Source organism: Euphorbia lathyris, chromosome 1 (genome assembly GCF_963576675.1).
Source record: "Euphorbia lathyris chromosome 1, ddEupLath1.1, whole genome shotgun sequence".
NCBI classification, from domain to species: domain Eukaryota; kingdom Viridiplantae; phylum Streptophyta; class Magnoliopsida; order Malpighiales; family Euphorbiaceae; genus Euphorbia; species Euphorbia lathyris.
The window spans coordinates 82,097,774-82,241,952 of NC_088910.1; the positions used below are offsets into that span (position 1 = coordinate 82,097,774).

Here is a 144,179-nt window from a genome sequence, read left to right on the forward strand (position 1 = left end):
CACTTGATGAGGCAACTTGGGAGGTAGAAGAAAATATGAGGACACAATATCCTTACCTATTTGAAGCTTCTGGTAAGTGAATTTCGGGGACGAAATTCTTTAAGGGGGAAAGAACTGTAACATCCCCAAAACCCTAACATATGAGTCTTCCCACATTCATATATATTTTCATGATTGAATACATACATTTTAGATTCATCTCATTGTCAGTAGAAGTTTTGTATGCATAATGCGATTATCGTGCGATTAGTAGGCGATTAGTGTGTCGTTAAGATGTAACGATTGGTTAATTGAGTTAGGACTTAAATGAATGAATTAATGAATTCATATGTCCTAAATTGATTAACTTACATTTGTGGAGGGCTGGATTGGAGGTTTGTGAGCAAGCACGAGGTGTCACTCAAGTAAGACAAAGTATGCCTCTTTGTTTTAACAATGATTGATACAACTCATTTATCCTCATTTCCAGCCACAATTTCGACCAAAACTTCAGCAAACCTTCCTTTGATATACCCTAACATCCTCCAAACAAAACTCTTCCAATTTCTTCCATTTTCAAGCCAAACAAGTCAAGTTAGGAAGCATACTAGGTGATAGACACAAGTTGAAGGTTAGTATGCTGTTTTAGCTTGTTTTCTATGAGTTGGAGATTCTGAAAAAACCTAGGTATGATCATAGGATTTGTTGTGGATGAGTTGTGATTGAGCTTGTTGAGTTTTGGTGTTGTTTTCATTGGTTTTAGGCTGTCCAAATGAAAGATATGTATCAAGTGCCCTAAACAGAAATCTAGGGTACTGCTTTCAGTCATTTTGGAGCCTGTTTTTCATATTGATATTGTTCGAATTTGAAGATACATAAAGAATAACATATGTTTCTATATGTGTTATGAAACCCTCTGTAAAATATGGGACTTTAATTCCATATATAGAGGAAGAAAACCTAGATGGATCATGACTGCCTCGAAATTGAATGTCATGTGAGGCAGCCATGTTGATGTAGCATTTTGAGGATCTTAAAGTCCGAATTGGAGAAAGTTTCTTTATACAAAAGTGTTCCTAAATACTTGAAGTATATGTCTGTAAAAGTATTTGGCAATCAATTGTGTTTATTGTGAGCTAGGTTGAGTGAATTATGGTAGATGCAAATCTGAATAGTCTGTTTCTTGGCTGGAAACAGGACCGAATCATTTTGCATGCCATATATTGTGTAGAAGTGATATTAAAGTTAATTTTGGATATGTTATACCCATATATGTCTAGTTTCAGTAGGTTCAAGAATCAGGGCATTTGGATTAATATAGAGAAAGTTATGGCAGAATGTGTGCAAGTAGGTCATGTGATGATCTAAGATAAAAGGATTAGATTGCATGAACTTTGTGGCATTAGTGTCTTGTAAATCATATAGCATTCCTTAGTTTCTATTTTCATTAAGTTTATGTTAAGTCTAATTGTATCAATGTTATGTGACATTAGGAGGGCAAGGTGCAATTGAACGCACACCCGATCGTGTTGAATAGATCGAACCAAGTGCGACGGTAAGCATATTGCTTATATATGTGTATGAATGTATTGTGCCTTGTGACTTGTTGAGTGTGAGATGTGGTTGAATCTGATGTGAATGATGTGGATAATGTTTGAGTGTTTATGATACGTCATGATTGATAAGAAAGTGTTATGATTGAGTATGTTGCAGTGTTATGCGTAAATACGGCATGTTAAGCCTTGTGCACATACTGGAACTGAATAATGGTTGGATTATAAATGAATATGAGCTTGCTTAGATGGATATGTGAAATGGTCCAAGTTGAGAGTGCTATCCGAATATTGTGAGCCGGAAGCACATGTGTTGAGATATATGAGTACGTGAGTGAGTGTAACTCCTCCGTAGCACAGATGATTGTATTCCGAATTTAGTGAGCCGGAATACAGATTGGGCCCAAGGACCATTTTATATATATTGTCTAAGTATAGCAAGGCCTTTCTAAAATCAGTATTACTATTCTAAATGAATAAATTCTAACTTGGTACTGATGACCTATTTTGGTTTGTGCTCTTTACATTACTTGTATATACATATATGTGTAATATGTTTATTGAGTAGGCAGCTCACCCCTTGCCAACAGATTTTACAGGTTAGGTGGAGTTCTTCTTGCTTAAGGTCGCACCAGCAGTGTCAGTCCATTCTCATCTAGGCATTTTGGAGTCTTGTGAATGTACTTTTGTTTTGTAAATCCTCTGTGTAGGATAATGACTTAAACGTGTATTGTAAATTATAAATGCTTTCTCTTATGTATAATATGTAAAATTTATATGAGATTGAAGTTTATATGATTGAGAATTGAAAACATGTCTATGACTGATATTGTGTGAGATATCATGTGATCCAAATGAGGGGGTTACAGCGTCTTTTGTGCGAGTACCTCCTCAGACCATACCGAGGGGTCGTGACGGACGTTTTGCTTCTATAGCAGGGTCCTCTTCGGGTGAGAACTTTAAATTTAGTTATTATTATGTGATTTATTCATGATTAGTAGAAAATATACGGAGATTCTGAAATGAGTTTACTGTAATTTCAGGTAGCAGCAAGCGCTAGAGGAGTGCTGGAGAGGATGACTGGATCGTGAAGACCCGGTTCCTGGGGGTCCATCTGATGGTTTTGTGATCCCGAGCTTTCTGGGACATATTGCCCATGCTATCTGGAGCGGGCAGGATAGGGGCCTCCTCAGGTGTCAGACACGCTCAGTTTATTATGGGAAGCTGTGTGTATGGCACGGTGGTGCTTCTAAGGAGATCCAAACGCGTATAGCGTCATCTGGATTGTCCCATTTACCAGGTATCATGTATGCCCACATCGATGCACCCCTGATTGCGGTTTTTGTGGAGCGGTGGCAGCCAGACACGTCATCATTCCACATGCCGTTTGATGAGATGAGCATTATGTTGCATGATGTGTGGCAGATTTTGCGCATCCCCATCGATGGGGCTATGGTGACTGCTGAGGCGAGTATTGAGGAGCTTCAGTCTTGTGTGATGGAGTTGTTTGGTATGACTCGGACTGAGTTGCTGAAGGGTCACTACTTTAACGGTGGTATACGAGCGGCTTCCGTCTTGGAGTATTGTCAAGGAGATCAGATTCCTGATGCACAGGCTACAGCTTGGACGTTTCTTATGCTCGGTTGCACATTGTTCGTGGACAAGAGTGGTGACCGCATTCAACCTTCCTGTCTGTTGGAGGTACAGGACTCGGTAGCTGGAGCCATTGGACTCTCGTGGGGCTCAGCTGCACTAGCATATATATACCGTCATCTAGGTATTTCTAGCAGAGGAGACTGCGGGCAAATAACGGGTTGTCTGACACTGCTTCAGTCATGGATTTATGAGTACTTCCCGTGCTTCAGGCCTCAGCGGGAGGGAGTCACATTGGATCCGGAGCTTCCGAGGGCTTGCATGTGGCCATGTATATCGTTGGAGAAGAGTGATGATCGACTGAGATTATATCGCGTCCGGCTTGATAGATTGACTGTTGATGAGGTACAATTTCCATTTAATTAAATAAACCAAATTCATTACTTGTATTACTTGTATGTTAATGTTGTTGTATACGTTTGTAGGTGATGTGGATGCCGTATGGTCCTGATGCCATTACGGATACCCCTAGGACAACATACGTCGGGTGGATACGTTACAGGGATGTGATCGAGCCGTACATGCCGGGGAGATGTCTTCGCCAGCTAGGTTACGTGAAGACCATACCCAGACCGATCTTGAGGCCGTTGAAGTCCGTACGTCCTTGGTCCAGCTTGAAGTATCGGGTAGAAGTGCCCACCGACATGGCAGATGATATTTGGACCTCGTTTCCCGAGGCGGCCGTGCTTGTATTGTCTCGGTTCACTCTAGCACGGACTCCTTCGGACTGTGAGGAGAAGTACATACTGTGGTACTACCTACATTCACACCCTCAGCTACTGCAGGATATGCCTGAACCTAGACCGACTATTCATACTCGCTCGAACAACGAAGTGGTAAGTGATTTAAGTTTTAATCAACTTATTTACAATTATCAAATTATATTAATTGAAATGATATTTATTCATTTTGGGGTATTTGTTTTGCCAGTGGGTTAGCCGTTTCGCTAACTGGGGAGAAGGTGCATTGGAGGCGATGAACCTTCTTGATGAGGATGTTGCGGCTGAGTGGAGACAGTCGTACGACCAGATTTTGGATGCTTGGCATTCGGCCAAGTGATTTGTGGTTGTGTGTTAGTACTTTTTATTATAGTTGTACGGATAATATCTGTATTATGTACTTGGTATTTTAGTACTTTAATTGTATAAGTACGTTGTTTATTACCGTTATTTGCTTATTCAGAACTGTATAAAAACTGTAACTGTGACCACCATCCAGAACATTACAGAATTCAATCAGAATCAACCTGTAACATATATAGAGCTAACTGGAACCATCCAGAACATTACAGAATCAATACAGACTCAATTCAGACTCAACCTGTAACTCGACTCAACAGAACTGTATAAAAACTGTAACTGTAACCATTCAGAACATTACAGAATTCAATCAGAATCAACCTGTAACATATATAGAAATGTAACCATCCAGCACATATACACAATAACAGCTAATTTCATATAAGTTTAACCAATCTTGTCCATTGTGCTCTCCTAGCTGCATAAATGTGATCCCACCCTTCAACGCTACGATCATGGTGTTGATTCCACCATTCCAGTATAGGGGGGACTGGAAACTTAGGAGATAAATTTAAACGAATATAGTGGAGACAGTGATTACCCAAATGAGCTATGCAGATCTCTCGTTCTGGTCTTGTAGCAGTGGATGGAGCATACAATGGTAACACAGTACCATAAAAACTAGGTGTAATTCCACCCATGAAACCGAAAAACATTACAGCAGCATTGTACAATGTAGCAATCGGAAACAAGTCATCATAAACGAGCATCCAATGCTCCTGCGAACAACCTCCACCATCCCAACTTATCCTATTAATTGCTACATCAACACTGTTAATTAACACATTTTCATACCGAAAACGGTTAGCAATTATTTCATTCCTAAGGTTATGCCTAACTAATTGCCACGATTCTTCGGTGCCAAAAATTTAGGTAGAAACCACACGGAAGCCACAATTTCCATCACCGATTACGTCGTAATATGTTTCAACGTAGGGCTTAATGATCCCAATTATTTTGTCAGAATGTACGAAATCATTAACTTCATACGTATTTCCATCTGCATTGAGTGAAATAAGATATTGTAAACCGCACAGAACTTATGTTAAGTGTAAATGAATTAGATATTGCAAAGCTGTATTACCTGAGGATGCAAAATTATGGACAGATGATGAAGAGCTTCTCCTACCACTTCTACCACGGCTCATAGACGAACTACTAGAACGAGCACGTCCACGCTTAGTTTCATTGTACTTTCAGGCACTAGGCGTACGTTTTGTGGATTTACTCGCCTTGGGTCATCCTCGAACATTAATTTTTACATCAGGTTCGGTGTAATGTGCTTCATCAGGGTGTAGTTGATCATGTATAAGTATTGAAATGTTCCGCAGCAAGGCTGGGTCACCTTTAGAGACCTAGTCGACTAAGGATTTAAAATATCTCTGATCCTCCGTCTGATCATAACACCCTTCAGTTTCATGAGTCTGACCATAATTAATCAAAAGTGTTCTCCAGAACACATGAACCCTCTCAATACTGATCATCTCGTTAGACTCATAAGCTTGTTTGATCTCGCATGCACATGGTATCTGATGAGAGGTTCTCAATACACAACCACAGAGCGCATTCACTTCATGGCTCAAACTTCTCATGCGATCTAACTCAACATTAAGCAGTTGCATGCAGTAGTGGAAGACTTTGCATACCAGGTAGTTAAAGGGGAATCCAAAGTAAAAGATTCCTTTACGGAGCCTGGACTGCTCAAGCATGTACCTGATAAGAAGATAAACATACTATCAGTTGACTGAGATTACAAATACATGATAAGAATATAAACATCTTCCAGTAGAACGTATTGAAAATACCTGATATTAGTTGCCTGAGATTCTATCTGCTTGTGAACCTTCTGCCATACCGTATCCAGGGATCCTGTGGCTGTATTGAGCCATTGCTTTAGACTCGCATGTTCGCTCTCCACACGACAAGAAGTTGTGTTGCCAAAATGTAGGAAATTTTTCGTCCAAGCAACAACAAACTTCTCCTTATGCACCAACCACGTCTCCTCAACGTACGAGATAAGAGTTTGGTACCTGCTCATCGAATCCTTCATCTTGCTCAGATTTTGCTCGTACTTAGAACGTATTGAAAATACCTGATATTAGTTGCCTGAGATTCTATCTGCTTATGAACCTTCTGCCAAACCGTATCCAGGGATCATGTGGTTGTATTGAGCCATTGCTTTAGACTCGCATGTTCGCTCTCCACACGACAAGAAGTTGTGTTGCCAAAATGTAGGAAATTTTTCGTCCAAGCAACAACAAACTTCTCCTTATGCACCAACCACGTCTCCTCAACGTACGAGATAAGAGTTTGGTACCTGCTCATTGAATCCTTCATCTTGCTCAGATTTTGCTCGTACTCCGCAATGGATAAAGATTGAATTATTGTTCTCTATTTTCCATTCTTGAATTTACTGGCAGTTGATTTGTCTCCTGTAATTCTGTACATCTGATCTTCTACATCCTTGGCTATATGTTAGGTGCATAGCAAGTGTGCTGTATGTGGGAAAACCTCCAGAATCGGCTTCAACAACCCCAACTCCCTATCACTGACGATAACAGTCGGGTTGAGATCAAACCCAATCAAAACCCTTAGCCGTTGCAGGACCCAACGGTAGCTTCCTTCAGTCTCATCTTTACTGATGGCATATGCGATCTTGAAATTGTTATTACAAGGCGTCATCCCAATAATTTCAACAAATGACATTTTGTACTTGTTGGTTTTGTACGTTGAATCAATGTCGATGTACCAGTAATAGGTCCTGAATAAATCTACTGATTCTGGATGTGCCATAAACACATGTGTAATCACGCCAGAATGAGGATCAACTTGCGTATAATGAGCATACTTGTTCTCGAGAGCAATATGATAGAACTGACTAGCCAAGTCTCTACCTTCGAACCCATCCTTCCTCATCTTATCCCTATAGTTGTAGACGTGTTTAATTGTCGGGTTGTCTTCGGGATGCTTGAGCTGAACTCATATCATGAACAATTAATTTAGATGCGGTACTGAGTCCGCTCATCTGCCAACTTCCCTCTGGATACACACGTAACGAATGATTGTGCTGACCAGTTAATCCTGCCTTATCCTTTATCCCCCAACCAGTAAGGTCTGACCGTTGATAGGCTTTAATCTCAAATTTACACCTGCACGCTTTAGTTTTAGTTTTTTGTATTAACCCTGCCTCATCTGTTCTCCGTCTGTAGCGTTCACCCAGTGAACATCTCAATTGCTTTTGCTTTCCACCATGTTTATGCGAAGATATTATAATCTCAAACCCAATTCGAATAGCTACCTGTTTTGCCCAAGTAACAGCATCTTCACACGAAGGGAAAACGGTGTCCGTTATAAAACGGGAACTATAATCAATGTCGTCGGGTTGCCAATCTTCTAACGGTTCCTGAATATATAAAAAATGCATAATATGTATTAACAATATGCGCAAATTTTTTAAAAAATGGCATTCGGGTGCATAATAGGTATTAACAATACGCGTAAAAATTAAAAAATATAAATTTGGGGCTTATTCGGGCAGCCTGCATGTAAAAATTACAATTCCGAGCTTGTTCGGGCCTTGTATAGGCTAAACGGACAGGCTGCCCCGTTAAAAAGCAAAAAACGGACCAAATTAATTAGGCCTAAACGGGCAGCCTGCCCGTCGCACGGCGGAACGAGCGGCGCATGCGCTCGTCCGCAGGCCGAACGGGTAGTTCATCCGTTCGGCCTGCGCCGCCCGTTTAGGCTTAATCCTTAAAAAAAAATTCAAAATCTAAAAAACGAAATTTTAATTTAAATTTATATCGTAAGATTACCTCGTGTTCGAAATCATGGTCTTCGGGAATGCTCGGGTCCATTTCGTCAAATTCGGGTTTTTAGGCTTGGGAGAGAAAGAGAGAAAAAAATTGAGTTTTTGAAAAAAATAAATGAGGAGGGTATAAATGTCAAAAAGGGTGCGGTGGATGAAAAAAAAGTTGCGATATATAGCAATACCCTTGGTTAAAACACGATAGTGTCACATCAATTTATCTTTATGTATTAGCATTTTACTCTTTTTTTTTTTTGTAAATGAATAGCAGTGTCCTGCATTATCTCATTAATAAGCTGGATGTATTTTGCATCTCTTCTTGATATGCTTAATGGTATCAGAGCATTGGTTAGGATCCAAATAATTCATTATCATGTGTTAAACATCAAGCATGGCAAGAGGAAGTTAGACGTGTGCTCCTCAAACTCAGGAGTACGCCCTGCCAAAACGGCTCTGAAAGAAAGAAAAAAAGGGTGTGTGCCGCACTCACAAGGGAGTATTGAGGAATTGACAGATTTAGGAGGAGATAAAAACTTCATCTAGCGGTGGCAAGAATGGAAACAACAATAGTAAATCACATGAAGAAACGAGTCATAACTCAAATTCTCATGGAAATTGCAATCCACAACTCATGAATCATGATATCCTAGTTTGATATTGGTAAGCACTTTGCTCATTGGTAAGAACTATATTTCCTGGAAAAGATTGATGTTACTAGCATTGAGAGCCAAATGAAAAACTAGTTTCATTAAGAAGGATGAAATACTTCTCGATGAGTATGTGCGATGGAAAGTAAAAGATGATCTCGTATTTTCCTGGATAATAAACTCCCTATCCAAGGATTTAGCAAATGTGTTACTGTTTGCAACTTCTTTGTATCATTTGTGACGAAATCGAGCGAAGGTACATAGTTGATGTTCCATTTGCGTAGAGAGATCTGCAGAGTAAGTTTAGGGAAACATATCGCTGGTGGATTTTTTCAACAATAATAACAAATATGGATATAAGAGCAAAGTAGAGAATTTTATAGTTATTGTCGTAAGAGTGGACATGAGAAGGTTGTAAGTTTTAGAATAAAAGGCTATCCAGAATGGAGGTTCATCTACATCTGATCATAACGACATCAACTTTGTGATCCACAGATGTAGCTTATGGTGCAAAGAGAAGTAAAATGCTGAATGCATAATCATCTTCGGGTACCGATTTTACAGCTTTTGCAGGTAAACTCATCTCACTCATTACTAAGTCCAATCTATATGGATTTTGGACTTTAGTGCTACAACGCACATTGATGAAATAAACACCGCTACTTTCCAAAATAACAAACACCAATGGCTATTTCCTGAGGCTGTTTCATTTTTACATTTCCCTGTCATTTGCATTCCCCTGTCCTTTCCTCTTTTTTGTTTGTTTGTAAAACTACCCCTTTCTTGTTTTTCTTGTATTCATTAGGGTTTCTTTTAATTCCTTGTATATATATATTGCTGTTGCAGAATTAATTATTCATTGAATGAAAAGGAATATCTCCTTTCATACCAATCATCATGGTATCAGAGCGCTAACAGCGCCTTCTGTATTTTTTCTTCTCAAGCTTCTGCCTTTAACCCTTTTACTTTCTCTCATCAAATGAGAACCCCTCTTTGATTCTTGTTACTGCACCTCTTGCAGGACCAAATTATCACCAATGGGCCAGAACAATGAGAATGGCTCTCATGTCTAAAAACAAGTATGGTTTTGTGGATGGGTCAATGCCCAAACCAGCAGAAGGAGATGCGATGCATTCTGCGTGGGACAGATGCAACACAATGGTCCTCTCATGGATTATGAGGGCAGTGTCACCAATAATAGAACAAAGCCTCATCTAGGTTGATACTGCAAGCTCGGTATGGACAGATCTGAAAGAGAGTTTTTCCCAATGTGACAATATTCGTATTTCAGAACTTCAAAAGGAGATTCAATCATTCAGACAGGGAAATGTAAAAATGAAACAACCTCAGGAAATAGCCGTTGGTGTTTGTTATTTTGAGTGCTACGTGTCTGCTAATTTTGGGAAGTAGCAGTGTTTATTTCATCACACATGAAAAATTCTTATAACACTATGAAGAATTTGATCAAATTGTCTCAACCAAGGAAAGTTTTCCTGCCTCATGACCAGTGGCGGAGCCCGGAATTTAGATTTGGAGGACTAATTTTAACCGTGGAGTTAACGGTAAATTTTTAAAGTCCAGTCCGTTAGGGCTGGGTAAAAAAATTTTAGCCTCCAACGCGTTAAAATTGTAAAAATATTATCATTTTTTAGAAACTAGCATTGAACTAATAGAAAATTAAATATATTTACTATTTTTACGCTAGATTCTAATCTCATTTTACTTTAGAATTTTTTTATTTATTTTAACTTTTTTTTTATTAGAATGCTGGGACGAGGTTAAGGCCCGACGCTGACATCCCAACTAGGTCGGCACCCCAGCGAGGAACCTCGACCAAACCCGAAAGAACAAAAAAATGAAAAAATACAAAGAGGGGAATTAAAAGAAACGAACGTGAGCTATATTACAAATTGATTTCCAACGGCTGCCCACAGCGATGACGCTACCGTGCAGGTGGCAAACAGATAGTCCAAAGACTCCTCGCTCTCCTTACAAAGCTCACACCTGGAGGCCAAAGAGAAGCCACATCTCCGAAGAGCAGTTTGAACAGTGAGCCTGCGATTCAACAGCGACCAGCAAGTAGCGGATCTGCGGGGCGGAATGAACGGCTTCTAAATAACACGGCCCCAATCCTTAGTCCCAGATGGCGCAAGAGATTCATATAAGTTCTTGGCATTTAGACTGCCTGAATCCGAGACCGTCCAGATGCAGACATCACTAGCATCAAGCCCCTGTCTTATTTGCAGAATTCTATCCTGAATGGGTTGAGGCAAACCATCAATATTCGTCCAAGACCCTGCTGTGCGAAAATTGCTTACAGGCTCCACGAGTAACTGATGTTCCTTGACAGGAATCTCGAGTTGATCAGCGATGGTCGGATGAATCCACGCATCCGTCCAAAAGTTCAACCTTGAATCAACTCCAAACCACCATCTGGACTTTTCTCTAATACTGCAGAAAATTGACCGGCAAGATATCCAAACAAACGAGTTTGTAATATAATGCTTTGGCTGACCTGAAGCCGTGAAGAAACGGGTCCGTAGAATCTCGACAATGAAAGAGCATCCTTGCAGAAGTCCAAAGACGGTGCCAATGAAAGAGCATCCTTGCCGTTGAAAATAAATGATTGGCAGAAAGACGGTGCCACAGTCCACCAACTCAGATTTGCTGCCGTGTTTCCGAATCTCGCGAGGCTATCCGCCGCCTGGTTTCCTTCGCGGTATATGTGAGTGATTCTGAAGTTCATTAGCGCGCATCTTGTAAGCCCCTGAAGCCAATCCTGCCAAACCTGCCGAACCTGCCACGGGACCCTTACATCCCTGCTTTTAAACAGATTAACCACATAAGCTGAATCAGACTCAACCTACAGGTTATGCCACTCCCTCTCCCAGGCTGATTCAATTGCAAACATAACAGCTTTTAGCTCAGCGACGTGCGTAGGAGAGTTGTCGATTTGGAATGCAAAGCAGCCTTTGACATACCCTCTATTATTACGGAATACTCCCCCTGCACCAGCCTGACCCGTTGTGCCATTGGCTGATCCGTCAGTATTTACCTTCACCCAACCAGCCGGCGGTGGCACCCATCTCACTATCGTGTAGTCCGGTTCCGGTGGTGGCCTGTTCCAATTCATCGCAGCAGAGCCGCCGCTAACACCAGCTGATTCTGAGATGTAGGAAAACATGCATGGAACTAACCTTTGGATTGAAGGGAGCTCATCCTCAAAGACGGCTTTATTTCTAACATGCCAAATAAACCAAATGCACGTAATTAACATCACCAGCCATTCCCGACGTCTGATGCGCGGAACCCGAAGCTTCAATAAGTTAGCGAAGTCACTGACTGTCTGTAAATTTATCATGATACCAAATTGATTTCCAACGGCTGCCCACAGTGATGACGCTACCGTGCAGGTGGCAAACAGATAGTCCAAAGACTCCTCGCTCTCCTTACAAAGCTCACACCTGGAGGCCAAAGAGAAGCCACATCTCCGAAGAGCGGTTTGAATAGTGAGCCTGCGATTCAACAGCGACCGGCAAGTAGCGGATCTGCGGGGTGGAATGAACGGCTGCCAAATAACACGGCCCCAATCCTTAGTCCCACATGGCGCAAGAGATTCATATAAGTTCTTGGCATTTAGACTGCCTGAATCCGAGACCGTCCAGACGCAGACATCACTAGCATCAAGCCCCTGTCTTATTTGCAGAATTCTATCCTGAATGGGTTGAGGCAAACCATCAATATTCATCCAAGACCCTGCTGTGCGAAAATTGCTTACAGGCTCCACGAGTAACTGCTGTTCCTTGACAGGAATCTCGAGTTGATCAGCGATGGTCGGATGAATCCACGCATCCGTCCAAAAGTTCAACCTTGAATCAACTCCAAACCACCATCTGGACTTTTCTCTAATACTGCAGAAAATTGACCGGCAAGATATCCAAACAGACGAGTTTGTAATATAATGCTTTGGCTGACCTGAAGCCGTGAGGAAACGGGTCCGTAGAATCCCGACAATGAAAGAGCATCCTTGCAGAAGCTCCCAACCAAACTTTCCCAATAATGCATAATTGAAGCGGCTCAAATCCTTGATCCCAAGACCACCTCCATCTCTATGTTGGCAACAGATTGACCACTGTACTACCACAAGTTTGCGCAAATCCCGGTTGCCCGTCCAAAGGAAATTTCTAATCGCCCGATTGATTTTTTCCAATAAGTTCACAGGCCATCTGTAGATAAGCATAGAGTGAATAAGAGCACCAGTTAGCGCCGACCGAACCAAGGTTAGCCTCCCTGCAAATGACAAAGATTGTCCCTTCCATAGACTGAACTTAGACATGAATCTGTCCGCAATCGGCTGTAAGTATCTGCTTTTTGGAGCCCCAATAAATTTATTTATTTTAAATTTATTTTTTCAATAATTATAAAAACATGTTATCATTTTTTAGAAACTAGCATTTAACTACTAGAAAATTAAATATGTTTACTTTTTTCACGTTAGACACTTTTAATATTTTAACGAACACACCGTCAACGCGTTAAAACTATAAAAATGTTATAATTTTTTAGAAACTATCATTGAATTAATAGAAAATTAAATATGTTTACTCTTTTCACGTTGGACACTTTTAATGTTTTAGCGAACGCACCATCGTTTTGGTGTGTTCGCTAAAACATTAAAAATGTTTGACGGTGTGATTGGTAAAAGAATCTAGCGTAAAAATAGTAAATATATTTAATTTTCTATTAGTTCAATGCTAGTTTCTAAAAAATTATAACATGTTTTTATAATTATTGAAAAAATAAAGTTAAAATAAATAAAAAATTTCTAAAGTAAAATGAGATTAGGGGGAAGGACCTCTTGAATATGAGCATACATCCTTAACCATCACATCTGTTGGTCCCTTGTGATTGGTTCCAGGGGGGTTAGGAACTAATATAACTTTTTCGCTAATTAATCTTGCTGACTTGATAATTTTGGTGAGTTTATTAACTCAGCTTTGGTCAGCTTGGCCGATCTTAGTGTAAGACAGCTTTAGTCAGATGTTGACTAAGACTGTTTCACTTGTGAGTTGGGAATTGACACGTTAGTGGTCAGCTTCCAACTCATCACTTCAATTTACTCAGTGTCAGTTTTAAACAGGTTATATGCTGAGTAAATATAACAAGCAACACATGCACATATATATATATTTTAAGAGAGTTATAAATTACTCAGTATCACTTATCCTGGTTCGGCCTCTCCGCCTACGTCCAGTCCCCAGACTTCTCCGGGCTTTTAGAATCCAATACTGAGCTCTTTAAAGGTAGAGCACAAACCGATTACAAGGCAGTTGAATATGCAAGAGTACCTTCCTCTATTCGTCTACTCAACTCCTACTAAGTTCTACAACCCATCACCTAGATTTCTCTACCACTGAGTATTTATAACCAAACACTCAGCATAACACTCTCAATTCACGATTGATACAATTTGCTCTTTTTCAGATAAAGAACACTTTAGATGATTACAAAACAATCAATCTAGCATTTACACAGGAATAGAAAGTTGGTGTAAGATTTCTTTCTTATTTTTGAGTGTTTTGAACTTGTATTTTTCTCTCTTGTATATTCTGTAAAATCGGCAATGATCCAAGAGGATTGCTTGTCTTTTTATAGTTGAACTTTGAGGATCAAATGATTTGAATTTGATTTGTCCGTTGAATCCAAAACGGCTCTTTTGGGGGACAAGCTTCTGGTCAGCTTCAGATGTGCAGGCCAATCATGTTTTCTGATTTCTTCAGATGTCAGGCTTGTCTTCTTCCTACAGGCTTTGTCTTCTTACGGCAGTTTGTCTTATAGCAAAGAACAGTTGACCCATACACCTCGGAATTTGGCTTTTGCGTAATTCCAAGGCTTCTATTATTGGTGCAGACAGTTGTCAAATTTGTCTTTTAGCTAACGGATCATTCATGCTGTCCTGAAGATCACTCAGCTGTTGGAAATTAGGCTAAGGTATAGCAGCGGAAATATAAATTTTTTAACCTATTTCCATTTAACCACAAGATCCGTTAACCGTTATTTCATATAAAGAAGGATAAGAAGAAATATCTTTTAGAAGTTCTATCTACCGTTGCAAACGAAGTGCCCACAACTTCAAAAGAGATAGAAACTGTCTACCAATCTGCCCCTATCCGAAACAGACCTTCCAGACCTCCGAACTACAATCCCTTCCGTGGAAACGTGGAAGAATATGTCTAGAAGCTTCTATCCAAAAATCGCGATGATCCGACGGTTCAATCTCCGAGCATCCGCGAAATCGTGAACTGACCTGATGTAGGAGTAGTAAAACGAATTTCTCCCTTTTGTTTGTTTTTCTTCTTCGAGTTCCCAAACACGAAATAAAACACGGGAAGATTAATTTAGTATCAACCGTTGAATAGCAACCAAAGTAGATTGCCTCTAACTAATCAACACAAGATCAAGGATAAAAGAAATAGATGAAAATTAATTGATCAAACGAAGCCGTAGAGAAATCTCGTCCTCGAACTAGGGGTGTCGAATTTTCTCTCTCTTGGACTAGGTGAATTTCGAAAATCACAAGTAGGGTATGACTTGCTTGGATTTCGAAAATCTCAAGGGAACAGATATTTATAATCTCTAGTATCTAATCCCTAGTTAGATAGAATTAGGTTACTGAATAGGAATTCCATTCGGAATAGAATTCCTAATTATTATCTCACTATATATCTAATATATTAAGGATAATAATAATAACCTTATTGGATAATAATAGGAGTATATTAATCTAATTAAAACTCCTAACTTAATTATCTCTTAATTAATTTAATTCATATTCCTAATCTAATTAGGATTAACAAAATCAAATTAATTATTCATGTATATCACTACATGAATTTCGACCCCCTTATGTCCATGGGCCTTATTGGGCTCAATTGGGCTTCTATCAATTAATTAACATCTATCTCTCTTTTAGGTTCCAAGTCTTATGTGTGATCCATTAGGTTCTTATTGCTTCTAGCCGTATGCAACGTTATTAAATTAATTTTCAGAGAATTATATTTAATCTTTGCATAACGGAATGATGTACAAAGTATATGATTAGCAAGTCCGTAATCATTCCCCTAGAGCTATAAGAAGACAGGTTGATTCTATCGTTAACCTTTCCGTATTAGTTATAGTATAATTCGATCCTTTATCAACTACATCCTTGAATTGAATCTTATGACTATGGGTGATGTCAAGTCACATATAGCGAGACGTTCGTTTTACTTGTACAGGCCGAGTCAACTAAAAAAGATAGGTTAAGTGAAATCTGTATTTCTTACTCTTAAGCTATCACCTTGCAAGGATTTAGAGTCGAGTCTTCCACAAGCGATCCATGGATGTATCTCCCATTTATCGGGAGTGATAAATGCTCAATCTAATATATAACGACTCCGCAATTACTTCCTGTGATACCCAACGTCTACTGTTCACACCCCAGAGTCATCTCTGTTAAGGATCGTGTTACACCAGAGTCAAAGCATCACATTCCGTAATCCAGAATACCAATTAATATTCCTTTGAGTCTGAGGATTAGTTATACCTATTAATACCAATGAGATGAACAAGTGACAAGGATGAATCTACCCATCCTGTTATCTCAAATCGGATCCCCAATCCTAATGAACAACGTTTCATCGGACCTATGTAACTGTCCAAATATCTGTATATATGAAGCTTGTGAGATCAGCTTTCTGTCGGACAGAAGACATTGTTACATATAAGTCTCAACAGTGATATGTCAATCCCAAACATATCACTTGACTTGGGGTGGTTTTAAGTTTATCAATTTACTATAAAGTTTTGTCTCACTTCATGCTTGTATGAACACTTTATAATCACTTTAAATAAACTTACGGATTTCCTTTTATTAGACTTTATTTAGTGCTTAAAAGGGATTGCCTTTATATAGTTATAAAACATACATCTCATTAAACAAATGATATAAAGAACAATTCATTTACATTAAGTTTGTATCCTAGAACAATTGTCTATAGGACACTAAACCCCAACATACTCCCACTTGGACTAAAGTCAATTGTTTCTAAAACTTATCCCAGTAGAAATTAAATGACGATCATGTATTCTCTGGGTTAAAGGCTTTGTCAACGGATCTGCAACGTTGTCCTCTGTAGGTACTCTTTCTATTCTCACATCTCCTCTAGCCACAATCTCTCTAATGATGTGGTATCGCTTAAGGTAATGCTTGGATGCATTATGAGACCGTGGTTCCTTTGCTTGCGCAATGGCTCCATTGTTATCACAGTACAGTGTAATGGGATTGACAATGTCAGGCACCACACCTAGTTATGTAATGAACTTTCTAATCCAAACCGCTTCCTTTGTTGCTTCCGCAGCTGCGATATATTCTGACTCGGTAGTAGAGAAAGCTACGCTTCCCTGCTTGGAACTCTTCCAACTGACCGCGCCCCCATTCAAGATAAACAAGTATCTTGATTGGGATTTATAATCATTCTCATCTGTGAGATGACTTGCGTCTGAAAATCCTTCTATTTTCAGATCACCTTCTCCGTACACTAGGAACATATCTTTAGTTCTTTTCAAGTACTTAAGAATGTTCTTGATGGAAATCCAATGCTCGTCTCCTGGATTCCCTTGGTAATGACTCGTTACAGATAACGCGAACGCTACGTCAGGTCTAGTGCATAGCATAACATACATAATCGAACCGATTGCGCTGGCGTACGGGACTACAGCCATGCGTCGTTTATCATCATCGGTTTTAGGACATTGATGATTGTTTAACTTTACTCCATGTACCATGGGTAAGTTACCTCGTTTTGATTCAAGCATGCTAAACCGATTTCGCACCTTTTCAATGTATGTAGCATGTGAAAGACCAAGCAGTCTTCTCGATCTATCTCTATAGATCTTTATACCAAGTATATAAGCTGCTTCACCAAGGTCTTTCATTGAGAAGTTACCAGATAACCATACTTTCACTAACTGTAAGAGAGCAACGTCATTTCCCATTAATAATATATCGTCCACATATAGTACAAGAAATGCTATAGAGCTCCCACTTGCTTTCTTGTAAATGCAAGCTTCTTCGCAATTTTGTTCAAAACCAAATTGTTTTATAGTTTCGTCAAAACGCTTATTCCAGCTTCTAGATGCTTGCTTGAGTCCATAAATGGATCTCTGAAGTTTTCAAACTTTATTTGCATCCTTCGATATGAAACCTTCAGGCTGCATCATATATACATCCTCAAGCAGGTTTCCATTTAGGAAAGATGTTTTCACATCCATTTGCCAAATCTCATAATCGTAGTGAGCGGCAATTGCAAGCATGATTCTGATTGATTTGGACATAGCCACAGGAGAGAAAGTTTCGTCATAATCAATTCCTTGCTTCTGACGGTATCCTTTCGATACTAACCTAGCTTTGTAGGTGCTAACCTTTCCATCCATGTCTGTCTTCTTTTTGAAGATCCACCTGCACCCAATGGGTATTATCCCTTCGGGTGGATCAACCAAAGTCCACACTTGGTTAGTATACATGGAATCCATTTCAGAATCTATGGCCTCAAGCCATGCTTTAGAATCTGGACTAGTAAGAGCCTCTTCGTAGTTTTCGGGTTCTTCGTCTAACACGGGAACCTCATTATCATCTCCCACTAGAAAACCATATCTAACTGGGAGTTCACGAACTCTTTGTGATCTACGAATAGGTGGCACTGGAGTCTCATCTAATGGGACTCCTTTGGGTACCTCAACCGCCTCTGTTATTTCAGTCGGTGTTTCTTCTTCTTGAACTTCGTCAAGTTAAATCATGCTTCCCTTTTGTGTTTCTTCGAGAAACTCTTTCTCTAAGAAGGTTGCGTGCTTGGATACGATTACTTTCTGATCATCTGGATGATAGAAGTAATATCCCATAGTTTCCTTAGGGTATCCAATGAAGAAACATTTATCAGATTTCGAATCTAGTTTGTCGGACACAATGCGTTTGACAAAGGCTGAACAACCCCATACTCTCATAAATGAAAACACGGGTTTCCTACCAACAAACAATTCATATGGTGTGGAACTAGCGGATTTAGTTGGTACTCGATTTAGGGTGAAGAGGGCAGTTTCTAAGTCATAGCCCCAGAACGTCTTTGGAAGTAAGGCCATGCTCATCATGGATCGTACCATGTCTAATAGGGTACGGTTTCTCCTCTCGGACACACCATTGTGTTGTGGTGTATAGGGAGGTGTCCATTGTGAGCATATCCCACATTCAGTTAGATAATTCAGAAAATCATCTGAAAGATATTCGCCACCTCGATCAGATCGAAGCGTCTTTATTTTCTTTCCTAATTGATTTTCTACTTCATTCTTGAAGCATTTGAATTTCTCAAAAGCTTCTGACTTGTGCTTCATCAAGTAGATGTAACCATATCGGGTATGGTCATCTATGAAGCTTATGAAGAATCTGAATCCTCCTCTTGTTTGGACTGACATAGGACCACATACATCTGAATGAATGAGTCCTAGAGTGTCTGATACACGCTCACCTTTATTGCTAAAGGGTGTCTTTGTCATTTTACCTTTTAAACATGATTCGCATGTTTCCAATGATTCGGGATCGATTGGATCTATAAGCCCATCTGAATGTAGCTTTAGCATGCGTCTCTTGTTTATATGGCCTAAACGACAATGCCACAAGTAAGTTGAATGATCTAGCTTATGTCTTTTGGTATCAATTGCAAAAATAGGAATTTTGTCATCTAACACATAAATCCCATTTTGTGATATTCCTGAAAAATAAAAGATCGAATCTTTATAAAAATTGCAACTCTTGTCTTTTATTGAAATATGAAAACCGTCGTCAACAAGACGGCTAATAGAAATAATGTTGCGAGACATTTGAGGAACGTATAAACAATTCCTTAATTCTATTACAAGCCCAGAGGGCAAATTTAAAACATAATCTCCAATTGCGAGGGCGGCAACTCTTGCTCCATTTCCTACTCGCAAGTTTATGCTTTCTTTCTTTAGTTCCCTAGTCTGATTTAGCTCCTGCATATTTGTACAAATATGAGATCCACATCCGGTATCTAATACCCAAGATTCAGATAGTGAAACTGTATTTATTTCAATATAAAACATACCAGATGTTGAAGCACCGCCATTTCCCTTCTTGAGGGAGGCTAGGTACTCCTTGCAGTTCCTCTTCCAATGCCCGTCTTTACCACATAAGTGGCACTCTCCTTTGGGCTTCTTCACTTCCTTTCCCTTAGCTTTGTAGGGCACGGCTTTCTTACCTTTCTTGGGATAATTAGGATTGGGATAGCTCCCTTTCCTTTTCTTTGATCCCTCAATAACAAGAGTCGGTATGGCTTTGTCTTTCTTCATATTGGGCTCAACTGACTTGAGCATATTTGCAAGCTCTTCAAAAGAGGTTTGCAAGTCATTCATCTGATAGTTCATAATGAACTGTGAATAACTTTCTGGGAGGGATTGAAGAATTAAGTCTATACTTAATTCGTTATCCATCGCAAATCCAATACTAGAAAGTTTGGTAACGTAGCCAATCATCTTGACACAATGTGTCATGACAGATGTGCCCTCTTGCATCCTACTACGATATAGCAACTTGGATATCTCGTAGCGTTCGCACCTGGTTTGTTTCCCAAACAATTCCTTTAGGTGCATGATGATGGAATAGGCATCCATTTCCTCATGTTGCCTTTGTTGGAAATTAAGGCTAAGGTATAGCAGCGGAAATATAAATTTTTTAGCCTATTTCCTTTTAACCATAGAATCCGTTAATCGTTATTTCATATAAAGAGGGATAAGAAGGAATACCTTTCGATGAACAATCTACCGTTGTTAAAGAAGCGCCCACAATTCTTTTCCGAGTTCCCAAGCACGAAGTATAACACGGTGATGTTAAGTTAGAATCAACCCTTATGAGATGCAACCAAAATAGATTGCCTCTAATTAACCAACACAAGATCAAAGAGAAAAGGAGATGAATGAGATTAATCAATTGACGAAAGCCGTATGAATTCTTGTCCACGAACTAGGGGATGCGAATTCACTTTCTCTCTCTTAATGTAGGTTTCGAAAATCACAATAAGGGGAGGGGATAGGCTTAGTCGAAATTCTCATAAGGAGGGGGTATATATAGTCACTTGTATCTAAACCCTAGTTAGATAGGAATAGGTTACTTAATAGGAATTCCATTCGGAATAGGATTCCTAATTATTATCTTATAATATATCAAATACATTTAGGATAATAATAAATAACCTAATTGGATAATAATAGGAGTATATTAATCTAATTAAAACTCCTAACTTAATTATCTCTTAATTAATTTAATTCACAAACCTAATCAAATTAGGATTAATGGAATTAAAATAATTCCTTATTTACTATATATAAATTTCGGCCCCCCTCTATATAAATGGGCCTTACTGGGCTCATTTGGGCTTCCATCTATTAATGACATCCATCTCTCTTTTGGTTCCAAGTCTTATGTGTGATCCATTAGGTTCTTACTACTTCTGGCCGTATGCAACTATTAAATTAATTTCTTTAAGAATTATATTTAATCCTTGCATAACGGAATGATGTACTGAGTATGTTATTGGCAAGTCTGTAATCATTCCCCCAGAGTCCGTTAAGAAGACAGGTTGATTCTGTCGTTAACCCTTCCGTATTAGTTACAGTATAATTCGATCCTTTATCAACTACATCCTTGAACTGAATCTTATGACTATGGGTGATGTCAAGTCACATATAACGAGACGTTCATTTTACTTGTACAGGCCGAGTCAACTCAAATAGATAGGTTAAGTGAAATCTGTATTTCTACTCTTAAGCTATCACCTTGCAAGGATTTAGAGTCGAGTCTTCCACAAGCGATCCTTGGATGTATCTCCCATTAATCGGGAGTGATAAATGCTCAATCCAATGTATAACTACCCTGACATTACCTCCTGTGACACCCAACCTTTGCAGTTCACACCCCAGAGTCATCTCTGTTAAGGATCGTGGGACCACAGGATCAAAGTCTCACATTCAGTAATTCAGGATGACCAATTAACATTCCTTTGAGTCTGAGGATTAGTTATACCTATTAATACCAATGAGATGAACAAGTGACAAGGAAGAATCTACCCATCCTGTTATCTCAAATCGGATCCCCAATCCTAATGAACGACGTTTCATCGGATCTATGTAACTGTCCAGATATCTATATATATGAAGCTTGTGAGATCAGCTTTCTGCCGGACAGAAGACATTGTTACATACAAGTCTCAATAGTGATATATCAATCCTAAACATATCACTTGACTTGGGGTGGTTTTAAGTTTATTAGTTTATTATAAAGTTTTGTCTCACTTCATGCTTGTATGAACACTTTATAATCACTTTAAACAAACTTACGGATTTCCTTTTATTAGACTTTATTTAGTGCTTAAAAGGGATTGCCTTTATATAGTTATAAAACATATATCTCATTAAAACAAATGACATAAAGAAAAATTCATTTACATTAAGTTTGTATCCTGCAACAATTGTCTATAGGAACATGTCTTGGAACTTTTCCAACTGACCGCGCCCCCATTCAAGATAAACAGGTATCCTGATTGGGATTTAAAATCATTCTCATCTGTGAGATGACTAGCGTCTGAAAATCCTTCAATTTTCAGATCTCCTTCTCCGTACACTAGGAACATGTCTTTAGTCCTTCTCAAGTACTTAAGAATGTTCTTGACGGCAATCCAATGCTCGTCTCCCGGATTCCCTTGGTAACGACTCGTTACAGATAACGCGAACGCTACGTCAGGTCTAGTGCATAGCATAGCATACATAATCGAACCGATCGCACTGGCGTACGGGACTACAGCCATGCGTCGTTTGTCATCATCAGTTTTAGGACATTGATGATTGTTTAACTTTACTCCATGTACCATGGGTAAGTTACCTCGTTTCGATTCAAGCATGCTAAACCGATTTAGCACCTTTTCAATGTATGTAGCCTGTGAAAGACCAAGCAGTCTTCGCGATCTATCTCTATAGATCTCTATACCAAGTATATAAGCTGCTTCACCAAGGTCTTTCATTGAGAAGTTACCAGATAACCATACTTTCACCGATTGTAATAGAGCAATGTCATTTCCCATTAACAGTATATCGTCCACATATAGTATGAGAAATGCTATAGAGCTCCCACTTGCTTTCTTGTAAATGCAAGCTTCTTCGCAATTTTGTTCGAAACCAAATTGTTTTATGGTTTCGTCAAAACGCTTGTTCCAGCTTCTAGATGCTCGCTTGAGTCCATAAATGGATCTCTGAAGTTTGCAAACTTTATTTGCATCATTTGATATGAAACCTTCAGGCTGCATCATGTATACATCCTCAAGCAGGTTTCCATTTAGGAAAGCTGTTTTCACATCCATTTGCCAAATCTCATAATCGTAGTGAGCGGCAATAGCAAGCATGATTCTGATTGATTTGGACATAGCAACAGGAGAGAAGGTTTCGTCATAATCAACACCTTGTTTCTGACGATATCCTTTCGCTACCAACCTAGCCTTGTAGGTGCTAACCTTTCCATCCATGTCAGTCTTCTTTTTGAAGATCCACCTGCACCCAATGGGAATTATCCCTTCGGGTGGATCAACCAAAGTCCACACTTGGTTAGTATACATGGAATCCATTTCAGAATCCATGGCTTCAAGCCATGCTTTAGAATCTGGACTAGTAAGAGCCTCTTCGTAGTTTTCGGGTTCGTCGTCTAACACGGGAACCTCGTTATCATCTCCCACTAGAAAACCATATCTAACTGGGAGTTCACGAACTCTTCGTGATCTACGAATAGGTGCCACTGGAGTCTCATCTAATGGGACTTCTTCGGGTACCTCAACCACTTCTGTTGTTTCAGTCGGTGTTTCTTCCTCTTGAACTTCGTCGAGTTCGATCACGCTTCCCTTTTGTGTTTCTTCGAGAAACTCTTTCTCTAAGAAGGTTGCGTATCTGGATACTATTACTTTCTGATCATCTGGATGATAGAAGTAATACCCCATGGTTTCTTTGGGATATCCAATGAAGAAACATTTATCAGATTTAGACTCTAATTTGTCGGATGCAATGCGTTTGACAAAAGCTGAACAACCCCATACTCTCATAAATGAGAACACGGGTTTCCTACCAACGAACAATTCATATGGTGTGGAACTAGCGAATTTAGTTGGTACTCGGTTCAGGGTGAAGAGGGCAGTTTCTAAGGCATATCCCCAGAACGACTTTGGAAGTAAGGCCATGCTCATCATGGATCGTACCATATCTAATAGGGTACAATTTCTCCTCTCGGATACACCATTGTGTTGTGGTGTATAGGGAGGTGTCCATTGTGAGCATATCCCACATTCAGTTAGATAATTCAGAAAATCATCTGAAAGATATTCGCCACCTCGATCGGATCGAAGCGTCTTTATTTTCCTTTCTAATTGATTTCCCACTTCATTCTTGAAGCATTTGAACTTGTCAAAGGCTTCTGATTTGTGCCTCATCAAGTAGATGTAACCATATCGAATATGGTCATCTATGAAGCTTATGAAGAATCTGAATCCTCCTCTTGCTTGGACTGATATAAGACCGCATACATCTGAATGAATAAGTCCTAGAGTGTCTGATACACGCTCACCTTTATTGCTAAAGGGTGTCTTTGTCATTTTACCTTTTAAACATGATTCGCATGTTTCCAATGATTCAGGATCAATTGGATCTATAAGCCCATCTGAATGTAGCTTTAGCATGCGTCTCTTGTTTATATGACAATGCCACAAGTAAGTTGAATTATCTAGCTTATGTCTTTTGGTATCAATTGCGAAAACAGAAATCAACACATAAATCCCATTTTGTAATATTCCTGAGAAATAGAAAATCGAATCTCTATAAAATTGCAATGTTTGTTCTTTATAGAACATACCAGACGTTGGAGTACCGGTTTTTCCCTTCTGGAGGGTAGCTCGGTACAAAGAACAATTTCTCTTCCAATGCCCCACGTCACCACAATAGTGGCACTTTCTTTTAGGCTTCTTCACTTCCTTTCCCTTAACTTTAGTGGGCATGGCTTTCTTACCTTTCTTGGGATGTTTAGGATTGGGAGAATTCCCTTTCCACTTCTTTGATCGCTCTATGACAATAGCCGGTATTGCCTTGTCTTTCTTCATATTGGGCTCAACTGACTTGAGCATATTTGCAAGCTCTTCAAGAGAGGTTTGCAAGCCACTCATCTGATAGTTCATGATGAACTGTGAGTAGCTCTCAGGGAGGGACTGTAGAAGTAAGTTTTCACTTAGTTCATGGTCCATCGCATCTCCAATACTAGAAAACTTGGTTATGAGGCTGATCATCTTGGCACAATGTACCATCACAGATGTGCCCTCCTGCATCTTGCTTTTATATAACTCCTTGGTTATTTCGAAGCGCTCGCACTGAGTTTCTATCACAAATAGCTCTTTAAGGTGCTTGACCATGGAAGAGGCATCCATATCTGAATGTAGTTGCCTTTTAACCTCCGGTGTCAATGATGCAAGTATGATGTCCCCTACTTGATCGTCATCAGCTTTATGCTTCAAGTAAGCATAAACCTCTTGGTAGGGAGCATCATCCATTGGGTAAGGGGGTATCGGTGTATCAAGTACATACCCTTTCCTTTCGAACTTCAAAACAATTTTGAGGTTACGAAACCAGTCGGTGAAGTTTGAACCATTCAATTTGTTATCGGTAAGGATGTAACGCAGATTGGTGTTAGTCATGATTTTAAGAGCGTGTGTTTAAACAAAACCTGAGAGTGAGAAAGAGTAAACGTATGTCATTCATTTGCTTTAAAGTATAACAATCTAAAATTATAGGCCTTTTAATTTATTTCAGATTGCTCCCACTATTTTGCCAAATTAATAACCCTCCATATTAATTCGAAGAATTTCACAAATCCTTTAGTGAGCTAGGATCCTAACTCCTGAGATTTCGCCTTGACTTTAGCCAACAAGCTAGTCTCATTTGTTAGGTAGATTCATGCAATCAATCACATCTCGAATGTGATTCCTAGGTTATTGGGTTACTAACCACATTAGTAACTAATATGTCATTCATATTAATCCCAACTATTTTGCCCATTAGTTTATGACAACATGAGTTTGCCCATCCAATTATCATAATCTAATTTAAGTACTACCTCATATTCATGAAAGAACGATTTTCGATAATCCAGGTGTTACCATAAGACCCCGAGCTTGACTTTAGCCAACAACCCAAAGGCCCCCAGTACTGCCGGCTGAATTATAATATTAGGGAGGGGCAACCGATTTTAATAACTTGCTTATTTACTTAACTTTTTAATGAGGGATTTTTATTTAAGTCTCATAATCTAACTTAGTCTTGATTTGCTTTAGCATACATTAGACACACATACATACATACATTGGCGTTATGGACATATCATCTAAATTATTCCGTCGAGCCAGAGACGGAATAAAAGGCCAAACCTAAGGAAATACTAACTATTACATATTTCTCTTTAGGTCCTCCGTCTTCTCTATGGCGCCTTGAAATTACATATTAATTTCTATACTACTATAAGAAAACTTCAATTGAATTGAAGGGAATCAGATGAGAGGAGAAATTACAATAGATAGTAGAAAGGCAGGACGCGCAGGCCCTATTTCAAAAATACCAAAAGACTAAAAGATGGTCCAAATATGTCCATAACTCCAAACATGCAAAGACTCAATTAAATAAATTTAATTGGTTGATTACATAACCGTCTTATGTAATATTTAGGTTAATCACATTAACTCGTTAAATTAACTTTCATCCAATTTTACATCTTATCGTTTCGTATCTTTATATTAACCCTTAGATTAATATAACCATATAAAACGTCGATTATGCATGTCCCAATTATTTTGATTTCAATTCATTTAACGCTTTGATTTACAACTTGGTAAAAACAAACTTTTAAACGAATTTTTCATTCGATAATCAAAACAGAAAACTATTGATTTCCGAAACATATATATATATATATAAATTATTTACAAGCTGATTTTAACAATTAAAATCAAGTGGGATTCGGGCTAGGGCCCGAAACTGGGCTGCTGCCGTTTGGCAGCAGCCCCGCGGCTGGTCGCGCCGTGAGGCGCGACCCGAGCCGCTGTCGTATATTTTTTTTTTATAAAATATAAATATATATATCAGTTTTTAAAACGATTTTAAAAACGATTTTCAGAAATAGGAAAAACTACAATAGATTTCCGTTTTATCTTTTAGAATTAATAAAACTAATTTTATTAACCTAACTATAAAACAAATAGATTTTGTTATAATGATTATTAACCGAAATAATTAGGAACATACGCATAATCAATTTTAATTAACAATTAACTAAAATTTATTTATCTTTAGAATTAATTAATCAAACAATTTGTTAATTAATCCTAACCATAAATATTTATTCAATCCTATTGAAAAACTTCTAAATTTTCATATATGAAATAACTGATTTAACGATGGCTCTGATACCACTGTTGGAAATTAAGGCTAAGGTATAGCAGCGGAAATATAAAATTTTTAGCCTATTTCCTTTTAACCATAAAATCCGTTAATCGTTATTTCATATAAAGAGGGATAAGAAGGAATACCTTTCGATGAACAATCTACCATTGTTAAAGAAGCGCCCACAATTCTTTTTCGAGTTCCCAAGCACGAAGTATAACACGGTGAGGTTAAGTTAGAATCAACTCTTATGAGATGCAACCAAAATAGATTGCCTCTAATTAACCAACACAAGATCAAAGAGAAAAGGAGATGAATGAGATTAATCAATTGACGGAAGCCGTATGAATTCTTGTCCACGAACTAGGGGATGCGAATTCATTTTCTCTCTCTTAATGTAGGTTTCGAAAATCACAATAAGGGGAGGGGATAGGCTTAGTCGAAATTCTCATAAGGAGGGGGTATACATCGTCACTTGTATCTAAACCCTAGTTAGATAGGAATAGGTTACTTAATAGGAATTCCATTCGGAATAGGATTCCTAATTATTATCTTATAATATATCAAATACATTTAGGATAATAATAAATAACCTAATTGGATAATAATAGGAGTATATTAATCTAATTAAAACTCATAACTTAATTATCTCTTAATTAATTTAATTCACAAACCTAATCAAATTAGGATTAATGGAATTAAAATAATTCCTTATTTACTATATATAAATTTCGGCCCCCCTCTATATAAATGGGCCTTACTGGGCTCATTTGGGCTTCCATCTATTAATGACATCCATCTCTCTTTTGGTTCCAAGTCTTATGTGTGATCCATTAGGTTCTTACTACTTCTGGCCGTATGCAACTATTAAATTAATTTCTTCAAGAATTATATTTAATCCTTGCATAACGGAATGATGTACTGAGTATGTTATTGGCAAGTCTGTAATCATTCCCCCAGAGTCCGTTAAGAAGACAGGTTGATTCTGTCGTTAACCCTTCCGTATTAGTTACAGTATAATTCGATCCTTTATCAACTACATCCTTGAACTGAAACTTATGACTATGGGTGATGTCAAGTCACATATAACGAGACGTTCATTTTACTTGTACAGGCCGAGTCAACTCAAATAGATAGGTTAAGTGAAATCTGTATTTCTACTCTTAAGCTATCACCTTGCAAGGATTTAGAGTCGAGTCTTCCACAAGCGATCATTGGATGTATCTCCCATTAATCGGGAGTGATAAATGATCAATCCAATGTATAACTACCCTGACATTACCTCCTGTGACACCCAACCTTTGCAGTTCACACCCCAGAGTCATCTCTGTTAAGGATCATGGGACCACAGGATCAAAGTCTCACATTCAGTAATTCAGGATGACCAATTAACATTCCTTTGAGTCTGAGGATTAGTTATACCTATTAATACCAATGAGATGAATAGGTGACAAGGAAGAATCTACCCATCCTGTTATCTCAAATCGGATCCCCAATCCTAATGAACGACATTTCATCGGATCTATGTAACTGTCCAGATATCTATATATATGAAGCTTGTGAGATCAGCTTTCTGTCGGACAGAAGACATTGTTACATACAAGTCTCAACAGTGATATATCAATCCTAAACATATCACTTGACTTGGGGTGGTTTTAAGTTTATTATAAAGTTTTGTCTCACTTCATGATTTGTATGAACACTTTATAATCACTTTAAACAAACTTACGGATTTCCTTTTATTAGACTTTATTTAGTGCTTAAAAGGGATTGCCTTTATATAGTTATAAAACATATATCTCATTAAAACAAATGACATAAAGAACAATTCATTTACATTAAGTTTGTATCCTGCAACAATTGTCTATAGGACACTAAACCCCAACAGCCTTTGTAATTCCGGTGTCATCGATGCAAGTATGATGCATCTGGCATGATCATCATCAGCCTTATGCTTCTGGTAAGCATCAATTTCCTCAATGGGAGCATCATCAGCAGGGAGAGGGGGTATCGATGTATCAAGTACATACCCTATTTTATCGAACTTCAAAACAATTTTGAGGTTACGAAACCAGTCGGTGAAGTTTGAACCATTCAATTTGTTATCGGTAAGAATGTTTTGCAGATTGGTTTTAGTCATGATTATAAGAGTGGGTTTAATTAAACCTGAGAGTGAGAAAGAGTAAACGTATGTCATTCATTTGCTTAAAGTATATCAATCTAAAATTATAGGCCTTTTAGTTTATTTTAGATTGCTCCCACTATTTTGCCAAATTAATAGCCCTCCATATTAATTCGAAGAATTTCACAAATCCTTTAGTGAGCTAGGATCCTAACTCCTGAGATTTCGCCTTGAGTTTACTCAACAAGCTAGTCTCATTCATTAGGTAGATTCATGTAATCAATCACATCTTTAATGTGATTCCTAGGTTATTGGGTTACTAACCACATTAATAACTAATATGCTATTCATATTAATCCCAACCGTCTTGCCCATTAGTTTATGACAACATGAGTTTACTCATCCAATTATCATAATCTAATTTAAGTATTACCCCATATTCATGAAAAATGATTTTCGATAATTCAGGTGTTACCGAAAGGACCCCGAGCTTGAGTTTACTCAACAACCCAAAGGCCCTCAACACTGCCGGCTGAATTATAATATTAGGGAGGGGCAACCGATTTTAATAACTTGTTTATTTACTTAACTTTTTAATGAGGGATTTTATTTTAGGTCTCATAATCTAACTTAGTCTTGATTTGCTTTAGCATACATCAGACACATACATTCACATACATTGGCGTTATGGACATATCATCTAAATTATTCCGTCGAGCCAGAGACGGAATAAAAGGGAAAACCTAAGGACATATTAACTATTACATATTTTTCTTTAGGTCCTCCGTCTTCTCCATGGCGCCTTGAAATTACATATTAATTTCTATACTACTAAAGAAAACTTCAATTGAATTGAAGGGAATTAGATGAGAAAAGAAATTACAATAGATAGTAGAAAGGCAGGACTCGCAGGCCCAATTTCAAAAATACTAAAAGACTAAAAGATGGTCCAAATATGTCCATAACTCCAAACATGCACAGACTCAATTAAATAAATTTAATTGGTTGATTACATAACTATCTTATGTAATATTTATGTTAATCACATTAACTTCCATCCAATTTTACTTCTAATAGTTTCGTATCTTTTATATTAATTTTTAGATTAATATAACTATACAAAACTTTAATTATGCACGTCCCAATTATTTTGATTTTAATTCATTTAACATTTTGATTTACAAATTGGTAAAACAAACTTTTAAACAAATTTTCATTCGATAATCAAAACAGAAAACTATCAATTTCTGAAACATATATATTTAAATATAAAAACGATTTTAAATATATATACATATCAGTTCTAAAACGGTTTTAAAACGATTTTCAGAAAATAGGAAAAACTACTATAAATTTCCGTTTTATCTTTAAAATTAATAAAACTGATTTTATCAATCTAACTATAAAACTAATAGATTTTGTTATAATGATTATCAACCAAAATAATTAGGAACATACGCATAATCTGTTTTAATTAACAATTAATTAAAACTTATTTATCTTTAGAATTAATTAATCAAAACAATTTGTTAATTAATCCTAACTATAAATATTTATTCAATCCTATTGAAAACTTCTAAATTTTCATATATGAAATAACGGATTTAACGATTGCTCTGATACCACTGTTGGAAATTAGGCTAAGGTATAGCAGCGGAAATATAAAAATTTTAACCTATTTCCATTTAACCACAAGATCCGTTAACCGTTATTTCATATAAAGAATGATAAGAAGAAATACCTTTTAGAAGTTCTATCTACCGTTGCAAACGAAGTGCCCACAACTTCAAAAGAGATAGAAACTGTCCACCAATCTGCCCCTATCCGAAACAGACCTTCCAGACCTCCGAACGACAATCCCTTCGGTGGAAACGTGGAAGAATATGTCTAGAAGCTCCTGTCCAAAAATCACGACGATCCGATGGTTCAATCTCCGAAAATCCGCGAAATCGTGAACTGACCTGATGTAGGAGTAGTAAAACGAATTTCTCCCTTTTGTTTGTTTTTCTTCTTCGAGTTCCCAAACACGAAATAAAACACGGGAAGATTAATTTAGTATCAACCGTTGAATAGCAACCAAAGTAGATTGCCTCTAACTAATCAACACAAGATCAAGGATAAAAGAAATAGATGAAAATTAATTGATCAAACGAAGCCGTAGAGAAATCTCGTCCTCGAACTAGGGGTGTCGAATTTTCTCTCTCTTGTACTAGGTGAATTTCGAAAATCACAAGTAGGGTATGGCTTGCTTGGATTTCGAAAATCTCAAGGGAAGAGGTATTTATAATCTCTTGTATCTAATCCCTAGTTAGATAGAATTAGGTTACTGAATAGGAATTCCATTCGGAATAGAATTCCTAATTATTATCTCACTATATATCTAATATATTAAGGATAATAATAATAACCTTATTGGATAATAATAGGAGTATATTAATCTAATTAAAACTCCTAACTTAATTATCTCTTAATTAATTTAATTCATATTCCTAATCTAATTAGGATTAACAAAATCAAATTAATTATTCATGTATATCACTACATGAATTTCGACCCCCTTATGTCCATGGGCCTTATTGGGCTCAATTGGGCTTCTATCAATTAATTAACATCTATCTCTCTTTTAGGTTCCAAGTCTTATGTGTGATCCATTAGGTTCTTATTGCTTCTAGCCGTATGCAACGTTATTAAATTAATTTTCAGAGAATTATATTTAATCTTTGCATAACGGAATGATGTACAGAGTGTGATTAGCAAGTCCGTAATCATTCCCCCAGAGCTATAAGAAGACAGGTTGATTCTATCGTTAACCTTTCCGTATTAGTTACAGTATAATTCGATCCTTTATCAACTACATCCTTGAACTGAATCTTATGACTATGGGTGATGTCAAGTCACATATAGCGAGACGTTCGTTTTACTTGTACAGGCCGAGTCAACTAAAAAAGATAGGTTAAGTGAAATCTGTATTTCTTACTCTTAAGCTATCACCTTGCAAGGATTTAGAGTCGAGTCTTCCACAAACGATCCATGGATGTATCTCCCATTTATCGGGAGTGATAAATGCTCAATCCAATATATAACGACTCCGCAATTACTTCCTGTGATACCCAACGTCTACTGTTCACACCCTAGAGTCATCTCTGTTAAGGATCGTGTTACACCAGAGTCAAAGCATCACATTCCGTAATCCAGAATACCAATTAATATTCCTTTGAGTCTGAGGATTAGTTATACCTATTAATACCAATGAGATGAACAGGTGACAAGGATGAATCTACCCATCCTGTTATCTCAAATCGGATCCCCAATCCTAATGAACTACGTTTCATCGGATCTATGTAACTGTCTAGATATCTGTATATATGAAGCTTGTGAGATCAGCTTTCTGTCGGACAGAAGACATTGTTACATACAAGTCTCAACAATGATATGTCAATCCTAAACATATCACTTGACTTGGGGTGGTTTTAAGTTTATCAGTTTACTATAAAGTTTTGTCTCACTTCATGCTTGTATGAACACTTTATAATCACTTTAAATAAACTTACGGATTTCCTTTTATTAGACTTTATTTAGTGCTTAAAAGGGATTGCCTTTATATAGTTATAAAACATATATCTCATTAAACAAATGATATAAAGAACAATTCATTTACATTAAGTTTGTATCCTAGAACAATTGTCTATAGGACACTAAACCCTAACATCAGCTTCACTTCGATAGTCATTGTCTTTGATTGTCACCAATTCTCATACTGAGTTCTTTTTCACTCAGCTTCCATGGTCAGCTTCGTTCTGCAAGATCTAGTTCTGAAGCAAACTTCTTTTATGCTGAGTTCCGTTCCACTCAGCTTCTTTGATCAGCTTCTTTCTTGAGCTGTTGTTTTGAAGATGACTTATCTTCTCTTATGCTGAGTCGCTCTTCACTCAGCTTGTGTTGTGTTCTCATGCTGACTTTGACCTGTCTTAATTTCCTTTTGCATTTATACTCAATATTGAACAAACGGATTAGTACAATTAAATCAAAACACTTAAATTTAATTGTCTCTTAATCATGGATTAAACCTAAATGATTTTGTTAAATCAAAATCTTGTGGAAAGGTGTTTCAACAACATCCACCTTTAAACATTGTAATAATACTACATAGAATTAATCTATACTAATTTTAGAGGGAGCTACCGTAGACAAAACGATAAATACTCAAGGGCGGAGCCGGTGGCCGGGGGGCTCCGGCCCCCCCGAGTCCTGGGCTGGCTCCGCCCCTGCTCATGACACAATCAGATATTCCATACATGTAGGGAAATTGCATTTTAACTTTGGTTTTATAGAATGTATTTTTTATTCCCCGGTTCAATTATAACTTATTATCCATGGTTTAAAATATATTTTTATTCTTTTTACTTTTATCGAACCACAAATCTCGAATAATAAAAAATAATAATCAAATATAGGGATAAAGATTAAATTTGATCCCAACATTTACAGAAAAGTGTAGATTCGTAACTAATATACGAAATAATACATACTTATCTCTAATGATTCTAAGCAATATTAATTTTACTCTTACATTACTGAAAATTTGAACATCCTGATTTGACTGTTATTTAAATGTTACATCGAACCTTCTAAACTTTAGTTATGTCTATGATATATAGTGCGTTACAAACATAACTATAAAAAACTTGTTAAAGTTTTAATAACTAAGGGCCTGTTTGGTTCAGTTGTTAGCTGATAGTTGTTGCGGTTGCTGTTAGCTGTTTGCAGTTCCAGTAAGTTGTTAGCTGTTTGTTATTAGCTGTTTAATTACTAGTGTTTGGTAAAATTATATTGAAATGTTGCTGTTCGGATTTAAAATGTCTAAAATGGACATGTTTTAAATTAATCAACGATGAAATTATAAAAAGAAAAATGTGAAAAAATGCACATAACGTTTACAACTAGGAATAATTTTACTCTTAACGTCTAAAATAGTGTAATTCTACCCATAATACTGACAGCTAAAAGCAATTTTATCCCTAACATTGGTGATTTCAGATATTATTAGAAAACATAAATATTTTGTTTCTTATTCTACATCAGTTGCTCCTAGCTATAAATGTTAAGGGTATTTTTGCACCTTATCCTACTATAAAATAAAAAGTGTGTTACACAAATTAATAAAAAAATCTATATAAAAAATAAAAAAAATTATTGAACGCAACAAAACATTGTTCTTCCGGTAATCATGTTGTAGAGATATAAATAATGTTAAAGAATAAACATATTTTATAAAAATAAGAAGGATAATTTTGTCAATAACATATAACTACAAACATCTGTTTATGAAAAGCTCCAAATAGGAGCTTTTCGTGAAACGCTTCAGAACGCTGCAGTTTCCAGAAAAAACGCTAAACGCTGCGGTTATATAAACCTAACCAAACGCTATATTTCCTGCGGTTTGGAGTGGAACGCTAAACGCTGCTCCGAAAAGCTAAAACAAACACCCTCCAAGTTTGTTACATATAACCAAATTAAAGTTGACTTTGGCGGTTAAAGGCCTCAAGGAGAGAAAGAAACACATAAAAAAAGTTAAGAATTTGAAATAATAAAATATATAGTTTTTAGTTGCAGCGTAATAGAAAGAGTCTCCTAGTTTTTTTTAAAACTCTCTTTTTTAAAACTCTCTTTAATTAAACCAATATTATTTTTTTATCCATTTAAAATTATATAACATTTTTTAATGGAGTAAATGAATCGGAAGAATCGGTGGACTCGCCGGATTCACCAAGGATTCGGGTGTCATGTCCGATTTAGGTATGATTTTTTTTCGTTTTAGATTTTTTTTTATTATTATTTTGTCAATTCTTCGGTTTTACAATTTTCATTTTTTCAGTTTAAAAAATATCAAATTATAGTAACCACATTTTTTAAAATTTTTAAATGAGATAAATAAAAAATAAAGTGAGAATATAGAGAATTATACGAGTTGAGTGGGTTAGACGGGTTATGATAAACCATCAAGTATAAGATTTATAACCCATTCAACTCATCTAACCCATTGTAATTCACTTAACACCACCTTCCATGGGTTGGATGGGTTGAAATTTGGTGGGTTATAATAACCCAACCAATTGAACACCCCTAATACGAGTGATGCCAAAAATTTCCTTGGCATTAAGGTGTCTAGGTCAGAGCATCGATTGTTAATCTCCCAGACTAAATACATACATGATTTAGTTAGACATTTTGGAATTACAGAAGCTAAAGTAGCAACAACCCTTGTCAATCGAGTATTTTATTAACAACAAATTCTGATGCACATGAAAGACCAGATCAGTACATGAGGCTAGTTGTCGTTTACTATATTTGGGGTTTACTAGGCCTGATATAGGTTTCATAACACAACATATGAGTCAATACACTTGGAATCCTACGAAATTGCAAATGGAAGCAGCTTTATATGTGTTAAGATACTTAAAAGGTACAAATCATCTTGGATTGTTTTACAAAGCAGGAACATGGGATCTAAAGGAATTACAGATATTGACTGGTTACTATGATTCAGATTAGGGAAGGTGTAGAATCATTAGAAGACCAGTGACACGGTACTATGTATTCTTGGGTTCAACTTATGTATTCTTGGGTTCAACTTTGGTTTCTTAGAAATCAAAGAAATAAAGCACTGTCAGTAAGAGTTCATCAGAGGCTAAATATCGAGCCATGGCTACCATATATTGTGAGCTGAAATGGTTCTTATATCTATTAAAGGAGTTCAAGCTTAAATCATAGCTACCTATACCACTTTATTGTGATAATTAGACTGCCATTCATATTGCAGCTAACTTTGTATTCCACGAGAAGATAAAACACATGGACATAGAATGCCACATTGTTAGGAAGCATTAAATGGGGTTTATCAGCACACCTTATGTATCAACTACATCACAATTGGTTGATTTATTTACCAAACCATTAACAACTTCACAAATGTTTGCAACATTAGACAAGATGAACATTCATCATGTTTCAATCTTAAGGGGAGGCTATTAGAGAATGGTTATAGTAAAATGGGTTGTTTAAAATAAAATAATGTCACATCAGTTTATATTTGTGTATTAACATTTTACTTTTTCTTTTTCTTGTATATAAAAAGCAGTGTCCTACTTTATTTCATTAATAAGATGGATATATTTTTCATCTCTTCTTGATCTATTTATATATAAACTATCTAAAAGTGTTTAATCAAACTTGAACACATTAGTTGCATTCACTTGAAAACAATTATTTATCAATTAAGCCAACATTATTTCTAATTTTTGATGAAAATGTGTTGAAACATGATGTTACATTTTTATTTTTATTTTTGTGTTACTAACAAAAATGTACTTGGTTAGAAGAAAAATGAAGCTGACACAGCCTAGCCGAAGACAAATATCCAAAGGCCTTTATTTTCGTTGATGCTATATTGACTAGCATATCAACCTCAATAGTTACTCTAACATTGTTGATATGAGTCTGTTATAGTTCTATCCTTCTGATTAGAACCGTTGCTGATCTAGAAACCAAAACTTCTCTAGAGTTTGTTGCACACTAATACACTATGAGAAGCTTCCTTTTCTGGCCTTAATCCCTGTTGCCACCCTATTTAAGGGTGGTGCCTGTGGTTGGGGGAGCATTGACCCCCTAAGTTCTAGGCTCCCTCCTTCACTGGTTAATAAGTTCAACCGGTTGATTCAGATTGGTTAAACATATTACATCATAAATATATATATATATATATATATATATATATATATATATATATATATATATATATATATATATATATATAATTTTTTTTCTTTAATTAAACATAAAAATTCATACATCCAAAAATAGAAAATAAATTTAATACAATATTCAATATTAAAATTAAATTAATACACAATTAAACATTACACTAAACACAAATCACACATTTCTTTCATAGTTTAGACAATATTCATCATGAACATTATTAATTTTTCTTGAACTATCTTCATCATCAATTTTATTGTGAAGATTTGAGGGATTTTAGTTTTATAATACTAAATAATATTTAACTATTTAATTCGTAATATATATATATATATATATATATATATAAATAAATATATTATTGATGATAAATATAATTTGACAATTAGCTTGGTGGTAAGGTATTCATGCTTTCCCCTTAGAAACCAAGGTTCAGATATCACCTTTACATATTTACTATTTTTAAAAGCAAATATGGGTACCCTACCCCCCAAAAAGAAGAAGCAAATATGGGTATATTCAACCGTTAAATCTACATCGGTTCAAACGAGTTGTCCGGCCAGTCCAAGTGATTTTTGGGAAAAAAATTTGGCATAGAACTCTAAACTTGACAAAGAAACTAGATATGAGACAATAGATGGTGAGAAATGTTGGCCCATTCAAGAAAATACTATATAAAATATTGGCCCTAAATAAATGGCAAAGAGCTTTGGGGTTTTGATTGAAATTTGGTTGGACTTGGTTGAAATTTGAGATTTTGCAATTTTTTTTTCTTTCTCTTTCTTTATAGGTTTAATAGGCACCCAGCCCCCTAAACTTATAACTTTTTTTCACCTGGCCCCCTCAACTTAGAGGACAACCTCTGAACCCCCTCAACTCTCCAAAAACATCACATACAACTCCTTATACCCCTATGTTCGGTCAAAATATTGACCTGTGTAAAAAACGTGTTTAACTATTGACCACACCAATGTCACGTGTCACTTTTTTATTAAAATTTTCCATTATGGCATAAGAATTCTGATCGAAATCATCTCTGGTAGTTGCTCGCCGAGCACAAATGGGCTTGCTCGCCGAGCAGGGGTCTCAATGGAAAAATTTAATAAAAAATGACACGTGGCATTGGTGTTGTCAACAGTCAAACGCGTTTTCTACACGGGTCAATATTTTGACCGAACATAAGGGTGTAAAGGGCTGTATGTGATATTTTTAGAGAGTTGAGGGGGTTGAGAGGTTGTCCCCTAAGTTGAGGGGGCCAGATGAAAAAAAGTTACAAGTTTAGAGGGTTGGGTGCCTATTAAACCTTCTTTATATGTTAATGTGAATGAGAAAGTAGGAGGGAAGCTGTTTTCTTTTTAAAAGAGGATGGAAGGACATATATATCATTTCCGTACTTTTTTTCCTAAGTAATAAGCTTAAAACAATATCGTTTTGACTAGTCTGGTTGAGATTTCCATTAGATTAGGTCCATATTTCAATAAAAAAAAATATCGTTTTGACTGGAGGGCCTCTGACCATGGCAACACCTGGAGACAAGCATTTTTGGAGGTTTTCAGGAGGGTTAGAGGATCAAACAATCCTCCCCAATCCACTAACTCTTTAGCATCTTGAATGTGTTAAAGAGAAGGAAGAATATAAAAGGCTTAATGCTTCTCCAACCTCCTTAACTTGTCCAAATTGGTCATTTTACCCCTTCAACTCATCACATCTCCTATTTACCCCCTTAACTCCATAAAAATGGTATTTCTCACCCCCTTAACTTGTCCAAATTTATCATTTACCCCTTCTCAACTTATCAAATATCCTATTTACCCTCTTAACTTCATAAAAGTGGTATTTCTCACCACTTATGATCCTATTTACCCTCTTAACTCCATAAAAATGGTATTTCTTATCCATTTATAGTAGTCAAAAAAGTTGAAAAGAGAAAGAACGAATAAAAAATACAAATAACAAGAACATTAATATAAACAAGTTAAATACATTATATGTAGGGATAATGTACCAAAATAGGCCTATGATTTTTGGGGTAGTATCAATTTAGGTTCTACTTACAAAATAACATAAATATAGGTTTAACGTTTAAAAAAGTTATCAATTTAGGCTTCGATAACGGATTGTAAGGGGTGAAAAATACAACTTTTATGGAGTTAAGGGGGTAAATAGAACATTCTATGAGTTGGGGGGATAAATGGACAAGTTGAGGGGGTGAAAAATACCACTTTTATGGAGTTAGGGGGATAAATAGTATTATGGGTCCCGCCCATATTTAAAGTCCATTTATTATTAATTTTGGCTTCTTTGAGAAGCTATATTAATGTGTATTTAATGGTATGAGTTGTCATTTATTGTGATAAGTGAAGTAAGAAGAAAAGACACACACAAAAGAGATTTTCGGATTTGGCCTTTCTCTCTTTAGGTCAGTTCACGTTTTTGTCGACTCCTGGAGATTGAACCGTCGGATCGTCACGATTTTTGGACAGGAGCTTCTAGACATATTGTTCCTTGTTCTCACCGTTGGGATTGCCGTTCGGAGGTCGGGAAGGTCTGTTCGGAGTTGGGGCAGATTGTAGACTGATTTCTTCTCTTTCTTGGTATTTGTCTACTTCTTGAAATCTCTTATTGTTTCATGATTGTTGGTGGGTTATAAACCTTTTGTAAGACTTTGTTGGGTTTGTTTTACCCTCAATTTTATCATAATAAGAGAAGTAGGGTGGACTCCTCAAACGTCCCGTGGTTTTTTACTCTTCACACCGAAGAGGTTTTCCACGTATAAATCTTGTGTTGTTGATTGTGGTTTTGGATTTCCATTCTTGTGGTTATAGTTGCTATTTTGATTTGGACTTGGATTGTGTTTTGGTTGATTGTTTGTTAGATTGATCCTTGTGGTGTTGTTATTGGTATTCCGCGTATTTGATTGTTGTTATTGGTAACCCACATTTTGGGTCCTTCAATTGGTATCAGAGCAAGGTTAATTTTGAAGTTAGCTATGGAGTCTAATAGCAGTAATAGTTCCATGGTTAAATTGACATCAACCAATTATTCTATATGGAGACCTATGATGGAAGATTTGTTATTTTGCAAAGATTTGTATGACCCAATTGATGCAGAAACCAAAGAGGATGGTAGTTTGTCCAAACCAGTCAAACCAGAAACATTGGAAGATAGAGAATGAGAAAAATTGAAAAGAAAGACTTTAGGGACTATCAGACAATGGGTTGATATTAGCATTTTCAACCATGTTTCTCAAGAGTCCGACCCATATGATTTGTGGAAGAAATTAGAAGGTCTTTATGAAAGAAAGACTGCTCATAACAAGGCTTCTTTGATTAAGGGGCTTGTTAATTTGAAGTTGAAAAGTGGGAAGTCAGTTTCTGAACATCTTAGTGATTTTCAAGATATAATCAACAAACTTACCACTATGAAGATTATTCTTGATGATGAGTTGCAGGCTTTATTTCTGTTGAGTTCATTGTCAGATAGTTGGGAAACTCTTGTTGTGACTATTAGTAAGGACATATATATCATTTCCGTACTTTTTTTCCTAAGTAATAAGCTTAAAACAATATCGTTTTGACTAGTCTGGTTGAGATTTCCATTAGATTAGGTCCATATTTCAATAAAAAAAATATCGTTTTGACTGGAGGGCCTCTGACCATGGCAACACCTGGAGACAAGGATTTTTGGAGGTTTTCAGGAGGGTTAGAGGATCAAACAATCCTCCCCAATCCACTAACTCTTTAGCATCTTGAATGTGTTAAAGAGAAGGAAGAATATAAAAGGCTTAATGCTTCTCCAACCTCCTTAACTTGTTCAAATTGGTCATTTTACCCCTTCAACTCATCACATCTCCTATTTACCCCCTTAACTCCATAAAAATGGTATTTCTCACCCCCTTAACTTGTCCAAATTTATCATTTTACCCCTTCTCAACTTATCAAATATCCTATTTACCCTCTTAACTTCATAAAAGTGGTATTTCTCACCACTTATGATCCTATTTACCCTCTTAACTCCATAAAAATGGTATTTCTTATCCATTTATAGTAGTCAAAAAAGTTGAAAAGAGAAAGAACGAATAAAAAATACAAATAACAAGAACATTAATATAAACAAGTTAAATACATTATATGTAGGGATAATGTACCAAAATAGGCCTATAATTTTTGGGGAAGTATCAATTTAGGTTCTACTTACAAAATAACATAAATATAGGTTTAACGTTTAAAAAAAGTTATCAATTTAGGCTTCGATAACGGATTGTAAGGGGTGAAAAATACAACTTTTATGGAGTTAAGAGGGTAAATAGAACATTCTATGAGTTGGGGGGATAAATGGACAAGTTGAGGGGGTAAAAAATACCACTTTTATGGAGTTAGGGGGATAAATAGGACATTTGATGAGTTGATGGGATAAAATGATCAATTTAGACAAGTTAAGGGGGTTGGGGAAAAATTAGTCCAATATAAAACAAGAAGGATAGAGAGGTGGAAACTTACTAGAATTGCACTATTTTAATTGTATCATATCAACTTACAATAATATAAAAATAGTGTAATTGAGTTTTTGAATATAAATTAAAGATTAATCTAAAATTTTTGTAAAATATGTTTTACAAAGTATAGTGAATATAAAAATATGTACCATATAATCATTAATAAAATATTTTTTTATTCATTATTTATAAAAATATATTTTAAAATTCTATATACAATTTGTTTTTATTAGAAGGACTAGGACATGTATTTTTTATTTCGGATGGAACGCATAAATTATGGGGAAATCTTTCATAGAATAGAAGGCTTGTTATGTTGGTGTATTCATTGGCGAATTCTGATTTCTGCATTTAGAATTTATGTTGCCTCCAAAATATAAAGCATCCCATAAAAGTTTATTCCTTCTGGATCGATGCCTTACCTTGTTGCAAATTAAGCAAATTCAGTCCCGTCTCACTGTTTCTGGAACCATTAAGGACCCTTATGCTGCTTCCAAAATAGTTTCTTTTTGTGCAATATCAGATTCCGGCGATCTCTCTCATGCTTACAATCTCTTTCTTCGTCTTCAACGTCGATCCACCTTCATTTGGAATACTATGATCAGAGCTTTTGCAGACAAAAATGAACCAATGAGAGCTTTTACTCTGTACAAGCATATGCTTGACAGCAATTTCTTACCCAATAATTACACCTTCTCTTTCCTTTTCAAAGCTTGCTCTGACTTCAACGATTTACCCCTAGCTCTAGCTTGCCATGGACAAGCAATCAGATTTGGGTGGGTGTCACACCACTTTGTTCAAAATGGGCTGCTTCATTTGTTTGCAGCCTGTGGCTGTATGAACTCTGCCCGCAAATTGTTTGATGCGAGTTCTAATCGAGATGTGATAACATGGACTGCTTTGATACATGGGTATTTGGAGTCCGGGCAAGTGTTAATTGCACGTCAACTGTTCGATGAAATGCCTGAGAAGAATGCAGTTTCTTGGAGTGCGATGATTACTGGATATGTAAAGGTTGGATTGTTTAAAGAAGCTCTTGAGCTTTTCAATGCCATGAACACTTCTGGGTTTCTGCCAAATATTGCTAGCATAATTGGTGCACTCACAGCTTGTGCTTTTCTTGGAAGTTTGGATGAAGGAAGGCGGATACATGCTTATATCAACAGAAAAAAGATGGAAGTGGATAGAATCCTAGGTGCTGCACTTATTGACATGTATTCCAAGTGTGGATGTATAGAGAGGGCTTGTTCTATATTTGATGAATTAACAGATAGAGATGTTTATGTTTACACTTGTTTGATATCAGGTTTAGCAAATCATGGGCAGAGTTCAAGTGCGGTTCAATTGTTTGAGAGGATGGAAGAGGAAGGAGTTGTACCTAACCAAGTTACATTCATAAGCGTCCTAAATGCTTGCAGCCGAATGGGAATGGTAGATGAAGGCTTGAGAGTTTTTGAAAAAATGAGTAAAATTTATGGAATTGAGGCGCAAGTCCAGCATTATGGATGTCTGGTTGATCTGTTGGGAAGAGCTGGGAGGTTAGAGGAGGCAAGGAAAGTATTAAAAGATATGCCTGTAGTACCTGATTCATATGTGTTAGGCGCATTGCTGAATGCATCTATGATTCATAACGATGTTGAGTTAGGAAAACAAACAGTTGAGAGGTTTACTCAACTGAGTCTAGAACACCAAGGGGTACATGTTGTTCTTTCAAACATGTATGCTTCTACTAATAGATGGGACGATGTAGCACGTATAAGAAAGGGAATGGAAGATAAAAAGGTCAGAAAAACTCCTGGTTCTAGCCTAATTGCAGGATAAAGGTATCGTTGTTTGCAATAGATATTCCCTGCACACTTTTGAATGAGTGATCATGTCGCTAGGTGTATTACTCCCCGAGTATTCTAAAATTTTCCGTGTCCTGATGTCTCTTTATGTTACAAATGGGGCATTAGAGTTGAAATTTCCTAGAAGGAAGGATTAAATAGTGAAATGTGCCGTACATTTCTCTCATTGGTACGAGTTTCTTTTAGTTTGGAAATTTGTAGTTAGTGGTTTTTATTTTGTATATTGTAATGCCTTTTTCTCATTTTTACTGCCTGGTTGAAGTTTTCGGTTTTCTCATTAACGAAATAAAAAGGCGGCTTGACCCGACATCCTGATGTCTTTGCATGGTCAACATAAAACATATTTGGGGTCTCCCCTGACCATGCCATCCACCAGCTGGACATTGATCCCTCGCGAGTCCCGATCAAGCAAAAGAAGCGCCTCCATTCTCGAGAGAAGCAAGAGGCAATCAAAGTCGAGATAGACAAGGTCTTAGCTATAGGGTTCATTAGGTAAGTGTACTATCCTGATTTGTTTTCAAATGTACTTATTGTAAAGAAGAGCAACGTGAAGTACCGCATTGTGTAGACATTAATAATCTTTATAAAGCATTACCCTAAAGATTGCCAGCTTGTCGATCATACAGTAGGCTGCAAAATCATGTCCATTTTCGACGCAATCGTAAGATACCAACAAATCCAAATGCATCCTAAGGATGCTAAGAAAACATCATTCGTTACTCACAAGGGTACGTTTTGTTACATTGTCATGCCATTCGGCTTGAAGAACGAGAGTTCCACTTATCAATGCTTGATCAACAAAATGTTTGCGGAACATATAATGAAAACCATGAAAGTCTACGTAGATGGCATCGTAGTGATAAGTGAGCGAGAAGAAAGTGACCAATTTGGATGGTGGTTGCCTCTTTTTTCTTAGACTGAGTGATAAGGTCGTTGAAATCCCCAATATAGCACCATGCCATATCTGGGGTTCCTTGTGGCAAGTGAAGCATGTCCCAACATTCTTGATGCCTACTTCTCTCGGGAAAACTGTAAAAACCTGTTAAAAACGCTATAGATCCAAATGATGAAGTGAAACAATAACATCAATGTAATTGGTTATATGCTGCTTACAGACACAAAAACTGTACTTTTCCAGAGAAGTGCCAATCTATGAAGCACCGACTCGGGTGCGGACACGATAAACGACATTTTTAGAAGATATGAGACACGGGTGCGGCGGGACACAACAAATTTTATATAATTAATTATATATATGTGTGTGTGTGTGTGTCTGTATATATATTAGATATCAAATATATATAAAAAAACTTGCTAAATCACAGATAAGTCATTCTGCAAGGATGAAATCGCAAGGATTTTGGTGCGGATGAAATCAGACAAGACAACGACAAGAAAGAAGATGAAGAAAGAAGATGAAATCGCAGGAGAATAGTAGGAGATGAAATCACAGGAGAATTGCTAAGAATCGTAAATTGAAAAACAAATCGAAGAAGAAAGAGAAAGAAGCCCTAAGCGTTTATAATCGTGATACACAAGTGAGAATTAGATGTAGTTTAGGTTTTTTTTTTGTCAAATTTTGTAATTGACCAATAGGTTTTAAAACATTTAAAAAACCCCTAAACTTTTACGTATTTTCACCGTCCGCCGTGTCCCGTCGAGTCCCTGCCATGTCATTGTCGAGTGCCCACCGTGTTACTGTCGAGTCCCATCTGAGTCCCGTCACCGCTGTGTCCCTGTCGTGTCATCGTCAAGTCTCGCCGAGTCCCCGAGTCTAGCGAGTTCGATACGGCCACGGCGACCCCGGGGAAGAGTTCGTACTTCATAGGTGTCAATCCCCTTCCATGCCCCTACCGATCCACAACTACAAAACCTTCAAATCCCAAAGTTTTACCAATCGCCACGACTCTCTTCAATAGCCATAGCTTCCATGAGAATCGAAATGTTGGCTTGTGGGCTCGAACCAAGTCCCAAAGGACATTAACCGTCCGAGGGTTGGCTACACCTCGGTAGTTCCAGCTTAAAATACTCATGGTCCCTTGTGAGCTTGGCTCCCAGTTCCCACTGATCCTCCGTTTTTTGATTGATCGATACAGTTGTTGCCGACTTCCATAAACCCCATTGTAGTGTGTTGTCTTTTAAGGTCCAAAAGTAATAACATCATCAACTTCCTTGTGTGCAGTTCTGTCTGTCTGGGTGTTGGTTGCAGGGCCGACTCCAGTATTTTAGAGGCCCTAGGCAGGGCCGGTCCTGACATTTTTATGGACCTTAGGCGAAAAAAGAGATAAAAAACTCTTAATAAAAAAGTTATACTTAAAAGTTTAAAATATAAATTTGGGCATATTTTAGACCTAAAATATTATATTATTTGGTCATTTTCTAGGAATGAATGAGTATTATAACTACATTTTAAAAAAAAATACAATATATACAGTAAAAAATAATTTGGGTCCCTTTTGGCTCAGACTCTATATGGTCGCATTCCTGGCCTATGCTAAGAGCCGGTCCATAAACATTTGGGTCTTCTTATGAATTATTATCCTACTAGATTATAATTTTCATTTTGAATTTGTAAAAATACCCAGAATAAAAAAATTTGATCGGTACATGTTGTTATGTAATTAACTCAATATGTTATATTACAAAAAAAATCATGTTTTTATTAAATCACGTCATAAAACTCAAATACCGAGCCCAGCCCATATAAGCCCACAAAAAATACATATATTATTTTTAAGGATAAGAAATTATTTGCGGTGGTTCATAACGTTTTGCGGCGGTCCATAAATATTCAGGTCTTCTTATAAATTGTTGTCCTACTAGATTATAATTTTGATTTTGATTTTATAAACATACTCACCATAGAAAAAATTGATCGATACAAGTTGTTGTGCAATTAACTCAATAGTATAAATACATTAGTGAAAATTAATTATGTCCTAAAATATATTGTAACAAGTAAATCAATATATATTAGTCATTTTAGATTGAATATATATTAATATTTTGGTTTAAGGAAAAAATTAATATTATAAAAAAGTAATTATTATAATTATATAATAAAAACAAAAACATATATGAAAAATGAATAGAAACAAACTTTTTTTTGGACTCAATTCGAATGTATTATTAACTAATAGGATTTGCATCCTCAATAATGGTGTTCATTAGTCAATACGACATTACAGAAAAAACAAAATCGATAGTATTGGAACGGGCATGCCTTGCTACCAAATGGGCAGCACCGTTCGTTAAACGAGCAATAAAATAAACTTTAAAATGAGAGAGTATGAGGACAATAACAACCTGCAGTCATGAATGATTGAACCAAATTCAGATAGGTCCATACGAGAGGATTCAGTAGCATCAACAACCATTTTGGCGTTGGTCTCAAAATCCACATGTCTGTAATTTTGATTAGCTAGCCAAAGCATGCAAGTACGTACCGCTAATGCCTCTAGCACCTTAGGTTCATTGATTCTGTTGATCACGCTGCTGCTGTAAAATAATAGTGACCCTGTCGCATCTCTCACTACCGCTCCTAGCCCGTTGCACCTATCATCCTCGAACACCGTGACATCTAAGTTGCATTTGATAGTCCATATGGTTGGCGGGGTCCGTTTCGATGCTGTTGTTGCTGTTGCGCCTGTTGTCCGTGTCGGCTGGAACTGGAACACCCGCCACTCTTTGTAACCGTCGAACACTTTCCGCCAGCTGCTCATTGCTGGCCACCACTCGCCCTCCCATAGTACCCGGTTCTTGTGCTCTCATATAGTTTGCACTCCACAGCAGATCCTCACCACAGTGTCCTTGTCCAATTGTGCCAATTCGCAGATCAGCCAAGCTCCAAACGCCAATCCTCTAGTGTCAGGGATCGTGATATTCGCCACTCGCCATAATTCTCCTATAAAACAACAACTAGTGAATAAATGAGTGTCTGTTTCGTCCTTCTCCACACACACCGGGCATTCTATAGTAATTGGCACCCTCCTTTGTATCACTCGTGATCTAGTGGGTAAGCATCATGATACCACTCTCCACAGAAAAATTTTCAACTTTGGTGGTATCTCTAACTTCCATAATCTCTTCCATCTCTCACAACTCATATCATCTTCCCCATTCTCCACTCCCTTGTGGTAACCCGACTTCACACTATATATTGTTGGAGTTTAGTGTCCTAAAGATAATTGTTTTAGGATATTAATACTAATGAATAAATTGTTTATTTGTTCATTTGATTAATCAGATATATAACATTAAAATGAAACTATATATAAAGGCAAGAATCTTTTATAAAGAAAGTAACCCTAAGTTTATTTAAGTAGTTATAAAGTGTTCATACAAGCATGAAGTGAGATTGTACTTTATAATAGACCAATAGACTTAAAGTAAACCCAAGTCAAGTGATATGTTATAGGGGTTGGCATATTACTGTTGAGACTTGCATGTAACAATGTTTTCTGTCGAGACAGAAAGCTGATCTCACAAGCTTTAGATATTCAGATATCTAGACAGTTACATGGATCCGGTGAAGGAGTTCATTAGGATTGGGACCCGACTTGAGATAACATAATGGATTGATTTATCTAATGTGTCAACTGTTCATCTCATTGGTATTAGTAGGTATAACTAATCCTCAGACTCAAACATTCGTTAATTAGTGATTCTGGATTATGGAGTCTGATACTTTGATTCTGTGCGAGCACGATCCAATAGGTGAGAGCTTAGGGTGTGTGAGAGCAGGGTTGGGTATCACACAAAGTAATTGCAGAATAGTTAATGTTAGATTGAGCATTCGTCACTCCCGGTAAGTGGGAGACATATCCAAATGGCCGCTTGTGGTGAATTGACTGCACTCCTTGCAAGGTGATACAGTTAAGAGTAGAAATGAACATTTCACTTAACTTAACTTTTCAGAGTGAATTCAACCTGTACAAGTAAAACCAGACTCTTCGTTATATGTAACCTTGACACATTCCATAGTTATAAGGAATTGACCGACAGGATATAGTTGATGAAGGATCGTATTATACTGTACCTAATACAGAAAGGTTAACGTCAGTTATCAACCTGACTTCTTAATTGCTCTGGGGGAATATCATAGGTTCTGCTAGTAACAGCTCGCGACGGTATTCCGTTATATATATGTTGGAATTAATCGTGATGAATAATTTCAAAGGATATATACGGCTAGTGGCAATAAAGAACCTAATGGGTCGCATATGGGACTTGGAATCGGAGGACGAAAACGTAATTAGCGGGACACAGACACATGGGCCGAAATTTACATATTAGTTAGGGATATTAATTTAGTTTAATAATTATAATTAGATTATGATTATGAATTAAACTAAAGAATTATCTGATAATATTAATTGGATGTTTTATGCAATTAAAACTCTAATTAATTATCCTTAACATTAATTAATTATTAATTTGATTAATAATAATTATCTAAATATAATTAGTTATTGTTTAGATAATATTAAAGTGTTTATTTAATTATCTAATTAGGAATCCTATTCATAATAAGATTCCAATTAATTAAATTCCTAACACAACTGGGATTAGGGTTTCGGAAGTCTATAAATAGACCCCTAGCCTTAGTATTTCGGCCAAGATAAGAAAAGGAGGAGAATGAATTGTTCCGTCGTCGTCTCGGCTAATTTACTTTATTTCTTACTCCCTCTTTGATCTCGTATCGATTTCTGTTAGAGGCAATCATTGCGATTGCTATTTATTAAAGGTTGATTACTGATTAGTTTTGTTTTTGTGTTGAATCAAACGTTCGTGGTTCACGAGTTGATAATAACAAGTTGTAGGCACTTCGTTTGCAACAGTAGATAGTTCTTCGATAAAGGTATTACTTTCTATCCCTCTTTATATGAAATAACAATTAACAGATCTTGGAAAAGGGAAATAGATAAAATAGATAAAATTTTATTATTCCGCTATGTCTAGACTTGTCTATTTTCCTACATATATCCAATCCTTTGTCCAATGCCATAACAGACATCTTCTCCTTCATTGAGAGGTAAAATTATATCACAAATAGCAGCAACTTCGGATTCACTAAAGTAGCCTCTCAATTTATCCATATCCCATCCGCTCCTATTCTCACTCAGTATGTCAACCACCCTTATGACTCCCAAACCAGGGACTTAATGTGAATTTATGCAAAAGTTATCTAGATTTGGTACCCAAGGATCCTCCTAGACTCTAATAGACTTCCCATCACCTATCTTCCATCTAATTCCCAGTTTTAGGATATTTATACCCTCCCAAATACTTCTCCAGATCATACTAGGGTTATTGCCTAATTTGGAGGCCAGTAGGTCCACCCTTGGAAAATATTTAGCTTTGAACATTCTACCTACTAAAGTATTTGGATTATGGATTAATTTCCAACCCTGCTTCCCTAATAAGGCTAAGTTAAACACATGCAAGTCCTAGAATCCCATACCCCCTACATCCTTTGCTCTACACAATTTAGCCCAATCAAACCAATGTATACCCCTTTGTCCTACAGGTTTTGAACCCCACCAAAAGGAATTCATTAGTTTTTGCAATTTGTCACATATTGACTTGGGGATAAGAAAGGTGCTCATACAAAATGTTAGGAGTGCTTGTGCAACCGATTTTAACAAGATTTCCTTTCCCGCTTGAGATAAAAATCGAAGGCCCCAACTACTAAACTTCCTGCGCAATCTGTCCACTAGAAAGAGAAAGATGCGTTGTTTTGAGCGACCAATCAATGACAGAAGCCCAAGATATCAACCTGTGTCAATAAAAGAAATAGAAACGAACTTTATATAATAATGAGAAACATATTCTTCTTATTATTAAGAAAATCAGGAATAAAAGAAAATGAGAACCAAAACATACAAATCCAAGGACCAAACTCACACCCTCTCAAACAACTCCATTATATACCATTCAGTCTAGCACTACTTTTTGTTATAAATCAAGCCTACATAATTTTTTAACAATAATTATCAAATTTTAAAAAAATTCTAATCGGAGGAACTAGGCGGCCACCTATGCTGGATGCCCCTAGAGCCGGCCCCGGTTGGTTGTATCATTCTGTTTTGCATCTGCCTTATCCGACTACGAGCTACTCTCAAAGGGATCATGGAGCCACTCCCTGCTAATCTAGATGCTCGTCCGTCTATTGATTGCACAGATGCTGCTATCATATAATCTTTCTAATTGTGCCATGGGGTTATCAAAGAGTTGGATGCAAAATTTGTATGCATTGCTAATAATACCAGAGTAAAAGAAAAATTGAGGTAATCGTTCATAGCGAAACAACACCCATATCCATCCTCCTCCACTCCTCTTGAGTTTCTGCCCTTGCACATCGACTTCCGGACATCTATCATAACCTTGATGCACAATAAACTACGACGCAACCCTATGAAGCTTTTCGAGTCTGATTCGATGTATTAGCCAATACGGTCCCCTATAGCTTAGTATGTCCCTATAGTCTGAAAACCAATAGGTAGGTCGGAAATTTGCACCCATATGATAAGACCATGTATATCGACCCTCGTAACTTGTTCTGATTCCTACAGTTGACGAACAATTAAGAGATTTTGGTTGAAAGTCCATATAGACCATCATTCAGTATTCGTGCCATATACAGCTCATGGTAAAACTAGAATGAATACATGCCTTCCACTTCAGTTTATGTTATTGTCACTCCTTTCACAGGTCTCCATATAACTGATAGAGTATTCTTCATTAATTCAAAGTGGGTCGATTTTGTTAAGAGGAATTGTTCTATGATAAAAAATTATGTTAGACAAAGCTAGACATATGTAGTCGCCAAACCCTTGCTTTTGTTCACTGTAGGAGCCGTTCACCAGAGCCAAATATGGGTGGCCGGTGTTGTGATTTACTAACGTCGGTGCGAAGGAAACGAGCGGCTAGGTTAAACACACGTACTCTGCTCCAATAGGAGAGACTTGGCGAATATATCTTTTAGTTTAGAGTTTACACATTAAATTTATAGGGAAAACTTTGCAAGTTGAAAATTTCTAGTAATTTTTTTTAAGGGATAATGTACCAAAACATGCCTAAGGTTTTTGGGGAAGTACCAATTTAGGTTCCACGTTCAAATAGCACCAATATAGGCTTAACGTTTACAACATAACATCAATTTAGGCTTAACGTTTACAACATAGCATCAATTTAGGAATTACTAACAGAACGTGACACGTTATCGCCAAATCAGAGCCACGTCATATAAGGTACCAAAATAAGCCTAAGGTTTGTAGAAAGTATCAATTTAGGCCTCACGTACAAAATAGCACCAATATAGGCTTAACGTTTACAAAATAATACGAATTTAAGCTTAACGTTTACAAAATATATCCAATTTAAACTGTGTCAAAAAGATATTTTTTATTTTTTAGCATAGTACAAATTAAGGAACTGATATTAGGCACCTTGGATTTTGTGTGACTGTATGGTAACATTTTGGATGAGTTGACAATCATCTGGTTCAAATAACGGGTAAAAAGAAATATTCCATCTTTCTTCTTCACTTTTCTTGCTACTCATCAAAGGGAACCTTGAGCCTTTCCTTTAGTCTAAGGCCGGTGCCTTTTGTGGTCAATCCTTTTCCTTTGCCACCCACTTCTTGAACGACTTTTTGTGTGCCAATATGGTCATATATCAATATCATTTTAACTAGTGTTTAAAATTTTGTAGATATTCAATTACTTTTAGTTTGCAAATATTATATGAGCCCGTGGAATTTAGGAATTATGAAATCATTGATGAAAAACAAATATAAGGTTTTAATGAGTAAGAATAATAATTAATTGTATTATAATAAATAAGAAAATAAAACTAAATCAAAAAAATAACATATAAAATTAATAGAGAAAGAATATAATATGATTAATTGTAACGTTTAGCTTAAATTGAATATATTTTGTAAAGGTTAAACTTAAATTCGTATTATTTTATAAACGTTAAGCCTATATTGGTGCTATTTTGTACGTGAGGCTTAAATTGATACTTTCTACAAACCTTAGACCTATTTTGATATCTTATGCGACGTGACACTTAGTTGACAGACTTAACGGATGATGTGTCACGTTCTGTTAATAATTCCTAAATTGGTGCTATGTTGTAAATGTTAAGTCTAAATTGATGTTATGTCGTAAACATTAAACCTATATGAATGTTATTTTGAATGTGAAGCTTAATTTGGTACTTTCCAAAAACCTTAGACCTATTTTGGTACTTATATTTTTTTTTTTATAGTTTAACTGTAACTTTTGTTTTTGAAATGAGTTTTAACCATAATTTTTTATGGAAAGTTTTAATTAAACTTTATTTATAAATATGTAATTTTCAATTAATTTGTAGATTTACTCTAATGGTAATATAGTATAGCATGGATGTTTTTTTTTTGTTTTCTTTTTTGTCAAGGTATAGCATGGATGTTAAAATTAAAAATTTGGTTTTATATTTATTAACTTTAAAATGAGAACTTATTTTGTTTTATTTTGAAAGGAGAACTTATTTTGTTTGATTTATTTATAGTTTTCCGGCAATAAACATATGAAGTACTTCACGCCGTATTATATTTCCTAAGTACCCTGGAATTAAGAACTGTAATTAAAAAGGGAAAAACCCTAAAAGTTGCGTCTTTTTTTTTTCTGGTCAGATCTATCTCCTGGAGAAGATCTGCATCTGCTCCCTCATCTCTCCTCTCCTTATCTTTTCCGTCGTTTGTCTGTTTGCCGCTGGTTTGGTCTGCTTTCCATCCGATTGCGGAGGGAGGTCTGGTTCCTTCGGCGTAATTTCGTCGGGTTTGTTTTCATCGCTGCCAATTTGCTGCTCCTCCTGCTTCCTCGTCGTCGTTCTCCTCCCTGTAAGCTTTTCCTCGCCCTTTCTCAGCTCTCACATCCCCATTCTAGGATTTTTTTTTCTCTCGATTTCTTGTCTACCTTGAAATTTCTAATTTTTTGTCAGTTAGATGGAAAAAAAACTTTTTCCTCCCTGGTATTTATATTTCGATACCGGTTATTCAATATAGTGTTGTTAAAGAAGTTAGATTGAACAAGTGGTTGTTGATTTTGTATATAGGGTGTATTTGCTGGTTTATTATAACGTTCATGAATCGTCCAAGTTTTTTATTGATGCGCATATGCGAAATCTTTTTTTTTTTTTTGTCGAGGTGGTAAGTGATTTTGAGCATGATGGGGAGATAAATTTATACTGCAAAACCGCTTTGAGCGTGTTAGCCTTAAATCTGTGGTTGTCTGTGTAGTTTTATAATATATCTATGGCTTTCTGATAAAGTCGTTAGTACAGTTAATATTCTAATTTTTTGTTTGATTTAGCTGTAGATTTTACCTATCTTATGTGAAGAATGATCATTACCTCGGTTTCTATGTTGTGTATTTTCATGTGCATGGTTTTATCTCTGGTTCCTGGCTGATCCAATGTTGAGCCAATTATGATTGATAAGCAATTTTTATGAAGGGTCAAAGTAGAATCCTTTTCTCTGCTTCTTCATTATAGTAATTTCTCCTTCATATTGATGATTCTGATGGGGTTATCTAACTATTTATGTATTTCATGGTTTTAAGGTTTAATTTGGGCATAAATCAAATTACTATAAAATTTCTCTCTTTTTATTTTTCCCTTCCTTAATATTTTCTATAGATTAGTGATTTTATTCATAGCTTTACCTAACCATGCTGGGGTTTCTTTTTGCAGACTCGTATCATCTAGGTTTTTATGCATTATTTTTGGCTCAAGGTGATTTACACCATAGTAGTTTGATAAGTGATTACCCAGCTATATTTGGAGTATGACGAAAGTTCACTAAAAGACTAATAAAAGATATATTTTCTCTGTTACAAAAGGTACAAAAAAAGAAGAAGAATAATTTCTCGTTTTCCCCCCTAATTTGATTCTTATTATTGTGATTAAATTGTAATTAGTGTTCGTAACAAGTGCTTGTAAGCTCTTTTTGAACCTTTTTCTTTCAATTGATTATGAAAACATTTATACAGAAGCATTTTTAACATTTATCTATAACAAGCTGTATGCTTTTACGATTCCCTATAAAAAAAAAAAAATCAAGCATTTTCTAGAATAAAAAGGGAAATGCTGTTAGCCATTTTCTTGTTTTAACTTCTTACCATGAACGCTTTTTGGGGCTTTTTCCGGATGTCCTCCCTTTGAGACAGTTTCTTGTATTGATTTTCTTTATGCACGTAATGACAATGGGAATTGCTTCTACTATTTTATTTTGTTGGAAAAGAGTGAAGTGAATGATTAATTTTGGCATAGTCTAGTCTTGGCACTTCTTTCCCTTCTTTCTTATATTGCTTTTCACTCTGTGGGAGCCACCTCTTCCTTGCACTTTTTTGTTTTTGGAGGTTTAAGGCCTGTATGGTTCTTGCTAATTTACCTTATCTTGCACTTTGAAATAAGCTGATTTAGTTTTTGAAATTTTATAGAGAACCAATGGTTGGAGCCACTCCGCAACAGCAACAACAGCAGCAAGCAAGTACTACTCCACCAACTGCAGAGGAGGAGGCCTTGAAAAGAAATACAGATTGTGTCTACTTTCTTACTTCGCCTTTAGCCTGCAAAAAGGTTTTATTTTCCTTACCCCCAATCCATGCCAATTCCCTTTCTTTTTCCTATTTTGCTTTGTTTAGTTATCTTTCTGCTTTTGGAAATTGGGGTTTCACATTTACAAGTTGACTCTTTTTATTAGTTTTTTTGGTGACGTTTGATCCTTATATGGTGTCTATAGTTCCTTAGGAGCTTGAATTAATGAGATCTTATCATTTATTAGTGTGGTGCTGTGATTTTAAGAAGCATCTGCTTATATGTGGATGGTTGTTGATTAATTTTGTCATATGAAAAGTTTGTTGAGTTTTATGACTTTCAGGGAAAACCCTGAGTTATAAAAACAGAAAACCAGGGGAACAGGTTGTGGTTCTTTTTGTTATTAGATTTGATGACTTAATCGCCACTTGTATTGATATCTTATTTTGCTTTATTACTAGCTTTCCATGAGAGGGTACGTTGTATTTTATCATCAGAATACGAGCAAATATTTTAGCTTTTTGCTATAACAATATGATAAAACAATTAGTCTTATATACTCTCTCCGTCCAACTTTACTAGGCAAAAGTTTCTATTTTGGGTGTCCAACAAATATAGACATTTTTTATTTGTTAATTGTTAGTAAAGTGACAAGTAGACTAAAACACCCTTGTCAATCATGATTTTTATTGCGACAATTAATTAGTCTATTATTAATTTGATTTTAGATTTACTATACATTTTTTTTCTCCCAATGTCTAATTAATTTCATTCAAATATCAAGAAGCATCTATTGATTAATGATATTTTTTTAGTCCAACTTTTACTATATATTGAAGTTTACTGGTTCCCTCAGTAAATACATTCAATTAGTCTATAAAGGGTATTTTAGTGAACATATATCTTAGGGATAAGTACACAAAAAATGCTTGTGGTTTACACGTTTTACAAACTCGAACCTGTGGTTTTTTTTTACAAAAAGAGGTCTGTGCTAAAAGCCGTGAGCAAACAGAGGCAAAATTGACTAACGGTGTTAAAATTCAAAGAGAAAAGAGTTAATTTGGTCCTTATATTTATTTATTTTATAAATTAACCCCCTAATTATCTAATTATTACAAATAAACCCCAAAATCAAAAATAAAAATAAAAAATACCATCTTCTCCATCCCTTTTTAATTTTTGATTTTCATTCTTCTTTCTCTCCTCCCTTCTTCTTCTTCTTCTTCTCTTCTCCTCTCTTTTTCCTCCTCTCTTCTCCTTTCTTCTTCTTTTTTTTTATTAAAAAAAAATTTTGAAATTCCCGTTTTTCAACGTCTGGAATTTCCAGACGTTGAAGAACATCTGGAATGTCTGGAATTTTCAGATTCCAGACGTGATTCATCATCACGTCTGGAAATTCCAGACGTTCTTCAATGGAAATTTCAAAAAAAAAAAAAAAAAAAGAAGAAGAAAGGAGAGGAGAGGAGGAATAAGAGAGGAGGAAGAGGAGGAGGAGGAGGAGAGAGAGAAGAGAGAGAAAGAAGAATGAAAATCAAAAATTAAAAAGAGATGGAGTAGATGGTATTTTTGATTTTGGGGTTTATTTGTGATAATTAGATAATTAGGGGGGTTAATTTATAAAATAAATAAATATAAGGACCAAATTAACTCTTTTCTCTTTGAATTTTAACACCGTTAGTCAATTTTGCCTCTGTTTGCTAACGGCGTTTAGCACAGACCTCTTTTTGTAAAAAAAAAACACAGGTTCGAGTTTGTAAAACGTGTAAACCACAAGCATTTTTTGTGTACTTATCCCTATATCTTATTAGCTAAATTTCTTATTTACCGTGCAATTGAAATATTTCCTATCAAAGTTGAATGGAGGGAGTAGTATTCTTGCTGATTTTTTTCACTTCAAAACTTTTGTAGTGTTCCTCTTACTAGGAGAATGATTCAACTGCTCTGAATGCCTCATCAAATATGAGGCAATATGAAAAAATGTGATGGCATATTAATGTAGAGCTATGTGCTTTCTGGGGATTTTCTTGCATGGCATTGAATTTCAGTTTGCATGTTGTATTGGTTGATATATTGTTGTAAATATAGGGTTCCTGTTCACTCTGATCATGATAGTTAATGTATTGTTGAATCTCCGTATCACGTTGTGTGCACGTGTTTGAGCAAAGTGATCACCTTTCTGAACTATATATGTAAATATATGCTTGGTCACGCTATTGACTTTCTCATGAGTTTGTAAATATCAGTACTACACAACCTGTGGTGTTTTTCAGCTAGTATTAATAGCCTGTTTATATTGTTCAACAGGGTGCTGAATGTGAATATCGCCATAGTGAATATGCTCGGGTTAATCCGAGGGATTGTTACTTCTGGTTGAATGGAAATTGCATGAATCCAAAGTGTGGCTTTCGTCATCCAGTAAGTGTTTCCTTTGTCTTGTTTTCACCTTATGTTCTTGCTGGATTTTGCTGCTACTTTTTGGAGTTGAAACGAAGAATTCTTTGTTAATGCTTTTCCGAGCAAAACTAATAAATATTGAATGTTGAATTTTCCTGTTCAGCCTCTTGATGGCTTGTTTGCCGAAACAGAAGCTTCTGCTGGATCCTTTTTGCCTCCACCGCGGATAGCAGTGACACCTGCTTTTTATGCTCCTCAAATTCCTGGTAAACCAGCAGTCCAATGCCATTTTTTTCAGAAGGGTGCCTGCGGAAAAGGTGATAGATGTGGTTTCTTGCATGGACCAAATCCTACTAGTAGCAAAAGTTCTCAGATGATAGTATCATCACCTAGTACTGAACTTCCTCCTCCTACAAAGCCTCACACTAGCCATCAAAAATTTACTCAAGAGGTGAAGATTCAGCAAGCAACCTTCGCAAAAGCAGTGGAGGCACCTGTGGAAACTAAACCTGCTCCAAAACCTGAAATTGGTTCACGACGAAATGGAATTGAAAGGAACCTTCCACCATCTAAAAAATTGCATGATGAGGTTCCTAGATACAAAGCAACAAATATCCAACCTGTGGTCAATGGAAACCCAAGTCGTTTTAATCGTATGCATCAGTCACAAGTGCCAGATGATCATGGTTCCCTGAATGGTAAGGATGCGGATGAGTTTTTGAGGGAATCCTCTCCTGGTTTTGACGTTCTTGTGGATGATGAGTTGAGAAATTCTGATTTTTACCATGGTGAAGATCAATATGGAAGAACTCGAGGTCAAGAAGGAAGGAACTCTAATCCTGTTAATGAGTATGATATTGGTCAGTCTGTTGATTACAGTTCAGTGGGTGACATGGACCGAGAAACATATCGTGATCTACGAGGTTATGACAACTATGAACACATTCAAGGCCAGTATGGCTGGGAGCAACATAGGTCTTCATCAGAGAGAATGCTATTGGGGCAAGCTCAGTTGGAAAGCAGAGCTTATTCAAAAGTTGATAGCCCGGAGCCAAGTGATGACATAGATCTGCGTTATCGATTATCAAAACATAGGAGAGGTAATGGCTTGAGATCAGTTGTTAGCCATGATTTTGCACCTGACAAAAATGTTGAGGAGAGAGTTTACCAGGGTTCTTCTGCACGGGAGAGCTCTATTGGTGGTCGCCTTCGTGGTAGAATAAAGCTTCCAAGAAGATCTCCCAGTGGCAGTGATTTGCGTGTTGAAAGGGAAGTAGACAAGGTTAGGAGTCGAGGCAGATTGTCACCGGGGAGGTCACAAGTGCCCTCCCATCAAGGGAGGCTTCGTGATAGAATTAAGGGTAGGGTTGAAGGGGATTATGATAGTGAAGGTAGAAATCCTAGAGGTGCTAGAATGAGAAGAGAAATGATGGATGATAGAAGTACGAATTTTGCTGGTCCTAAGCGTCTTGCAGAGCTGAAAAGTACTGTAAGTTCAGAGGGCAGAATGCAGGAATCTCCGAGAAAGAGAAAACAATTGGAAGATTATCAACCATCTGAAGGTGATCTTTCATTTGAAGGCCCAATGCCTCTTAGTGAGATTCTTAAGAGAAAAAGAGTCTCTGAAGCAGGAGCTTCTGGTAACGGCAGCTCTTCTAGCAATAGACACGACAATAATCAGAGCGAGATAAAGGAAAAGCTGGTAGGCAGCTCCAATAATACAACTGTTGGGGAACCCCAAACTGGTCTTTCATCTGTCAAGAAAGTGGTTAAAGATGAAGAAGAGTCCAAGTCAACAACTGTAGAAAATGAAGTTGCTCCTGGTCAAGATTCTTCTGTACCTAATAATGAAGGTGAGCCGGAGACAGAAAGTGGGATGATTGTTGATGATGATGGTATGGAAGAACATGAGTATGAAGGGGACGATCAAAGGGAGGTGGAGTATGAATATGAGCAAGTTGATGAAGGGGAATATTACGAGGGTGAAAATGTGGAGGCTGAAGAGGAAGATGTAGATGATGATGATTTTGCTAAGAAAATTGGTGTTACATTTTCTTGAGGGGCATAGAGTGGTGGTTTGAGGACTGCACTTGGGGTTTGTGGTTGCAATGGATTTTCATGATAGAAAGTAGAGATATCCAACTTCTTCAGCATTAGTTGAACTTTTAGTTTATTGTATCTTAAAAGTGATTGAATGGGAATTTTCTTGTGCTTGGGGCTTTTAGGTATAGCCCATGGGTTCTGCTTGCACAAAGCTTCTGTAAGTGTAACAGTAGAAATTTAATAAGAAAACTGCTACTTACTTTAAATTTCATATTTCACTTTAAATGTATTCTTCAGATTTTTATGCTGCACTTTTCTCTTTTGAATATTGTTCAATTTCAATATATTTTTTTTTCTGTTTTCTCTAACAATAAAATAAAGGCTTATTATACTCTAAAAAACTTGATTGGTTCCTAAATTTTTAAAGTTTTTTTTTTCCTAAATTTTTAAAGTGTTTCGATAGCGCTTTTACTTTGCTTAAAATGTCATGATAGTTTTCTTATCTCGTTTAAAATGTAGATTGCATGCACGCCTATGAGGTTTTAATATTAGAGAGAATAAATTTTACATTTTAGCAAGTAACATTTTTAATATGTTTTAATATATTTTATGAATTATAGAATAATATTTGAAAGCGCGTGTAGCACATCTTTTGCATGCAACTCATTTTTTTTACAACTGAGAAGTCGGTGACTATTATTACATAATTTTAGCACGTTTATTAATCATACTTAAAACTAATTTTAGATGGCCATAAACTCTCCGTTATCTGGCTGCTAGTGCAAACTAGAAAGAGAAATTCTAGTATACTCCTATAACTAGAATTTCTAGATTGCAAATTAGTCACTGTTCTTAATATAATTGGCGATGAAGTAGAAATTCTACTATATATCTAATAATCAAGTAGTATCGCGTATCTCTTTCGATTGGCTATCTTAGTGGACGCGTTTAGTATCATAGACATCCATCAAATACTCCAAATTAGACTAGATTGGAGGGAATCAGACCAATTTTAGAGAAAAAACAATAAAAAGTAACGGTGTTGTGAGTGCTAAGAGAGAGGAGTCAATTACTGAATTATGGACAGCTTAGGAATTTCATTGACCAATTTTTGGATTATAAAGTGAGCTTTTTAAGCCTAACTAAAGAAAGATAAAAGAGAAAACGTGTGATCCTAATTATTATAGGATATTGAGTATTGTATATTAGGTAAGATTTGCAAGAGCATGTGTCTGCCTTAATAGGTCTAGCATATAGAAAGGTCCATTTTATCTTCATTAAAACTTGGAAGATAATATTCAAGATATATTATCAAATATTAATCTTATTAGGAAAATTCTATCAAGCATAATCAAATTTGTAAAGTTTCCTGATCACTTCAAATTACACATATAAAGAAGAACAAAATAGGCTATGTAACACTTAACTTGAGTAGAAATAGGTTCAATTTAAGTTTCTATTGCACGTAAAGAACGAGCTACTAGCGGGCTGATAGTTGAGTGATAGAAGCAGTGGCATTAGATTTGGAGGAAGCTGTAGATGTTGAATTTCCCTCATGATGGCTGACAAGGATTTCTTCTGATTCAATAAATGGAGGCCTAGTTGGTGGTCTGTGGTCTATTGAACCTCTACTTTTAAGCAGAACAACAACTTGAGACATAGTTGGCCTTAAAGAAGGTGAAGATTGAGTGCATAATAAGGCTATCTCTATGATTTTCTTCATTTCTTCTGCTTCATATTCATTTGGGTCTATGCTTTTATCCACCAGCTCCAGGTGAGTCCCATTCTCATACTGCTTCCATGCCTATTAATTTCAAACCCCCAAATATGTCAATATTCATTCATTTTTTAATTCTGATGAATGAGAATGATGAACTAGTACTACTGACCCGTTTAAGAAGGTAATCAGAAGCAGGATCAGTTATGGTGTCGTTGCTCTTTCTACCACTTATTACTTCTAGAACAACTACACCGTAGCTGTATGTATCCACCTTTTCTGATAATTGTCCATGAATTGCGTACTCAGGTGCTGTGTATCCCCTGAATGAATTCATTAATCAATCAAATGTTAAGTACTCATGAATAGAATTGCATATATGATAGATAGCAAAAGCAATCTTACAAAGTGCCAGCAAATTTGGTGCTCAAATGAGTCTGGTTATCTGGGAGAAGCCTGGCTAACCCGAAATCTGCTATTTTAGGCTGGAAATCATCGTCTAAAAGTATGTTATTGGGTTTGATGTCTCGATGAATGATGCATACATGATATTGTTCATGTAGATAAGCAAGACCCTGAGCAGTCCCAATGATTACATCCAACCTTTGTTTCCAAGTGAGGGATGATCCTTGTTGTTTACCAAATAAGAATCTGTCAAGGCTGCTGTTAGCCATGTATTCATATACAAGAAGTAATTCTGGTCCTTTGCTGCAACAACCGAGTAGCCTCACAAGATTCCGGTGATGAACATTGCTGATTAGTGTGACTTCACTTTCAAAATCTGCTAATGCCCTTGTAGATTGGCTCACACATAGCTTCTTTACTGCTACTATTTTTCCATTCTTCAATGTGCCCTTGAATACTTCTCCAAAACCTCCTTCTCCAAGTTTGTTTTCTTCCTTGAAGTTTTTGGTTGCCGATTTCAAGTCCTTGTACCTATAGTTCATAGGGCCTCGAAGTTCTGTTGCACCTAATATGTCACCTTCTGCAACACCAAATTCACTAAATACAAGTTAGTACTAATTAGTTTATACAAGTAGATCGATCGGGTTCCTCTGATTGAATATAGAATAAAGAATGTGTAATAGTAATAGATGGAATTGTTTGTTTAGTTTTTACCTCTAGGAGGTCTCTTCCTCCTGGAAAGTTTAAACCAAACAATGAACAAAATGATAAGCAAAAGGAGACCTACACCTACACCTCCACCCACTCCTGCAATAAGAGCTGTCTTTGTACCAGAACTTCCTACATACAGGAAAATACCCAGTTCAAAATGCATTGCATTCTAGAGTTTAGAACCAGCACAAAGGCTTTTTGAAAATCATTCCAAAATAAAAAGAAAGAAAAAGAGAAGTGAGGTAACCTGTTTTGAGGAAAGGTTGAAGATTGGTGGTCTGGTTATCGGCGAAGAAAGGAGAATCGGAATAGCGCATGAAACAGCCAGAATCAACAGCTCTACCATTAGTGTTAGGAGGACATCTTTGGAGGTTAGTAAAAGCGACTTGCATGCATGCTAAGCAACCACTCGAATCGATGGTTTGAACACATTGCGCTATTCCATATACTGATGATGATGAATTAGCAGTCCCAATCACATCCCTCTTACTTGCTGCAAACAAACCATTAATCTTGGGCGTCGCTATTTCAAGATCATTCAGCAATGCTTCCACTGCTGTTGTAAAAGCACCAGCAGCTGCTCCTGTTTTGTTCTGCTTCCCACAAAATTCACGATTCGCATCTCGAGTACTTTCCCCATAGAACTCATTCCTCTCGTACCTTAATACAAATTAAAAAATCTAACTTACTATTTATTTATTTCTTAACTTTTATTTTGTTCAACAATTAATCCCTCAAATATAAGAATTATTGAACAATCTCTCCATAAAGTATTAAACTAATAGAACAAATGTTATCAAAAATTAAAAATGAATAAATAATACAAAAAAAAAACATTATTACTTCTTATGTTTTTTTTGATTAATAATCATTTGCTTCCTAAACTTCTTTAAAAAACTTGATTTATTTTTTAAGCTTTTAAAAATGTTCCGATTAATTTGTTTATAATTTCATAATAACCTCATACTTTGTTTAAAATATAGTCAATTAATCATTCGATTGCAGAATGTATGTTGTACGCATTTTGAAATGTTATTACATAATTGCACAGAATATATTAAAATATATTAAAAAAAAATTCTTAATTATTCAACGATAAACATGTACTCTTTAATATTAGAACCTCATACTCTGCTCTCGAACGTTATACTTTTCTAAAGCACATAAACCACAAATTCTTTTTTTTTTTTCAAGACGCGTGTAACACACTTTTTACATGCTGTTTATTTCTTTGCCATTGAGTAATTATTGATTTCAGTTTAAGCAATATCAAAGATGCTTTAAAAGGCTAATCATTTTTTTTAACAAATTCAGGCCAAATGATGTATCAATTTATTTTTATTTTCTTTTTATGAATAATTCTATATACATTTAGGAGGACATGTGAATCATTTTTGTGATTGCAATATTATTGGTGGCTTACCATTTCCTTTTCCTTTGTATTAATTATTCTCCACCATATATATCATATCATATCATATCCATTAAAACTCTTGACCAATAAAAATAATTTATATGTGCGGTCTCAATTAACCTTATATATTCTATTTAGATACATAGAATAAAAATAATTTCTATGTATCTAAAATAAAACAATACACACATATTATAAAATGAATAAAAATAATTTCTCAAAAAATAAATAAATATGTGGTGGAGCTAATAATGGATTTGCCAAATAATGGAAGGTTGTATGACCATTGACCAGCCGTTGGTGTTGTAAATGGTCAACAAATTGTTGAGAATTCTGGCTCTATCGACTCTTAATTATTTCCATTGTCAACCATTTGATTTGACTATATATACAACATCATTTTTTATTTTTTTTTACTCCTCCCTCCGTGATAAAATAGTTTCTGCCAAATATTAAGCACATTATATATTTTCCTTTTATCCTTTAATTTTTGTATATTTTTATGTAATTGAATTCTTCGGAAACGTCTAAACTAGTTATATATTCAATTTGATTTTTCTGAAGAAATATTCTATTTGATTTTAAAATTGGAAAACTTACAAAAATAAGCTTTATAATTTTGTTTGTACAAAGACTTATATTGTGAATTAAAGCTTATAAATAAAGATTTGAAATTTACTCTTTTTTTTTTTTGACAAAAATGTTTGTAATTTCATTAGATGAAAAAAAAAGTATAACAAACAAAAAGTAAGAAATAAAATCTCACGTGGTTACAGACTAAAGCAAATACAACATCCACGAATGGATTAAAATATTTTTACTCCATTTATAAATACATGTATTTTTACTCTAATACCATTACTAAACAATAATTATTATTTTATTTTTTAAAATATTTTTATATATTAGGAGAGAGACATCAAGAAAATTGAAAAATTGTTCAAATTTTGTTCTAAATATTTGTCAGTAAATTTAACCAAATAGTATTTGAAAAAATTCATCTTTACAAACAAAGAAAACCTCATATCCTATCCATGTTCACAATTTTTTTTTTAAATACGCATAACCACAAAACTCATTTTTATACTTTAACATTAAATTAGTTTATTAGAAAATTTTATTGTTAAAAATAATACTTCTAAATTCAAGTTTAGTTTGACAACTGCTTTAGTTAAAAAAAGAAAAAGTAAAAAAAAAAAAAAAAAAAGGGAGAAGTTCTAAATTTTACTTATACGTGCAAATCCTCCTATGACTTATAAAAATGATATAAATTTAATCTTAATATTTTATAAATAAGATCAGGTTTTTTTACGAACCAAGCAGATAAATTTTAACTATACTTAATGGAAAATTTGAATGAGTTGGTTTTGATAGTCATTTAATTAACATATAAGACATTTCAAACTTGTTTGTAACTGTAAAGATGATTTAAACTTTGAAAGTTATTTTGTGATTAAGTTATTGGCAATGGATTAAATTCTTAGAATTTTGACAGCTTATTTTTAACTAGGTTAATAATAGATATAATTAATGTTAGAAAAATTCAACGGGAAATAACGGTCAGCTCAATTATCAAAACGGTTGAACAAACTCCCATATTTAGTGGCATTAATCGTGGGACTAATGGCCACAGTAATGGAATAATTAATATGACAATTGCTTATAAATGAGGCATAAATCATGGGTTAGAACTTGAGTCTGAAGAAGATATTGCGGTTATGGAAGTAACCGTAGAAGGAAAGAAGATGTTTTAAATGAGGGGGAGGAGGCAGTTTCAAATAATAGTCTAATTATGGATCCAAAAAACAGGTTTCAGGTGGGCTCTGCTAGACAGACTCACCCATCATCATGAGTCTATTGCCTAGAACTGTCGTGGACTAGGCAACCCACGAGCAATTTGCATTTTAATGGGTCTTGTCTAAAATTACAAACCATTTATTATTTTTCGTTCTCGTATTGCTGGAAACTTTTCGGTTAGGGAAGGTAAAGCTATTGGTATTCAAGAGGCTCTTAGGTGGATCAAACTCAAGGGTTTGGGTGGTGTGGAGGTGGGGTTAGATGCGTTGTTAGTGGTGGAGCATATTCATCAAGCATACTTTCATTCTTCTAATGGTTCAATTATAGACGATTATAAAAGTCTTATTTCTAGTATCAATGACATTTCTGTCAATTTATAGGTCGTTCTGCGAATGGGGTGGCTCATGATTCAGCTAGCCAAGTCTTCTCATTCATTGTCAGAACTTGTGGAGTGGGATAATGTCCCTCCAGATTTTATGTTACATTCATTGTATGTTGATTCCGTTTAATGAAACTTATTTTTCTTCAAAAAAAAAACATGGGAATAATCCTAAATATATACATATATCTATTGAACCTGCAAAATAATAATAGTTAGGATCGCGAGACTTTGGACCCATCTTCGGTGCTTTTGGGACGGCAGACTCGACATATATAAAACTTAAGTATGGACTCAAAAAAGACAGATATGAAATATATGGTGCAATTAATTCTAATTCGCTAACCGATTAACCGTTAGAAATATATTCTAAATGTCATAATAAATGTCAATCAACTCATTTCGAATATAAAATACTCGAAATGTTAATTAATACTTACTATGAAAAGTCGATCCCTAATCTCAACGATCAAATGATTATTAGCGATTAACGAATTACCGAATATTAAAAATACCTTCGAAGTGTCATAATAAATATCAATCAACTCATGTTGAGTATAAAATATTCAAAATAATCAATTAAATTAATCAATTTATTGTTAACCCGATTTAATAAATAACGAATCAAATGACGAATCTGAAGGAAAATAGGCAATCATAGGGCAGCGGAAATACAAATTTTTTTCCCTATTTCTTAAACCAAGATCCGTTAATCGTTATTTCATACAAAGAATGATAGAAGAAAATACCTTATATGACGTACTATCTAACATAGTGCCCTCAACTCTAGTTCCGAGTTCACGAGCACAAAGAAAAATACAAGAACAAATCAATCAGAATCTCAACCAAAAGAAAACAATCAATAAAGATTGTCTCTAACAAATCAACACAAGATCAAAGAGAAAAAGGAAGAGATAGAATTAATCAGATGGAAGCAAACAGAGCAATTTCTTCCTCTACTGTAGGGGGTTGAAATTCTCTCTCTCTCCTGGGATTAGGGTTGGCCGAAATTCTCAGTTAAAGGGGGTATAAATAGTCTCTTGTATCTAAACCCTAGTTAGATAGAATTGAGCTACTTATTTAGAGTTTTATTCTAAATAATACTCTATAAATATTATCTATAATTATATCCAAATATAAAGATAATCACTACAAAAAAAATGGTCTATTACGACGCTAAAATGTATGGCTTAACGACGTTTTTCAGTGTCTCTAAGTGCTTACCTACGCTTTATAAAGTGGCGTCACAACTGTCGTTAAATCTCGTGTCGTTAAATTTAACGACACATAAACCTTGTGGGTAAATTAAATCCGACGACATTTCGCATACAAATGTCATCATGTTGTCAACGTTTATATTTTAAACGTCATAATTTTTTCAATACATTTTAATAAAACGTCCCAAAGTTGACGACACATAATTTTTATTATGTCGTTATTTCACTTCTGGAAATATTCATAGCGTCGTAAACACATTAACAATTTAATTTAAAAATGTCTCTAAATTCACGACATTAAATTATAATAAACGTCTAGATGAAAGTCTATTAGATACATAATTTTTTAACCTCTCTAAAATTAAGAGACTTCAATATGAATTCTTTATATTCCAAAAAATGTGGATGTTACTATTGTTATTAAATATTTGTATTTGAAGAGATATATATAAAAGAAAAATCTGAAATGGAACACTCAAGGAAGGAAAAGAATATATACGTAAACAATGCCAATAAAACAATACAACATCTTATTAAACCACTTTAAATTAAAAATAAATGTACACGTAAAAAATCATTACAATGAAAATGAAAAAAAATACATATTCAGATAGATCGTATCGATGTACAACAAAATCAGAAGCTTCAACCATTAGATTTACTAAAAAAGCTTTAGCCCTCTGTTCCTTTTTCCTCAGCAACATCACGTTCAATTTTTATCTTTGTCGTACAAAAACATCTTAATTTATGTGTCTTATGTTAGTTCTTAATATTGGACACGAAATTGAAAGATGAATTGGATTTACTGCAGAAAGAGATGGAGAGATAGAAACCACAACTATTGTTACAGGATATAGAACATGCTAGTTTAACTCCCTTTTTTCAATAAATATTCTCTTTTTCTTCTTTTTCTTTTTTATGAAAAGTTTTTTCGTTTTTACTTATATAAATAAAGAGAGGTGATCTTCATAAATACATAGAAAAATAACATAACTATACATATATTATATATATATATATTACTTTTTTATATAAAAAAATGATTTTTTATGTTTATGATATAGATATAACGAGATTTTATATTAATTTTTATGATTTAATATTAATTTTCATTATTGATGATCTAAAACTTATTTAATTTTTTGAGATATACTAATGCTTTTTTCTCCCAAAAAATGCAGGTAAATTTTAAAAATATAAATAAAAAATTAAAAACATCATTAAGTGATTGTTACAGGCGATACAAATAAAAAAACATGGTTAAATTTTTAAATATAAGGATACAAATAAAAAATGTCTTCATATTAAATAATATAGAGACACTTCTTATAAACACAAATTGAAACTGTCTTTTAACTTTTTTTTTTAAATATAGGCGCATAAGTAAGTAAATTTTAAAAATATCAACAAAAAGTTAAAGGCGTCGTTAAGTGGTTACTAAAGGCGACACAAATTAAAAAGCGTGGATGAATTTTTAAATATGGGATAAAAATAAAAGGTTTCTTCAAATTTAGAAATACTGGTACAATTTTGATCGACATGAAATATAAACCGTCTTTAACATTATAAAAATATCGAGGCTTATTCCAAATTTATAGTTAAATTTTTAAAAATAGTAACAAAAAAACGTCATTAAGTGATTATAAAATACGACACATATAAAAAAAAAAGTATGGTCCAATTTGCAAATATGGGGACAAAACTAGAAAGCATCTTAAAAAAAATATCAGTATACTTTTTTTCTAAATTTGTACTGAAAATTTTAAAAATATCAAAAAAAATTCAAGTGTCATTAAATGATTATAAAAGGCAACACAAAATAAAAAAAAATGTGATTGAATTTTTAGATACAGAGTAATAAAATAAAAATATATTCAAATATAAACTATCGGGACACTTTCTCACGACGCAAATTACTAAATTTCTTTAACTATAAAAAAATACCAACGTTTTTTTAAAAGCGTATTTAATTTTTTTCAAAATGCCATCAAATAATAAAAAGTGTCCTAAATTAATAACAAAATCCGACACAAATACAAAAGTGTGGCTAAATTTGATAAAATCAAGACACATACTGAAAAGCGTCGCTAAAAAAGTGTCGTAATAGACCACTTTTTTTTTGTAGTGAATATTTAGTAGTTTGATAGAATAATAATTAGAAGAAATATAATCACATTAAACCTTTTAATTTAATTATCCTATAATTAATTTAACCACAATTATAATCTAATCATAATTGTATAAATAAATTAATTCCCACATGTGTCTAATACATGCATATTTCGCCCCCTATATATTGGGCCTTAAAAACTCTTTTGAGCTTCCATCTATTAATTACTATTCATTCCTCTTTTTGGTTCTAAGTCTTATGTGTGACCCATTAGGGTCTTATTGCTACTAGCCGTATACAACCATTAAATTAATTTCTCAAAATTATACTTAATCTTTGTATAACGGGATGAGTGCGCGGACTGTGAATAGTAGAACCGTAAACATTCCCCCAGAGCTATACGAAGACAGGTTGATTCAGTCGTTGACCTTTCCGTATTAGGTACAGTATAATTCGATCCTTTATCAACTACATCCTTGAACTGAATCTTATAACTATGGATTATGTCAAGTCATATATAGCGAGACGTTCGTTTTACTTGTACAGATTGAGTTGACTCTGAATAGATAGATTAAGTGAAATCTTTATTTCAACCCTTAATCCATCACCTTGCAAGGATTTAAAGTCAAGTCTTCCACAAGTGATTCCTGTATATATCTTCCATTTATCAGGGCTGGAGAATTTTGACAGAGCCTTCATCTCTAGTCTCAAGAATGTTTAAAGCCAAGTATTTTAGGGATCGTGGTTTCCTTCAAGCTAAAAGAGAAAACAATTCTAGTTACATGTGAAGTAGCATTTGGGAAGTGCTATCCTAGTGGATAAGATAAGCAAACCTTTTTTTTCTATAAATTTTTCGGTTACTCGGTTCGAGACATCTCCCAATTAAAGTTTTCTACATACATTATAATTCGAACGCGAGATCACTAGGTTAAGCGACTTGAGGTCCTTAACCACTCAAATCAACCTTAATTGGTAGATTAAATTGTTGATCAATTATTTTTAACAATATTGAGTAAAATACATTCATAATCACTTAATTGTTGGATAAAAAAGAGCTGTACAGTTCAATATTCTTGATTTATTTTTATTTTTTTACTGCATAAAATAAATAAAAGTAGTAAAAATAATGATAACAAAATGGCAAAGGGAGAGCAACCAATTTCTAAAACGACTGTCTAGCTCCGCCATGGACCCAGCACCGTGTACATCTTGTTCCTTCATTATCATTGTTCTTCATTTTCTGTAATCAACAGATTTGTTAAAAAATGGTTGAAGATTAATGATTTTGGATGTGTTTGCCTTTTTATTTCATTTCGTGGTTTTAATATATTTTCATAAATAAATTAGAAAAATTAAAATGATTAAGCCAATTACTAATCTGTCAACATTTAATTGGTCAAGCAGTGACAGCAGAAACTCTGTTTATGCCACCTAGAAATACCCTTTTTTTTTTAATCTTCTTTTAAATTTATATAAGTAAAATTGGAGGTTTACTTGATAAAGGGACAATTAAAACACAGGAAAATTTATAAATTAACCCTTTTCTAATTTAACCAAAATCCATGGAAACCTAATTGGAGGTCGACTTTTTTTTATGTCTATTTTCTTTTTAAGCCTCTTTTGTTTTATAGCTAAATGATATATGAAATCGTGCAGATTAATTAGTGATATACATTTTTTAGATAAAGTTTCTCTCTATTACACACGAGATGAACTTTCTCTCAATTTAAATTCAGACTTGAAAGTTGACACTCTAACCATAACTCAACTTTATTGATAACTGACCATGCATGCTATTTGATTAGACTTTAGATTGACTAGTTTTTCTTTGCAAGAGATCTTTTTTCTGTACACTGGAAGAATGACTATATGCACAATTACTGCGTCGCAGGCTAATATGCACAATTAATATCAATTAGTTGATCAGTGTATTGCTCATAATAAAATGTCTCATAAGAAATATTCATTCTTTTTATAGTTTTAAAGAATAGTTTTTATATGCAGGTCAATTTGATTTGATTTTGATAGACGAATCTCTTGAGTTCAATTTTTATTAGTATCCATTTAGTTCTATTTTACGGAGCTACTCAACTCCAAACAGGAATTGGTTGAAATGGGAAACACTTATTTTATCGGGAAAAAAAATCAACTAAGACCCTGTTTGGTAAAGAGCGTTTTGAGATAAAAATAACGGTTTTGACCAACTTTAGAAGTTTGACCACTGAAACCGCTAATTTGAGTGTTTGGTGGAGAGAGGTTTGGAAGAGAGTTTTGGAATGAAAACACTAATTTAGAAAGAGCTCTTAAAATGAGCTTTTTCAATTAGCGTTTTGCAATATTAAAATTAATGGACTTCTTTAACCTAATAAACAGACTCCCTCTTCTCCTGCGCCAAAATTAATGCCCTTATTCGTCTTTTTGCACAAACCGCTATTATCAATCAGCTAATTTTTACCAAACAGGTCTACATAAACCGCTAATCAAATCAGCTAGTCAAATCAGCTAATGTAATCAGCTAACAGCTAATTCCCAAACAGGGCCTAAATCAGTAACAGCAAAAGCTAAACCAATTAAGGAAAATCCAATCAGGAGCAGAGATTAACTTTTTTCAACACTACTAGAAAACAAAGAGCTTCATTTTTCTGCCATTTTATCAAATCTTTGCTCAATGCGGCTGCTGTTTGGTATGCTAAAATTAATGTCAGGACACTCACTAATCTAAAATATTGGCCCTGTGGCTTATATCATCTCTTGCACAATAAAAATTCAAATTGACAACTTGAACTACAACCTTTGCAACCTTGGTTAGGTAAAATCCCCCAGTTCGAAATGCAAACTTCAACCCAATATTTCTATATAGTAAACAAAACTAAACTGTCCCTAAGATTTGGCATTCTAACTTTGTTTTATATCCAAGGGGATCCGAGTAAAGACCATGAGATTTAGGAACCAATAACCGTCATATGCTTACAGTCACAAAATTCCATGATGTCAGAAAACCCAACTTCATAGACTTACAATTTTGACAGTTAAGTTCTAGAACAGAGGAATTCTGATTTAAACAGTCAAATGACTCGGTGCAATGTACAACTCTCAAGCTCAAGTCAGAAAAAATTTCATCTTCAGTTTAAGGTTGAGTTTTAGAAGCCTCTGTTGCGAAAGGAAATATAAAAGCCTAAAACAACAAACAAAATTAACCAAGAACAACTCCAAAATTTCCCAGTCTCATGTCTCCTTGCATACTTTGTAGGTCGAGAGAAAGTTCTCTCAAGAGAGTAGAATGTATGGCATGTAAAAGGTAAGCAATGATTATCGAAGCTACAGTGTGAAATTTTCTTTTTGAAGGGGATCTAACAAGTTCAAGCTTTCACTTCTAAACTCTGAAAAGAACAAGTTACAGCAACTGCACTAGGTGGTCTTTGAGAGGCAATCTAGCTAGAGTAGTTTTATTTTACTACTTCAGTCACTGGAAAGCAACATAAAACTGGGTATCTTCCAAATCTTTCATACTCTCCTCAAAAAGTGGATTGGCATAACTGGTTTCTGGTAAAATACATATTCCTTGAGGATATATCAACTTATAAATACAGTTGATACTGAAATACATCTACCAATCCATCAATCGACCTATTGGAAGGAAAATTGAAAGGAAGCCCTATGTCCTAAGTTCAACACCCAGCACCGCTCCCATTTCATGAAAAAAGGCACATCTGCTACCCTTTCCCAAATTGCATAACTAGAGGCATATTTAGCAATTCGTAATGGTCTCAGAATCAACCTAAAAGTCTGCAGCCCAATGGACAAGCGGAACCATATTCACCATAAGCAAATTGACCATGCAAATATAAAGACGTTGCCAGACAATGAGAGAAACAAAACACAAAAATGCATTTGAAGGAGACCAAAGGACAAATTTGTTCCATAATCCTGGGTATATGTAGAAAGACCAATAAATTTACTAGCAATTAGCATGCTATACGCAATGGCAGCATACATAGTCCAAAATAGGCATATCAATAACTGTAATGGGATTAAAAGGGAGGATGAAGATAGCCATAATGAACTTAGATGGCATTAACATGAGTATAGAAAAAAAAGAAACGATGAACTAGGCATAGAAAACATTTTATAGCAACAGAAATTATAGGATTCTTGACAAGAAGACAACATAATGGATGATTAGGTGTTGGATGATAATCCACAGGGAAACCCATACAACAAAGGGAATAAAAGTCGATAAAAACCTAAACGACAAATAGATTTCTTGGTTATATATGCTAACAAAGGAAAATCTCCTCATATCACCTGTTTAGCCACGGAATCAGCCTCAGGAATCTTGATATATCCCATCTTCTTAGGGCCAACAACTTCGTCTTCGTCTTCATCCTCGCCGTCGAATTCATCATATCGGTAATCATATCGGGTGGAGAAGAGGGACCAAACTAAGTACATAGAAGCGGCCGTGAGAGCACCACACCCAACACCAAAAAGTAAAGCGACAACGACGCTTAGAATGTCCTTGGTACGATCGCGGAGAGAGCTCATATCATAGGAGGAAAGACCGAAAGGCAAGAGAGGAGAGTCCTGGCGGCGGTGGACCTGTCGAGGCTCAACGATGGGGAAACGTCGGCGATCGAGGAAGATCTCGGAGGAGGAATGCTGTTGGCTGATCTCGGTAACAATAGTTACGAATCCGGAGGAGGAAGGGTTGTTAGAGTTAGGGTTAGGGTAAAGGGGCTTAACGGAGAAGGTGTAGGAGGAGATGAGGAGGGTTTTGCAGGGCCTTGCGGAGGCGGAGATGCAGCAGAGAGCGATGATGAAGAAAAGGGAGAGAAAGAGAAGCCTTGGATTTGGAGACGCCATTGCAAAGCAGAAGAGAAGAGAGGAATTACAGAGGAGAATTGTCTTCTCTGGTGGAGACGAAAATGAAATTAATCTGAAATATCAACGTGGACTTTGTCACTCACACCATTTTTTTATTTTTGTATAGGTATAACTAACAAAATAGGCCTAATATTTATTTTTATTTTTTAAACAATTTAGGTTGCACAGATAACATTAACGTAGTCTTAATATTTTCAGATAAAAAAAACAGGTCTTAATATCGGTATCAATCTGGGTTTCAATAATGGAACAACAACAGCAAAACCTTAGTCCCGAAATGATTCGGGATCGGCTAACATTAACAAAAATATAAAACCATGAAATCAAGTCGTATCAGCGACACAAATTCGCTCCCTCCACTCCGTCCTATCCACTACCATATTTTCCTCAATTCCCAATAAACTCATATCACTCTCGATCACCCTCCTCCAAATTTGCTTAGGTCTTCCCCTACCCCTCACCACTACATCCCTTTGCCACTCTTCGGTTCTCCTAACTGGCGCATCAAGCGCTCTACGTCTCAAATGGCCAAACCACCTTAGTCGGTTTTCTTTCATTTTATTCTCAATAGATGTGACCCCTACTTTTGTCCTAATTATTTCATTACTCACCCGATCCTTTCTCGTATGACCACACATCCATCTCAACATACGCATCTCCGCCACCGACATCTTATGGATGTGGCAGTGTTTCACTGCCCAGCACTCCGTACCATATAACAATGCTGGTCTAATTGCCGTCCGGTAGAATTTTCCCTTCAATCTATTAGTCATGCCGGGGTCACAAAGGAAACCTGTAGCACTCTTCCAATTCGACCAACCAGCTTTAATCCTATGAGCAACATCTCCTTCTACTTCTCCATCCGTTTGGATAATAGATCCTAAATACCGGAAGCAATCCGAGGCCTGAACAACTCTCCCATCTAGGGTGATTGTCCCTGCCTCCCTACTCCTATGGCCGCTAAACTTACACTCCAAATATTCTGTCTTACTTCGGCTCAACTTAAAGCCTCTAGATTCTAGAGTTTGTCTTCATAGTTCCAACTTCCTCTCCACTCCTTCTTTCGTCTCATCAACCAACGCAATATCATCTGCAAACAGCATGCACCATGGTATACCATCTTGAAGTGAACTTGTTAGTTTCAATAATGGAACATGACACGTTATTTATATTACTCGTTCTTCCAACTGTACATGAAAAGAAAAATCAGAAATTAATGGAGTAATATAAATAACGTGCTACGTTTCATTATTAAAGCTTAAATTAATACTCTTATATAAACGTTATGATATTTTATATGTAGAGTCTAGGTAAAGGCTATGCTTACTTTGTAAGCCTTACTTTGTGTGTTTTCACCATTAGATTAATTTTCTAATTCATCATCCAATGGTGAAAACACACCAAGTAAGTAATGGTACTTTGTCATAAACAAAGTAACCATAGAAGACACCGTAGAGTCCAAATTCATACTTCAGAAAACGTTAACCCTATTTTGATACCTTGTTTTTTTATATATAGATTTCTATTTTCCTAACAATACTACACGTAACTATCGATGCGACAAAAATAGAGGACATTGAAAATGACGGATTCAACGAGAAAACATTCAACTAATCAATTGCGTACTTGAATAATGTGTATGTAAAATGAAGAAAAATACTTATATGAACTTGAATAATGTATGAATATGTTTAGATCTTGGGTTGAATTATTGAATTTTGTTGTAATAATTTAAAAGAAATGAAAATGAAAAGAAAGTTAGAGCATTTTTATCTAGAATTGATGAAAATGTCTAATTTAATAAAAGGGTAAAGTTCAAATAAAACCCCTGTGGTTTCATTAATTTTCAGATAAAGGACTGTGGTTTACTTTTTGTCAAAACGATGACTGAGGTTTTCAACTTTAGCAAAATAAGGACTTTTTCGATTGATACTATTAAAATCACCCTTAACAACTTCAAAAATGACATATTTTAAGAACTACTAATATTCTAAGCAACTTTAATTCTTCAACTTTTTTATTTCGAGATTATTTAGATGATGTTTGGTAAAGAGAGAGAAAGTTAATGTTTAGGGAGAGAAAGTTCCAAAAAAGATGATTTTCTAAAATCGAAAATGTAGTTCCATAGAAAATATGACATTGAACAACTTTAATTCTTGAAAATTTTCATTTTCAGATCGTTAAAGATAGTTTTAATAGCATTATTAAAAGTGTGAAACCTCAGTCCTCGTTTTGACAAAAAGTAAACCACAATCCTTTATCTGAAAATTAGTGACACCACAGGGGTTTTATTTGAACTTTCCCCTTAATAAAATGATAGAAAAATGTGTCAAATATATTAATAAATCTCTTAAATGAACTAGTTTAGTAATTAGCCTAAAAACCCGAATTTGACGAAAATGGATCCGAGTATTCCCGAAAACCATGATTTCGAACACGAAGTAATCTTACGATATAAATTTAAATTAAAAATTCGTTTTTTAAATTTTGAATTTTTTTTTTTAAGGAATAAGCCTAAACGGATGTGCCACCCAGTTCCACCATACGGTGGAACGAGCGCGGAACCCAGTTCCACCTTACGGTGGAACGGGTGCGCCATACTTTCCACCTTACGGTGGAAAGTATGGCCGACGCCGTTGCCACCACGGGCGGAACGAACAGTTCGTCCGTTCCGCCCGTGGTGGCAATGGCGTCGGAGTTCCGTTTAGGCAAAAAAAAAAACGGGTTCCGCCTCCGATTTCGGAGGCGGAACCCGTGATTTCGGACATATTTTTTTTTTAAAAAAAACTTATCGGAAGATTCATTAAACCTTTTCCCCTTCCTTCCTTTGGCGGTATGTCGTTTTAGGTCGGGTTTTATGAAAAGCTTCAAAAGAGTTTTTGGTTATTGGTTTGAAATTGTGAGGATGACATAAATGTCAAAAGAGTGTGGTGGAAAGTATAACTTTTGCGGTATATAGCAATACCCATTTCAATATTGTTTTCCTTCCTCAAACAACACCTTAATTTAATTTTTCTAAAATAAAATTTACACTTGACATATATAGTAATTAATTTCAAACTCCATAATATACTGTTTGATGATTCATTAGGAAATAGAATAGTTATTTCTAGAAAATTCATATTCTACCATTTGCAAATTATTTTTCAAAATTTGTACTCCAAAATTAGTAGAATAGTGATTCCTAAACTAAACATAGGGAATGGAAACATTATTCCATCACTCGAATTTTCTTCTTTTTTTTTTTTGAACCTGAAAAAGAATAATCATATAAATGTAGGATTTGCATCCTCAACAATAACGTTTGATAGCCATTCTGGTACAATAATTGACAGAAAATCGCTAGCCTTGAAATAGGCATGCCTAGCTACCAAATGTGCAGTCCTATTCGCTAAACGAGAAACAAAAGACAATATAAATGTAGAGTTGGATCTTAGAATAAGTCGACAATCATGAATAATCGATCCAAACTCCGAGATATCTTTCTTGCAGGAATGAATTGCATCAACAACCAATTTAGCATCAGATTCAAACTCCACATGCAAATAATTCATAGAAGCTAGACTTGTGCGTAAAGCAAGAGCCTCAATCACTCTTGGTTCTCTTGTACCTGGAATGAAGCTGTTGTTGCAGAATAAAAACGCACCTGCTGCATCTCTGATCACTGCCCCCACTCGAATTTTCTTTGATTCCAAAATTAATCATATAATATCTATTGATAATTTGTTTCATATTTCACACGAAAAACGGAAAAAATAGAAAAACTTGAAAAACGAAAAAATATGAAAAAATATGAAAAATATAAACTGTGAAAACGATAAAAATGTAAAAACTTAGAAAAAAGTGAAACGTGAATAACTATAGTAAAATATATGTTAATTGGCTTTTTTTTTTTGCTTTTTTTTTTTACGTTTGTATAGTTTTTCATGTTTTGTTCATATTTTTTCGTTTTATCATTTTTCACGTTTTTTTTAAATAATATATATTAAATATTTAAATAATTTATGGTAATAATTAAAATTTTAAAATAAATAAAAAATTATATTTGAGGGGTAAATCTATCTTTTGAACAATAACATTAGCTATTTCACATAATCTAATTTCATCAACCAAACATAGGAATAAAGAATATATATTTTATTCTATTCCTTAAACCAAACTACACTATAGAGTTTGAAGTTTGATTTTAATCCATGCTTCATTAATATATAATTGAAGGGATTCATGGAGGAGGTCAAATTCAGAGTGCTCCTCCATTTTTTCGTATAAATTTTGAGCTAACAAACCAAAAAGAGAATCGCGTTCTGTAGGATTTGAACAACATTTTATCCAATCCAAGAATGCAACTCAATTCAATCCAATCTAAAACCATAATAACTAGTTTATCAGTTTGTTTCTTATATTGAATTGGTTATAATCAAACCAATACAATTTTAATACACATATATGAGAAATTTACATACGAATTCATTTTTTAAAAGCTATCAATAATTATGTCAAGTCATAATTTTGAATTATATCAAACTAATAAAATCATTATTTTTAATAAATTTTAAAGATTAGGATTTATAAATTAGAGATCTAGAATACATTATTTAGGATTAATTATACTTTATTGGAGAATTAAGTTTGATAATAAAATTTAGGGCAAAGTACGAAAAAAATGCTCGTGGTTTGTCTTATTTGCAAATAGAGGTATGTGGTTTAAAAGTTTACAAACAGAGGTATGTCGTATGTTTTTTTTACAAAACAAAGTATTTAAAATTAAACTTTTAAGTAATTGAGGATAATAAAAGCATTTTTTAATTTTTTTTCAATTACATTTATATATTGATAAAACACGGATTCCAAAATGAAATTACAACTGTGTAAAATAAACTTTAATATCAATTCAGTTCATAAACTATCAAATTAGTAAAAAACGTAATATTCCACCGTATTATTTATTATTTCGATTTAGAAAGTTGTTTTTTCCGGTGGTTGTGTTTTGCCGATATGTAAGAATAATTTTTTTAAGATAAAAATGTCTTTGGTTGTAATCAGAACTTAATTGTGTAATTGTGATACCTTGTTTTGTAAATAAAACATACCACATACCTTTATTTGTAAATTTTTAAACCACATACCTCTGTTTGCAAATTGAGCAAACCACAAGCATTTTTTTCGTACTTTTCCCTAAAATTTAATTGTACTTTTATAATTAATTATGGTATTTATGTATTCCATCTATAATATTTATGAATCCACTAAAAAAGCCAGATATTTGTAAAGCTGACGAGCCCAATGATTTATACTTACAAACACTCAATGTACATTCCACATCATCAATTTAATAAATTTCATTTTATTAAACTATGTAACTCCAATGGTTAAATTCTATAATCACTCAATCATAATGGACCTACCAATCACAAAGGCTCCACCAATTAATTAAATCAATCATAATTGATCCACCAATTAATTAAACCAATCCTATTATTTTAAAAATAAAAAAATATATATATAAATAAGCAAAAGCTCAATAAACATTAACTAGTTGATAATGATTACTTTTTATCATACTCTCTCCAATGGGAGAGTATGATATAATAGAGTATATTGAATGATTTATTATACCCATTGAAGATTGAAGATGCTGTAATTTCCTAACTTGTAGGATCATCAAACCTAAATGTACACATATATCCGTTTTAGGCCTTCACCCAAAAAGTCCCAAAATCATCCATCATCGGGAGTTGTATTTTGTTCAGTATGCATGTTGTTGACTATTACTACCAACATCAATCTTGGTTTTCAAATTTCTGATATTACTTTTCTTTTTCATATTTGTACATTTTTTTATGGTTTTAATAGGAAAATAAAAAGTGCATCTTCTGCTATTAAAAGTGGATAGAGTAGAAAAAAATTTCGAAAATAAGTTACATGGGATCACTTTACTCTAATAGAATGCGAGGAAAAAAAAATTAGAGTAGCTTGCATCTATTGTCATAAGAATTATGCTTATAAGAAATTTGGTACCGGTACTTTGTGGGTTCATTTAAATAATCAGTGTCTAAATTTTCCTAATCAACTTAAAAGAAAACATAAGAGTGAACCTAAGGATAAGGATATGGGTGATATGTTCAGTGAGGAGGTAGCTAGAAAGAAGCTTGTAAAAATGATCATAATAGATGAATTGTCTTTTAAGATTATCTTTTAAGATTATACAGAGATAAGATTTAGGGACTATTATGAGTATCTAGAACTAAGATTCATAGTTCTATCTTGAATTACAGGGGATAGAGATTGTTTGAAGATCTGAGATTGTTTGAAGATCTATGAGGAGGAGAAAGCAAAATTAAGAAGTGCGTTAAGGTCCCAATGTGTATGTTTTACTATCCGCACTTAGACTTCAATTCAAAATTTGAACTATATGTGTTTAACTGCCCAATAGATAGATGATATAGATGATAGATGGAACTTACATAAGAGAATTTTGAACTTTTGTTTAGTTTTTAATAACTGACCGACTACTTGATTGATTAAGAAAACTTATATATATATATATATAAATTTTGAACCAATTGAACTAAAAGTTCAAGTTGAAAGTTGAAAGTTAAAAGTCCACTTCATATTAATATTTGACACATCCCACACGTGAATGTCCATTGGGTTTGAAGTGTGCACAACACAAGCCCATATTACTATGTCCTGCAATTAAATCAGCAAATGGGACTACTAGAAATCGAACCATAGGTCACTTGGCTAAACTAACTCTGATACCATGTCATGTTGCCAATTGAACTAAAAGCTTACGTTGATAGTTAAAGTCTAATCATATATCTTATATTAATCTCTAACAGCCTTCATGTATTAACCCCACTTCTATTGAACAAGTTTTTTTATTGGCTTAATAAACCATTTGCCACATGAACTTGTTTAAAAAGATTAATTGACCTCCTAAACTTATATACTATATGGTTAGCCCCTAAACTTGCTTATAGTGTCATGATTAAGTCTCTAAATCTATTAGAACAAAAAGTTAATTTATTTTAAAGTCTTAGAATTACGAATTAGACCTTTATTTTTTAAGTTATGAATTTTTTTTTTTTTTACAGATTTAGACAAATTGCAGTGCATATTACTTTAAACAAGTTCAGAGAGCAAATGGATCACTGTAAGCAAGTGCATATCACTTTAAACAAGTTCAGAGAGCAAATGGATCACTGTAAGCAAGTGCATATCACTTTAAACAAGTTCAGAGAGCAAATGGATCACTGTAAGCAAGTTCAAGTTGAGTTTTGGCTCAAACATTTATTTATGGTTCAAAGTTACTAATTAAAAAACTAATAAAAAATTACACAATTAAAATATATTTAAACTAAAAATAAAAATCAATAATATATATAATATTAATAAAAAAAATTGTAACCTGTTCACAAGCTTTCGAACCAAACCCAAAAAAGCTCAGACTCAGTCTCGTTAATGCTCGAGCTGAGTCCAATCAATCCGAACTTTGATCTATTTTTGATCGAGCCGAACTCGAAAAGTTTGCGAACTAGGCAGGCTCGTTTGCACCCTAGGTATAATTGCAATCTGTCTGTCTAATTTTACATTGGAATTATCAATGTTTACCATACCCATGTAAATTTTAAGTATGTTTAGTGGCGGGTGGTACAGCTGATGAAGGGCTCAATTATTGTTACCCTTACCCTTTTGTGCCAAAAATGATATCCACATCCTAACAACTAGGGTTCTCAATTCTAACACAACCTAATACGACCCGTCTGATCATATGAAATATATACATTAATATAACCCAACACCTCTACTTACAACTACTTGGAGTTCATAGACTCGATTCTCAAATATTGGCACACTCTCCAGTCTCCAAATGTGATTGGGATTCTACTACGCTAACTCTTAAAATATGATCACGCTCTTCTAGGTCTATATATGAACTTGAGGATTCAGTAACAGGACAATCTGTTGACAGGCTATACGTCATGCTTGGACTTGGATTCTGCCAGAAGTGATTTCTTATAGCCTTGTATTTGGGGTTGGTGCCGGTGAACCCAGGATCAGAAAGAAGGTCCTGGACAGCAGTTCGACCTTCAAGCATGCTCACAACTTGAGACATTGTAGGCCTAAGTGTGGGTGATGCATTGGTGCATAAGAGAGCCACATTTAGCATTACTATTGCTTCCTCTGATGAATAGGCTGATCCCAACTCTGGATCAACCAGTTCTAGAAGACTTTCTCTCTCTTGTAAAACATAAGCCTGCAACAAATTTAAACAATACTAGAAAAAGGATTTTTCATCTTAATTCTAAGAGAGAAAGAAACTAGAAAAGGATTTTTACTTACCCAGTCAAGAAGGTAAACAAATTCCTCCTTTGGCCTGTAATTTGTGTTGCTTTTTCCACTAACAATTTCCAGTGCAACAACTCCAAAGCTGTAAACATCTGCTTTGCTAGTTAAGTACCCGCGCATTGCGTACTCAGGAGCCATATAACCACTGCAACATCAAAAGTTACAATAAACTTTGTGCAGGTCTATTAAATTGGAAGAGTACAAAAACATGAAAGGGTATTGTGCTACAGCTTACATAGTTCCAGCAATCCGGGTGCTGATGTGGGTATTGTCATCTTCATTTAGCTTAGCCAAACCAAAATCAGAAATTTTAGCATTCAGATCCTTATCAAGCAATACATTGCTTGTCTTGATATCTCTGTGCACAATTTTTATTACAGACTCTTCATGTAGGTACGCCAAACCTCTAGCTACACCTAGACAAATTTTCCTCCTGGTAGGCCAGTCCAGTTTCAACTTGCTTGTTGAATTCTTCCCTGTATATGATCAAATAAAGGTAAATAGTTCCTCATGTCATCAAAGCAAAGCTGTTTATTAGATACAAGTCAAAAACTCACCGAAAAGGGCACGGGATAGGCAGTTATTTTCCATGTACTCGTATACAAGTATCAACTGGTTTCCTTCAACACAGCATCCATAAAGCTTTACAAGATTTTGATGTTGCAGGGCTGATATCATGCCTATCTCATTTATAAATTCTCGATTTCCTTGCCTAGACTTTGTGGACAGTTGCTTTACTGCAATTACAGCTCCATCTGATAATAAACCCTGCATAATAGTTGTAATTCTAATTGTAAACTTTCTATAAGCAGTAATATAATCACAGGAAGCTATAGAAACTTAAACAGGACTGCATATTATCAATTGACGGTGATATCACTGTCTCTATGGCTGAGGGTTATGGAGTTGTTTCCCACTCTTAACCTTCATGTTAAAAGAAACAATCTTTCATCCAAAAACAATCATGATTTAGGAGTAGATATAGAAGGTTCTTCATCCAAAACCATTTAAGATTAATAATTGGATATTATCCTTATACTGTGTTGAATTCAATTTATTTTCTTTATTCTGTGTCTATCAAAATTTCTGAATGCAACCAACAAAATAGGAGTTCATAGAATTTACGGACTGTGCAATTCCATGAGGATAATTATGATCTTTATTCCACATGATGCAGCCCATCAAACTTATTTAGATTGAATTTACCTTAAAAACAGAGCCAAAACCACCCTCTCCAACTTTGTTTTCTGCATCAAAGTTCTTTGTGGCAGCTTTTATTTGTTTTAGTGTGAATATTCCTGTTTGCAAGTCTAAGCCTTTCAGCTCTGCAAAATACAGTTTGATGTCAATAGAGAGGAAGAATTTAAATTATGTTCTATATTCTTCTAGAAAATTATGGAAAGTCAGTGTATGTTTGTGTAAAAAAACATGCATCGTCACTTTTGAGAACCAAATATGAATGATTTTGCAGCTGCGATGGTTTAAGGAAATGCAAGCATGAGCCAACATAATCAGCGACAAGTGAAGTTGAAAAGCTGAAAATTTAGTTCGCCACAAGAGCATCCAAACATCATTTTTAGTTTGCAGTTTTGTGTAGAAATGCCAAAATTATATAGAAAATTCTTAAATACCTCTATCTTCAGAGACTTTACTTCCCAGGCAGCCTTTTCTCCAGAGAATACCTAGGATTAGAAGGACAAGGACAACAAATACCGATGTAGTGCTAGCTGCTATGATTGCATTCCTTTTATCATTATCTGTAGGCGGAGTAAAGTCTGCATAATAAGTGGATGCGTGACAGTTAATAAATTTTGGGGATAATAGAATAATAAATTGCATATAGAACAGATCATTCAACTACACATATGAAAGAGAAAAAGTTTTGAAACAAGTTACTGGATGTGTATCTCTTTCATAGAAAATTTAATACCGAAACTCATATGCTAATGCCACTACAAACAAGGGATGTGAGTAATTCGTCCTTCAGGTTTAGATAACTTGAAGATCAGGCTATATTACTAAAATGAAATGCAGTCTCTAAAGTTATCTCGATTTGACTTACTCGGATCTACTGATATAGCTGATACGAGAGGACCATAAATTCCTCTAACTGGTATGCCTGTTGTCCCTCTTCCAGCCCAATAAAAGTGAATCTCTAATGTGTTACTTGTTACATTCACAGTAAATGTCTTCACAATTGGCCTACCAGTGCCCCCAGCTTCTTCAGCAATGTTAAAATCTTTCAGAGCCAACTTGCCCTATACAAAATCTTCCAAAATTAATAAACATGCATGAAAATAAACTTTATACTATTTGCGTGTAAACCAGCATATAGAGGTACCTGTATGTAAACGTCAAATATACGCTTCCCTAGACTAGTAAATGAATTGTCGCTCGTGAAAACGATCTCTGCAAAGTGGAGCTTTACGGTGTAATTTCCGTTCAAAAGGCAAAGCCCATAATAAGTGAGAGATATAGGCGAAACACGAGCTGTGGTATACAATCGTGCATCTGCAGCAGAGACATTAGCTATGGCAGAAGTGTTGGTCTGAATATAGGAATCACCATCAATGTCATTGTCCATGAAATTTCCTGTACTGCTGAATGCCCAATTCTGACGTGTGTAAAACATAGATGCACCTTTTGGCTCTATATCAGATTCGTATTTGGTGTTACCACCAATAATTGCCTCATGACCACCAGAATTAATATGCAAGGAGTAATGACCTGATGACAATGCAAACGAAAAAAAAAGACTTAAATTTGTATAGCAGAATACTCGTCATGACTCAAATTTTAGTTTTTTCCCTCCCTCAACTCCTCCAACTGTGAACTCTGACAAGCTGATTATGCTAATTATAAAATGTTCTTTGAGTGTATAGATCTTTAAACTCAAATGCTTTACTCACGTTGTTTACTTGAACAGGGGAAGTTCTGTTTCAGGCATGAGTGGACTTCACTTCTGTAATACACAAAGCAGTTCAAATGTACACAGGGCATCACAAATCCAGGAATTAGAGTGAAAGCAAACAAAAATGAGCACTAACAATATACTTCGACACCTAAGTTCACAGTTTTTACAATAAGCATGAAGGATTCTCACAATTTGCTTGTTGATGAAGAGTAACTTTCCACTGAGTTCCTGAAAATATATTTTATAAATAAAATCAGGATACAAAAATAAAAAAGAAAAAAGGAGAATAATATATTTTTATAAACTCACACGCTCCCTCCAGTACATTCAATTGGACCAGAACCTTCCCAAGTGAAATTGTTATCAGAAATATCCCTGTAAAGAAAATCCATGAGAAGATAAAAGTTATCAGCTTAGTGTAAAAGCAAAAAACATCACAACGTGTTCTAGATGCAAATGGTTCAGAATAAGAATAGTTTGAAAGCCTATAGGACTATGAAAGCTGTAGAGGAGAGGAAATTAAAACTTGAGCTATAGGACATACGTAATCTTATTCCTTTCAAAGATCCATTTAGGTACGGGTCCAGTGAGCTTGTTTCCAGTAAAGTACCTAATAAAATAACAAAAAAAAAAATTATATACTATCTTCAAGTCCATCAACCAGTAAATTTGTAGTATTTATTGGGACATTCACTTACATAAAATCCACTTTCGCCAACTGGGAAAATGATGAAGGAATTTCTCCAGTCAGGTTGTTGAAGCTGAGATCTCTACATTGATAAGGAAAACCAGGTATTTTGAGGGAAAGAAAGGAAGGGGAGAAAATCCTTCATAGGTAAATAGTTCTTTGGAAATATTGAGAGAAGGATAAATTACTTAATTGAAAAACGAAATTACAGACAAACCATTCTTAAGGATTCATTATAGGCTTCAGGTGAAGCTACTTACAAAAGTTTCAGTTTTGTCATGTGTCCAACATATTTTGGGATCTTGCCAAACATCAAGCAATTCCTTAGTGTCCTGCATTTGACAATGGATAAATTATTGGTTGTCAATGTCGAATACGCAGCCAAGGGTGAAAACAAGCATAGAAAGGAGATTGAAAAAAAAAAAACACTCGTAACTTACAATGTCTTTATGGACTTCATACTACTCAAATCTGGGAAAGTTGATCCCTTGCCTTTCAGGTCACTAATCCGCCTACAATCGAAGAAAAACGAAATGTAAGTTCTTCATGTATTCTTTTCATATGAAGAAGAGTTAGGCCCTGTTCTTTATCATTTAATTTCAGTAACAATCAGTTCAATTCAGTTCAGTTCAATTCAGTATTCAGTATCCAGTTTCAGCATTCAGTAATTTATCATTATTTATTATATTATAATTATTATAATCACTATTATTATTTATCTATAATTTATCATTATTTATTATTATATATTATTATTATTATTTATACTTTATCATTATCTATAAATTAGACAAAAGTCAAGAAATTATAGTTTATTAAAGTGTATATCGTTTAATAAAAAAATTAAAACTAAAGTATGCATCCATATTTAAAAATTAGGAATTGCATCCATATTATGAATTATTTCTAAAATTTACCGAATTTATCAATGTTAGGAATAAAATTGCACTATTTTAGATGTTAGTGGTAAAATTACTCCTGACCCAAAACGTTATGTTTGCACTTTAACCCTTAATTAGAATAAAAAGTTAAGAGTTTATATTCATATGAAAATTTGTATTTAATTTCATAGGCTTTAAATTATATGTAAATTTGTGTTTGTATGTAATTTTTATTTTTAATTTAAATTAGACTCATTTTTATTTAATTTCATAGGCTTTTATCGAGCCAAGATTTTATCAACCCGAGCTTTTATTTGATATTCAATTTAGTTTTATCTTTAATAATATATTTATTTATTATCAATATTATTAAATTTATTAGAACCATTATTATTATTATTATTATTATTATTATTATTATTATTATTATTATTATAAGTTTATTAATGTCCAATATTATCATTAAAATTATTTTAAAGTCTAATACCATCATTATTGTTAAGTTCGGTTAAGTTCGGTATAATTCAGTTAAGTTCAGTAGCATTCAGTTAAATTCAGTTCAGTATTCAGTAGCATTCAGTTCAGTTCAGTTCAATTCAATTCAATTCAATTCAGTTTTTTTCAGCGATAAAGAACAGAGCCTTAAATTTTGATATTACAGATTTACAGTAGCATACAGATCAGTTAGGTTCTCCAAGGCAGAAATGCTAGGAGGTATTGGTCCCTCTAGTGAGCTACCTTGTATATGTCTGTAAAAGAAAGTAAAAATAACTTTATAACCAGTCTTCTCAAAAATGGATTCGAGTATAAAAAAGGTACACGTTGAAGACTCACAGTTTCTGAACCTTTGTCCATTTACTGATAAAATCAGGTATCTGTCCCGTGAAATTAGTATCACTTATCCTCCTAATAAATGTTGCAGAAAAACTTGGAAGGTATTCGAGGAAGTATCATTAAATAATATGTAATAGTAGATAAAAGTACAAAAGAAAATTGCAAATCTGAAAAACACAATTTAAAGAGTTCAAACAAACAATGCCTCTCGGGAAGAGTAGTTAGCATGCTTTCTTAAACATACAAAGAAAAGATTCAGATATCTAAATAATTGAAGCATCAAAATGAGCTGGTTATGACTTTTTCTGCTCATCGTCCCTATCAAATCCAATTCAAACTACAAAAGCTAAGCTAAAAAAAGACGACTAGTTTATAGTTCTGTGATTAGTTAGCATGCGACTTACATATCAATCAAGTTGACCAACATGGACAGCTCTGAGGGCAGTTTCCCTGAGAATGCATTTGATGAAAGGACCCTGGAGGACGGATAGCAATGATAATGTTAAGAGTAATGGAACAAATTTTGAAAGCAAGTTTAAGAATCAATGAGCATAATAAGATAAACGAATTACAGTTTTTCAAGATTTATCAATCTTCCAATCTCTGGTGGAATGGATCCTGAGAAATTATTTCCCTCAATGCTCCTGCAACAACAACATATTAACGAAAATGAAGCTCATATTTGAAGTTAGGTAAGTCTAGAAAAGACTTAGTTGCTAATACTCAACAAATTGTTATTTCTTCTTTAAATTATTCTAGAGCATGGTAGACTGTTTTCCGATTGAAACATTTTATCAAACAATTGGTCTGCATCCACTTGAAACGCTAACATGGTAGAATTGTATATGATTAGGCTTCCATCAATTTTTAAAACCAAATTCTATCTACTTTAAATTTCATAACAATAAAATACCAAATCCAAAAGTGAACATCAGAAAACAGAACACATCTAGACAAAGCTGAATTATGCTACTTACAGGGTTCTAAGGGTAGAGATATTGGTCAAAGCTATTGGAAATGAACCAGACAATCGATTCCCCATAACGGAGCTGAAAAGAAAAGTATATTAAAATTAGAAGTTGGTGTACATGAACATGATAGAATTGAGAAATTAGAACAGAGGGCATTCTTACAGTTCGACTAAGCGCATGGTAGCCCATTGGGATGGTATAGAACCAGTGAGACAGTTCCGACTCAGATCCCTGCTTAAACAAAACAATTAAGTTTAGAATCGCGCAAAAACTGACTGAAGTTGAGCTATATACAATTTCGACAAATATGTATATGGAATGTGCTCACAATGATTCAAGGTATTGAAGCTTGAAAAACTCTAGCGGGACAATTCCTGACAGATTTTGAGCCTTCAATGCACTGCAACAACATTTTTCAATTAGCAACTTTCCAATACCAAAAAAAATAGAGCATTTACATTTGAATTTTCTTTTCCAATAAAGTTTCTTGAATACTTCTATTATTATCAAGGAAAAATAAATAAATAAACATGTTTATGCCTTTATATTTTTTTATTGATTAATTCTCTCAAAATCTTTTGATTTGATATATAAAATTAACTGTAGTTTTCACTTGGTCAGTCACTCACCAGGTGAAAATCACCGATAACAGTAGTTAAGGACTTTTGAACGTTTAAACAAGACATCTTGTGTATGCATAAAATTATAATTGAAAAATAGTCCGTCTGTAAGGTAAGTAATGGATAAAAATAGCTTAATACACACCATTTGTCTCTAAATTTGTCCAAAAAACTTGATTGACTTTCAAACTTTGAAAATGTCTCGATAGTCCCTGAACTTATATAAAATGTTTATTTAGTTTTTTAACTTGCGTAAAATGTAATCAATTAATTACTCGGTTGCAAAAAAAAAAAGTAAATTAAATGCAGAATATGTATTGTACACATCTTAGATTGTTATTATATAATTAATAAAATAGATTAAAAGTGAAATTCTTACCCGTTCAACTATAAAATTTATCTTCTCTAATATTATATAATATATTTTCCGAATTTAACATTTTTTTTGCAACCGTGATTAATTGATTATATTTTATGCAAGTTTAGGAGGCTAATCGAACATTTTATGTAAGTTCATGGGGCTAACGAGACACTTCAAAAGTTCAGGGTATCAATCAAACTTTTTGGACAAGTTCAGGAGGCAAATGATATATTGAACCAATAAAAACTGAAAAGATTGAATATTAAACTCGTGATGAGGGGAGTAGAAGGATGGTGTACAAAAAGCTCCTTCGCAGAGGATCCTAAATTTAAAAGGGTCCAATTTTTATTTTTTTAAAGGCGGGTCCAATTTTTTATTATTATATAAATATAACTAAATTATTGTTATTATATGAAAAATTAAAGAATGTTAACTTATTGAGAAAATTAACCTTTTAAGAGTCATAAATTATTAGCCTAGTGGTGAAGCTCTTAACCTAGTGGTTGAGAGCTTACCTATGTCTTGGGAGGTCATGGGTTCGAATCACATCCGGGTCTGGTGGGGATTTTTCTTTCTTCTTTAATGTAAGCGCATTGTGCGCAAATTTTTAAAAAAAAAGAGTCATAAATTATTATTATTATCATTATTATACAATATTTTTTTTTAACTATTATTATACAATATCTGATTAAATTATTTTTATTATATTTATTACGTCAAAAATCAAGTTGAAATTATTTTGGTTTTTCATTTTATAAAAATATTAATTTTATATTAAAAAAAATTGGCCTAATTCTTTCCTAGCCCCCTTAACTTGTCCAAATTGGTCATTTTACCCCCTCAACTTATCGAATATTCTATTTACCCCTTTAACTCCATAAAAGTGGTATTTCTCACCCCCTCAACTTATCCATTTATCCCTCCAACTCATAGAATGTTCTATTTATAACTCCATAAAAGTGATATTTTTCACCCCTTACAATCGGTTATCGAAGCCTAAATTGATAACTTTTTTTAAACATTAAACCTATATTTATGCTATTTTGTAAGTGGAACCTAAAGTGATACTTCCTCAAAAATCGTAGACCTATTTTGGTATATTATCCCTACATATAATGTATTTAACTTATTTATCTTGTAATTTGTATTTTTTATTCGTTCTTTCTCTTTTCAACTTTTTTTACTACTATAAATAGATAAGAAATACCATTTTTATGGAGTTAAGAGGGTAAATAGGATCATAAGTGGTGAGAAATACCACTTTTATGGAGTTAAATGGATAAATAGGATATTCGATGAGTTGAAAATGGGTAAAATGACAAATTTGGACAAGTTAAGAGGGTAAGAAATACCATTTTTATGGAGTTAAGGGAGTAAATAGGACATTCGATGAGTTGGAAGGGTAAAATGATCAATTTGGACAAGTTAAGGGGATTGGGTAAGCATTAAGCCAAAAAAAATTAATAAATAAGATCTAATTTTTTCATTTCACACAAATCCTAAAATGTTTAATACGGTTCAGCTCGTGCTATTTATTTATATGAGTTTGTGAAAATATATCACAATTGGTGTATACATTGAACCTTCAGTTAACAAAAGAAATTTGATGAAAAATAAATTACTCATTTCAAAGTTTTTATAGTTGACTATCGTTACAAAGACTTAAAAAAATTATTTTAGTTGAATTTATAATTTTATATACGGATGTATGATTCCATGGAAGCTATATAATAATTATTTCAGTTTTTCATTTTTTATTGTAATGTCTATGAAGAATAAAATTGGAATATAAAATTTTAATATAGGTCGAAAATTTTTATTAGAAGATGATATATATATATAGAAAAAACAAGTTTTTAAATTGAAAAATCCGATAAATAGAAAAAAAAATTGAAACATCCAAATTCCAAACCTTTTTTTTTTAAATGTAAAAAGTAATAAATCGAAGTCAATAAGTCAAACATGATGATTTTCTTTTTTTTTTTGACGACCAAACATGATGATTTTCTAATAATCATTAATCATTATTTTTCACAATTGGCTCCTTCATTAAGGTCTCGTATCTTCCCTGAATTTAATTGAATAGGATATAATTTATTCACTTTGACTGTTGTCTTAAATAAAAAGGAAAAACAAAGGTATCACCATGCATGCTTATAAAACCAGATCAAGCAATGAAAATTATTAATTATTAATGTGTATATATTATCATAAAAAAATGTTTCAATTAAAATATATAATGTAAATTTGAATTCATATGGTATAGATGACAAACATTATTATTATTTTAATAAAAAAAATTATGAGATGTTTTAGAGTTTGGATAGATGCCTCTCCTTGTTGTATTGTTGACATAGGAGAATTTTAATAAATTTAATTTCTGATATATTTTGTTATTAGGGAATAAAAATATTTATATAATTATTGAAAGTGAAAAAGAAAAAGAAAAAGAAAAGGAAAGAAAGTATTTGTGAATCCTAAAATGAAATATTATCTAAATTAGGATAATGGTATTATTTGATTATTTGAAAAAGAAAGGAGTAGAAGAGAAGAGAAGACATACATGGTTAGAATATGGCAAGTGGAATTGGAATTAAAAGTGCAATTGCAGGAGACAGTGCTTTCAAAACCTTTCATTTGATCATCAGAAATAGAAATATTCCAATTTGCGCATGGATCTTTTCCAAAATCCCAATCTTTCTTTCCTAATTTCTTCCCTATTACTTTCAATGCTTCCACTGTATGCAAACACCCATTTTTAATTATTTACCCAAAAAATAATAGAATAGAACCAGAACCAGAAACAGCTTCAAAAAAGAACTAAACCTTCTACTGGGTCAAGCTTAGGAGTAGTAGCTGCACCTGCAAATCCGCAACAAATGAAGAGTGGAATAAGAAGAAGAGCTGCCATTTATATCCTTTTCTGATACTAATTTTGAGAGAGAAAGTAAGAAAGAAAGAGAAGAACACAAGAAAGATAGTCAGTGGCTGGTGATGTTTATATTAAAAGATATCAGTATGCGTATGCCTACCTCTCTCTCTCTCTCTCTGTATATATATATACCCAAAAAATAATACAATTTCATAATTCAAGAATAATATTCTTTTCTAAAATGGGATTAAGGAAATTTAAATTATGTTTTTACATTTCCTAATGCAACCAAATTGGAATGAACCGGTCCGATGCCAACCCGGTTTTTTATTTTTTAAAATTTCAGTTATTTTTAAATATCTAAAAATAATGGAAAAAACTAACTCTCTCAACAAAAATTACAGAAACAGAAGCCCGGTTTCTCCTTGTTCGGTTGCTGAGTTTCTTTTTTTCTTTTTCTGATATTCTGCTCTGCTTCTAAAATTGCAGAAAATAGACACAATTTAATATAAAACAAAAAATTATTTACAAGTAGCAATAGCAAACTAGCAATGATAGAGACAGCTGTGTGGCTAAGAGGGAAATGAAGTACTGTACAACGATGAGGATGGGGATGGGAGGGACACATTGACGTGGACCTTTTTAAGTCCTATGGATATATATACAGTTTTACTAAATATCGCTACTAAATTATTTATTACCGCCTCTTGCTATATATTATGAGAAATTTATAAAATTGGATCAAATCGGAAACTCGTTTATATATTTAGACCAATTATCTAATATATTATATATTTAGACTATTTATTTGTGACTTTTTCAAAATGTTCTTTATATATATATAACAACTTAAAATTTTCTTACTCTTCCGTTATTTTCTTTTCATTTCTTTCTTAATTTACGAACTTCGCACTCCGTTTTTAATTATCAACTCATATTTTCAATTAAAATCTTTCTTTTTGCGAACTTGGCACTCCGTGTTTTTTTATTATTTTGTACGTTTTTCCCAGAATAATACTTCTCGCATATGGTTTTACTTCACATTTTCGCAAACTGCGAAGCTTGCAAAGAGAAATACTATTTCGTAGAATGAATTTTTCTACGCAGTTTTCGCAAACTGTGAAGCCTGCGAAGATAAATACTACTTCGCATAATGAGTTTTTTTACGCCATTTTCGTGAACTGTGAAGATAAATACTACTTTGTAGAATGAGTTTTTCTACGCAGTTTTTACAAATTGTGAAGCAAATTCATGTACTGAAGTACTATTTATCTTCGCAATTTTTGCTTAGACTTCGCAGTTTGGGGAAAATATAAAGTGGTTTTGTTATTTGATGGAAATATACACAAGTAAACAACATGATTAGTAAAATGACATAAAAAAAACATAATATTATCAAAATTTACAACAAGATTGCAATAATAATTCAAACCCTAAACCCCATCAATGGAGTGCTTCCAGAACATTTGGGAGGAACTTCAGAAGCAAAATGAACTAGAACATTTGGTCTTCACTTTCTTTATCACATTCCAATCATCCTTCACTATGATTGATATATTTGTATTCAAGCTAAACAGATACTTCAATTGGATGCCTCTGTATTCAGCTTTCACAAAAATTAAGTCGTTTTAGGAAAATAATGAAAAAAAAACGCTTCGCAGAAAGCGAAACGGCGAAGTCTGTGAAGAGAAATACAACCTGAAAATGATGGTTTTGCTTCGCCTATTGCAACACTGTGAAGTCTGCAAAGAGAAATACAACCTGAAAATAATGATTTTGCTTCACATATTGCGAAACTGCGAAGTCTGTAAAGTCATTTTTTGAGAAAATAATACTTTAGAGTATGATTTTGTTTCGTAGGCTTCGCAAAATGTGATGTAAACTCGTTCTGCAAAGCCATTTTCTGGAAAGAGAGAAAGATGAACGCATAAATACAGTAGATGTGTACCTTCTTTTCGCCTTTTGCCATTGAAATCGACAATAAATATATGACAAACGCAGAAAAACCTCGAATAACGATGTCTTCGATTCGCACAAGAAGAAAAAAACAAAGAGAGGAAGAAGAAACGGAAAGATAAAGAACCATGGATTCGATTCATACAAGAACAAAGAGAGGAAGAACAGACAAGATGATGAAAAAATGGATTTCGTTCGCACATATTAAATATTTTATATACTAACAGTAACAGGTAATCACAATCTTACCAAACACTAATAATTAAGCAGCTAACAACAAATAGCTAACTACAATAGCTAATTGTTAACAATAACAACTATCAATTAACATTCGAACCAAATAGATCTTTAATCTAGAATCCATTTTAGAAAATTAATAAAAAGTTTTGAATGAATAGTTATAGCGTTTAACCATTGAAAAATTGAAAAATGATAATATAATAAAATGGAATTTATTGAATGGGTGAAGTATCAATGATATATCATGTATATTAAAATGGAATTTATTGAATGGGTGAAGTGTCACTGATAAATCATGTATATTGAGTGGTTGCATCATATCAATACCTTTATAACTCAGAGTAGAAGAGTGAAGCTAAGGTAATTACAATGTTATCAGGATTAGATCGAACTGACCGCTTCGACCAGTTGAACCAAAAATTGGTCAGACATCCGGTATGAACTTCTCTGGTTTGTTGAACCCTCAACAAACAGGAGTGACTCGGGTTTAAACTGGAACCCAACAGTTCAACCGGAAACCGATGTGACTCCGGATTAGTAAAAATAGACTTTACATCAACACCATTCCAAAGTGCAATGGAGGTGGTTGACACTCAACTTAGCTATAAACCTCAATTATCACCCTTTAACCTGAAATTTGATTTATAGCACCTTTTCTTGTTTCTCCTTTTATACATAGTCAATGTGGAATTCATTATATAAAATCAATTTAACACCCTCTTTGCCTGTTCTACCTTTCCCATTTTATTTTTTTAGTATTACATTTTTTTTCTTAAGCTACTTAAGTTTCTTAGGTTTTTTTATTATTAAATCTTTTAGATTTTATACATACAAATAATGTAGTTCATTTAAGTTATATTAGTAGCAAATATATAAAACACTATCTCGTAAGAGTCTTCTCCTAATAATTGATTAAAAATAATCTTAAATTAAGTGGATTACTAGACCCAGCCCCAATTTCACACTTCCAGTTCCGAAAAAAGACGTAACCGCCCTTTAATCAAAAATTGAAAATTCCAAACCCTCCCAAACTCTCTCAAACTCTCTCAAATACATTTTGATCCGAAATCAAAGACAACACGTTTGATGGAGAGCAATCCGTTATCACCAGGAAGAGACGAGAGTGACGTTGTCCCTAAAGTCGAGGTATTTTTCCGATTAAACTTCCAATGATTTCTGTAAATTTTTTGAAAAAAAAAAATCACTGGTTCGGCCCTCGGGCGTGTGAGCATCACGCCTCACCATGTGGTGGGGCATTTGAATATTACGCCCACCACATGGTGAGGCGTGATGTTCATACGCCCCACCATGAGGTGTGACGTGATGTGCATACGCCCCACCATGTGGTGAGGCGTGATGCTCATACGCCCCACCATGTGGTGAGGCGTGATGTTCATACGCCCCATCATATGGTGCGGCGTGTTGCTCACACGCCCGAGCTTATTTCTGGCGAATTTTCGGGTTTAGACACCGAAATGCTGTAGAAATGTCGCGTGTTGGAATGTAATGTTCGTTATTTATCATTTGCAGGAGGTTTCGTTAGAAGATTTTGGTGGAAACGGCATTGATTATAGTTCACAGTTTTTTCCCAAACAAACATTTCAAACATATCATGAAGCTGTTAACTAGGCAAAACAGACGGCAATTGGGATCGGCTTCGAGTTAACCACAGCGTTGCACAAGACAAGGGGCAAGTCAAAATGGATATTGGTTAAATGTGCTCGTGGTATTAAGAATTATAGAAGGAAAAAGGATATGGATATGGAGGAAGTAGTACGGAGGGATACAAAAATAAAGTACTGTGGTTGCAAAATCCAGATAAAGGTTATAGAAATCGCTGAATTAGGCGGTTGGGTGGTGAATGGGATTGCTGGAGATAGAGGACAGCACTGTCATCATTTGGCTGTATATCGTCAGGGCTACAGACAGATGAGCGGAATAAGCCCGAGTTCCAAAAAACTTGTTCGTGAAATGAGTGCAGCTCAAGCTAAGCCTTGTGCTATTTTTGCTGCAATCAAAGAAAAACATCCGGAGGATTGCCCGACACAAAGACATGTTTATAACTACAGGGAGAAAATCAGGACTGAGAGCTTTGAGGGTCAGGATGTAATCGGTCAGTTTTATCGGCTTGCTATAGATAAGGAATACATACATTGGACGCAAGCGGTGCCGGGCAGCAATGTTATGACTCACTTATTTATGGCACATCTTACATCGATCACACTGTTCCGATCTTATTACTTGTTTGTTGGTATGGATTCAACATATAAAACAAACAAGTATAAGATGCCATTCTTTGAGATCATTGGAATGACGCCTTCAAACAAAAACTTCTTGATCGCCTATGCAATCATGAAGGATGAAACTGAGGGAAGTTATATGTGGGTGTTACAAAAATTGAAGCTTTTGCTCCAACCTGATGTGCATTCGATAGCCATTGCTACAGATCGAGAGTTAGGACTGGTGAGACCGGTTCGTGAGGTATTTTCTCATAGTCATCATTTATTGTGTACATGGCATATTAATAAAGATGTGGAGGATAGAGTAGGCAAGTTGTGTGGAATGAAGGTTTTTGGTGAACTTTTTAAGAATTCCAAATGGAAACGTATAATTAAAGCATCGACAGTAGCCGAATATGAGGCGGCAGTGGTAGCCATGAAGAATTCTACTGCCAACTGGCCTCGTGTGATAGAGTACATGGAGACCACATGGCTAGTGCATAAAGAGAAGTTCTGTCGAGCATGGACGAACAAGATGTTGCACTTAGGAAACACCACAACCTGTTGAGTGGAGAGTTCATATGCACAGTTTAAACAGTGGTTGAATTCATCTACAAGTGCACTCGATACAGTGTGGGCGAAAGTGCACAAGGACATTGAGGCTCAGATCGATGCGATCAAGTAAGACATTTATTCTGTTATTTAATTTAATCTTTTAAATTGTAATACATTAGTTTTGTAATCCTCTACTGTATATAATCAGATACTCACTCGAGGACTCGAGAAGAAGATCTACGGTGGCTCACTGTAAAGAACCTTTCAAGTATCTCGACTTACACGTTTCACATTACTGCTTGCGTGTACTGAATGATGAGCTCAAACGTATGCACGGATTGAGTATGGATGTGGTAAGTGAATGCAGATGCGTTTTGCCCATGACTCATGGCATTCCGTGTGCATGTGAGCTTAAAACGTATATTGACATAGGTGAATCGGTTTGTGCCGACCGCATCCATCCTTTTTGGAGATCTCTTGTGTTTGAAGGTTTGAGTGACATACCAGTTACGGCTCCCGTATTTGCTGACGGGTCTGAGGATCACCAGTTTTTTCACTCTCTTATGGAAAAGATTGAAAAATTAGATCCTTCAATGGTGCATAGCATATCGATGATGATTCATGATCAGATAAACCCGGATCAAAGTGGCTTCAAAGAACTTGAGGTCAAAGACACTGTTAGGGGTAGACCAAAGGGGAATTTTGTTGGTCCCATGTAACGTGATAGTATTAGTTCCAAGGGGGGTTAGGAACTAATTAAACTTTTTCCTAATTAATGCTGACTTAATTTAAGATTTTATGATTTAACTCAATTTCAGGTCAGCAAGGCTGAGTATGATGTAAGACAACTTTAGACAGACATTGACTAGAGCTGTTTCAATCGTGAGTTGGGAAGTAACACTTAAGTCAGTTTCCAACTCAGTACTCAGATTACTCAGCTTGAGTGTGTACAAATTATTTTACTGAGTAATGTTAAGCAAGCAGCGCATATATATATATATATATATATATATATATATATATATATATATATATATCAAGAGAAAGGGTTAGAAGTTACTCAACAGACTTATCCTGGTTCGGCCTCTCCGCCTACGTCCAGTCCCTGGAATCCTTCCGAGCTTTTTCAATCCTCTACTGAGCTCTTTAAAGGTAGAGCACAAACCTTTTACAATAGCAACTGAGTATGCAAGAGTACCGTCCTCTATTCCTCTACTCAATCCTATCTACCACTGAGTACTATAACCGAGTACTCAGCTTCTCTCTACCACTGAGTACTATAACCGAGTACTCAGCTTCTCTCTACTTTTACAGATGATACAAGATTTGTTCTTACTAAGTGAAGAACACTTTAGATGAATAAAATCACTCTAGAATTTTACACAAAGATGGGAGTTGGTGTAAGAGCTTGCTTTTTCTTTTCAGACAGCTTCTATTTTGGATTTTGCAAGTGAATTGACTTGATGAAGATTTGCTTGTCTGCCTTATGTGCTTGTATGCGTGTGTATTTGATCCAAGTGATGAATTGGCCTTTTTATAGTGATCTTGAGGCGCCAATGATTTGAATCCCGACATAGCCGTTGTGGGAAAATGGTCTTCATTCATCACCACTTGGTCAGCAGTCAGTGCTGCAGGCCAATCCTGTCTTTTGTTTTTCGTCAGGAGCCAGGTTTGTCTTCTAACGTTAGGTTTGTCTTCTTGTGCCAGGTTTGTCTTTTAGTAATTTATCAAATGGTCCATGCTTCTCGAAAAGGTCCTTTCGACAGATTTCTGAGTCTTCTGAATTTTGCTCAGACCTTGTCTTCCAAGTTGACGGATCATTGACGCTGACCTGATGACCACTCAGCTTGATGTAGCGGTTTCACCTTCAAGCTTTTCTGAAGAAGACATTTCTTTTCTTGAAGCTCAGTTGCATTCTTACTCAACTTCTGCTGTGTGACTTGCGTCTACTGACTTTTGGCTTTCTTTTATAGATGTTCAATTCATGTTCTCATTACTTAACTTACTCAACATTGAACAAACACATTAGTATAATTAAATCAAAGCACTTAAATTTAATTGTTTAATCATGGGATTAACTTAAATAATTTTGTCAAATCAAAATCATGTGGAAAGGTGTTTCAACAAACTCCCCCGGAATCCTTCCGAGCTTTTTCAATCCTCTACTGAGCTCTTTAAAGGTAGAGCACAACCCTTTTACAATAGCAACTGAGTATGCAAGAGTACCGTCCTCTATTCCTCTACTCAATCCTATCTACCACTGAGTACTATAACCGAGTACTCAACTTCTCTCTACCACTGAGTACTATAATCGAGTACTCAGCTTCTCTCTACTTTTACAGATGATATAAGATTTGTTCTTACTAAGTGAAGAACACTTTAGATGAATAAAATCACTCTAGACTTTTACACAAAGATGGGAGTTGGTGTAAGAGCTTGCTTTTTCTTTTCAGACAGCTTCTATTTTGGATTTTGCAAGTGAATTGACTTGATGAAGATTTGCTTTGTATGTCTTATGTGCTTGTATTCATGTGTATTTGATCCAAGTGATGAATTGGCCTTTTTATAGTGATCTTAAGGCGCCAATGATTTGAATCCAGACATAGCCGTTGTGGGTAAACGGTCTTCATTCGTCACCACTTGGTCAGCAGTCAGTGCTGCAGGCCAATCCTGTCTTCTGTTTTTCGTCAGGAGCCAGGTTTGTCTTCTAATGCCAGGTTTGTCTTCTTGTGCCAGGTTTTTCTTTTAGTAATTTATCCAATGGTCCATGCTTCTCGAAAAGGTCCTTCCGACAGATTTTTTAGTCTTCTGAATTTTGCTCAGACCTTGTCTTCCAAGTTGACGGATCATTGACGCTGACCTGATGACCACTCAGCTTGATGTAGCGGTTTCGCCTTCAAGCTTTTCTGAAGAAGACATTTCTTTTCTTGAAGCTCAGTTGCATTCTTACTCAACTTCTGCTGTGTGACTTGCGTCTGCTGACTTTTGGCTTTCTTTTATAGATGTTCAATTCATGTTCTCATTACTTAACTTACTCAACATTGAACAAACACATTAGTATAATTAAATCAAAGCACTTAAATTTAATTGTTTAATCATGGGATTAACTTAAATAGTTTTGTCAAATCAAAATCATGTGGAAAGGTGTTTCAATAAACTCCCCCATTTTGATGTTGGCAAAAGTATTTAGTAAGGAACTCAGTGTTGAGCTCCCCCATGATAGTTGACCTTTTCTATTCTTCTGAAAATACTCCCCCGTAAGGGTTGGATCTACTGACTTAGTTCAACTCTAAACCTTCTAAGATCTAATCGAGTGAAACTAAGGCTTGAATCCACTGACTTAGTTCAATTCTAAACCTTCTAAGATTTAATCGAAATGAGTCTAAGGTCAGCTTCAGAAGTAGGTCAATGCTTGGAACGTTTTTCATTTACTCAGTTTTAATTTTTAGTTAAGTTCAGGTATCAGAGTAAAGGTGAGTTGAGTATATTAATTGGGACTGGGTAGTTTTACTCAGTGACCAAGTACTTGTATAATGTTTATGTTCGCAAGTTCATTTTGTTCAATGAATAGTCATGTCAGCATATAGATAAACACAACATATAAAGCATCACATGTATATATATATATATAAGAGATAGTATGAATAAGGATGCTTTCATATATATATATACTCAGTCTAACAAGAAACATGCCATATATAGAAACACAAGTTACAAGCTAAGACTATTGCTAGTTCTTTTTTCTTGATGTTGACTTGAACTTGGTTAGCTTTGGGTTTGGTTTGCTGGCTGGGCTTGGCTATTCTTTGTTGCTGAGTTTGGTTGCCCGGATAAGCAGAAGTTGAGCCAGGAGGCTTCTGCTGAAGGAAAATAGACAAGCCTAGGCGCAGGGGAATAATAAAATTTTATCTATTTTATCTATTTCCTTTTTCCAATATCTGTTAATTGTTATTTCATATAAAGAGGGATATAATGAAATACCTTCTCTGAAGAACTATCTACAGTAGAAGTGCCAGCTTGGTCATGTGCTGACTTCTGCTGCTCGGTTGGAGTAGGAAGGATTTGTTCAGCAACATTATTATTTACCTGCTCAGTGTAAACTTGAGATGGAATTGGGATAGATGGTGGAATCACTTCAGAGTTGGCTTGAGCAGGATGATTTTCCTTGGCTAACTCGTTGTGTTGAGCAGTAGGAACTTCGATCACTTTCTCAGTAGAAGATGGAGCAGAGGTGTCGGTAGAAACTTGACCCTTAGGAATTGTTGGGTTGGCTTGTTCCTCAGGTTGAGAAACAGAGGCTTGCTTTTCCTTCACTTGACTTGGAGTGGGCTCAGAGATGTTGGTGAAGAAGTTGAATTCAAGTCCAGTCAGGTCAGTGATGGGGTCCCTTAGCGGAGCATTATCTAAGATGTCTATGAGGTTAGGCTTCTGTGCCTTCCGCTTGAACCGTTTTTCAATGCTTCCCTTATGATTTTTGGTTGGAGGAGAAGGGACAGCGGAGATAGGTTCTGGGGACTCAGGAGAGGAGTTGAGTCCAAAGTCAGCATAAAGGTCCTCAACCTTGTTCTTCACTAGAGACTCGGCTCCTTGTTCACCAGCGTGCTCAACAGCAGCTGTGTTACTTGGCTCAGTAGGTTGCGTCTCATCAGCTTCAGGCTGTTCCTCAGTGCAACCGTGCTCTTCCTCCTGATTGCAAGGAGTCTTTTCCAAGTCGATTTCCTGACTTTGCAGGAAATGTGAATCCCTTGAGATGACGAAATCGAGTGGAGCAGCATCCAACATCGTCATCCCAGAGGATTTCTTCCTCTTTAGAGGTTGCTCAAGTGTCTCCTCACTTTCTTCCTCAGGCTCAGCTCGCTTCTTCTTTCTATCAGCTGACTCTGGTTGCTTTTGAGCTGGCTCAGCAGGAGCAGCTTTCTTCTCCCTTACTGCTAGCCTGATCTTCTTTACAGTTTGATTAATGTCTTTGGCTGTCGGTGTTGAGGATGGGTTAGCTTTCCTCTTTCTTTCCTTCTTGGATCGCTCAACAGGTGCTTCTTCAACTATAGTTTCCTTTCCTTTCTTTGGTTTGAAAGGAAGGCTGTGAGCTAACTCGAACAGGATTGCTGAGTTGATTTCAGTGCCCTCTACATCGATTTCCCCTTTTAAGCTGACTTTGTGATCCTGAAGAATTTTGGTGATGAGAGAACTCATCCTAAGAATCCCGGTGCTGCGTTGGAAAGCCCCAATGAGAAAGACGGGCATGTTGAGTAGTTGGAATTTGAGCATATGCCAGATGAAGCATTGCTCAAAGTTTGAGGCTGAGGAGGAGGAGTTAACCTTGGGAAAAAGATAGTTGGTCAGGATGTAGTGTGCTTGTCTTTGAGGATGACTCAAATTAGTACTAGAGACTTCACCAACGTGTTTCTTGGGTTTACAGAACTCAGCGTCGTACTCAACCCGCTTGTAATCATTTGGGCATCGTAGTTCTGCACCTTCTTCTTTCAGATCTAGCAGTATAGCGAGATAAGAAGGGGTGATGGTGATCTCCTTGTTCTTAACCTGAGTTATCATATAGTCATCATCATCGTCAGCTACTTTCAGGTTTGCGTAGAATTCCTTCACTAGTTGTGGGTAGGTTATTCCAGGGAGATAGAAGAGGGTAGTCCATCCATTCTTTGAGATCCACTCACAGAAGGGTTTTTCAGCCTCGACAAAGCTTTTAGAGAACCATCGGGAGTGGAAGACGTTGAGGTTCTTGGTACTGCTGAAGACTGGGAAGAACTTCCTTTCCTTGGGTTTCTTGTTCTTCTTCTCTTTCTTCTTCTTCGATGGAGTAGATCAGTCAGTTCGGGGGTTCTCACCAAGGATGCTGACTTCGTCCATAGGTTGGTCAAGCTGACCATGGGTTTGTTGTTCATAGGAAGATGTTTCTTGATACTCCTGCTCAGCTGGAGAAGGAGGATTTATATCTGAGCAGTTGTCATCGTATTAGTCACTTGAACAATTCTGGGAATCGTCAAACATGATGTTCTTGAGTAGTTCTTAAGAAACTCAGAGGATTTGGGAATTGAGAGAGAGAGATCGAGTGCGAAATTATCAAGCGTAAGAGGGGATCAGTGAGAAATCGTTCACTATTTATAGCCGGAGCATATTGATCTGATAGGTTAGAATGGTGGTGGGTTCTTAAAGCATTCAACGGTATTTAATTCTGACATTAATGACACATTCGGCGCATGGTTTTCTAATGATTACGCTTACGTCATCCTAGTTGGCTACTCGAATTCGTGTGCAAGCATTAATTGCACAAGTTATTTCACTCAGCATCTAAGACACTAAACATTTGAGGTTCTGTGCTTATAGTTTAGCGTAGAAGGGATACTTAGCATGCGTAGTAACTCAACTTTTAGCAATCACTCAATGTATTTAGCAATTCAACATATAGTGATTTCATAGCATTCATATTTACTCAGCATATGACAGTTACTCAACATGTAATAATTACTCGGCATATTATAATCACTCAACATTCATTTTACTCAGAAATTTATTGAAGAGGATTAGACATACCGATAGCTTCCCTTAGTATACTAAACTACTCATGAGCTAATGGCTTCGTGAAGATATCTGCAAGCTGTTCATCTGTTGGAACATAGGTCAGCTTGATCTCACCTTTGAGTACATGATCTCTGATGAAGTGATGCCTAATGCTGACATGCTTCATCCTGCTGTGCTGGATTGGATTCTTTGACAAGTCAATGGCACTTTTGTTGTCACATTTGACTTCAATTGTTTTAGTCTGAACTCCATAGTCATCCAGCTGTTGCTTGATCCACAAGACTTGAGCAACACAGCTTCCAGCAGCAATGTACTGAGGACTGATTCTTACTGAACCAAGATACTAGATAGCTTCTAAGGAAATGACATCCTCCAAAAGTGCTTTTCCGTTCAAGCTTGTCTCGTCCATAGTCAGCGTCAGTGTATCCAATGAGTGTGAAATCATTTGTATTAGGATACCATAAACCTGCATTCACTGAGCTTTGCAAATATCTAAGGATTCTTTTTACAGCTATGTAGTGAGATTCCTTAGGGTCAACTTGATATCTTGCACAATAACATACTGAGTATTGTATATCTGGCCTACTTGCCGTTAGATATAGTAGAGAGCCTATCATACCTCGGTACAATTTGCTGTCTACTGACTTACCTTTTTCGTCAGCACAAAGTACAGTATCAGTACCCATTGGAGTAGATATTGGCTTACAGTTTTCCATATCAAATTTCTTCAATATCTCCTTGGCATACTTAGTCTGGCTGATAAAGATGCCATTCTTACCTTGTTTAATTTGAAGTCCAAGGAAGAAGTTGAGTTCTCCCATCATAGACATCTCAAACTCAGTTTGCATCTGCTTGCTAAATTCCTTGCACATTGACTCATTAGTAGCGCCAAAAATAATATCATCAACGTATATTTGTGTCAGTAGGGTATCTTTATCCTTTTTCTTAATGAATAAGGTTGTGTCAGCTTTTCCTCTGACATAGTTTCTGGTCAGCCTTTCATACCAAGCATGTGGTGCTTGCTTCAAGCCATACAATGCCTTTTTGAGTTTATAAACATGGTTTGGGAACTTTGGATCCTCAAACCCTGGAGGCTGACTAACATAAACCTCTTCATTTATAACTCCATTAAGAAATGCACTTTTGACATCCATTTGGAACAATTTAAAATTCATAAAGCTAGCATATGCATACAATATTCTTATAGCTACTAATCTAGCTACAGGGGCAAAGGTCTCACCGTAGTCAATACCTTCCTGCTGACTGTAACTTTGAGCTACAAGTCTGGCTTTGTTCCTAACTACGTTTCCTTGTTCATCTAGCTTATTACGAAATACCCATTTTGTTCCTATGGTCTTTTGATTCCTTGGTTTAGGCACTAAATCCCATACTTCGTTTCTTTTGAATTGGTCGAGTTCCTCTTGCATCGCGTTTATCCAGAATTCATCATTCTCAGCTTCTGAGAAGTTTCTTGGTTCAAGAACTGACACGAAAGCTACATTGCTAAGATATCTCCTGAGTTGATTTCTGGTCATCAGGGTGTTCTCAGCGGCATCAAGAATGCTACTTTCAGAGTGTCCTCTTGGAACCTTGATCTCTTTTGGCAGTGTAGTGTCCTCAGGGGTAGGTGTTTCAACAATCTCTGTAGGATTATATTGGTCAGCAAAGATAATTTGAGGTTCGTTTTTACCTTTGGTCAGCCCTTGAGGTAGCGACTCAGCGGCTCCATTTTGGTCAGCGGAAGCTGAGCATGGGTCATCTTTGGCAGGCTGACTTATCTTCCCTGCAGGGTTAATTTCATCGAACTCAACATGTACAGACTCTTCTAAGACCTGAGTTCGTTTATTGAACACCCTATATGCTTTACTGTTTGTTGAGTACCGTAAGAATATAGCTTCGTCAGCTTTTGAATCAAACTTAGCAAGGTTGTCTTTGGTATTTAGAATAAAACATTTGCAACCAAAGGCACGAAAATATCCAATGTTGGGTTTTCGTCCTTTCCAAAGTTCATAGGGGGTTTTCTTAAGTATAGGTCTGACTAGAGCCCTATTGAGTATATAGCAAGCTGTGTTGACAACTTCACCCCAGAAATACTTTGGAAGCCTATTCTCACTCAGCATTGTCCTAGCTATTTCGACTAAGGTTCTGTTCTTCCTTTCAACTACCCCATTTTGTTGAGGAGTTCTAAGAGCAGAAAAATTATGGTCGATGCCGCTGGCTTCACAGAATTCTTCAAATTGCTGATTTTTGAATTCTCCGCCATCATCACTCCGGATGTGAGCTAATTTTAGGTCTTTATCATTTTCAAGTTTTCTAACCAATGTTGAGAACATCTCAAAAGCTCAATCCTTGATACTCAGCAGGATGACCCAAGTGTACCGAGAGAAGTCATCTACAATGACCAGAGAAATTTTTTTACCACCCAAGCTCAGCGGTTGGACTGGTCTGAAAAGATCCAAGTGTAGTAACTCTAATGGACGCTTGGTTGAGACTACATTTTTACTTTGAAAATATTTTTTTAGTTGGTTTTCCTTGCTGACAAACATTGCATAATTGATCCTTTTCAAACCCGAGTTTGGGCAATCCCTCAACTAATTGCTTTCTTGCTAATTTGGCAAGGAGGTCCATGTTTACATGACCAAGTCTCCTATGCCATAGCCAGTAATTATCTTCCTTTAACACTAAGCATATGTTCTTTGAAAACTTCTTTTCTAAGTTTAGCATGAAAATGTTATCAACACGAGGTGCAGTTAAAATCAACTTATTTGTTTTACCCTCGAGTATTTTACACTCAGTGGCATCGAATACAACCTTTCTACTGCTGTCACACAGCTGAGCTACACTCAGTAGGTTATATTCAAGTCCTCTGACTAGGGAGACTGACTCAATAGTAGGATTACCTCCAATAGTGCCTGATCCTACTATCTTACCCTTTTTGTTGTCTCCAAAACTTACATTTCCTCCTCGTTTATGCACAAGTGTGATGAACTGAGTTTCATCACCAGTCATATGCCTTGAGCAGGCGCTGTCAATGTACCACAACTTTGACTTCTCAGCACACCTCAGGCTTACCTGCAATACAGCTAGTTATCTTTAGGTACCCAAGTCTTTTTGGGTCCTCATTTGTTAGGGTCAGCAGGTGATACATCATATTTAATTTTATGGCGACACACATTGATAGTGTGGCCGTTCTTCCCGCAAAAGTTACAATGAACTTTTCGTTGGGGATACCTTATATTCTGGTCAGCACCTGGGTGCTGAGCATGCCAGCATACCTTTGTGGTATGTCCTCTTTTTCCATAGAAGTCACACTTGACATTCTGCTGAGGATTCCATCTCCGTTTGACTAGTACCTGAGTACTCAGCTTTTGGATAGAACTTTTTCTTAGCCGATGTATTCAGATGGTTCTGTATTGATGTGATGTCTTTCCTCAGTTTTTTAGAAACTGATTGGACTTCAGAGACAAACCTATGCATGATTTTTAAATTTTCATCTTGCCTGGTATTGTCCTGGAGAAGATGTCGGAGGTCACTGAGTTTGACCTCTTCAATCTCATCACATCGCCTGCTGAGTGCTCGTATTGTCTTGTTGCACTTTTTGATAAGTGTATAGAGATCACTCAGGGCATTTATCATTTCATTTCTGAGCAAAGGTAGAGACATTACCTCAGTTGTGTGTTCCTCATGGTCAGATCCACCAGAGAGGTCAGCTTGCTTAGAATGGCATAGGTCAGCAGATTCGTCAGCCATGAAACATATGTTTACTGACTCAGTGGCATCAGCTTCTGATGATGTTGACTCATCGCTATCACTCCATGTTTCCACCATTGCCTTTCTATTTCCCTTCTTATCTTTCTTCAAGGAAGGACAGCTTGACTTGATATGACCAGCTTGATGGCATTCAAAGCAAGTAACGGGCTTTGAGCTGTCTTTCTTGTGTCTGCTGTCACTTGACTCAGCTTTATATTTGTCACTTCTTTTGAATGGCCTTTTGCTGTATTTGTCATTTTTTCGAAACAGCTTCTTCATTTTTCTAATAAACATGGTCATCTCCTCATCATCTGATGAGTCAGCTTCGGTTGAATCATTTTTCATGACAAGAGATTTTTGCTTCTTGTCCTTAGTCTTTTCTTTGGCCTCAAAGTTCTTCATGGAGATCTTATGGGTCAGCAGAGATCCAATGAGCTCATCATACTTGTACGTGGTCAGGTCCTGAGCTTCTTCAACGGTTGTTTTCTTTGCTTGCCAGCTTCTGGGGAGACTTCTCAGGATTTTCTTCATCTGTTCTTCCTTAGTGAAGTTCTTGCTGAGTCTTTTGAGTTCGTTGATTATATTGGTGAATCTTGCATTCATTTTCGAGATGCCTTCATTGTCATTCATCTCGAACAGCTCGTATAATCGCATGTGTTGATTCACTTTTGACTCTTTGACTTTGATGGTTCCTTCATAGGTTACCTCCAGCTTCTTCCAGATTTCTTGTGCTGACTCACCACCTAAAATCTTATTGTATTCTGCAGCATCTAGAGCACAGTGAAGCATGTTTATAGCTGAAGTATTATTCTGTAATTTCTTAAGGTCATCCTCTGACCACTTAGCCTCGCTTTTGACAGTTTTTACTCCATCAATTATTTCATAGAGAACAAAAGGGCCTTGGACTATAGCTAGCCATGCACTCATATTTGTTGCCTGAATGAAATTTTCATCCTGTTTTTCCATAACGTGTAGTTGGCCCCAAAGAACAAAGGAGGCCTAGTTATGGATAATCCCTCAGGAAGTATCTGAGTTGTTTGGTTTCCAGGAAGAAAAAGAGTGCTATTCTTAGCCATTACAGGGATCAGCTCAAGATAGTTTTATCTTGAATAGTGAGCTGTTAGGCTCTGATACCACTTGTTGGTCCCGTGTAACGTGATAGTATTAGTTCCAATGGGGGGTTAGGAACTAATTAAACTTTTTCCTAATTAATGCTGACTTAATTTAAGATTTTATGATTTAACTCAATTTCAGGTCAGCAAGGCTGAGTATGATGTAAGACAACTTTAGACAGACATTGACTAGAGCTGTTTCAATCGTGAGTTGGGAAGTAACACTTAAGTCAGTTTCCAACTCAGTACTCAGATTACTCAGCTTGAGTGTGTACAAATTATTTTACTGAGTAATGTTAAGCAAGCAGCGCATACATATATATATATCAAAAGAAAGGGTTAGAAGTTACTCAACAGACTTATCCTGGTTCGGTCTCTCCGCCTACGTCCAGTCCCTGGAATCCTTCCGAGCTTTTTCAATCCTCTACTGAGCTCTTTAAAGGTAGAGCACAAACCTTTTACAATAGCAACTGAGTATGCAAGAGTACCGTCCTCTATTCCTCTACTCAATCCTATCTACAACTGAGTACTATAGCCGAGTACTCAGCTTCTCTCTACCACTGAGTACTATAACCGAGTACTCAGCTTCTCTCTACTTTTACAGATGATACAAGATTTGTTCTTACTAAGTGAAGAACACTTTAGATGAATAAAATCACTCTAGAATTTTACACAAAGATGGGAGTTGGTGTAAGAGCTTGCTTTTTCTTTTCAGACAGCTTCTATTTTGGATTTTGCAAATGAATTGACTTGATGAAGATTTGCTTGTCTGCCTTATGTGCTTGTATGCGTGTGTATTTGATCCAAATGATGAATTGGCCTTTTTATAGTGATCTTGAGGCGCCAATGATTTGAATCCCGACATAGCCGTTGTGGGAAAATGGTCTTCATTCATCACCACTTGGTCAGCAGTCAGTGCTGCAGGCCAATGTCTTTTGTTTTTCGTCAGGAGCCAGGTTTGTCTTCTAACGTTAGGTTTGTCTTCTTGTGCCAGGTTTGTCTTTTAGTAATTTATCAAATGGTCCATGCTTCTCGAAAAGGTCCTTCCAACAGATTTCTGAGTCTTCTGAATTTTGCTCAGACCTTGTCTTCCAAGTTGACGGATCATTGACGCTGACCTGATGACCACTCAGCTTGATGTAGCGGTTTCGCCTTCAAGCTTTTCTGAAGAAGACATTTCTTTTCTTGAAGCTGAGTTGCATTCTTACTCAGCTTCTGTTGTGTGACTTGCGTCTGCTGACTTTTGGCTTTCTTTATAGATGTTCAATTCATGTTCTCATTACTTAACTTACTCAACATTGAACAAACACATTAGTACAATTAAATCAAAGCACTTAAATTTAATTGTTTAATCATGGGATTAACTTAAATAATTTTGTCAAATCAAAATCATGTGGAAAGGTGTTTCAACAAATTCATCAATGAAACAAAATCCGAGTGCATGGGAGTACAGTCAGGCACCATGAGGTTGTGCACGGTCCTCAGGTTCAAGGAGTAGTCATAGTCGAGGCTGATCCTCATCCTCATCTGTGCATAACAACGAGATGCCGACTATATTTTATTTTTTAATATATATGTTGAAGTTAAATTAAATATATTATCGCTCATGAATTTCATATATTAATATTTTCAGCCGGATTTGATGCCGGTTACCACCATTTACATCGGGTTCAAGGGCTCATCGTACCATTTATTACTGGATACCATGATGTTGTAGCAGATGGTAACTGTGGATTTCGTGTATTAGCCGATGCCATCACCTATAACCAGGAGGAGTGGAAGCTGATGAGAGTGCTCATAGAGAATGAGATGCGGGCAAACTGTGATCTGTATGCGCCAGTGTTCGGGAACGGATTCGATGCTGCCCTCACGCGTATTAGATGGGCATGAGCGGGGTGTGGTGAGTCCCATTGGATGGTGAGTCCGGATGACTTATATGCTGCTGCATCTGTTTTGAATGCAGTAATATTCCTTTTTACTACATCACAGTTAGGATGTTGCACTATACTGCCGATGCGTTCGGACGATGGAAGACCACCCGAGCGAGAGATTGTGATTTGTCATTTGGGGAGTTATCAACACTACATACGTCTTTATTTAAGACCTGGATTTCCAGTGCCTTCCATTGCCACCCAATGGCGTATATTTCGTGATCCGAGTGTTCGTCACTTAGACAATCTATACGCTGAAAGGAGAGCGGCTTGGACTAGATTATATTAATTTTATGTGTTGTAATTAATAATATTTATTCATGAACTTATATTATTGTTACTAATTTTAGTTAAAATTATATGGTATTTATAGGTTTTAAGTATAGTTCTGTAGTTACGGGTTTAACAGCCTATTTACGGGTTTAATGACCTATTTTTTTTTTGCCTTTCCGTCACGCGGGCGTGTGGCTATCACACCTCACCGCGTGATCGAGCGTGATAGCCACACGCCTCACCGTGTGGTGAGGCGTGATAGCCACACGCCCGCGTGACGGAAAGGCAAAAAAAAAGCTTTTTCACCCCATAACCCATGAAAGGACATTTTCGTCATTTCACGGGGCTATGGGTGAAAATTTGGGGCTAGGTTTAACAACACCCTAAATTAATTATATATATAAATATTATTTATTTATTACGTCATTCGGTTTGACCAATCCGAACTATTCGGACCGATCAAATAACTTGTGATCCATCTATAAATCTGGTTTGATATTCGATCTGGTTACGGTAATTATTATTAATCCTATAAATGATTGGTCTCGCTTTTAAAAGTTGACCGTTATTTTTAGGATTTGGTAAGAAGGGTCCATCCTTGCATGTACATATAATAATCAACACTACATATATTCCTCTTCTCTCTATTAATTAAATAATTAAATTTGTCCTTTTTGGGACCTTTCAATTCCCAATTACTAAAATTCTAAGTAATTATTTATTTATTTATGTAAAACATGATAAGAAAAAAAGAATTAAGTTGAAGCAAACGCCGCCCGATAAATATAAAATTGACAGTTCACTGCATTACTACTAAGCTTTACGCGTTTGGAAGCAGCTATTTGGTCAACATCAGTCTACTCCTCAACTGATAGTATTTATTTTCTTTTAGTTTAGTCCATTATTTACGTCCATCATATCATACTCTTCTTTTTTAGTTCAAAAAATTGATTAACCCTCAATTATTCATGTGCCCAACAAATAACTACATTTCTCTTTCTCAAACAAGTAAAACAAAAAAGGAATGCGAATGTAAATCCTAATTATGAATTTTTTACTCAATTCAAGTTATGATTATCGCTTGTAATGTGCTAATAAAAAAATTGAATAACTAATGAAAGGTTAAAAATTAGAGTTAATTCTAATATTCTTATAATATTAAATGTATAATCCAATGTTATCTATGGAACTTGTGTAAATATGGAACTGCATGGTGTTAGGTATTGTAGCTATTTTAGATGGTTTGATCCAGTAGTTAATTCATATAGGAAAGTCATTGTTGGGCCGTTGGACAAGGTGAAAAATAAAGATGGAGAAGATTAATTTCATGGTATTAAAAGTGAATGGTAGAAGTTCATACTTGTGTTTATGTTCGGATTGGTAGTAGGAATGTGTATACACCGTAGTTGAATTTGTAGTAAAAGATGTTTGTGCATTTTTTATATGCACTTGTTATTGAACATCTGATTGCGCTAAAAGCATATATGTCGGTTAAGAGCAAGTGAACTTTATCGCATCGAGTAGTCACTGTTCTTTCGAACAATATCGATCCCACAAAGACTAGTTTCCAATTCTCTACCCGTACTAAAATTCTATATTAACTAAGGATTGAATTAATTGATTGCTTTTGTCATTTTAATTTCTATATTAATTTATTTATTACATCATCCGACCTGACCAATCCAAACAATCTAGTCCGATTAAGTGATCCATGACCCGTCTATAAATCTAGTTTGATGTTCGTCCGATTCTAATAACATTGATCCAAACGTATTGATTGACCCATGCGATAATTACCTTTATTTGTTTTTAGGGTGAGTTGGAATCATAATTCACTTACCTCTTTACATATCTTGGACTATATTTATTGAACTTTAGCCTAAATTCAGAAATATAGACTCATTGTAACGTTGGATTTCAATTTTTCTTTTAAAGAAAAAAAAAAAGAGATTTTCATTTTCTAAATAAATAAACATAGAAGAAAAAGAAAAGGTAGAAGTTATTGAAGATGTCCGTTGTCGGCTTTGAGAGTGTGATTGCTAGCTGGCTATTGTCCAATTTCTTATCGCTGACTTTGACTCACTGCTCATCCATCACGATAAATCATTTATTATTGTTGTTAATGAATCTATAATATTTTTTTGGCTTAATACATTAATGCACCCTTCAACTTGGCAACTTTTTTTTCCCTTGGCACCCTAAACTTTCACATTAACCTATTACACACTTTAATTTGGCTAAATTGAACCTCTCACATTCTGAATTGTGGTAAAATATTTACATTGCTGGTGCGTGCTCTCCACACACAACTGATATGTAGAGTGTCCAATAATAAAGTGACAGGCGTTATTAAAATTGAAAAAGAAACAAATAATAGAAAAACTCATGGTTAATCACTGTAAATCTATTAAAACTGAACGAGCAAAAAATGGTATTTAGGGATTTATGTTTCATCCTCTATCACTTTGTTCTTCATATCCTCTCTAACACTCTGATTTTCTTCAAATTAATTCGATCAATTCTTCGTTCAAAACTTCATCAGTTGTTGATTGATTTTCTATCACGTTGTTCTTCACAGGTCGATAGCCACAACAGATCAGCAAAAGAGAACTTATGCAAATAGATAAATAGGAATAAAAAATCAGGAAGGCATGACTATAATATGCTAAAATCCACTACTTTATGCTTGTATAGAAGGGAAAAATGGCATCAAGAATCTGAACTGGGTCCTGCTCAGTCAATTTACCTTCTATTGTTGTCAGCCTGAAGAACTCATCTTTTGAAGCATCCACACAGTTTCGATTAATATCACAAATCTCACTATTTAGTGAAAGTGGAAGAAAAGTATTGGAGACTTCATGCTTGAAAGCATTGTGCAGCAATATGGAATGAGTGTTTATTTTATAGGTAATTTGAAACTTTTTACTGAACCTGTGAGGATTGCAGCAGAAAAACTTCTTACTAAGTTCCTCTCATTTGCCATTAACATTTGGTAAGAAATCAACAAAATGAAAAGGATAATCGGAAAAGGGTGAAACCACTTGCAAAGATGCAGGCCGAATAACAGACTAAATGGAGATGGTGGAGAAAAAATATTGAAGAAGAAGAAGGTGGATAATGTGATTAGTGCTGTTGAAGAAGAAGAAGGTGGATTGGTAATAAAGGAAGTCTTGATGGTAAGCAACCACGCGCTTCAATTTTATGTGTTACGCATCCATGCCACGTCAATTATTAAAGGTATCAATTACGCAAATTAGTGTGTATGAGGTTCAATTTAGTCAAGTATAGGTGTGTAAAAGGTTTATATCAAAGTTTAGGGTGCCAAGAGAATAAACATGTTAAGTTTGAGGGTGTATTTATGTATTAAGTCTATTTTTTTAATTTTTTATTTATATAAATGCAATTACAAAATTGTCTCATTAAAATGCAAATATATCAAAGGGTAATGCTATTTACCGCAATATTTTTTCCACCTACCGCACTCTTTTTGACATTTATGCCCTTTTCATAATTTTTTCTCAAAAACCAAAACTTTTTTTTCTCTCTTTTTGAATTTTTTTTAAAATGGATTTGACCTAAACGGGCAGCGCGCACCGTTCCACCGTACGGTGGAACGAACGGCGCTCCCGTTCCACCGTACGGTGGAACGACGCGTGCCATTTCCACCACGGGTGGAACGGGCAGTTCGTCCATTCCACCCGTGGTGGAAACGGCACGTCCCGTCCATTTAGGCTAAATTCATACGGATTCCGCCTCCGTTTCGGAGGCGGAACCCGTGATTTCGGAGTAGTTTTTTTAAAAAAAACCTTACGGGAGCATTCATGAAGCCTTTACCCGCTCATGCCTTTGGCGGCATGTCATTTTAGGTCGGGTTTTTTGAAAATCCAAAAAGATAGAGAGGATTTAAGAGTTTTGATTTTTTGAGTTTAAATTATGAGAAGGACAAAATTGTCAAAAAAGTACGGTAGGTGGAAAAAATATTGCGGTAAATAGCTGCTCACTATATCAAATAACTATTTTTTTTAACTAGTAAGATAAAGATAATAGGTTATTGTGGCGGACTCACGATCCAAATTTTGAGAGGATTTCTGTTTAAGGCTTCAAATTGCTTAATGTAGATTTTGAGTTTGAATTCTAGTATATATAGACAGCTTTAATTAGAAGAAGATCCATCTAAAAAATGTTTGACGATCCTTAAACCGAGAAATTGGATAAACTTTAAAATATACATTTAATTAATTAATTTTTATTGGTATTCAAACTACATATGTGACGAAAAAAATGTCTAACATGTCTTAAGGTTATTAATTATGTAAATTCTTACAGCCTAAATTTGTTATATTAAAATATTAAATATATATATATATATATATATATATAATTATAAAAGTCCGATCTCGTCTAAATTCAATAATTTATATAAAATATTTAGTTCGGTTTTAGTTATAATTTATATAAAATTTTGGTAATTTAGCTAGGTTCAATGTTTGTGATAAAATTATCAAATTAACCAAACCGGGCGAAATAAATTATAATTAGATATGTAATTATAACCAAAAGATTAATAGTCTTTAGTTTTTAATTTTTCAATTAGTGAACTTTATTGTGATTAAAAAAAAACTTCCAATTTCTCAAAATTTCCATCAAATCTCAACTCATCCAACTTATAGAAAGTAATGTTTATGGGTTGTAGTAGGTTAGAGTAGTTGAATGTGTTATGAATTTTTATATTTAATGGTTTATTATTACCCATTTAATCCATTCAATCCATTTTTTTTTGGTAAGAATCCATTCAATCCATTTAATTTTATATATACTTACTTTGTTTTTTATTTATCTCACTTGATTTCTTAAAAAATTTTATTCATAGTTTGTTATTTTTGTATATTTTTAAATTAGAAAAATAGAATTTTAGTTTTTCTAAGGTTAAATGAAAGTTAAAAAACTTTAAAATAATCCAAATTTCAATTCCACCAAATTTGCGGGATTTGATGATTAACTAAATAACCTTAATTTAAGCAAACAAATAACTTTACATCATCCTAACTCACTTCCCGCCCCTCGTTTTAATTAACTTTCTCAAACTTTCGTCCGAACAGAATAGTCGGAGAAATGGAGTGAAGCAAAGGGAAAATGAGAGAAATTAAGTGAAAATGAGATTCATCTTTTAGAGTTTAATGGAAGGATGAGAGAAAAGAAGAGAAATAAAAAGGGGAGGCGTTTTCTGTGCCTGCAAAATGACAGAAAATATGTTTTTAGGGTCATAGTGAGGAAAATTACACAGAAATTCATATTCTAACAACTATTTATAACTATGTCAAATCATAATTTTGGATTATGTTACTTTTAATATATTTTAAGAATAATGTTTGTATGATATTTCTTGGGCCAATTACATAAATATCATAATTAAGTTTAAAATTACAACTAAGTCATATCATCCAATTTAATTCTTAATATATTATTATTCTCTATATATTATGATTTTACATCATAATTTAAAAATTCTAAACTTCAATTCATAAATCATAAACCCTAAAAAATATATTATAGACTTCTAATTTATAAATTTTAATCCTTAAAATATATTAAAAATAATGGTTTTACTAGTGTAACATAATCTAAAATTATGACTTCACATAATTATAAATAGTTTTTAAAAAATGAATTTCTATGTAATTTTCCCATATTTCTTTTACTTTGGGCTTTACACCTCTTGGCCGAATTCACTACCTTAAGAAAGGCCCAACTCTATGGAATCATAGAGGATTAATGTGATCAACACTTTATAGTTTTTTTCTTTAAAAAAAAAAAGAAGACTTTATAGTTTAGCTATTATTCTCATTTTCATGTATATTAACACCCTTTATGAGTGAATTAGATTTAGCTAATCAATTTATTAGTCCACACTCGAATATTTCAAACACTAATATTAATAATAGTAATAATAACTATTTAGATTAAAAAATATATATTTTATATTGTTAAATTTTATGTATATTTAATTTTAATATATATTGAATTTATTGTATTTAATTTATAAATTTGATTATGTAATAAACATAAATTGGTATTAACTAAATATTTTTATTAATATAATTATTAATATTTTATTATGTTAAGGTTAAATATTTTATTAATATTTTCGCAATTGAACTTGCTTGGAGAAAAATTGGTATCAACTTTGGATTGAGTCAGACTCAATGTACGTAGTTAACCTGTTTAGACTCCGCTCCTTGGATGTTCCTTAGCGTATTCGTCAAGAGTGGTTGCACTGCCTCAACATTTGCTCTAGAATGAACATTATCTTTTCACACATCTTTAGGGAAAGAAATAGAGTTGCTAATGCATTGGCAAAGTTTGGAGTCTCTTCTTCCGTGATCAATTGGTGGTAAGGATGCAACTGGGGCGGGGAATACCCGTACCCATCGGGGCCCCACCCCGACGAGGCGGGGATTCCCCGACCTGTTTGTTAACAGGGACGGGGACGGGGACCAATATGGTCCCCGTAGGCGGGTACGGGACGGGGACAGGAAATGGTATCCTCGCCCCGCAGGGATCCCCGTACCCGTACCCGTGAAGCCTAGTTTTTATCAAATTAAATCTTTTCTTTTGTATCTGCTGTGCTGTTTACTCTACTCATCTGTAACCAATATTATGAAGATAGAAATGTGGGTATGGTATGATAATGTAATATCCTGATATTTTAAAGTACCTTTGAAAATATTATTGTTTTAATAAAAAATATTACGAAAATACCATCTTATTTAAAAAAAAGGAAAAAAGAAAAAAAAAAGAAATTGAGAAGACCTAATATATATTTATGTTATAAAATAAAAACTTTATTTGAGGGATCTTAACAGCAGCCGCAATCTCCCTTTGTTCCGCCGTAACGAATCGCAAACTTTTCTTTTACACAGCTTTTCGTTCTTGATATCCAGGTAAGTGAGCAAATATTTATTCCCTTCTTTTAGACATATATGCTATGATTAATTGACGCCATCCTTCCATTATTAAATACAGAAAAATATAATGTTAATAATTAATCTGTGTAGAGTCGGTGTTCTTGGGGAAAAGCCATCTGAAAATTTATGTTTCCTGGATAGATATTAATCTATATAATCCTTGTCCTTTTTCCTTGTTTTGTCTCTTGTGCTAATTGTTTAGCTTTGGAGTTCAAATATAAATTGATTTCAATATTATTAGCATTTGATGGAAATAAACAGAATCCAAAACCTCTATTTTCTACCATTTTGGTGTTGTGCACCTAAATCTTTGTTTTCTTCACTGATTATTCATTTCAGCTAAAATGAATTTCGAATTAATATATATGGTATTCCTGAATTAATGTTTTAATATTTTCTTAAACCAATGTTAATCTGGATTAATTAAATTTTGGATCTAACCTTAAGTTAATTTATTAACTTTTGCTCTCCTACTTAAAATATTAGGAGATAGCAATATTCCTCCGGGTGATACAACGTTGTGAGCAGCCGAAATATCTTAGACTTAGCATCTGCCTAAACATAAGGTGAGTGGTAATTATAGTACATGACACGATTTGATTGAAATATCCGAATGAAAACCGTTTAGAAAAAAAATTGGGATTTGATCGTTTCTTTTTTCCTTTATAAGAGCGTATATTTGAACCTTATGTTTATTAAATATCCTTAGTATTAGAGCGTATATTCTGGGAACAGGCCCTTTATATTTGATTTGTTTTATTATCAGTTACTCTGAAATTATTAAAATTTGATTTGATATGATCTGTACTTTCTGATACGCGATTGATCGCAGTTATTACTTTTATTTTAGAAATCTGATAATTTGTTCAATTAGTTATGATTTTCTGACCTATATACGTATATTACATGTTTTCAAACTGGTACAAGTGCTCAGTATATCTGTATCTGTTATCTGGCCTCTCACCGATCTTCATAACATTAGGATTTTGCGTCTGTCTTGAGTCAGGTTGTCAGTTGTCAGTTTGTCGTCAGTTGTGTCAGTATTAGAATCATGCATAAGATCGGTGAAGGCAATTACCTGTTATCTGTATCTATTATTGGTAGCGCTTACCATTTATCTGGCCCTGGTGGTGTGCAGTATCACCACTCTGTTACACTGTACCAGGTGTTTTGAAGCTTTTGCCTTATTTTCTGATTATTCTAATTTTTGATATTTTGAAAGGCTTTAGTATTATGTTTGACAATTGATTACCAGTATTTGAATTGATTATATTATTTTGACCCCTTTGGTTTAACTGATTCTGAAATATTACATTTTGAACTATATTGGTCATAATTTAAAAGTACCAGCCTGCCTGCCTGTTCCTTTTCTGTTGTGTGCTATAGCTACTGCTCACTGAGGTTTTCGCTCGTATAGACGAAAATCTCATACCACGTTGAATATTTCTTTTTCAGATTAAGGTCCATGTTCGTGAGGTAACCCTTGGATTGATGTTGAAGGAGACTGCTTAATGATTTATCTTTATCTTATTTTTGGAGACTTTTGATTATTAAGATTTGACTTGAATAGTTTGATTCTTTTAAGGTTTATTGATGTAATTGAGATGACTTTGATATTCTGTTAGTAAATTTTGGAATTTCTATTAGTTCAGAATTAAGGCTAACATAGATTAAAGATTACTTAATTTATGCGCCGGTCATGTCCTGGTTTGGGTCGTGATAGATAATTTTGTATATTTTAATGGTTTATTTTTTATTTTTGGTAAGCTTAGGAATTAGACAAAAGAAAGCAACAGAAGAAAAACAAAGAAAACCAGCAGCAACAAAACTAAACACAAAAAAAAAACAGCAGAATAAAAGGAAAAAAGAAAGCAACGCAGGAAAGGAAGGAAGCAGGCCAAATTAAATGGCAATTAATCTAGGGATACAGGTCCCTTTGAAGTCGTGATCCAGCAGCTCCACCATGTCAGTTGGTGCATGGGAAATTTCCGTAAGACCCGATGGAAACGTAGCGGCTCTCCTCGCCAAGAAATCTGCACACCTATTCCGCTCATGGTGTATATGAGTGACCGAAATGGTTTAATGATTGTTGGGTATTTTATGTCTTTTAGTTCATTTTTAATTAAGTCATTTAATGGTTTAATGCTTGTTGGATATTTTACTATAATTGATAATTTTGTATTAAATGGGTAAACGGGGATTCTCCGTACCCGCGAGGATCCCCGTGGGGCAGGGACGGAGACAGTTTTTGTCCCCATTTAGCTGGCGGGGACGGGGACGAGGATGGGAAACCAAATCCCCGTCCCGCCTCGTTTACATCCCTTGGCCTTCAGCTCCTGCTTTTTGCCTCAGGTTTATCAATGATGACATTTGTAATATTTCGCATTTGCGTTTCTCTTGACTTTTCATATCTTTTCTCCTTCCCCCTTCTTTTGTTTGTTCTCTTTACTCTTCTCTTGTTCAAACACTCATTTTTTTCTTTTTTATATATTACGGGTTTGTCAGTTCTTGGGCCATGGGTGCTCACCCTGCTCAAGTTCTGTGTCGTCCCAATTTCTATAAAAAAAAAAAGAAGTTAAGGTTAAATGTGAATAAAAATATTATTTTCATATTAATTTTTGAATCTCGATTAAACTTTTAATCCCGTTCCGGTTTCGATTCTTTGCTAATATAGTTTTTATAACAATGGTACAGTGTAAAGGGTTAGAAATAAGGGTTAGAAATAAGGATTTGTTTGATAGGGCTAGTCTAGACATAAACTAGGAGTGCAGCCGTTTAGGGTTTAGGACCAAAAAGGATTTTTTTTTTTTTTTGTAGGAAAGAGAAAGAAAAAACAAAAAAACCCCACAAACTAATCCGGGATTAGCCTAGGAAAGCTAACCCCCAACAGATCACCCGAAAGCAACGAAAAAAGTCCAATTTTTTTTAATATATATAAATAATTTTTTTTAATAATGTAGTTATAATAATGTAGTTATAATACTCATTATGATCGAGTAAATTACACCCATGGCCACTGAACTTTATCCATTTTTCCGGTATGGACACTGAACTTTATACTTTTTAACACCGGTGGCCACTTAACGCCGCAAAACGACCATTAACGGCTAAAAATAAAAAATCCAAAGCATTGATGATATTCTAAGGAACTTTAATTCTTAAAAGTTTTCATTTTAAGGTCATTTAGGTGTTGTTTAGTTAGGAGAGAGAAAACGAATTTTTAGAGAGAGAAAGCTCCAAAAAATGTGATTTTCGAAAATTAAAAATGTGGTTTCATGGTAAATGTCGTTCTGAACAACTTTAATTATTTAATATTTTCATTTTAAGGTCGTTAACGGTCATTTTGAGAAGTTAGTTCAAATTGAATGACCACATGTGTTAAAAAGTGTAAAGTTCAGTGGCTATACCGAGAAGAAATGAAGTTGAATGACCATAATGTAAAAATGGGTAAAGTTCAGTGGCCATGGATGTAATTTACCCTATTATGATCAAGGATAAATTTCAAAAAAAACCCATGTGGTTTGACCGATTTCCAAAAAAACCCCTGTGGTTTGTTAATACAAAAAAAAGGACTGTGTTATACGCCGTTACCAGAAAAACGGAAAATGCCTTAACACCGTTAGTTTTGATGACGTGGCAAAGGGTAAAATTGTCCAAATTAAAATAAAAAAATTAAAATAATAAAAAACAAAAAAAAAAATAAAATAAAGAAAAAAATCCCCTTCTTCTTCCTGGGCTTCTTCTTCTTCTCATCCTCATTCTTCTCTCTTCCTCGGCTGCTTCTTCTTCTACTCATCCGGACCTCCATCTTCTTCGTCTTCCATCTCTAAATCCTCTTTCGATTTTTTGTGAATCCGGACCTCCGCCACTCTTTTCCGTACTTCCGTTCACCGAATTGAAGCTCCTCCTCCTTCTTCTTATCTGCTGGCTCTAAAGACATCGATAATGAAGCAGTTGATTCGCCGTCTCTCACGAGTCGCCGACTCGTCACAGTACAGTCTCCTCCGCTCTGATTCACAATCGCAAGCGGGGAGATGAGATGTTCCGGCTCCGGCTCCGGCTCCGGCTCCAGATCTCCACGACGTGCGGAGTCATTCCGGAGTCATTCTGGTGTCTGGTGAAAATAGCGAGGCGTGCCGGATGCAGAAAGCCTGGACCGGAAGGTCACGTGCCTGTTTACGTCGGGGATGAGATGGAGCGGTTTATTGTTAGCGCTGAGTTGTTGAATCATCTGATCTTTGTTCTTCGTAGTTTTGCTGTACATATTCCTCTTTTTTTCTGGTTTTTTTGATAATGGAAGACATTTTTCCTTCTAAACAGCTTTTTTTTTTATTCAATGTCCTTTGTAAATCAGAGATCGAAGCTTGCTTCAATGGAAATATACATAATTACTTCTTTTTTTTGCTCTAATTTCTTGTCAATTTACTTTTCTCGATCTCCGATCTTCGATTTTCTCGTGCTGCTTGGTTTCTATTTGGAGCAGAAAATGCAGATTTTAAGAAGAAGAAGACGAGGAGGAAGAAGAAAAAGAAGAAAGAAAAAGAAAAAGAAAAAATAAAAAAAAAATTAGTTTTTTCAATTTTACCCCTGTGCCACGTCAGCATTTTAACGCCGTTAATCCATTTTCCGTTTTTCGGGTAACGGCGTAACCACGCTCCTTTTTTTTGGTAAAAACAAACCACAAGGGTTTTTTTGGAAATCGGTCAAACCACAATGGTTTTTTTTGGAATTTACCCTATGATCAATTAATATGATATTTTAAATTTAAAATTGGTTTAAATTTTTATTTTAAACTTTTATGTATATTTTTTATTTATTAAAATTTTCTTATCTCGAATTTCGTATAGAACCATAAAATGGGACAATTACAAAACTAGCCTTATTTTAAAATCCATTTACGTTTTTAGTCTAGTTTTCCAACTTTTTACAAATCTAGGCAGTTTCATTGTATTTGGACAAAAATACCCATGTCTTCCTTATTCCCCCTTCTTCCCCATGAAATACATTCACCATTACTCATTCATCACACTTGCTCCACACTTTCCTTCTTTTCTTCTTTTTTTCTTTCCATTTTTTACAACACTTCATACAACAATCAAGTGAACAACAATCAAGTGAATAATCCAAGAGCTAAAACTTTGTTTATTCATGTAAGTACGGTGTTGGGTTTGACCTAGATTTCCATTTTAATCTCAATACAATATCATATGTGTTTAATATGATGTATATAAGATGTATATGTCAAATTCAAACGAAAATAGTCTAGGGTTATGCATTTCAGACCCATTCAACCCATTGAAACTCTGTATTTTTTGGGATTTCCGACTTTGTCGTATCTGTCGCACCACGAAATAGTGCGACAATGGCCTGGTGGTTTAATGTTGCCGCATTTGTCGTATTTTTTCACAGTGCGACAGAATCCAGAAATATGAGCCTGTCGTACCTGTCACATTTTTTAGGGTGCGACACTCTCTCTTAGTATAAGTTTGTCGCTTTTGTCGCATTTTTCAGGGTGCGACAGACTCTCTTAGTATAAGCTTGTCGATTTTGTCGCATTTTTTAAAGGTGCGAAAGACTATCTGAGTATAAGTTTGTCGCTTTTGTTTGTTAATATGTGTTTTTTTCTCAAAAGTAGAAGTATGTCATTTGGAACTGTTCCCTGTATGTTATTGTGGCACGACCATTGGAAAATCGTTCGAGAAGATAAGACATACGTGGGCGGTCAATCGAAGTTGTTCCGTTTTGCAACTAACATCGATTTGCAAATGTTAAAAGCGAAAGTGTACACTTCAGTAAGTATTGATGCAACCGATTTTGAACTACATATCTCCATGCAGTCGACATACGGTCCAAACAAAGTTCTTGAATATAGTCTCTTTTTTTTTCTTCCTTTAATGGATATTGTGCTGAAGTTAGTCTGTATGGATGTGAGGTTTTATTCATTCTTATTTATGTATTTGTATCTCTTTAACTTTTTTATCTAATGAAATGATACATACTATTTTATAAAAAAAAATGGATATATACATTATCTTTTCATCAATGAAGGTGCTAAAATACATATATAATAATTCTTAGTATTCTTAATTTTGATTTGACGAAATAAAATTAGAACTGATGGATGATTTTGAAGCTGCTATTTGATTTAATGAAAATCTAAGTAGAAAATGCATCCTTTTATTCCAAACAATTTCTTCATTCCGAGTTTGTCCTTTGGCTAGAAAGAGATGAGTATACCATGATCCAATGATCCAAGCATTAGCATACCATTTCCTTCCTTATTACTTTGTTCAAGGATTCCATGGCATAATGATTGAACGAGAAACTCTTATTCGTTAGCTTTTACGGTTTAGTGTCTGTTTCTGTTTCTAATACAGTTTCCTAGGTGTGAATACGTATGTGTTGAAGAATGCTCATTGTAAATTATCAAATTTCTTATTAAGTTTAGTAATGATGGGAGGGGCCAAAGCGGTCCAGGTTCCCTGGCCACTAGAACCACCCCTATAATGGATGGTTTCGGTCTCGGGCCGTTACTATGGATCGTATGCTATGGAAGGCAAACGCTTCATTTATAATGTGATTATGCATGTTATAACTTGAGAAAACTTATGATTGTTTATACTAATACTAGATGTAGGAAATTTATCAAGTAATTTAGTGTTTTCTTTCAGTTTTTTTATGAAATTTATGTCTACTTGCTATTGAAAAAAGAATATTGGAGGGGTTTATCAGTGTTAATGAGCGTTTATTGATTCGCCCGGTGGACAAGCACAACTTTTGTCCGTTTCTCTTCTTTTTGGGGCTTCCTCGTCTCCTTACCTTGTATGTCTTTTTGTTCATCATTTCTTCGTGGTATAAAGGTAGCATATAGAGGAATCAAATCAGTCGGATTCATACGACAATAGTCTATAAAAACCATAACATCCTCATCATCTTGAATTGGTGCTACTATTCCAAGAACTTTGTTTGGACTGTATGTCGACTGCATGGAGATATGTAGTTCAAAATTGGTTGCATCAATACTTACTGAAGTGTACACTTTTGCTTTTAACATTTGCAAATCGATGTTAGTTGCAAAACGAAACAACTTCGATTGACCGCCCACATATGTCATATCTTCTCGAACGGTTTTCCAATGGTCGTGCCACAATAACATACAGGGAACAGTTCCAAACGACATACTTCTACATTTGAGAAAAAAACACATATTAACAAACAAAAGCAACAAACTTATACTCAGATAGTCTTTCACACCTTTAAAAATGCGACAAAATCGACAAGCTTATACTAAGAGAGTCTGTCGCACCCTGAAAAAATGCGACAAAAGCGACAAACTTATACTAAGAGAGAGTGTCGCACCCTAAAAAATGCGACAGGTACGACATGCTCATATTTCTGGATTCTGTCGCACCGTGAAAAAATACGACAAATACGACAACATTAAACCACCATGCCATTGTCGCACTATTTTGTGGTGCGACAGATACGACAAAGTCGGAAATCCCACAAAAATGTTCACGATAAATCTGGAAAAATACAGAGTTTCAATGGGTTGAATGTGTCCGAAATGCATAACCCTAGACCATTTTCGTTTGAATTTGACATATACATCTTATATACATCATATTAAACATATATGATATTGTATTGAGATTAAAATTGAAATCTAGGTCAAACCCAACACCGTACTTACATGAATAAACAAAGCTTTAGCTCTTGGATTGTTCACTTGATTATTGTATGAAGTGTTGTAAAAAATGGAAAGAAAAAAAGAAGAGAAGAAGGAAAGTGTGGAGCAAGTGTGATGAATGAGTAATGGTGAATGTGTTTCATGGGGAAGAAGGAGGAATAAGGAAGACAATGGTATTTTTGTCCAAATACAATGAAACTGCCTAGATTTGTAAAAAGTTGGAGAACTAGGCTAAAAACGTAAATATGTTTTAAAATAGGGCTAGTTTTATAATTGTCCCACCATAAAATGTCATGATCAGGTGTTAGTTGAAGAAGAGTTAGATAATTAGGCAAATTTGTAATTTTGTTAAACTGAATTTGTATGGTATTATAGGGTTCGAGGTTCAGATTCTGTTTTAGACGGGCTGCTATGCTGCCCTGTGTTTGATTGTTTTGTATAATCAAAATAACAATAATAAATAAATATAGGTAAATTCTATGGTTACTATGTTGGAAAAAAAGTCATTATACTTTGTTTTAGTATCCAATAGTAATTAGACATGTGTTAATAAAAATAAGGTTAATTAAAATTAATAAAAAAGGTAACCTGCTATAGCAGGTAATATTTAATTATAGAAAATTTAAAAATTATTAATTACAAGGTAAATTAATATATGAGTCCTTATATTTTAATCTAATCACTATTTAATCATTATATGTTAATAATACACTATTCAGTCCTCAATTTTAGCTCAATTCAATAGTTTGTAGAGGTATTAATCTGTTCAATAATTTAAAAATTTAATTGACAAAACTGTTGATCAAAATAAAAAATAAGAAGTAAACAATATATTATTAAAATATGAGAACTAAACAATATGTTAGATATTTAACATAGGGACAGATAAAATAAAAAATTTACGTAAAACTCTATTTTCACGAGGTTTGTGAATTTGTTTCTCCTAAAATAAAAAAGTTACATAAATTTAGCAAAACTATACGTAAATTATATCTTTTTTTAACTAAAAGGATGGGACGCGAAGGAGAGGCCGGACATTCCAACTAGGTTGGCACCCATACGTAAATTATATCTAAAAATAAAATATTTACGTAAAGTTCAAAGGTTTTACGTAAAATTATAATTTTCACAAGGTTTGTACATTTTTTCTCCTAAAATAATAAGGTTACGTAAATTTATTCAAACCTTACGTAAATTATGTCTAAAAATAAAAGATTTACGTAAAATTCATAGGTTTTACGTAAAACTTTATTTTCACAAGGTTTGTGAATTTTTTTATCCTAAAATAAAAAAGGTTACGTAAATTTGGTCAAACTATACGTAAATTATATCTAAAAATAAAATCTTTACGTAAAGTTCAAAGGTTTTACGTAAAACTCTAATTTTCACAATGTTTGTGGATATTTCTCCTAAAGTAAAAGGGTTACGTAAATTTAGTCAAACCTTACGTAAATTATGTCTCAAAATAAAAGATTTACGTAAAATTCATATGTTTTACATAAAACTCTATTTTCACAAGTCTTGTGAATTTTTTTCTCCTAAAATAAAAAGGTTACGTAGGTTTAGTCAAACTATACGTAAATTATATCTAAAAATAAACTATTTACGTAAAGTTCAAAGGTTTTACGTAAAACTCTAATTTTCACACGGTTTGTGGATTTTTTCTCCTAAAGTAAAAGAGTTACGTAAATTTAGTCAAACCTTACACAAATTATCTCTAAAAATAAAAGGTTTACGTAAAATTCATAGGTTTTACGTAAAACTCTATTTTCACAAGGTTTGTGAATTTTTTCTCCTAAAATAAAAAGGTTACGAAAGTTTAGTCAAAATATACGTAAATTATATCTAAAAATAAAATATTTACGTAAAGTTCAAAGGTTTTACGTAAAACTCTAATTTTCACAATGTTTGTGGATTTTTCTCCTAAAGTAAAAGGGTTACGTAAATTTAGTCAAACCTTACGTAAATTATGTCTAAAAATAAGAGATTTACATAAAATTCAGAGGTTTTACGTAAAACTCTATTTTCACAAGGTTTGTGAATTTTTTCTCCTAAAAAAAGGTTACCTAAATTTAATCAAACTATACGTAAATTATGTCTAAAAATAAAATATTTACGTAAAGTTCAAAAGTTTTACGTAAAACTCTAATTTTCACAAGGTTTGTGGATTTTTTCTCCTAAAATAACAAGGTTAGGTAAATTTAGTTAAACCTTACGTAAATTATATCTAAAAATAAAAGATTTACGTAAAATTCATAGGTTTTACATAAAACTCTATTTTCACAAGGTTTGTGAATTTTTTCATCTAAAATAAAAAGGTTACGTAAATTTAATCAAACTATATGTAAATTATATCTAAAACTAAAGGATTTACGTAAAGTTTAAAGGTTTTACGTAAAACTCTAATTTTCACAAGGTTTATGGATTTTTTCTCCTAAAATGATAAGGTTACATAAATTTAGTCAAACCTTACGAAAATTATTTCTAAAAATAAAAGATTTACGTAAAATTCATAGGTTTTACGTAAAACTCTATTTTCACAAGGTTTCTGAATTTTTTTCTCCTAAAATAAAAAAGTTACGTAAATTTAGTCAAATTATACGTAAATTATATCTAAAAATAAAATATTTACGTAAAGTTCAAAGATTTGACGTAAAACTATAATTTTCACAAGGTTTGTGGATTTTTTGTCCTAAAATAACAAGGTTATGTAAATTTAGTCAAACCTTACGTAAATTATGTCTAAAAATAAAAGATTTACGTAACATTCATAGGTTTTACGTAAAACTCTATTTTCACAAGGTTTGTGAATTTTCTTCTCCTAAAATAAAAAGGTTACGTAAACTTAGTCAAACTATACGTAAATTATATCTAAAAATAAAATATTTACGTAAAGTTTAAAGGTTTTACGTAAAACTCTAATTTTCACAATGTTTGTGGATTTTTCTCCTAAAGTAAAAGGGTTACGTAAATTTAGTCAAACCTTGCGTAAATTATGTCTAAAAATAAAAGATTTACGTAAAATATATAGGTTTTACATAAAACTCTACTTTCACAAGGTTTGTAGATTTTTCATCCTAAAATAAAAAAAAGTTACGTAAATTTAGTCAAACTTTATGTAAATTATGTTTAAAAATAAAAGATTTACGTAAAGTTCAAAGGTTTTACGTAAAAATCTATTTTCGATAAGGTTTATGGATTTTATCTCCTAAAATAACAAGGTTACATAAATTTAGTCCAACTTTACGTAAATTATGTCTAAAAATAAAAGATTTACGTAAAGTTCAAAGGTTTTACGTAAAACTCTATTTTTCACAAGGTTTATGAATTTTTTTCTCAAAAAATAACAAGGTTACGTAAATTTAGTCCAACTTTACGTAAATTATGTCTAAAAATAAAAGATTTACGGAAAGTTCAAAGGTTTTACGTAAAACTCTATTTTTCACAAGGTTTATGAATTTTTTTCTCAAAAAATAACAAGGTTACGTAAATTTAGTCCAACTTTACGTAAATTATGTCTAAAAGTAAAAGATTTACGGAAAGTTCAAAAGTTTTACGTAAAACTCTAGTTTTCAGAATGTTTACGAATTTTTTCTCCAAAAATAATAAGGTTACGTAAATTATGTCTAAAAATAAAAGATTTATGTAAAGTTCAAAGGTTTTACGTAAAAATATATTTTCGACAAGGTTTGTGGATTTTATCTCCTAAAATAACAAGGTTACATAAATTTAGTCCAACTTTACGTAAATTATGTCTAAAAATATAAAAGACTTACGTAAAGTTCAAAGGTTTTACGTAAAACTCTATTTTTCACAAGGTTTATGAATTTTTTTCTCAAAAAATAACAAGGTTACGTAAATTTGTCCAACTTTACGTAAATTATGTATAAAAATAAAAGATTTACGGAAAGTTCAAAGGTTTTACGTAAAACTCTAGTTTTCACAATGTTTTTGAATTTTTTCTCCAAAAATAATAAAGGTTACGTAAATTATGTCTAAAAATAAAAGATTTACGTAAAATTCAAAGGTTTTACATAAAACTCTAGTTTCTACAAGGTTTGTAGATTTTATCTCCAAAAATAACAAGATTACGTATTTAGTCTAATTTTACGTAAATTATTTCTAAAGGTAAAATATTTACGTAAAGTTCAAAGGTTTTACGTAAAACTCTATTTTTCATAAGGTGTATGAATTTTTTTCTCAAAAAATAACAAGTTTACGTAAATTTAATCCAACTTTACGTAAATTATGTCTAAAAATAAAAAATTTATGTAAAGTTTAAAGGTTTTACGTAAAACTCTATTTTTCACAAGGTTTATGAATTTTTTTCTCCATGAATAACAATTTTACGCAAATTTAGTCCAATTTTACGTAAATTATGTCTAAAAATAAAAGATTTACGTAAAGTTCAAAAGTTTTACGTAAAACTCTATTTTTCTCAAGGTTTGTGATTTTTTTCACCAAAAATAACAAGGATATGTAAAAGTAGTCCAACGTTATGTAAATTATGTGTAAAAATAAAAGATTTACGTAAACTTGAAAGATTTTGTGTAAAACTCTATTTTCCACAAGGTTTGTGGATTTTATCTCCTACAATAACAATGTTACATAAATTTAGTCAAATTTTACGTAAATTATGTCTAAAAAAAGATTTACGTAACGTTCAAAGTTTTTACGTAAAACTCTATTTTTGACAAGGTTTATGAATTTTTTCTCAAAAAATTAAAAGGTTCCGTAATTTAGTTCAATTTTACGTAAATTATGTCTAAAAGTAAAAGATTTACGTAAAGTTCAAAGGTTTTTCGTAAAATTCTATTTTCCATAAGGTTTGTAGATTTTTTCTCCTAAAATTAAAAAGTTATGTAAATTTAGTCAAACTTTACGTAAATTATGTCTAAAACAAAAGATTTACGTAAATTTCAAAGTTTTTACGTAAAACTCTATTTTTCACAAGGTTTATGAATTTTTTCTCCAAAAACCAAAAGGTTACGTAAATTTTGTCAAACTTTACCTAAATTATGTCTAAAAGTAAAAAATTTACGTAAAGTTCACAAGTTTTACGTAAAATTCTATTTTCCATAAGGTTTGTAGATTTTTCGTCCTAAAATAAAAAAGTTACATAAACTTAATCAAACTTTACGTAAATTATGTCTAAAAATAAAAGATTTACGTAAAATTCAAAGGTTTTACGTAAAAATCTATTTTCGACAAGGTTTGTGGATTTTATCTCCTAAAATAACAAAGTTATGTAAATTTAGTCCAACTTTACATACATTATGTCTAAAAATAAAAGGTTTACGTAGAATTCAAAGGTTTTATCTAACACTCTTCTCTCTTTTTTTGCAAAGTTAATGATTTTTTTTTGTAAAAATACAAGCTTATGTAAATTTAGTCCAATTTCACGTAAATTTAGCGCAATTACGTAGATTATGTCTAAAAATAAAAGATTTACGTAAAACTCTATTTTTCACAAACTTTGTGGATTTTTCTTATAAAATAACAAGTTTACATAAATTTAGTCAAAGTTTACGTAAATTATATCGAAAAATAAATGATTTACGTAAAATTTAAAGGTTATACGTAGAACTCATTTTTCATAAAGTTGGTGTTTTTTTTGTAAACTTGCAGTTTCACCATAATTAAATAACGAGTCAAATAAGAGTGAAACAATTTATTTAAATTTTCTAATCGGTAGCGGTAAATTTAATTTTACTTGATGACTTTAAGTGTAAAATTGTACTATTATTTTTGTTAGGGATAAATCTATATTTGCTTAAACAAATTATCCAACCTCATCTGGTTATGCTTCAACAAATTATCCAACCTCATTTTCTCAATTTCCATTGCCATTTCCATCTTCAGTTTCTCTACCTTCACAAAAGTATTTGTAGACATGCTAATTACCAACACTAGCTCCTCAATAGGCTCTCTCAATTTCTTTATGCCATTCTCCTTGACATTACCGATCCCATTCAAAACATCGGAATCAAGTTCAACTTTGCAATAATTGTTCATTCTGGACACTGATGGTGGTGATCCCAAGCAATCAACAACACTTTCTCCAAGCCTATATCTTTTATTACTTCTACTTTGCACATCATTAACAAAATTGGGGTTAGACTTCTTATCAGCCTTTCTATATTTAGCCTTGTAAGCTGGAGGCACATCACCTAGGGTTCTTAGGGGAAACCCATCATAGTCACCATACTCTTCAACAACATTTTTATTCTGTAGGCCAGAATCATCAACAAGCTTTCCATAACCTTTGAATTTAGCTACCCGAGGCAGAAGGCTCCTATCCCCTAGTTTTATAGAAACACCAGCTTCATAGCCACATTGAAATCAATCTCGGGCTTGACTTTCCCATCGATTATTCTATAATCTTTTAGCCTAAATGCCACAGACACAGAATTCATATCACCAACAGGCTTGGGACAAAATCCATTTCCAAACCATGAGCAGTATCGGACCCAGAGTCCCCATCAACCCTGCTGAATTTCCTAGCCCTAAATGCCAAATTCGGATCCAAACCCACATCAAACACAGGATCAAAAACCCTCTCCATTGGTTCCATGACAGTCACCTTGTGAGAGTTGTCTTTTGAAGTTTCTCGCTCTCAGAAGAATGTTTCAAAGACATTCCAAGACAATAGGCTGCTAGAAGAAAACATTTTAACAGAAAATAAGACCAAGAAGAAAAAATTTATGCACAACTTCCACCATTTAAGCTCCAAAAAACAGGACTACAAGTAACACAATAAGAGCACATGAACTGAAAGAAAGAAGCCTGCTGATACAAAAGACATAATTAATTTTTTGGGTATGATCTACATATAAAGGAGGTGAGGCACTACAACGTGAACAACAACAAACAAACTCTGATATTAACATTTATTTTGACTTACAATTACTCTTGACTTGCAAAATTTCATTGATTCGACTTCCTTCCCGTCGTTGATTCAAAAGCTTCAAAATTTCATGAAAGCAAAACAGAAATGGAACCAAATACTCAAACTCAAAATAGGTACACCGACAAGATTAAATAGTTTAAATTTGGTAGAGCTGAAAAATCGAGAACGGCCACTTTCTCAAAGCTGAAAATGTGACCTACAATAACTAACTACACTGCTAAAATAGAAGCTGTCAACATGAAACTTGCAATGCTTGACTAGAGTTTACATGATTTTGGAATATGCAATGTAATTAGATAACTTGAAAAAATATCTTACAATTTCCAATTTCAATTCCATTAAAATTCATCCAATGCTTATAGTCGTGATCTTAAGTTAGGTCCTACAAATATGATTGAGGCTTTTCCTGTGGCAATTATTTGTAAATGACTATAATTAAAGAAGTGTTGAAATTGACCCCAGGATTCAAAACTATTAAGTCCAAAATCATTAATATGGCATTATCTTACAAATGGCCTTTATTTTGTCATGTTTAATGATATACAAGAAGATATCAAATAGTAGACATTTCACCTGATTATCCACAAAAGATGAAGTCTTATTAGACACCAACAGTTCATTTCAGGACTAGGTTGTGTTGCTTCTATTTGTCCAGAAGTAATAATAAGCTCAAGTAATTAATCCAATTCTGTTATCAAAAAAAGCATTTAAAATATTATTCTCACCAACAAGAAAATAGATGTAGAAATACAGTCAAAAGAGATTCTATCTCAAAAGCTTTCAATATGTTTCTTGATTTATAAATCAAGAGCTAACTAGAATTAACCACAATTTTCCTCAAGAAAAAAACACATAATTAACCAGAACATCAAAGAGAAGTATGAATAATTAGGAAAAAACACAAAGCATATACTAATAACAAAAAAAAAAAAATGAAAGCAATCTAGCCCCTCGCGGATCTGGTCATCCAAATCAATTGGAAGGCTGCAATATCATAAACCAAATATCAAAGATGTTAAGGTTTATATTTGTCATGATCATTGAAGGTTAGAAATCGAAAAGCATTTAAGCATCACATAACCGTTCGAGTTTAAAATAAGGATGATTGAACATACTATTTCAATCTAAATGAAGCCCCTATTGAACCTACTAAGTCAGTTCTCGTAAAATAAGGAGTATTTGTGCATTCAATTTCAATCTAAATCAAACCTCTATGTTTAAAATAAGAGGGGCAAACAAAATAAGAAGGAATTGGGATACATATGTTGTTATTAAACAGTACTCATTGTGTAATTTAAGCAGTACACCTTCAATCAAGCAACACAAAATTGAATTTAATGACACACTCAAAGAAGAAAAAAGAGCACACAATAGAGCGAGCTTACCTGGAAGAGGGAAGAACTTCAATTCAATTTGGTCCAGGCGACCATAGGGTGAGGAAGAAAAACTTGGAGGCTGCAACTCGATTAGGTGAGGGGATTGGAAAGAAATCGCCAAATTCAAATATGGGGACAAATGTAGGGAGAAGTCTGCTGAAATAGCCGGAAGAAATACTTACAGGCTGCAACTCGATTAGATAAGGATTGAGAAGAAATTGCCAAATTCGAAATTGAGAATCAAGTGGAGTGGGTATGATAATTGCCCTTCTTTTCTTCTTTCAAGCCTTCAAACAGTTCCTCGGATCCGAATGTAAAAGACGAAGGTATTGAATGTCGAATATGGAGGTGTAGAGCAGATGAAGAAAGAGAAGTTACGTTGAAAGCTTAGAGCAGAGGAGTTGTGTGAAAAGGGAAGAGAAAATAAAATACAGGAAGAAGAGGTAACCAGTTAAAATACACAAATTAAACGTTAAAAACAATTGAATGGTTTAGATTAACTTTATTTATAACCATAAGTAAAGTAGTTTTTACTTTTCTTCCCAAAAAAAGAAAAAAAAAAAAAAAAGTAGTTTTTACTTTATTTTTGAACGAAGTACCAATAGCCTGCACCATAAATATAATAATAATGAAAGAATATTTAAAGGCAATTAAAGGGTACATTACATTTCCCATGGCAACGACTTAAAACTTAAAAGCTAAGCAAACACTTTCCTTCTCCGTCTCTTCAGAATTGATTAACTTACAAATGAATTGATCAACAGAGAAGAGAAGAGAAAAGCAACAACAATGGGAGTTCTTTCCAATCAGATCACAACTGATCAGCTTCGACCTGGAGATCACATCTACTCTTGGAGACACGCTTATATATACTCTCATCACGGTCTCTTCTTCCTTCCTTTTTTTTTTTTTCAATTTGTTGTCCGTTGAACCAATGCTTGATTACAAATGCTGTTTAATTTATACCATTCTGCTTACTTGCATTTACCTGTGTCTGATTCTGAATTTTAGATGATGCTGAATAATATTGGGATCACTTAATTTCATTATGTTTAGGGATTTCGCCATCTGGCATCACCACATGGCTACATATTCTGCTCTAGTCTTAGTACTGGTATGGAGGTGTTACTATACTCAAATCTGCGTGCTTGTGAATTTTTATTAGGTTTGCTACAATATTACTTAGGTCAAAATAGGATCAAGCCTGATAGGCAGGGTTCTTTGGATGGTTTAGGTCTGATTGATTTGATTCAAAGACCTTTCAAAGCCTATGTTCCAATCTTCAGGGGTTTGAATCTTTCTCTTGCGATTTGACATGGAGACCCTGTGTCACTCATTTTGCTAATTTAATGAATATCTGCTGTTAAACTTATTGGTCTTTTTGGGGATAAACAACTACGAGGCTCGGGTTAGTTGTTTTTGGTGCATTCTGTGGCTGACTGAGTGGAGAAAGAATTATGGCTTCAAACGGCATAATTGTTTCTTAATGGGGTGTGTGACAAGTTCCCTGGTTATTTTGTTACCATGGAGGGAAAGGAACAAAGTTACATAACATCATTTGAGAAGTAGGAGAGCTTCTTTCTGCAATTAAAGAAAATAGGACATACTCCTAAGTTCATAAATGTAGTTTGAGAAGTCTTTTTTTTTTCTTTCTTCTTGATGAATCCGAAATTTCTGACTTGGTAGATTCTCCATGTGGATGAGCCCTTATCTTTCATAAATTATGGCAGCCTTTGGTGCTTCCCAATATGTTTTCTATATGCCAAAACGCTTTGCACTAAAAAGAGAAAATCTCACTCATTGAAACTAAAAAAAAAAATCCCGATGTTGAGATGGTTGTTTAAATTATCTGTAGATAAAAGAAATCACTTATTTTTGTGGAAACAAATATATGAAAATAACCAGGGAAAGGGCAAACAAGAGCTTGCATTTACACACATGGTTTCTTATAAAGGTTCCAGATTTCAAAGATGCTCGAGTAACTTTGTTATGTAGTACAGCAGAAGAGGGACGGAAGCTTCTTGTTTTATAGTAATTGCAAATGATCTGTGTTATGTTTCTGTTTGTCCCTGTCCTTTTTTTATAACTTGATTGTTCTGGTTGTAAATTTGTTCTCGTTTAACTTTAGTCAGAATTACCAAGAGGTTTGAAGTTTTAGCCACACAAAAGGAGAAATGATTATCTTGACTCTCATTGAGGTCTCATCTTGGCAGTTGACTATGTTATAGGGCGACAAAGTAAGTTGAATTGCAATTAGAATGATAACGTCATATAAATGTAGGAGTTCTATAGTAGTAAATCATGTGGGTTTGAAGATGTTTTTTCTCAGAGACTCTAGGATAGTGCTTCTTAGATTAGTTATGAATGATATTAAAGATTCCTCTCTTATTGTTGTCCATTGGATATCTTGTAGTGATGAGAACCCTTAGTGTTCTGAAAGTGAAGACCAAAAGGGAGATAAACAGATGATAAAGATTCATGTACTTTTAAAAGGATATAGTGGATAAATAGAACATTGACATAAAATGTTTGAAAATTCTACGGCACGGCATTTACACCTGCATTGTTATACGGTACGGAATGTTGGACAGTGAAACATTATCGCATTCATAAGATGTCGGTGGTGGAGATGCGTATGTTGAGATGGATGTGCGGCCATACAAGAAAGGATCGGGTAAGGAATGAAATAATTAGGACGAAAGTAGGGGTTACATCTATTGAGAATAAAATGATGGAAAATCGACTAAGGTGGTTTGGCCATGTAAGACGAAGAGCACTTGATACGCTGGTTAGAAGGATTGAAGAGTAGCAAAAGAATGCAATGGTGAGGGATAGGGGAAGGCCTAAGCAAACTTGGAAGAGAGTGATATGAGTTTATTGGGGATCGAGCAAAATATGACGGTGGATAGGAAGGAGTGGAGGGAGAGAATTTATGTAGCTGACACAACTTGATTTCACGGTTTCCTATGACGGTTCATGTTAGCCGACTCCGAATCATTTCGGGACTAAGGCTTTGTTGTTGTTGTTGTTTCCATATTGTCTCCCATTGCGAGGTTGAAATGGACCAAATCACCTGGTGGGACTGTTTAATGACTTAATTAGCGCTTCAAATCTTATTATCAACTCAAGGTAAGGTAAATGGACTGATATTATTGAGTAAACGTATTACTAAATAGCTTGTTGGCCATGTTCGATTGCGAGCTAGATATTTTTTCATGTGTCATTCAATTGTGTGGAGTTGCTATTTTGTACTCTGTTGCCGTATAAAATCAACAACCAGCTGCCAATAATATGCTTTGTCTTCATCATGGTGGGTGCTGTTGCATAAATGAGAATGAGTGAGAGAGAGAGAATTTATGGAACACGAGATCCATGTTGTCCAACATAAAATAATAAACTTGATTCTTGTAAATGGCTACGTATATTTTTTTTCCCCTTTGTTACTGATAATGTTGCATTGCAGATAATGGCATACAATTATTGATGATGTACATTTTGAATCCATGTATCAATTTATCATTATCTGCAAGTTAGTAGTTGTATACCAAAACCATTCAATATGAATTGTGTCTGCTATTTAATTCGCACCCTCATAGTTAAGCAATGTGTTATCTTTTACATGCTATCATGAATATTAAGGCTAATGTATTGTTTTGCTTATATGCAGGATAAAAATTCATTTCATTTGAAATGAATTTGATGTTCGGAAAAAATGTAGAACTTTTTTATAATTTTTATTATTATACTAAAGTATCCTATTAGATCAATTATCACATGTATCTTCGGTTTCTCATACCAAACTTGGATTCGTAAATAAATTCTCCGATACTATCAAATAACTAGATGGTAAAACCTCACTATTGCTAACTTCCATCTGATTTTACGAGCAGGAATATATATTGGTGATGGGAAAGTGATCCACTTCACTCGTGGAGGAGGTCATGAAATTGGGACAGGAACTGTGTTAGACCGTGTTATCTTCAGCTGGTCACCCTCTAATTCTGCAGACAATCCATGCCCAAATTGTGGTGATCAATCAAGAGTAGATGGTGTCATCTCATCCTGCTTAGACTGTTTCCTTTCTGGTGGAAATCTTTACCGCTTTGAATATGGTGTGTCGCCAGTTTTGTTCATTGCCAAAGCTAGAGGAGGGACATGCACTCTTGCTGCTTGTGATCCGCCGGAAGATGTTCTGCATCGTGCTTTTTTCCTCCTGGAAAATGGTTTCGGTGTGTATAACATTTTCAAGAACAATTGTGAGGATTTTGCGATCTACTGCAAGACAGGTCTTCTTGTATTCACAAACATCAGTGTAGGGAGAAGCGGGCAGGCAGCATCGTTATTAGCTGCTGCAAGCGCTGTTGTCTCTTCGCCATTACGATACTTAACAACGAGTGTAAGTGGATTGACAGCTGTGGGTTGTGGTATGTATTGTGTAAGCCGGTTGGTTTCTGATATGGGAGTACGTCGTGATGTGAGCAAAGTGGCAGTTGAGAGGCTTGTTGCTGATGCTAGTAGCTTAGGAGAAGTGGAAGTTTCAGCTGATATGGCTAAGTAAAAAGTAATATTATTGTGTGGATTAATAATTAGTATCTGAACTGAACTGATTATATATAGGTGCAGGAAGTGAATTTCAGATTGCATCTTTTAGGTGATCACTTTGTGCGATATGGAAATATTTCTAGTCTGTTGATTGGATTCAAGACAATATTAGTAATTTGTTTGTATGTTTAAATGGTGCCATATTGATTGTCACTGTTGGGATATATTGTGTCTATAGTTCAGAAGAGCACATTGTCTCATGTTGAATTATTTACTTTCACTAGTCTTTATCCTGCCTGTTTCACATATTTGTATAATATACATGTATAAAATATTTATTTAATTATTGATTGCTTATGGAAGTAATTTGTTTAGTTTTCCCTCTCCATTTTCATTGTTGTAACCGTTATTGATCTCTCCATTAAATGACTGCTATGTGGTCATCTATTCACATTTAGGACACACAACTTATATCAAGGTATTCAATCCATTCTATTTTCTAACCTAAGTTTACACGCTATTTGGTATATTTTCTCATACACTACAAGAAATCAAACTTTTTGTAGGGAAAATTAATTCTCCGCTAATTGTAATACATTTGTGGGGAATCAGCAGTTTCCCATAAAAGATAAACATCTGTGGTGAATTTCTAATTTTGCCACAATTAATAGACCGCGAGATGTGATTTCCCCACAATAAAAAAACTGTCTACATTGTGGGCATTTTAGTGTCCCACTAAAATGTAGATACATTAATGGGGATTTCAAAGAATTCTCTCCTTCCACTTCTAGCCGAAACCCACCCTCAAGAAGACCATCGAAACAAACAATCTCATCCCTAAATCATCATTCACCTTCTTATATATGTTTGACCCGACTACTGGTGTTCTTTCTCTGAATTTTCTGTTCGACCTCAAATTAGCCATCAAAACTACAGAGGCTGAGTTAAACGGATATGAAGTTCTTGCAAAATGTTTGACAATATAGCTTACTTATATGGATGTATGCTAAAGCTTTTACTGTAATATAATGAGTTGAAAATTTACAATGTTTCTTCTTCCATAAGCTCCATTTCTATTGTGTTGTGTGTTGTCTGCATTGAGCCAAAGGAATAGTTAGTTGATACTATTGGAATTTTTGGATTAAAGAATAGAAGAAAGTAGTAGAAAAATAATGTTTTTATTAATGTAAATATTGTGGCTATATATAGGCTAATCATTTAAACTGAATATAGAACTTTTAGAAACCTAACCCACCATCTCCTAAATATTTGCTGGGAATTCCACTAATTCCACTAACAACTAAGTAATGAACAAATACTATTTTTAGGAACAATTCAAACTTAGTCAAAATCAACTTTGAATCAAAATAAAATTTCACCACTCCCTCTTGATTTAAAGTTGCAAATTTTAAAGATGATGTACTTTCCAAAATCAACCTTATAGTCGGAGAACTTTTCTCGGAAAACACTTCTCACCAAATCAACATGTTGATGAACATATCACTAACCTTAAATTGTTGGAGGACATCTCTCAAATTTTAAAACATCAGTTCTTTGTTCGGTTTTATTATTTCTGCAATTTTTTTGAACGCGTCCAAACTTTTTACATTTGAAACACTAGTGCTTTCTCTTATGCCACCAATCTTTCTCTTCGTGACCATGATTCTCACAATGACCATACTGTGGAATTTTTATCTTTCATTTTGAATTTTTGGCAAATAAAGCTCCCTCAACCATTTATTTATTTCCTTCATTTCGCATTGTTGGAAAATTTTGAATAAAATTATATATTAATTTAAATACCAATAAACACCTAATTTCATAAACAGTCGTGTCCATTGTGAACAGTCGTGTTTGTCCATATACAGTCGTATTTGTTCGTGAAAAGACATATCCTTTCGAGTTCTATTTATATAGAATGGATTATCAAATTCATAGGTGGTTAAAGCTGTTGTTGAAAAAAACTCTTTATCTGTTGATAATGTTCTCGTTTCCCTACTCTGGTGATAACGAGTCTACACACGGTTTGAGTTCGCTTGCATAATCTGTTATATCCTGGGAGACGATCGTCAATAGCAGCGATATCTGTCTTAAGGAAACGGCTAATACAGACCTCAGATTTGTAACTCTTTCCTTTTAATTTCTAGTTTTACTGTTCATATGTTTTTCTGTGTTCGATTTGTGTTTTGGTTAATCACATCCAACACTCATTGCTCTTCTTTGTTCTCGAGCATGCTAAAAATTAATTAATTCAAATAAAGCTATTTCACTTATATCTCTTGAATCTTCAAGAGACAGTTTTGCTTCAAACATTTCAGGAAAATTCATGAACAATTTTTCAATAATTCTATTGTCTGTTAGATCTTCTCCCATCAACCAGATTTTTTTCACCACCACCATCAACTTATCATAATACTCATGAATTGACTATTTTTCTTTCATACTTAGAGTTCAAATCCCTTTTGAGATTCAAGGGTTGCATCTTCCTTGTTATTTCATTGCCTTGATAAAGTTCTTTCAACTTATCCCAAACTTTTTTCCCGTTTCACAAGTCATGATTCTTGTGAAAATTAATTCTGAGACAACATCATCAATTATTGATAAAGCTCTTAGAGCTTTTGTTGATTCATATTCATGAGTCTTGGTTTGCTTTAGTGTTGGATTGTTTCTAAGATGTGGTATCTCCCTCTTAGATTTAGCCCACTACTATAAACTCAAACTTCTCAAATGAACTTTCATTTTGACGATCCAAATTCAGTAATTTTCGCCAATAAAATTAGAGGAGAAAGAATTAATGAGTGCTTGAAAGCCATGATTGTGTTTTCTCTCAAATACTTACAGATTCCTCAAGATTAATGAAGTTCTGAACCATTTTTTGGAATTTTTGGATTAAAAGAATAGAAGAAAGTGGTAGATAAATAATGTTTTTATTAATGTAAAATTTGTCAATTCTTCTAATTATTTGTTAATGATGTCTCTCAATATATAAAACGTAAATATTGTGCGTATACATAAGCACACCATTAAAACTGAAAAATAATTTTTAGGAACCTAACCCACTATCTTTTAATTATTTGCTAGTGATGTCCCCCAATCTACAGAATATCATGATCAGGCTTGGACAACAAACAGTTAGGGAGGGGCTGGAACCTGACGTTCCCTCTCTAATACTTAAGTCAGTAATGTACTTGAGGAAAACAATGGCCCTGTTTGGGAATTAGCTGTTAGCTGATTAAATTAGCTGTTAGCTGTTAGCTGATTACATTAGCTGATTTGACTAGCTGATTTGATTAGCGGTTTGTGTAGACCTGTTTGGTAAAAATTAGCTGATTGATAATAGCGGTTTGTGCAAAAAGACGAATAAGGGCATTAATTTTGGTGCAGGAGAAGATGGAGTCTATCTATTAGCGTTAAAGAAGTCTATTAATTTTAATACTGCAAAACGCTAATTGAATGAGCTTTTTCTAAATTAGCGTTTTCATCCCAAAACTCTCTTCCAAACCTCTCTCCACCAAATACTCCAATTAGCCGTTTCAGTGGTCAAACCTCTAAAGTTGGTCAAAACCGCTCTTTTTATCCCAAAACACTCTTTACCAAACATGGCCAATAAGACTTGAAAACAGAATGTGTTTGGAAAATAATTGCGTACCTTATGATGTTTGCCAATGAGCTATTTATAGATATTCGAAAACATATACATGTGACTGAATACCTTTCCACGTGTAAGTGGTTGATTGCAGGGGCGGAGCCAGAGGGGGCGGGGAGAGTCAGCCGACCCTCCGGCTCCGCCGGAAAACCCCACAGAGGTGTTTTCCTTCCTGGTCCTGCCAGGGCCGTTATGGCTGGAACCCCTCTCCAGCCATGGCGTATTGGGGAAGAATTGAGGTTGTGATAAATAGAAGGAGAAGGTTGAGATTAAGTGATCCGTAATTCTGGGTTTCTTATTTTTTTTAGTAATATGAAAAGACGCAACTGCTAGAAGGAGGAAGAAGAAAGAGGTTGAAGAAGACCTCTTTATTTGCATTTAATTCATTCACTTTTTTTAATGATAAACTATATTAAAAAGAGAGTTACTAAATCACTAAATACAGTAAAACCTCTATATAGGAATACTCTATATAAGAATAACCTTCAATTTGTTATAAAAAATTTCGGTCCCAACTTGGGCCGGTTATAAATAAGAATAACCTCCCAAATGTTAATTGTTATACATAATCCAAGTCCCACCTTTAGAAGCTATACCTCTATATAGGAATAATTATGTAAATAATGTATATATGTATTAAGGATTTAAACAAAATTTATTAAAAAATTTAAAAATTATTGAGATTAAATATGAGTTGGCACACAAATTCCAACTTTAATTATAAATTCTTACCATTTTCCCATAAAACTCTTTTCTTTATGTATTGGAAATAAAACTCGTAGACTTGATATGCTAAACATTAATTTGTTTTATTAAACTAAACTCAAAACTCTTCCAATTAGAGAATTCTTATTGTTGTTAAATTTATAAACTTTAAGTGTTGATTTTTTTTTTGGGTACCAAACTCTATATAAAAATAACCTTCCAATTGTTATACAAATTGTCCGGTCCCAAATGTATTCCTATATAGAGGTTTTAGTGTATATATATATATTAATAATACTAATGATCCTCAAGCAACACCCTTCCGGCTCCTATCCTAATATAATATGTGTGATTTCTTTAAATTAATAAATAAAAATATCAGATTCAATTAGTAAAAATTTAAATTGTTAATATTTATTTGGCAAAAAGCATATTTAAGCCCCCTGAACTTTATCTGTTTTAAGGATCAAGCCCCTGATCAATTATTTTTCCACATTGAGCCCCTGAACATTGATTTTGTTATGGTTTTGGCCCTTATTTAACTTTTTTGTCGAGTTTAGGAGATGAGAAGATCGATTTGGCAATTCTAATGTTGAAAATCACAAAATGGAAGAGAATAAAATCGAGTTTGGAAGAATATACTGAAAATTAATTTCTATAATTTCGTTTTAATTTTTAATTTTTATCTCTCCTAGTCAAAGAATTTTTTTTTTTTATTTGTCCATGTCAACAAGCCGAATCGCCCTAACGATGTATGCAGTCCAAACTCGACAGAAAAATTAAATAAGGGCCAAATCCATAACAAAATCAATGATCGGGGGTTCAATGTGGAAAAATAATTGATCAGGGACTTGATCCTTAAAACATGTAAAGTTCAGGGGCTTAAATATGCTTTTTGCCTATTTATTTTAACTTATTTGATGTATACTTTACATATACTTTAAGAATTACTTATATTTAGAAGATCAAAAAAAAAAAAAGAATTACTTATATTTTTTTATTAATTATTTATAAATATTATTTTTATTCAACCATTTAATTAGTGTATCTAGTAATTTATATTTTATTAATTAAATTGATTTATATATAATAAACAAAAAAAAGTATAGTTAAATTTGTA

At 34.6% G+C, this 144,179-nt stretch overlaps 5 protein-coding genes across 7 annotated transcripts; 3 read left to right on the forward strand and 2 right to left on the reverse strand.

The window, feature by feature from the left end:
* The first annotated feature begins 41,933 nt into the window (after positions 1-41,933).
* On the forward strand, positions 41,934-44,096 carry LOC136203508 (pentatricopeptide repeat-containing protein At5g66520-like). Of its 2 annotated transcripts, XM_065994685.1 has the most exons (2): positions 41,934-42,850; positions 42,962-44,096. In XM_065994685.1, exons 1-2 carry the CDS (start codon positions 42,016-42,018, stop codon positions 43,474-43,476), a joined length of 1,350 nt encoding a protein of 449 aa, XP_065850757.1. In that variant the 5' UTR covers positions 41,934-42,015; the 3' UTR covers positions 43,477-44,096. The 2 variants fall into 2 exon arrangements, with proteins under 2 accessions (XP_065850757.1, XP_065850749.1); XM_065994677.1 differs by having other exon boundaries at positions 41,934-44,096.
* Positions 44,097-53,074: 8,978 nt separating this feature from the next.
* LOC136203522 (zinc finger CCCH domain-containing protein 17) lies at positions 53,075-59,836 on the forward strand. Of its 2 annotated transcripts, XM_065994692.1 has the most exons (5): positions 53,075-53,391; positions 54,243-54,391; positions 54,992-55,130; positions 57,393-57,503; positions 57,646-59,836. In XM_065994692.1, the coding sequence occupies exons 3-5, from the start codon at positions 54,999-55,001 to the stop codon at positions 59,539-59,541; spliced, it is 2,139 nt and encodes a 712-aa protein (XP_065850764.1). In that variant the 5' UTR covers positions 53,075-53,391; positions 54,243-54,391; positions 54,992-54,998; the 3' UTR covers positions 59,542-59,836. The 2 variants fall into 2 exon arrangements, with proteins under 2 accessions (XP_065850764.1, XP_065850772.1); XM_065994700.1 differs by lacking the exon at positions 54,243-54,391.
* A 995-nt stretch (positions 59,837-60,831) lies between these two features.
* LOC136218529 (cold-responsive protein kinase 1-like) lies at positions 60,832-63,023 on the reverse strand (the record flags this gene model as incomplete). The annotated part of the gene is made up of 5 exons (XM_066005459.1): positions 60,832-61,329; positions 61,415-61,565; positions 61,648-62,227; positions 62,362-62,487; positions 62,606-63,023. Coding segments are annotated over 5 exons (1,599 nt in total), but the record flags the coding sequence as incomplete, so codon positions are not given.
* An 18,493-nt stretch (positions 63,024-81,516) lies between these two features.
* On the reverse strand, positions 81,517-92,948 carry LOC136203536 (probable LRR receptor-like serine/threonine-protein kinase At1g07650). Its single transcript, XM_065994712.1, has 24 exons — positions 92,607-92,948; positions 92,344-92,518; positions 89,128-89,199; positions 88,962-89,030; positions 88,806-88,877; positions 88,401-88,472; positions 88,233-88,304; positions 87,829-87,900; positions 87,672-87,743; positions 86,554-86,625; positions 86,374-86,445; positions 86,124-86,195; positions 85,970-86,035; positions 85,735-85,800; positions 85,615-85,653; positions 85,421-85,473; positions 84,853-85,238; positions 84,574-84,769; positions 84,143-84,286; positions 83,718-83,836; positions 83,069-83,279; positions 82,747-82,987; positions 82,506-82,656; positions 81,517-82,419 (listed from the first exon to the last, which is right to left on the reverse strand). Exons 1-24 carry the CDS (start codon positions 92,689-92,691, stop codon positions 82,003-82,005), a joined length of 3,066 nt encoding a protein of 1,021 aa, XP_065850784.1. The 5' UTR covers positions 92,692-92,948; the 3' UTR covers positions 81,517-82,002.
* Positions 92,949-134,816: 41,868 nt separating this feature from the next.
* Positions 134,817-138,932, forward strand: LOC136203543 (protein LEAD-SENSITIVE 1). The gene is made up of 2 exons (XM_065994725.1): positions 134,817-135,049; positions 138,057-138,932. Exons 1-2 carry the CDS (start codon positions 134,956-134,958, stop codon positions 138,722-138,724), a joined length of 762 nt encoding a protein of 253 aa, XP_065850797.1. The 5' UTR covers positions 134,817-134,955; the 3' UTR covers positions 138,725-138,932.
* Positions 138,933-144,179: the final 5,247 nt, after the last annotated feature.

Bases quoted from the DNA above. Each gene is read 5' to 3' on its own strand.
- LOC136203536 (XM_065994712.1), bottom strand. From the start codon at position 92,691: ATGGCAGCTCTTCTTCTTATTCCACTCTTCATTTGTTGCGGATTTGCA. The intron at 92,519-92,606 runs GTTTAGTTCTTT...GTTTGCATACAG, and splicing joins TAAGCTTGACCCAGTAGAAG to TGGAAGCATTGAAAGTAATA. The intron at 83,837-84,142 runs GTATTTAAGAAT...TGTATTTTGCAG, and splicing joins TAAAGTCTCTGAAGATAGAG to AGCTGAAAGGCTTAGACTTG.
- LOC136203508 (XM_065994677.1), top strand. From the start codon at position 42,016: ATGTTGCCTCCAAAATATAAAGCATCCCATAAAAGTTTATTCCTTCTG.
- LOC136203522 (XM_065994692.1), top strand. From the start codon at position 54,999: ATGGTTGGAGCCACTCCGCAACAGCAACAACAGCAGCAAGCAAGTACT. The intron at 55,131-57,392 runs GTTTTATTTTCC...ATTGTTCAACAG, and splicing joins CGCCTTTAGCCTGCAAAAAG to GGTGCTGAATGTGAATATCG. The intron at 57,504-57,645 runs GTAAGTGTTTCC...TTTCCTGTTCAG, and splicing joins AGTGTGGCTTTCGTCATCCA to CCTCTTGATGGCTTGTTTGC.
- LOC136203543 (XM_065994725.1), top strand. From the start codon at position 134,956: ATGGGAGTTCTTTCCAATCAGATCACAACTGATCAGCTTCGACCTGGA. The intron at 135,050-138,056 runs GTCTCTTCTTCC...TTTTACGAGCAG, and splicing joins TTATATATACTCTCATCACG to GAATATATATTGGTGATGGG.